Source organism: Durio zibethinus, chromosome 6, assembly GCF_047325235.1.
Source record: "Durio zibethinus cultivar Kanyao isolate XHJ-2024 chromosome 6, ASM4732523v1, whole genome shotgun sequence".
NCBI lineage: Eukaryota > Viridiplantae > Streptophyta > Magnoliopsida > Malvales > Malvaceae > Durio > Durio zibethinus.
This window is the reverse complement of record NC_143167.1, coordinates 3,662,219-3,803,887: the sequence shown is the minus strand read 5'-3', so window position 1 is coordinate 3,803,887 and position 141,669 is coordinate 3,662,219. Positions and strand designations below refer to the sequence as shown.

Genomic DNA, 141,669 nt, shown 5'->3' with positions numbered 1-141,669 from the left:
ACTAGTTTGTTTTTTCTATCACACCTCTTTTTTTCTTGTTTCCTATGCTTTTCCAATTGATCCGTCCAATAATCCAGATGGTGAATTTGCTAATTATAGATCTGGACCTGTCAACCTTGTAAAACCTCTCAATCCTGGGCTTCTGTATGACACTGTTAAAGGGGACAACATAAGATTTTTGTGCAGCTATCAACCTTTGGCAGCATATGTTTTTAATTAGCACCGAAATGACATGATGTTCATGTTTCTTTATATGATTGTAATGATAGTCCAACTAGCTATTTAACTTTGTTCCTCTCCATCCTACGTCTAAACATGAAAGGAAGCCGAGAATTGTGCTTAAAATCCAATCATATGAAGTTATAAACCGTAAGCCTTCTTGTCTGGCAAATGTATAAGCAAAAAGCATACAATTGCTAAAACTTGGCAACATCAAGTGCTGCAAATGATTTATATGGTGAAGAACCCAGCCTAGTGCAGTCCTTTGAAATACATTGCATTTAGCCTATTCCATTATTTTTTTTTTTCTACTGGAGGAACAGTATCATCTGAAATGGTAATAAGTTACTCTTAATTCATGCTATATATGCGGTTAGCAGAAATAACCTATAAGTTGCATTGGCTATAAATGGAAAAACATTTAAGTCACTAGAAATGCAATCTGAGATTCAATTTCCCTGTATTATAAAATTTCTTTGACCAGCCTGTAATATTATTGTGCATGTTCAAGACGGGGCATTGTCATTAAGCCGATTGTTGATTAGTATTTACTCAATTAAATATTTGCAAATGCAGTTTAAACGAAGTTCGGATCATCAATGTGCTAGAAAATAGAAATCGCCATGATTATTCTAACGAAAATAGTAGTAAATTGGACCCTTGTGACTATTGCTGAACTTCTTTTTATGTCCGACAGGGATACTGGAAATATATGTAGCTCATATAATACACAAATGACTGATACAATTTGATCATGCAGCAAATAGATTCTGAGATTTCTTCTCATATTGAAAACTGTTTGTTTTTGATTCATCAGCACACCATCTAAAGATGCCACCAAGGTTTCCTTGGTCTTTCAACTCATTGCAGGCTTCAAAAAACCCATCAGCTGGTTTTAGGCCTCTGCCACCATGACTCTGAAAACTAGCCAATAATTGACCTCCCCCATAGTTAAAAGCTTGCTCAGTGAAGTTTCGTATAAATTGGGAAACACTGAGCCTATCATATGCGTAGAATTGGAAGTTTACATAGTCAATTATATGTCCATATTTCCTTCATAATGCTAAATAATGGCTTTTAACTGGTTCATCATCAATGGGAGCAATTGAAGCAAATAGGATAGTTCCATTTTTTTTCAGACTCGTTATGAGCTGTCCAATATATTCTGCAAATATTTCAGGACTAGTGCTGAATTGCGCATAATCAATGTCAATTCCATCGATATGGTACTGCTTGATCATATCAACAAGTGAAGAAGCAGCATTTGAACCCAAGACACACTGGACTTAGGTGTGAAAAAGGCTTTATCTTCGCCTACACTATCACCCCCCAAAGAATATGACAGCAATCTTGACATTTGAGTTCCTATCCCTTATTGAGGCAATTTGACCTGGAACCAGATTGTTGGTTTCCCAAACTACGTTGAACTATCCATTAATTGGTGATGGATGATTGTCATAAATATAGTCAATTGCTAAGGCCAGAATGAAATGAAATTCAACACTCGAGTTTATTGGCACATCAGAGAACTTGATTGAGTCAGATTGTGCACCAATATAACCCCGGAAAAGTTTGGAATTTGCAGCTACAGGAGAAACAATTGAAACAAATGATTTAGCTTACATGATAAAAAATGAAAAGAAGAAATCCTTTCTGCAGTGACTTCTCCTAAAAGTTTATATATTAAAGTGACAAAGAAGACTATATATTCTTCGATTCATTTCATCTGTCAAATTATTAACTAACTCCAAATAACTACTATAATGAAAATATTTTCCTAGAAAATGAATCCGCTGCAAAGGCTGTTTTGACTAGTGCTTCGGTTACCACTCAAATTCGGGGGCATGGTTAATTTTTTTTCACCTATAACTACGGGGCTCACAATCTGAAAGTAAACAATAGATACAAAAGCCTAATCACCATTGTATTTAAGAAATATCAGAAAAAAGAAGGTAGCAAAAAGAATATTGTTGGAGAACTCTATTTCCAGACTTTGTTTTGTTGTACAAACTAACTCAATTTTTCATACTTCAACTGTGCCAATTTACATGAAAGCTGAAACATTTTGAGGTGGAAACGCCATGAAAAAATATAAATAAGTTTCTTATGCCAGAGTTCTTGTCCTAGCACATTAATGTCAACTGTTCCTTTGTTTTTAATACAATAAAGATAAAATCATTTCTAGAAATTGGATAAAATCATGAAATGAATGCAAACAAATAAGAGCAAGATGGGTGTGAGACTTGTTTGATTTTTCATGATCAATGAAGAAAATTAGATGTCAACATGCAGTTAGATACTAAAAAATTTTCAAAGATGATTAAAGTAATGTTCTTAGGACTGAGTTTGAGCTGCTCAAAAAGGATTAGTTCATGATATCTATGGCTTCGCTCTTTTTGTCAGATTAAGAAACTGCAAAAGGTTTTTGCTCCTCTTGGACAAGATAAGAATCTTTTGTTCCTAATGTTCCAAGAAGCTTGGTACTGATCCCATAGCTTTATTCCTCTGCCGGCCAATATACAATCATTTTTTAAACCAATTGACAAAAAGTTCTTTTAGCAATTTGCTTCCAAAATGGTGGTAATATCTATATCATTTAGCAATTTGATCATTTGAAAGTGAAATTTCTTGATCTTGTTTCTTTTATCGGGAAAATTAATTAAAACTTTTGTGTTTTAAGATTGATTAATCACTAAATAATATTTCATACTATTTTAAAGGCAAAAACTAAAAAAAAAAAAAAAAAAAACCCAAACCAAACATATCAACAGTTGAGCTATGATAATTTTTTTTTTTTGACATGTCTTAACTTCAGTTTTTCTTGCATTGAACTACCAATAAAGACAATGCCTTGATCTTCATTTTTTTCAATCTTTTATTTTATTTTGTTTCATTAACTTATGATTTTTTTTTATCATTTCTTATTACTTTATAATTATTTTATGCGTTCAACTACAAATATGGCCGTCCAAATTATTTATATGTAATTTGCACATGAATTATCTTCAATTTAAGATTTATTTTGATGAACGATAAAATTTAATCCGATAAAATTAAAATTAATAATAATAATAATTAAATAAATAATTTACATTAAATAAATTTTATTAAAATTGATATTTGAATTCAATTGATAATATAATAAACTGAATTATACTACATAAAAAATGCAATAAAAAATACAATAGAATCCAAACCTAACTTTGGGTAATCCATATGGCTATTCATAAGGCTAGTTGAGAGTTATACCTTGCCTAATCGAAGACGACCCTTGGCTAACATAGCTCCAAGCGGAAAGCTCCAAATATAAATAACCAAGGAGCCGAATACAAGCATTATGGAAAATCCAAAATCAATAAAATCTCGCAACCCATCCCCTGTTTGTTAGTAGTAGATTGTGTAGATGAGATCAAGAATCCTAAACCATTGGAGCAGGCCATGTCAAAAGATCAAGTCAATAGAATCACAAAATATGTCATCAGACTTTTGGGAAGTATCAAGAAATTTTGCCAATTGTGATTAAATCAAGTCATGATAAAATTCCTTGAGACCAAAGATTATTCTACTTCTTCCTCTTATAGATTTGTGGGTTTTGCAACTGATCAGAGGACAGTCTCGATTTGCTCAATTGTGTAGTGATCATGGGCTACCATTAGAAAAATTGTTGTAATTCAAGAGAACAATTTTGCCTTGCAATTTAGAAAAGAAAACAATTCAAATGAAACAAAAAACTAAATCATCTATGAAGGCTGGAGTATTTCCAAATCAACAGCCTTTGAACATGAAAACGTTGTAAGTCATACATTTCTTCACCAAAACAAATTAAAATAATATTCCTGAGGATTGGTGATGCAGGTCGTTTTAACATGTGCTGCCATGATTAACTTGCTGTGCTGTCCGAAAAGCTGTGGACTGAGTTGATTTCTTAGAACTCACCATGGGACCATTTCTTTTTTCCCTTCCAAGCAATTACAAATTATGCTTCATTTGAAGTCAGTTTCTCTCATAAACCCAAAAAAAAAAAAAAAAAAAAAAACACTGACCCTTACTTTTTTTTTTTTTTTTTTTGGCATTTATATCTTTCTTTCGTTTACTTTCTTTAGTTGTACAAATTTAAAGTTATGTTCTTCCCACATGACTTGATCTTTTTCACTGATCAACATGTCATTGAACCGTACAGCCCTGGCCAACCTAAATGACCTTTAGTCAGTGTGGTTTGAGCTAATCTGACCCACGAATTCCAGCGTTAATGGACCCAGCTCAACCATTTACACGTGCTGTCGAATTATTTAGGGTGTGCGACATGAATCTTTCATTGGAAACCCTATGCTTAATTGCTTTCCTTAATTACATTTCTTGGATGAAGTAGCTTGACAATTCTTAATAAACGTTTACTTGGTCTTAGTGCTTTGCTTTGCTCATAGTATCCTTTGTCACTTGAATGACAAATACTTGGCGGACTCGAAGATTCCATTTCGAACAAATACACATCTCCATTGGTATACTCAAATATATATGTTATCCAAAACCTTGTCAGATTGCAAACTCGTTATGCTTAAACCTGGATAAGTTTTCTCATGTTTTACTTGGATCAGATTGAGTCACTCAGCAGTTTTTTTAACCAATAAATCCCCATGCGCCCATCAAAAACTATTTAAATTTTACATACAAATGAGACATCGGTATAAATGCTATCAATCCTGAGACATAGGTGTATAAATGATCCAAATTAATGGATTATATATATATATCCATAAAAAATTATTAGTTCCATGAGAAAAATCAAAACCCCAACATGATCAGGCTGCATCTCACCAAACTGACAGCCTAATTTTATCATGATGTGGCTAGTGTTTCAAATTATGATTTATAGCTGCAATATCATCCGGCGAGAAAAAAAAATCACCCAGGAAAATATATATGTTGGAAAATGGAATAACAGTAGTGCATATATATATATATATGCGTGTTTATATATTTACAGTGGAAACCGGAAAGAATCAAGTTCTCTTTCAAAAGAAAATTTTAAGAGAGGGTAAGGGTTAGTTATGAAGAAGTGTAAAAAGAATTGAAGTAAAGCATACGCAGCAAATACATAGAGTATGTTCCAAGTAAACAGCTGTTCCACCACAAAGAATGACAGGTAACATCCCTTGCTGCTGCTGCAACATTTCTCTACTTTTGCAGGAGAAAAAAAGCACATGCATGAATTTGTCGTATTCCTTTCACCCCAGAGCCATGTGAGATACGGTTACCCTGTCCAAAGTTTTGCAGTAGTTAAAATTTTAAAATGAAGTTAAATGACCTTAATTTAATTCTTTTATATATATATATATATATATATATTGCTATCAAGTTATTGGACAATCGTTTTTGAAGATTAGGTGAGCTAGCTACACTTGTTAACACGGAATTGACCCTTAATATTCTTGCACATGCATGGATCTGATTCCTGAAGGAGTCAAAGTATTGTGTTATATTCAGCAAATTAACTATTTTCAACTGAAGTTATCTCAATTGATTTATGTAATCAAGATGATATGCAATAAAAATTCAAATTTTAGCATATACAATTTCGTTTTTTTATTTCTCATGTGCCAATCTCTTTTGTATAAAAAATAATTAATTATTTTTGATAAATTATTATGAATATTTTTGCGTCAAAATGTAGATTAATGAAAATTTTAAGTTAGAATACAAATTAATGATCGAAATTGTGTAAAAGTGACATCTTGAAGGGTAATTTTAATTTTTTTTATCCTTCTAAGTAGGCATTAGAGTAGAAAAATTATTTTCAAATGAAGAGTTGGAAAAGGAAATAGAAGAAAGCAGGGGGCATGTGCCTCCTCGCATCACTCTTTATCAAGTGGGGCTCTTTGCCACCACAAACAAACCCCACTTTGTCTTCCTTTTTCCCATTATCATCATCATCACCATTTTTCTTTTATTTTTTTTTCATTTTTTGGGTTTATTTTTTCTCTTTCTGCCCTAACTTTTTTTGACATTTTACCTAAATTAACACCTCCTCATTTACTAACAATTTTATTTTCACAATTAAATATTGTCGGTTGTCTCATAATTAAAGCAAATAAATTAAGTGGAATTAATTAATTTTAATTAAATATGCTTGTTTAAGATTAAATTGTTTGCAAGTGTCCATTAACTTGCATTCTAACCATTTACCTTTCCAAGCAAGTGTCCTAATCCTTTTTTAACGTGTGTTTGGTACATTTATTCTTTCAATTTGAAGAATTTTCTTTTTCTTTCCTTTTCAAACCATTAAATTGTCTATTTCATATCAGGTAAGTACAAGTATATGTATATCCATATGTTTTGCCTAAATTCAATTATCCATTTGACACTGATTTATATTATGAATGATATAAATTCATATTATATAAGATAAACTGTTTGATTAGTTATCAAGATTTTACGATTTTTTTAATTTAAAAATTATGATTTGATCATTAATATTTTAAATTTTTATTTTTTAGTCACTCACTTGCTTTCCTTGCGTGCATACAAAATTTTGATTTAAAAATTTTATGAGCATTGCCATGTCATACACACAAAATTAGTTATTAAAATCCAAATTGTTCCCCATTATAAAAACAAAAAATAAATTATCATGATAAATTAATTTGGCAAAAATCTTGTAATGGGCTATTATTTTTAGTGGCTCCCAACTATCTTTTAAAAGATTTTTAATCTACTTTTATTTATTTAATTTTTCAAAAACATTTTAAGTTTAAATTTTTTGGAATTCTATTTAAAAAAAAAAAAGTTTTTTGGAATTCATAATTTTCAAAAATCTAATCATTATTTAGTTAATACTCAATTGACTTAACTACTGCTCTCAGTTTTCCTCATTAACAGGAAACTTGCAATCAGTTCTCGCAATCTTAATCACACAATTTTTTTTTAATTAATTAACTATTTAACTTCCTCTTAAATTTTAAAAACACTCTCAATTCTCAAATTTTAAAAAGGGACTAATCTCGTAATATTTGAGAAAGTGAGAGGTAATTTTACTAAAGCTTCGTTTAGATAGATAGTGTGATTAAAAATAATAATAAAAAATATTATAGTTATAATTAAAAAAATTATTATAATTATGATTAAAAAAAATTTTAATAAAAAATTTATATCAATTTGATTTTACTTGAATTGACGTTACGATAAATTTAATTATATCGTATCTCGATGTAGTGAAATTCAAACGAAAATTAAGTTTTGATATCTATTTCCGATGGCTCTAAAGACTTTTTTTTTCTCTAGACATTTTATTTTTTTTCAAAAATTTTAAATGAAATTATTTAATTATTTTAATTTTGAAGTTTTTAGATATACACTTATAATAAATTATATAATTTATTCAAAATACATATTTGATAAAGTTAGATAACTTATCAAAAATATATATCTGAAAATTTTTTAAAAAATTACATTTAAATTTTAAAAAATAAATAAATTGAAAAAATATTTTACAAAAACTTTTAAATTTTCATATATGTGAATCCGAAAATTTATAAAAGCTTTCGAATATATAAATTTAAAAATTTTAAGAGCTTCAGGATTTATAAATTGAGCAAGTGCAAGAGTTGTTAAAAGATAAAGAAAGAATAATTAAATAATTTATTTAAAAATAATTTTAAACAATGAAAAGTAAAAAAAAGAAGGTGAATAAAATCTCTCATCCGTTTTTTCTCAATTTTTCAAAATGCCTTTATTATTCCTTTTGGCCTTTTGTTTTCCATTTATAACGGTCGGATATTACGATGTACGGACCTCTTTAACGCCGTTAACCTAAACTTCCCCCAACCTCGTCGCCGTCCCTTAGCTGTTAAATACATACTAAACGCCGTCAAAATCCTTAAACCAAAAGCTCCAGCCACCAGGCTCCCTCTCTTCTTTCTCAAGCTCTCTCTTGTTTATTTTAAAAAGAGGATTAAAAAATCGTTGCCATATGGATTTCATTAACTCTCTCTCTACACTCTAAAACTCTCAGCTTCTTCTTCTTCTTCTAAAATCGTTGCCATTTGAACTTCCTTTCAATTCGTCGGCATTTTTATTCACTGTAAGTTTTCAGTTAAGATTTTTCGTCGCCGATTCCTTTTCTTTTTTATTTTTCCCACAAAAAAACTCTAAATCGGTTTATTTCGATCCGAATCTAAACAAATTTCAATCACATTTTTCTGTTTGATTATTAATTTTCTTTTTTTTTTTTTTTTACTCTGAAGAGGTAAACTTTTTTTTTCCCCAAATCTAACGTATAAAGTTAACATTTTTGTTGTTCTTTTTTATCCAAAATTTCTTTCTATATTTTTCAAAATGTTGATCTCGTTGTGTAATTGAATAACTGATTCATCAGTGTCGAGTTAACTCACTGAGTTTAAGCTTTTCTTCAGTCACCGAGTGTGCTAAAACGTTTTTAGATTCATTAAAGAAACGTACATGTATTTAAATCTTGATATAATACTACGTCATTTTCACTGACTCGGAGTTGGCTCAGTGTAGTTTACATTACACACTGCTTTGAATCGCAGAATTGTTGGAGCTCTCTGCAATGGAATCTTCACAGCAGCAAAGAAGAGGAGGAGGAGGATTGGTATCGCTATCTCCATCGCAAACGCCACGTTCAAGCGATAAATCGGTGCGAGATCTGCGATCAGGTGATTCCAATTCAAGTTCCAAACATGATAAAGATAAAGGCGTTAACGTTCAGGTTATTTTACGTTGCAGGTCAGGCTTTTCTTCTTTTCAATTAATTGCTTTTCAATTAATTATTCAATTAATTGAATAAGATTAACCAATTTTGATCGTTTTGTTTGTTTGTTATAGGCCGTTGAGTGAAGATGAATCGAGAATAAATACACCGGTGGTGATATCGTGTAATGAAAGTAGAAGAGAAGTTTGTGCCGTACAGAATATTGCTAATAAGCAAATTGATAGGACCTTTCTTTTTGACAAGGTTTCAATTTTATTATTTCAAAAGGTAGAGAAGGATTTGATATTTTGAGTGACGATTTATAATGTTGGAGTGTTGTTTTTTCTTAGGTATTTGGTCCATCGTCTCAGCAAAAGGATTTGTTTGATCTAGCTGTGTCTCCAATTGTGAATGAAGTTCTTGAGGGTTATAATTGCACTATCTTTGCATATGGTCAGACGGGAACTGGAAAGACATACACAATGGAGGGAGGGTCAAGGAAAAAGGTTCACTTTTTCTTTTCTGTTGTATCCAAATTTATGTGTGAATTTCATGGTGCTTTGCTTGCTTTAATTCTAAGTGAACTTTTGGTTTATGCAGAACGGGGATTTTCCAAGTGATGCAGGTGTTATACCGAGAGCTGTTAAACAAATTTTTGATATATTAGAAGCTCAGAGTGCTGAATATAGTATGAAAGTTACGTTTCTAGAGCTTTACAATGAGGAAATAACAGATCTTTTGGCACCTGAGGAAACTACGAAATTCGTTGATGATAAATCTAAGAAACCCATTGCTCTTATGGAAGATGGAAAAGGGGGTGTTTTTGTCAGAGGACTGGAAGAAGAGATAGTAACAACTGCTAATGAGATTTACAAAATCTTGGAAAAAGGTTCTGCTAAAAGGCGTACGGCTGAGACTCTACTTAACAAACAAAGTAGTCGTTCTCATTCTATATTTTCAATTACAATCCACATTAAGGAGTGCACTCCGGAGGGGGAAGAAATGATTAAATGTGGAAAGCTTAATCTTGTTGACCTTGCTGGTTCCGAGAATATTTCACGTTCTGGTGCAAGAGAGGTATTGCATCACCACCCTGAGCGTATAATTTTCTTTAGCAAATGTGTGGAAAGACTGAAGAGTGGATATCCATGCTATGAGTCTTATGCAACAGTCAAATGAAAAAGATATTAATGTTGCACTCTCTTCAAAGAATGTGATGTGGTGTTGTCTATATTAGGATATTTGAACCTTTTTTAAGTGTTGATCCCAAGTAAATTGACTCTTACAGGGCAGAGCAAGGGAAGCTGGAGAGATTAATAAAAGCTTGCTCACTCTTGGTCGTGTCATCAATGCACTCGTTGAGCACTCAGGTCATGTTCCATATAGGTATGAATTCTCAATAGTTGAAAATTTCTCATTAGCAACTTGTTTATGTTTGGGATACAATTTATATAGTATACATTTGCAAATGGCAGGGATAGCAAATTAACAAGACTGTTGAGGGATTCCTTGGGAGGGAAAACAAAAACATGTATAATTGCCACAATATCACCATCTATCCATTGTCTGGAAGAAACACTCAGCACTCTAGATTATGCACACCGTGCTAAGAATATCAAGAACAAACCAGAGGTCAGTGGATTAGTCATCAGGATCACCTTTTGAGCTTTTTGTTGCTATATAAACTCACATTATAAAGCTGAATTCTGTCCCATTTCTCTTGTATACAAAATTGAATTCTTTAATTCTCCTTGCAACATGCTGAAATAATTGAAATTTGTTACTATTACAGATTAACCAGAAGATGATGAAATCTGCTTTAATAAAAGATTTATATTCTGAAATTGATAGGCTGAAGCAAGGTAGTAGACTATTCCCTAAATTTTTTGCCAAGAAAACTTAATTATCTTGTGGATTGGTTCTTATATATGATACTTTTTGTTTCTCTTTTGTATGATTAACCAGAGGTGTACGCTGCAAGAGAAAAAAATGGAATTTATATTCCACGAGATCGTTATCTCAATGAAGAAGCAGAGAAGAAGGTTGGATTCTAACCATATGATTGAATGGTAGAATTGTTTGTCCCAAGTTTCATGGTGGATTGAATTTATCTGGATTAATAATAAATATTAACTTTTACCTCAGGCTATGTCAGAAAAAATAGAGCGCATGGAACTTGAGTCAGAATCTAAGGAAAAGGTACATTTCATCAAAATCAATCCTTTAGTTCTTTATGATTTAGGATTTAGAGGTTAAGCTAATTATTCTTTCTTTACTTTTGTGCAGCAAATTACCGAGCTTCAGGAACTGTACAATTCACAGCAGCTGTTGACTGAAGATTTAAGTGAGAAGCTTGAAAAGACAGAGGTATTACAGTTTTCGATGGTCAGTTCTTTTCTTGTATTATGCTTGTGACAAAACTGAACCCTCTCTTTCTTTTTTCAGACAAAACTGGAGGAAACTGAAAATGCTTTGTTTGATCTTGAAGATAAACATAGACAAGCAAACGCAACTATTAAAGAGAAGGAATTTTTAATATCTAATCTCCTTAAATCTGGTTAGTGGAAAGTTGCTTGGGCACACTTTTCTGCTCTGGGCTTTTTTCTTTTCCTTTTTCATTTTCTTCATTTAATGGTTGTTTATACAAGGTAAGGTCTTCATGAGATATACATGCACATTTCTGATAATAAATAATGTATATAATATGTTTCTGGTTTTATCTTTCTCTAGTTTGAACTCATGCCTGTTTATGTAATATGTTTCAGATATTAAATATGCTGATTTCCCCAATTTTTTTCAGAGAAAGCACTTGTGGAGCATGCTTTTGAACTCCGAGCAGAGCTTGAAAACGCTGCATCAGATGTCTCAGATTTGTTTGCCAAGATTGGTAGGTATCCTTCAAAGCACACTTTGTTTTTAGCATGGCTTGTTGTTTAAAAGTAATGGTTTCTTGGTTGAATGCTGTTTCGTTTTCAGAAAGGAAGGATAAAATTGAGGATGGGAACAGAGCCCTTATCCAAAAGTTCCAGTCCCAGTTGACCCAGCAGCTTGAAATCTTGCATAAGACTGTAGCAACTTCTGTGACACAACAAGAGCGGCAACTGAAAGATATGGAGGAAGATATGCAGTCCTTTGTATCAACAAAGTCAGAGGTATGGTTTCAATATCACATTTGAACTTATTCTGGGACTTGATCAATAGTCTCTAATAGCTTATCCTTTGTGTAACTGAAGGCTACTGAAGAACTCCGAGGAAGGTTAGGGAAGTTGAAGAACACTTATGATTCAGGTATCAAAGCTTTGGACAATATAGCCACAAAGCTAGATGGAAATTCCAAGTCGACTTTTGGTGATCTAAATTCTGAAGTTTCTAAGCACTCACATGACCTGGAAGATGTAAGCACTATTGGGATAGCTAGTTTTTCAAGTGAACCTTCTTTTTCTACTTCTGCTTATGAAGTTATCTATATGATTCAGCTCTTCAAAGGAATTGCTTCTGAGGCCGATGCATTACTTAATGACCTTCAAAGTAGTCTTTACAAGCAAGAGGAGAAGCTAATTGCATTTGCACAACAACAGCGTGAGGTTTGTAATTTATATTTTTGTTTCTTGGCTAACCTTTAATTTAAAGGTGTTTGGTATTAGGCTTACTTCGTTCTGTTTCATATTCAGGTACATTCCAGGGCAGTAGACAATGCAAGGTCAATTTCTAAAATAACAGTGAATTTCTTTGAGACTTTAGACATGCATGCATCCAAACTGACCAAAATTGTGGAAGAAGCACAAACAGTAAATGGCAACAAATTGTCTGAATTTGAAAAGAAGTTTGAGGTGATTATTGTTCTTTATTCAGATAGATGTGCTTAAATTAAGCCTGTTACAGTTAAATTTAGACATTCTATTACATATGTAGGAATGTGCTGCTAATGAAGAGAAGCAATTGCTACAAAAAGTGGCAGAGCTGCTTGCAGGTTCAAGTGCTAGGAAGAAAAAACTGGTACCTATATATAGTGCTATAGAATTTTGACATTCTTACGGGCTGTGTGTTCTTAATCTGTGCTTGATAACTTTTTTGAGGGGAATAAATCCCTGCATTTTTCTTCCTTTAGGTCCAAATGGCAGTCCATGATCTCCGGGAGAATGCATCCAACAAAACCAGTGAACTACAGAAAGAAATGAATACCATGCAAGAGTCCACTTCTGTTGTTAAAACGGAATGGAATGTTCACATGGAAAACACAGAATCCCACTATCTTAAAGATACTTCTGCTGTAGAAAGCGGAAAGAAAGACATGGAAGGGGTTCTTCAAAACTGGTACAGAGTTGTTGTCGTGATGATGGTGCATTTAGTACATTTTTCCCTGCCATCAGGTTAATGCTATAATGGTCTTTTTAGTATGCACTGAACATTCTACAAAATTCATTTGCAGTTTGAAGAAAGCAAAAATGAGTGCTCAGCAGTGGAGGAATGCTCAAGAATCCCTTCTCAGCCTAGAAAAGAGAAATGTTGATTCTGTGGATTCCATTGTTAGGTATGGTACTTCCTCAAAGTATTCTAGAAAATTTCAGATCTAGATCACTGATCTTCTTTCTCTTTAATTAATTAGGGGTGGGATGGAAACCAATCAGATCCTCCGTGATCAATTTTCTTCTTCTGTATCCACTGCTCTTGAAGATGTAGACACTGCAAACAACAGTTGCCTAACATCCATTAATCGTAAGTATCTAGATTCGAAAAAATAAATGAACATCAGATATGCAGTTGTGGATTATCTTACAAAAAATTTCAATAAACTGATCGATGAAACACTGACAGACTCATTACAACTTGACCATGATGCTTGTGGAAACACAAACTCCATGATCGTTCCTTGTTGCGAGGATTTGAGGGAACTGAAGGGTGACCACTACCACAAGATTGTCGAAATTACAGAGAACGCAGGGAAATGTCTCGAGGAGGAATACATGGTAAGACTGTAAAAACATGTCTTTTTTTTTTTTCTTGTCTCATTAATTTTGCATATGGTTACAGAAAATGTTGAATGCCTGAGATTGTAACAAAATAGTAACCCTCTTTCCTCCAAACTCACAGGTAGACAAGCCGTCTTGTTCGACTCCGAGGAAGAGGTCATTCAACCTTCCGAGTGTGTCATCCATTGAGGAACTGAAAACACCACCATTTGAGGAATTATTGAAGTTGTTTTGGGAAACAAAATCCACAAAACTAGCGAATGGAGATGTAAAACACATTTTGGCGGCATATGAAGCAGCACAAGCTTTGAAAGACTCCAGAGTTCCTCTCACTGCTATTAACTAAAAGTGAAAGTGAGGAAGGGAAACAGATAACTATATATAACTATATATATATATATATATATATATATGAATATAATGGTAAGAAGAAAAGGGTGTGTACAGAATCAGAATACGTAGGGCCGAACATCAACCCTCTCGCTCCTGTCTTGTATTCATTCGTTAATTGTTTGTTGAAAGAATTCCACTGGATGCACGAAACTCTCAAACATATACTGAAACAGATTTTTCTTTCCTTTTCGTCGTACCTCTCTGTAGTCGTTCAAATTGGGGGGGCTAATTTCTATTCCTTCAAATCCTCTCTCTCTCTCTCTCTCGTGGATTTTAATATATACATATATATATACTCTATAATTTTAGTATAATTAATTATATAGTGTTGATTTTGTACCAAGGCATAAGCAGAAAATACTGTTTCCGAGAAGCTCTACAAATTTTATATGGATCCAACATACCGATCTTAGAAGATTATGTAAAATGGCTGCTATGGCAGAGAAATGCTCAAGTAAATGAACGTAAGCACGTACGTAATCGTTGAATTCTTATGCACAGATAGGGTTGCAATGCATCATATGGCACATTACAAGAGCCGAATTTGCATGTTTTATCAGCTCAGTGAACATATCAACTATATATTTCAAATTATCAAAAAAAGAAATCAAAAAATATTTAAGGGATGCAGAATCACCAAGTATCCACCTGTACTAGACACATTCTTGTGCCTCAGAAGATCACTTTCTAATCTACATTTTGTGCTAGAATCACTATACATGTAACCTTCCAACTTATGTAACACACTCCTTGACCTGCAAAAAAATCAGTGTTTTACTTCGTCAGAAACCACTCGGGTCAGTGGCAAGCACAACAAGTATAAACATCTTCAACTCTTTTCTTCAAGTTAGACCACAAAACCATAAAATAAATTAACATAAAATAATCCTTCACTCTGCTATTAACCATGGTGAACCGCACAACTTCTAGATTTCAACAATTTCATACTGCTGTTTTCTCAACAAAACAGGCATTACATGCATCCATTCTTCATCAACCAAAAACCCATAATAGAAGTGTCATAACAGAGGACCTTATTGAAACAAGGCTAATAGCCTTCTAAGTGTCAACTAAATTCATAATTACACATATTCATAATAAATATACCAAAACCGCATTGGTGAAAATGGTATGAAAAAGTTATTACCCTCCAAAGAATTATCTGGTTAAAGAAATTTATAAACTCGGCAACAGCTAAAACAAAAGTCTGAACACCATAAAATTTCACAGAAAACTACCTGAAATATTGATCATAATAAGCTTGCACTCAGGAGTCCAACTTGTCTTTCTCTCCCAAAAGTTTCATCATCAAAATCGTCATTAGTGGAATTTTCTTGACATATCAATTTGCTCTCTTGCACAGGATTTAGGTCAAGAGGCTCCCATGTCATTGGATGATCCTGCTGAGTGTTACCCTGCTCAGATCCATGACTGGTGTCAGCATTATCCTCCGTATTTTGTCTATCACAGCACTCTGTCGAAGGTTCAACATTAAGATCAGAGCCCAAATCAAGTCCCGATTGATCCCCAGTCCCATGAAAAGCCACAGTTACAGCTCCTTGATCAGATGGCTCAGTAGTATCTTTTTTCTGTCTCTTCCATTTCTTAGTAGATGAAGTACCATCATCCTCAAAATCTTCTTCTTCTCTTTCTCTATGCAAATAAACCCACAATTTCCTCTCTCCATCAAATTGTACACAAGGATCACGTTCATAATGCAAACGGTCTAAGGCCCCACTAACAACCTGATTAACTTGTGTATCAGAAACATCTTCAACAATGTACTGAGAGTCTCTTATCAAAGTACAAACATCTGCACGGGTGCCTATACTTCCGGGCAATCTCGCAGCGGCATCTCTTACAAGACAAAGAATAGTAACATGTGGTGGCCGATCACGTTTCAGCATAAAATGTTCTCTAGCCTTTGAAGTTGGCTTACCTCCACACCTTCTCAAAGGAGCAACTATTGACTTTTTGCCATCAGCAGCTGTGTAAGAGAAGGCCCTGTCAGGAATAGAATACCTAAGAAGCTCCTCCCTACGGAAATAAGCTCTAACTTCTTCAGAACTTGGGCTAATAGTACTTAGGCTTTTCTGAGCTCTTAGGTCTCTGAACCTTTCTTTCTCACCTAAATTGACTTGCATCAATTCAAGAGGTGGTGCAGGAAGACTCCCTATTAGTTGGAGAGTCTCTTGACCATTTTTTAGCCAATTTGCAAATGAATCAACCAACTTCACAAGCATTTTGTGAGGAAGACCCCAGGCTTCAGGAGATGTCACCTCCTCCATAGTCTCATGATCGTTTGAGCTACGTGTGATAGGACCAACCCAAGACCAACCTTTTATGGACTTTTCATAAGCAACAAGTGCCTTCCAACCTTTAGCTCCCAAAGGTGCTGTTTTTGATGAGAAAATTTTCAGAACTCCCCGAACTAAATCTTGAAGTGGCTCTTGTGTCTCAAGGATACATGGATCTCCAGGATTCACTGTCACACGATTAACAATCTCATGAACAGTAAGAGAAGGAACACTTCCTGTTTGCACAGGATGGTCTGAATTATTGGTAACTGTGTTGTCACAAGAAAGAACCCTGTTCACACCACCTTCCTGCATTCCCTTCTGATCGTCTCTAGGTTTGCCAACCTCTAAGGAATCTTCCGGAAGTGGAGTAATCATTGCCGTGCGAACTGCAGAAAGAAGATGTATAATTGAGAATGAGAAACCAGTATGAACTGTAGGGGTAATCAAAGTAAATGGCTTTTTCTGTGGTTTGGTTTCCATCTCCATATCTGTGGGCCCCACTTCCGCACCGTGTGGTTCAGAAGCTTCCATATCTGAGGCAGGAGCATCAATTTCCACTTTCCGTTTTCCCTTTTTCTTCAAGAAAGGGGAAACATCAGTTTGCTGCTGAAGGTGAGACTGCAGGTCACCATCTTCACCACTTCTATTGACGTCTGCCACATATTCCTTCCCTTTCCTCTTCTTTGTCACCGCATTGCACCCTAGCAATGAAGCTTCAGATTTTTCATGACAATCATATGCATCAATGCTCTGGACTTTCTTCCCAGTTCTACCCAGGTTATGCTCATCTGCCAATGATACTGTCACAGGTGAAGCATCCTCCTCATCAACAAGATAACTATGCAGATAATTTGACTGAGAAATAGAATGATCATAGTCAAGTTGACCTTTCTGCCTTTTCTCAGTAGGGTAGGCCCTGGATGAGGACATGTGTAACCTGTCACCAGTACCAGTTTCCCCTCGTAACTGAACATTCTTTCCCAACTTGCAAGCTTGTTTCCTATCAACCTCATCCAAAACTCTAGAAGCAGAGTTATGCAAGGGACTGCTTTCAAGCATCTTACCCTTCTGTTTTCGTTTCAAATGGTAGCTTTCTACACCTGGCACATGGACATTTTCCCCAAAGCTCTTTTTGGAGAAGCGAGTGATTCCATCAAGAGGCAGTCCATCATCCATAGTATCTTTCTTCAAAGATTTGGTCTTTCTAGAATATAGGCCAGACTTCAATGACGACAACTGATAACCTTCTGTGACAACAATGGGGTATGCCAACTTGCTTCTCATTAGAGGTTTGCTATCCTCATCATCATCATCGAATTGCTCAGATGAGTCAGATTCTGTTTCTTCATTTTTAATAAATGCTCTACTACGTTTTGAAACGGTCTTCACTGGAACTCCATTTTGCACATAGTTCCCTCTGATCTTCTCCTGTGATGGTTTCATTTTACTATCAGAATGCAAGAATCGATCATTCATCAGTGGTGAGGTAGCTTTATAAGATTTAAAACTAACATCAGGAGACTCTCGCCCTGTTTTCCATTTCTTGCTCCTGATATTCCAATTATCAGATCTAACTGATGAATCCACAGAGACATCTTCTATTCGATTCTTATTTTGCCAAAACATTTCAGCACGTTCAGATAATTCAACTTGAATCCCTTTCAATGGCAGTGGTGGAGTTCGTCCTTTCACAGACTTTATCTGATCTCCAACTGCAAATTGCTGATGGTTTTCAGAATAGTTGGCCTGTTTCACAAAATCATATGATGTTCTCATATTAGGTGGCTTTGAAGTATACACTTTTGCCTCAGACAACTGATTCACATTCCTGTTCCTACCATAGGCCTGCAAATCATGCTTTGAAGACAAAGGCAAAGCCATGAAACTATCACCAGCTAATTCCTCCCCTCTTAAAAGGTCATACTTCTTCCCTGCTCTCAATGAACCAGATTTGCCCCTGATGCCATCATGCACAGCATGTCGATCTTGTTGAATACCCATTCCAAACATTGGGTCTTCAGCATCATCATCTAACCTCATCTGATCCCTTGCCCTGAGTACTGCCCCAGCCCCCACATATTTCTGTCGAGGAAGAGTTCCTGGCAAACCATATGGCTCATAATTCATATCCAAACCAGGGTAAATGTGGCTGCCAAAGTCTTTTGCAGAAGGAAATTTTGACCCACCTGTCTTCAATATACCTTTCGGATTCTGCTTCCTGTATTTTGCTGTTTCCAAAGCCATCAGCTGTCCTCGTGAAATGACTTCTAAATTCTGATCAGCTCCATAGCCAGAGTAGCGACCCTTTTTCTGAGAAGCTTTCCAGTCCTTAACTCTTTTGCTCCACAATCCATCACCCAAATCCTCTCTTTCGAAGGATTCAGAATCCTCATCTTCCAATTTCTCATACATCAAACTTTTTTGACTTCTCATAATATTCAAAACACGAAGCCGCTCCTCTATACTGTATCCCCTACAATTACGCCAAGCATCCCTTATTTGACAAAGATTGACAACCATATTATTCTGATGCTTCCTCAAATGATGGTAATGCTGCCGCTTCTGAAAGAAACTCAATCCCTCCCGATAAAGTGCAACCCTCGGCTCGCACAACCCTCCTTTCAACATATCAAACAACTTCTCAATAGGACTCCCAAAATGAAAATTATTACCCTTAAGAAGATCATTCAAAGTCCGCATAAATGTATCCTGATCCATATCAGGTAAAAACTTAGTAAGGCTAAACCTCTCTTCATCACTTAAACACTCATTCCACACATCAAGAGACAAAATATCTTCCAATCCCGGAAGATCATATAACTCGAAAGGAACAGAACAAGTCAAGTTCCCACCTTGGCAAAATTCAGCCCCGGTTTCACCTAATTCCAATAAGTCAAAGTCATCCGAACCTGCTCCTGAATCAGCATCATCAAATTCATCATCATCATCAGAATCAACGGCTGAGCTTCGACGTCGAAGCTCATCCTCATCACTTGACACAGTCGTCTCTTTACTACCAGGCGACAACTCCGAATCAAACCGTGAAACTTTGAAGTTATTCTTCTCAATCGCCATCATAACATAAAACACCAAACAAAAAAAATAAATAATTTCTAATCCTCAATTCTACCAAATTTTTCAAAAAATTATTTTCACCATTTCCGAATAGAGCCAGTTCATCAAAACCCTAACAGAAACAAATAAACAAAAGAAATTCTCAAATTTTGAAATTAAAAACAGAATAAAAAACAAATACAACAAAATAAATCAGAACGAAATTAAATTGAAGAAATAAAACGAAGTTAAGAAGAAAAATATATACCTCATTTAAAAAGCAAACGAAGAAATAGAGAGAGTCGAGAAATTGAAGATTTCAAGATTTCTTCTTCTGTTTTTTTTTTTCTTTTAATCGAAGGAAAAAAAATGAGAATTTGGTTAAATCTGGGAACCCTAAAAGGAGTTAAATAAAAAGGACGAAGGGGATGAGGGGGAAGAGGGTGAAGAAGACGGTGGTGACGTGGAAGGATGGGAGCCGTCGGATGGAGATTGGAGGGGAAAAGACGAAAAAGGGCAGGGAGCGGAGGTATAGGAAAGAGAGAAAGAAAGTTAAGGGTTTGGTGAAAGAGGGGAGAGGCAAGAGAGAAAGAAAGGGGGCGACTCGACTCAGTGAGTTTGAGTCGTGTGAAAGAGAAAAAGAGAAAGGAAGACAGAAAGAGAGTACCGCCCATGATTTAGGAAGTTTCCGGCCGTTGGATCTGTCCCTGTTTACGAGCTATTGCCTCTTCGACGTCGTTTCATTTTTTTTTTTTACATTTTCATTTTGAGGTTACCCTTTTCGAGTTGCTATAAGGTTTTTTATAGACGAACGTGGATGAAGTCCAGTCTAGCTGGAACTGTATCGGTGGTTAACTAAACGGTTATTATATTTTAAAAAATCCTAATATTTTTCCTTCAACGAATTATTATTTTTATTTTCACTAAAAAATGCATCCGATATTATTAAAAATTAGACAAAAATAACATAAAATAATAATGTAATTTGAAATTACTAGTTTGCATATTAAAATTACAAAAACTAAAAAAAAAAAATTTTAAATTAAGTAACTTCATATTTAAATACATTTAAGTAAAGTTATGATACGGAATATGAATAAAAGTTTACTTAAAATATACATTATGATTATGTAAAATTATCATATATTTCAAGATTATTGATTTTGCACACAAGATTATAAAAGAATTATAAAAATTTATTAATTCAATAACTCCATATTTTAATATTTTTGTGATCTTATCATAAAAATTACTAACAAGAACGTATAAAATTGCTAAAATTTAGATGAAAATTATATAAAATAATCATATATTTTAAGGTGACTAAATTTTTATACCAAAGTTTATTAAAAAGCTGTTTTTTATATTTATTTATTTATTTTTATGTTATTAAAATGAAAAAAAGTAAAGAGGGTGTAGAAAATTTTCAGCTCTCTCATTCTGCTTGACAGGCTCTCATTAACAATTCCTATTTTCAGACAAACGAACATAACTAACTGAATCTCAAATATGTCTTTCCCTCTTCAACTCATGTTTGACCGTTTCTTTTCTTCACATTTTCTTCTCCTTCTCTCAAACAACATCCCTCTGGATTGCTTTTGTCACCACCATTGATGTTTTTTTTGTTTTCGAATTTCATTACAAGGTGAAGAAACAGACAATTATGAGGGACAGAGGAACACGAAATCACTCAGGAGATGCAAGCGAAGAAAGTTCAAGCACATGGATGCTTGAGAGCATTGAGATTGATAGAATGGTTGATGTTCCTCTAAATCAAGATCATGACTCTTGGAAATCCAATTCCCCGCATGAACCAGCCTTCAACAAGAACACGAGTACTTCACAAACTGCATCCCATAGTAGGAAGCCGAGTGCTTCCTCAGGGTTACCCCGGAATTCGAGTACTGCTTCCGGGATATCCAGGAATCCGAGTGCTTCGCTGGGGTTACTTCGGAATGTTTCCAGGGCGACATCTTTCAGGAGGCTTATTAGTACTGCTAGGAAGAGAATAAATGGGGCTCCACCAAATATTTCTAAAGCGCAAAGAACTGCCTCTTCCGCTGCGAAAGGGCTTCAGAGTCTACGTTTCCTTGACAGAACGGTGACTGGGAAGGAAACGGATGCTTGGAAATCAACTGAAAGGCGCTTCAACCAGTGTGCAGTCGATGGGAAGATCTTTAGGGATAAATTTGGTGTCTGCATTGGTAAATCTTAAGCACATTTGGATAAATTTCTGCCATGGTAATATCCAATATTCCTTTAAAAACAATGACAGGTTTAAACCTTGATATGATGCCTTGTAGGAATGGGAGATTCCAAGGAATTTGCAGGGGGAGTATTTGATGCCTTAGCAAGGCGTAAAAAATTAAACCCGGAAGATGGAATTACCAAGGAACAGTTGCATTCATTCTGGGAAGAAATGGCTAATAAAGATCTCGATTCACGGCTTCAGATTTTCTTTGATATGTATGAAACCCATGTCCCTCTCTCCCTTAAATGCGCTACAAGCTGGAGCTGATACAAGAGCCATTGAACTTTTTTGGTTTTTCCAGGTGTGACAAGAATGGGGATGGTAAGCTGTCAGAGGAAGAGGTGAAGGAGGTGAGAACAGGAAAAAAACTTGTGATTGCTTCTTTGTATTCTGCTTAATCTTTCTATGAGACCATAATTGGATTTCTCATAATTGTCATGCAAAAAGATTTTAGTGTTGAGTGCCTCGGCAAACAAGCTTGGGAAACTGAAACAGCAAGCCGCAACATATGCAGGTTTAATCATGGAAGAGCTGGATCCAGATCACTTGGGATATATAGAGGTCAGAGATTATCCATCAACGTCTTTTGTCCAATTTGAACAGATTGATATATAAGTTAGCTCGAATAATTTTGTCAATTTTCTCTTTTTAACAGATATGGCAGTTAGAAATTCTACTAAGGGGAATGGTGGCCTCAGATGATCAATGCAACAAGATCAATAAGAAATCGCAAACCCTGGCAAAAGCAATGATCCCTAAAAGATATAGAACTCCAATAAGCAAATACACATCCATTACTGCCGAATTTCTCAATGAAAACTGGAGGAGAATATGGGTTGTTTTACTTTTTATAATCATAAACTTAATCCTCTTCCTTTGGAAGTACATCCTGTTCTATGGGTCGCCAATGTATCAAATCACAGGTTATTGTGTCTGCGTTGCCAAGGGTTCTGCTGAGGCTCTCAAACTTGACATGGCTCTCATTCTCCTCCCAGTGTGTAGAAGAACTCTTACTAAGCTCAGATCTACATTTCTCCACAGAGTAATCCCTTTTGATGACAACATAAACTTCCACAAGTTAATTGCACTGGCAATAGCCATTTGGTCCTTTCTACATACTTTTATGCATCTTGCTTGTAATTATCCGGAAATAGCTAGATGCCCAAAATCAAAATTCTTGGCATTTCTTGGGCCATCCTTTAATTACGTGCAACCGACTTACGCAGATCTAGTAAACAATACCGTTGGCATTACTGGGATACTTATGATGATTATAATGTTATTTTCGTTTACACTGGCAACGCACAATTTTAGAAGAAATATTGTCAAGTTACCATGGCCATTTACCATCTTGGCCGGGTTCAATGCCTTCTGGTATGCACATCATTTGCTGACCTTGGTCTATGTCCAAATGATTATGCATGGTTACTTCCTTATCTTCGAAAAGCCTTGGTACTTGAAGACGGTATGTTCGACCACTAATGAATTCCAAGTCATTCTTCAAGAACATTAATCAATTCCCTATGAATATGGTACCCTCTCTTTCTCTGCAGACATGGATGTATCTCCTGATTCCAATGTTAGTATATGCAAGCGAGAGATTCCTTACCAGATTCCAGGAACACAAGCATATGGTGGACGTCATTAAGGTATGCATACATGATATACCCCTCCTCCCTTTCATCTCTTGTGCGTTCAGTCTCAAGATCGTGGGTTACTAATGCTTTGTACATTTTAGGCTGTGATATATACAGGAAATGTTCTGGCCCTATACGTGACCAAGCCTCAAGGATTCAAATATAAAAGTGGAATGTATCTTTTTGTCAAGTGTCCAGATATATCAAAATTTGAGTGGTACATATATCAGATATTACTCTATCTTCTATTTATCAGAAAAATGTTATCCATGCGTCAGAATTATATATGTTTACAGGCATCCCTTCTCCATCACTTCGGCCCCAAAAGATGACTACTTAAGCGTTCACATTCGAACCGTGGGGGATTGGACTACAGAACTAAAAGATATATTTCAAAAGGTCATAATCTTGGTCATAGGTGCATCCATTCACCTACATAAAATTAGATGCACCTTATGAAATCATGTCTTCCTTCTTAGTCTTTTTTTGCCTCTAGCTATTCGTTTTCTTGTTCTCCTTTCTGCAATCTAAATCAAAGAATGCAGGTTTGTGAACCTCCCACTGTGGAAGCAAAAAGAGGCAATTTAATGAGAATGGAAACTAAAGCACCTAAAAAATCAGACTCAAATAAAAACTATGAACAGAATCAAGCTAGGTGAGTCAGTTGTTGGTTCAAGGTAGTTTTACAGCTCTCAATACATTGTTTCACCTGGTGGCTGGTATATAACATAGCTTCCCTTTCTTGGCAGATTTCCAAATATCATCATCAAAGGGCCATATGGAGCACCAGCTCAAAACTATAAAAAGTATGACATTCTCTTCCTTATTGGTTTGGGAATTGGGGCAACTCCATTTATTAGCATCATAAAAGATCTGCTGAGCCGCATCAAGCCAGCTGTGAGTTTGGAAAAACCAGATTCCAATCTGTTGACATCATCCTTTCAAAATTTGATGTTTAAGTTTTAACATTAGAAAGAATTCGACTAACACAGGAACGTCTAGAAAAGGAAGATTCTTGTGGCTGTGTCAAGACTCCTAAAAAGTATCCTGAAAGGGCATATTTCTATTGGGTAACTAGGGAACAAGGCTCCTTCGAATGGTTTAAAGGAGTCATGGATGACATTGCAGAATTTGACAAAAATGTTAGTTTCAAAGCTTAAAAAATCTTCACTTCACTTGTCCTATTTCCCTAAACATACACCAATCAACCAATCTAACCATGATTTTTTATATGCTCTTTGAATATATTGCAGAAAATAATAGAAATGCACAACTACTTGACTAGTGTGTATGAAGAAGGCGATGCCCGGTCTGCCCTCATTGGCATGGTGCAGAAAATCCAACAGGCTAAGAATGGAGTTGATATCGTCTCAGAAAGCAGGGTAATCTTCACTTCACTGAGCTTCCATGAGCATAATAGGCTTCTTTCTTCAGCTTATTTTCTAACATGGAACTTTTAACACAGATAACAACACATTTCGCAAGACCAAACTGGAGGAAAGTTTTCTCTCAAATGGCTAATACTCACCAATCTTCTCGAATAGGTAAACCGAGGCTAAAATTTTACCTCATGCCATTGATTTTTCTCCCCTGTATTTTGATCATAAGCTGATTTTGTTGCAGGTGTGTTCTACTGTGGAAGTGCTACACTTACCAAAGTATTAAAGAAGCTATGTCATGAATTTAGCCTAGAAACATCAACTCGATTCCAATTTCACAAGGAGAACTTTTAAAGTAACAATTATGTCATACTACACATATTTATTCAAGAAACTTGTTATAGAGTGTTGATTATCAAGTACATTAATTCTTTGAGCTCTCAATTTTTCTAAAGGTAAGAGCTCCTTGATCACTTCTGTTAATTCCTTGTCTTCATAAATAAAAAACATAAATATTTTCCTTCCCAAAATTTAAAGTTTCTAAGATTGTAATATTAGAGGTTAGAAATTAGGCTAGCTATTCAATTCAGGCCCACCCAAAACCAGTCCAATTCTAGCCCATCGAAACCACTAGCTAGTGGCTACAACTCAAGTTTAAATCAAGTTACAGTCATTTATAAACATTTTTCGAAGTATTTTTGGTATTTAAAATTATCAAAAATTAAATTCTGATCATTAAAATTAAAATTTTAATATTTTATCAACAACTGTTGATTATTTAAGATTTTGCCATTGCATTCATCACTTTTTCTTTTTTGGTTTCCTTTCCCAAAACATTTGTACAAAAGTTAAAAGCCTGAGAGAGACAAAAAAGGTGGTATCTAACAGCCTATTGTTTAAAATCTATATTGGCCTAAGATTTAAATGCAGTGTTGGGGGCTAGTTTTTAAAATTTTGTTTCACAGTCTCTTAACTGATATATTATTGTCGCATGCTTTTATTATGGATGTTGCTTGCTTACTCCTTATATGGTAATTAAATTCTATCGGCTGGAGTTATATCTTTTGTCCCTAAAGTGGAAATATTCCATTAATTGTTATGCATGCTGTTGTTATTATTATGTTTGTCTCCAACTGCTTTTATTATTATTATTATTATTATTGCATACAAAAGAGTAGTTATAGTTATCCTTTTCTTGCCATTGTTTGGAAAATATTTCATTAAATAATGTGCATGTGTTTTACGTAATCACAAGCTGAAATAATTTACGTTGTTGGGTCCCCTTATTTTAAGTATAGTCAGCCTTTGGAGAGAGGAGGAGAGATAGGGGTTGACTTTAAGGGCTTGACTCGAATTTGAAGGCAAAATTCAACGTTATATTCCTTTTAAACTAATATAGAATGTTATCATAGTCCATTTGGGAGTCTGATTGAAAGTTAAAGGTCCAATCACAAACCGTATCCTTTAATTAATGTGATGAAAATTCTCCAGTCAGACTCTCAAATCAACCCTCAAACTCAACTGTAGGTACTTTTTGTAGAAGTTTTGATCAAACTTACAAGATAAGTCAACTTTATATCAATGTGTAATGTTTAATATTCATATTACTTACAAGTTTAATGGAAATTTTGTCTGGATTAACTTTGAAATCCTTTTTATTTTTCAAAAACAAATAAGGTGTTTCTCCTTACAGAAACATAAAAAGAAAATATTTTTCATCTGATATATATTGTTTTCTAAGCTTATCTGATATAGTATATTGTATAATTCTTTACATTGCAAAGGAACAACTTCCTACAATATTATCAAAAGTTTAATTAAAACTTTAAGTACGACACATGTAATTCATTTATCAAATTAGTTAAAAAGGCCCGATTTCAAGCAACCTCTGAACGACGAATCTACCTGCTGAGAAAGGATTCATACAACTATCAACAGATGAAACACCCAGTTCAAAATCTGGTATATCTTAAACAGTAAGATGTTTGAAACTTTTTACATAACTGTGTCAAAAACTGCAAATAATTTTAGTTTGAAAGAAAAATTTTTAACAGGTTGAACTTTTAACAAAGCCTAGTTGTCTGGATATATATAGCCTTCAAAGTTGTAAAATAATGTAGGTTTGACTGTATTGACTATTAAGTACTATACACGGAGTACTGTGTTTGAGAATTAAGGGGGAAAAAAGAAGAAGGTTTTCTGTATTGGCAGTTCAAATAAAAAGTCCAAATGGGAGAGGGATTGATGCTTCATGTAAAAGAAAATATTTTTTCTTTTTTTTTATTAATATTGCATTGACTTGTCTGAAAGATCCAAGAACAGTTAAAAAAAGCTGATTTCAGTGTACCTAGATGTCCATCAATTACTGGTGCTGCGCTTATAAATATGCGAGCTTTAAGAAACACCAAGAGAAAAGCTGAAAATTTTGAAAAAGAATGTAGAAAAACAACAACCTTTTTCAAGCTATATTCTAAAATTCTGATCATGATTTGAAATTGGAATACGAAAAGGGGAAAAAAAACACAGTCCAGATTAATAGGTAAAAAGTAATAGTACTAGTAAGAGGAGCAGCAGCTTTAACCCCAGACAATTTAGGTCTTTATCATTCTAAGAGCCTAATTACCACACACACATTAATAGAAAAAACCTAAGCAAACAAAAAAAAAAAGTTACAACCAGATTTCATAAAAAAAAAAAAAAAAACTAAAACCTAGTTACAAGTTACAACAAAAGAGATAAAAGAGTGAGAGAGCTTTGGGTTTTTTTTTTTTTGGGGGGGGGGGGAGTCAAGGGAGAGTTAAGGGTACTTTAGCAGGTGTGGAGTTAGTAGTAGTACAAGAAAGAGGCTCGGAAGAGCTGTTGTTGCACTCTTCCTTGAGATTTGAGGCAGTGACTGGGAAAAGTTCAAGGGTTTTGAGGGGTGGCCTGGTGGTGGAGTTGTTGCATTGTGATGAAAGGGGACCCAGATCAACCATCATCAACCAATCACTGCCAATCATTCTCATCGTGGCTTTATCCATGTCCACTCTTTCTGGGATATCAAACTTCCACGTGTAGTTCATCACTTGTTGTGCTGCTGCATTCTCATGAGCCCCTACCTGCTACCAAAATAATTAACCATAAAATGGTTACTAAATGGTAAAGAAAAACACAAGAGAACAATTCGAGTACGAAATGAAAGGCAAAAGATATAATAAATGAATAAAAGCATAAAACTGGGTAGAATTCTGTAGTGAAGATTAAGCAATGGAGAGAAAAGGGTCAAGAAACAAAGGGGACCATGGTATTAAAAAGAAGAGGTCATTTTCTTTGTACATTCATTTGTTTTACTTCATTTAAAAGCTAATAGCAAATAAGACAATTTTGAATTCTAGTTTCATTGAATTAAAAAAAAAAAAAAAACAAGAACACATGCATGCATACTCGTGTGTGGATGATATTTGAACTATGGATGTTAATATTTGCACATAAAATTCGGTTTCCTGTGTCAGAGGGAACCTGATTCTGATCTTTAAATTTTATGTATGTACAATATCTTACATCAGTTTTTTTTTTCCTCTTTCTGCATAAAACCGTTACAAACTTTGTAAGAAAACCCTGCATAAATTTCGGTTCTCATTTTATACATATAAATAAAATAAACTTGTTATTATTATTGGAGATTTATCGTATACCAAGTGAAATGAAAGAAAATGGGTATAAAAATAGTAAGATAATATTCTCCTTTGGACAATTTTGAAGATGCAAAATTTGGAAAAATGATTTCACAGGAAAGGTGAAGCAAAGGAAGGGTACGGTGATTTTATAGTCTAACCAATAATTGGAAGAAAAAAGGGAAATGGAAATCGTAAAATAAATAATCCCTTTTACACTTGTTATTTATTTATTGATTTTTACCTGAGGAAAAAGACATGCTGAGTTATAGTATGAAAGATGTTGAAAGGCAGGAGAGGCAGGAGAATCATAGTGAAGAGAATGGTGGTTAGGATGGTTTTGTTGAAGCTGATGCTGATGATAAAGTTGCTGTTGTAGTTGCAGTTGCTTGGTAAGCTTCCTTCTAAGCTTCTGTCTGTCTCTTGCCTTATGGTTTTGAAACCAATAAAAAACATTCTTGCCTTCAATCTTGCCGTAGAAAGAGAGGTGAGAAGTGATTTGTTGGATTTGAGAAGCATTTGGGGTTCTAATCCCACTTCTATACATCTCTTCTAAGATCATAAGTTGTTCTGGTGTTGGACACCATCTTGTGGAGGCTGCTGGAGACATTATAGAAAAACCAAAACAAACAGCTAGCTCTTAGTCTCTCAAGTTTTTTTCTTTTTTTGATTAGTAATGAAACTTGGGCATTCGGTTTTGGGTTGAGAAAAAGTGTTTCAAAAAACAGGTATAAATAGATGGAAACGCAATGTTAGAGAAGTAAAGTAGGAGAGACAAACAGGATGGAGAGAGAGGTGACAGCAAAAGAGAGAAGGGTTACCAATAGAGAAAAAGTACAAGTGCAAGTTGTCATGCTGATGTTTCCTGAGAGGGGCATTCAAGTGTTGGTCTTCAGTGTAATGCACAGCTGAGCTCAGATAGAGAAAGGGAGAGAAAGAGAGAGAATCTGGAAACCAATTAGCTAGGGAGAGTGAGGGAGTGAATGAATGAGGGGAAACTTGAATGATTTTGGCCGTTTTATTATTCATTTACTTTGGGTCACAACAGGGGGGATGAAGTAGGCACACCTAAGCGTAGCATAAATTTTAATGGTTTTGGTCGGGGAAAACACCAAGTAAATTTAATTAGATGCAGATCCGCCGGAGCAACTGGCCTTTGCATACTGGAGCATGAGCACCATGATTGCAGATGGCGTTACTCATCACACCAAGTAGGCAAGTACCCCTCATTTTTGCATTAATATTTTTCAGCACTATTTCTTTGTATTTGAATCCGAATTTTTACTCAATTAAATCATTTTTTTTTTTTAAATTTGATATATTTAAAATAATTAAAATTATAATATTTATAACTTCTTTATGTCCGTACTATAACCTCTTTCCCAAAAAAAAAAAAGATATATTTTGACTCCTTTTAGATACATCCTTTCATTTTGAAATTATTACTATTGCTCCTTGGCATTTGAGTCAGTACTATGTGCATGAAAGAATAAATTATTAGATAGGGCTTTTTTTTATTTTATTGATTTCTGCAAATTGCACCTATCAATAATCGGAATTTTTGTTTTTAGGTGCATTAGAGGAAGTCCAGGGGAGTAGAGATTTGAATCTTAAATCTCTCTGTTACAAGGATAAGAACTTTTCAGATTATCATAGCTAAAATTTTCTCAAGAACAGTGTACATATACTATAGATATTAACTTGCTTTATGTACAAAAAAAAAAAAAATGCTAAACTGGATTTTGTTTTCATTTAATTTTCTTTCCGAATAATTTTAAAGATTTATTCTTTTATATCAACTTAATACATTTAGAATTTTACTCTCATAAGAGTATTCTTCAGAAGGAATGAATTATGGTTAATAAATAATGCAAGCTCCTCTCCTTACTAGCTGCTCTTTCTTAGTTATATATAAAATGAATAAATGCAAAAATCCTTTGTATTTTCGTTATTATATATATATGTATATGAAAAAAAATACTACTAGCTCTAGCAACTTATAAACAGTTGAGTTAAAGTGACAATGAATATAGTTATAGTGTTTACTTTATTGATTTTAATTTGTTATGTTATCACTTAAATTTTTGATATTTTATTGCAATCAATCAAACAATAAATATTATATTTTAAATTAGTTGAACTTTAAATTTTTTTTACCTAATTTAATCTTTAGACATTTTATTTTTATTCAATTAAATTTTCAATTGGATAAAAATGGTTAATCAATTTTCTTTTAACAATGATTTAATTGACGAAAATTAATGTTTGAAGGTTTAATTAATTAAAAATAAAATTTTAAATAATTCTTAAATTTTAATTCAAAATTTTTTTATCTTCTTCATTTCATAAAACTTCTATGGGACCTAAATTAGGGACACCATAGTTAATACACTGTGATTTTAATATTATTTTTTCTTTTTGCTATTGCAAAGTGGGGTATGTCCTTATAAAGACGTATCTTACAAGTGGGGTATCCCTTATTAAAAATGACGTCACTATAATCTATGGTAGTGTAAGACATAGGTATCTTTTAAACAATAGTGGTAATAATTACAACAATAATAACAGTCCCACAAAATGCAGCACATTCTTTAAAGAAGAAAAAAAAAAACCCTTGTTGTAAAAGAGAGCATTAGTTCGACCAAGAAAATGAGTCTTAGCAATCGTTCATATTTTCAATACGATATAATTAAATTCATTACATTTTAAATTAAAATAAAATATTAATTTCAATGAAATTGAATTAACACAAAATTTTTATTTAAAATTTTTAATTATAATTATAATAAATTTTATTATTATTTTTAATTTTATTGTACTCATTCTTATCATCTATTTAAATGAAACCTTAATAATAAAAGTTACGTATTTGATACGTCTTAATCAATAAAAGTGACAAAAAGTCCTATGAATTTTCCGTCAAGCTCATCGTCATGATCGTTCTCTTCATAAACCCATGAGTTTTTGTCTAATTTTTCTTAAATCAATAAAAAAAGGAATTATTTTTCTTAAGACAAACCCATTCCTAATGCCTTTCATTTTTTTTTTTCATCATTAGAAAAGCAGAAGTAAATTATTAATGAGAAATCATGGGTACATTTAACGAAATTTTGGCTATTTAATTAAAAAAACTGCAAAACAAAAGGCTATTTGACGTTCCATGAAAGATCTTGGCTCTGTCATTATTCATTCACTCGTTCTTGATTGTGTTTTTACTTTTACATTCAGGAGAGGAGGGCAGAAAATATCTTCTTACTCTCACTATAAGTACTCAAAAACCACAGACGGGCAGCCATCAGGTCCTGTCATTTGTTTGATTGTGTTTACTGCTATAATTGAAGGTTTCCCACAACTGTTTATCGAATCATTTTTCATTAGCATTCCTGGTTTTTGAGCACTTTCAAAACTGTTGATGTTTGAACATTTCTATATATATAGCCTGACAATAATAGCATCTACCCTCTCTCTCTCTCCCCCATTGATTAGCTCCCCTTCCAACCGCGTTTAGCTGTTTTTCAAGCTCATTGTCATAGGTAGGGGTCTCAGCTCTTGAACAGCTCTCTCTGTTTCTCTTTCTCCAAATTAGCTAGTTTCACTACGTAAGCCGTACGTGGACAAACACATAAATGTATGCAGTCCAAGGCAATGTCCCTTTGCATTCGCATGGCCTTATCTCTCGATGCCTACATTCCCATTAAATCTCTGCCGTTCATTAACCTCCCTTTGTTCTTTGTTCCCACTATTTCAACCCCCACTCTTCCTGTTCGAGCTTTTGAGACTCTCGTTTTTTAAATCCCTTTTTGATGGATTCCCAATACATGATCAGGATTGCCCTACTTTAGCCATAAGATAATTCACACGTCATTTCCAACAATTATCTGATGGGGATATTTTGGTGATTAAAGGAGTATAATAATTTTTTTTAAGTCTTCATAAAATAATCGATTAAAAATAATTTTAATATTTAAATTGATTTGATAAATTATATCGATTTAAAATATTCAATATCATATTAATTTGATTATATTTTTATTATATTTTTATGATTTTTTATCTGTATTACGTATTAATGTTTTAAATAAAATATTAATTTATGATAGTGATTTATTTAAATATAAATTAAAAATTAAGAATTTATTTAAATACAAATTAAATATTAAAATATTATTTAGATATAAATTAAATGTTAAAAATTTATTTAGATATAAATTAAATATTATAAAATTATTTGAATGTAAATTAAATATTAAAAATTTATTTTGATGTAATAAAAATATATAAATTAAAAACTATTTAAATAAAATGATAAAGTTAGATTTTTTTGTTATTTTATCCATTCATTTTTGTCGATAAGAACAACTTAAAGCATTAAGTTTGTGGAGCAAAGGAAATGTTAATTAGTAGTTAACCATATTTACAAGAAAAATTTGTAATTAATGTTTTCTTTACTTGAATCATGTAACAATGTATTTCATAAAAAAATAGCATCTTAACATACATATAATCCTAAATAAAATAGCTTAAAGTAAAACTGAAATTAATTAAAAAAATTAACATCCATCTAAATGTAATTAATTAAAGGGTGACGTGCTGATGATTAAACTGATACTTCACAGAAATCCCAGCTTATCCTCCCAATAAAACAATACAGGAAAAAAAAAAAGGATTGTATAAGCTTTGCCAGGCCCAACCGTCTAGTCACAAATCAGTACCATACCAAAATACAGAAGAGAAGTAAATTTTGTCGAAAAACTAGGACAAATAAGTCAAATCAGACCTGAGACAGCATTTATTTTGTTTATGACAATTTTGATTGCTTTCGTCATGCATGAATGCCTGGATATTGATTCTTGATTGGACGCCTCCTTGCGTCCCCTTCCCCGCCCTACATTTTCTCCGCTGTCCTTCATTATTCTCTCCCCTCCCCCTCTGGTTTAATAAAGCTGTTTCTCCATAGCCATGAACATGTCACACTTTAAAAGTTGTTGGGCCACTCACCCATAATCTTCTATTCTTTAGGTAAAAAAGGAAAAATATAAGATATAATTTCATGTGATAAATAATGTAATAGTATTTCATAATTGATGGAATATTTTTGAATTTAGAAATTTTTTAGGATTATAACAAAAAGAAGTTTGATTTCTATTCCTTCAATAGGACGGACAATCAATGCGTATATATACTTATTATTGAGTTATAAAATGTAATTTGTTGGCTTGAATTTAAAGCTTCCATTTATAAAAATATAAAATTATTTTAGTATTGGGAATGAGATATTGTCTCTATCACAGTTACGCGTGCTGGCCCTCTCACCGAACTATTAAAAATTTGCCATTTATATGCAAGACCTTATCGTTTTATATATGGTAAAGTTCTCACAAGTAAGATAGTAACATTAGAAGAATTGAATCATGATGTTACAGTCAAGAAACTGTAAAAAAAAAAATTATAAATCATGATGTTACAGTCTATGAATATGATGAATGTGAAAGAATACGGTCAAAAAAATCATGATGTTACAGTCAAGAAACATTCAATTCAATGTGTAACGCCAATGTGTCAAAAAAAAGTTTTTTACCAAAATGAAACAGGTGCATGAATTTTGAAAATATGGTTTAATGAACTAAAATGGGTACAAAATTGTTATGTGTAGCATTGCATTGAGTCATTTTTTTACAGTAAAAAAGTTTGACAGCAAAATCATATTGTTTGAGCACTCAAAGGCATGCAGTGGATTGCCCCACTGTACGTGTAACCATGCAATAACTGTAAAGCATCATCTCTGGCAGCCCAATATTCTGCAGCAAGGCTGTCGATCGAGACGACTAGTTGTCTACTTGCCTTTACCGGCAGTGGCTTCTTTGCATATTCGGAAAGTTCATCACCATATATTCATGATCTCGAAAGAGACCACGCTGTACCATCCTCACCAGGATTTTCGACAGAATCTCTTATCTTATTTAAACCAGCTGCCAAAGGGAAAAAGGTATGTTGGTGTCGAGCTGTCTTTTTAAAGGGTAGAAACTTAAAATTATAAGTTAAGAGGTCGGTTAATAGTAAAAATTTGAAGTTTTTTTTGACATTTGTATTTCGACATTCAAAACAATGCTTGTGAAGAGAGAAAGAATGAGGAAAGGTTTGAAAGTAAATATATATGAAGAACAAAGTTAATAGTACCTAAGGGATTATTTATATTTGTGTACTAAAGGTGCTGGGCTTGGGTGGTCCGAGCTTCAAATGATAGGACTAGAGCTAACATTGCTGATTCAATATAAGTTAATGGTTAAAAATAAAATCGAAAAATGATAAGTTGGCATTTTCGTATGCTATCTAATGGTCAGTTAAGGTGAACGAGTTGATATGAATTTTAAAATTTTAAGATTCAACACATCAATTTAGACTTAAAAAATTAAATTACCCTTATTTGACTAATGATTTACATTTAGGGATAAAATAAATTGAACCATAAAGTATCTCTAACATTTTATTCTCATCAAATAATACGAGGATAGTTATATTAAATGTTATATACATAAATATATATATATATATATAAACACTCTTGCCCATGGATTTAGTTTATACTTTATAGTACACATACATACAAACGTTATTTATGTATTTATATATTTCAATGACTTTGTTTTGGTACATAATAATCTTTAATTAAAAACACAATAGAAGATAATTTTTTAGTTTGAGATTATAAAGATTTAAGCTTTGATTATAAAAATTAAGAGTCCGACATTTATATATAATTTGTTATGATTTTTTTTATAATTTAAAATTGAAACTTTTAATTAGAATTTCAAATTAATTGTTGTGTCAAATTATGCTAAAAAAAATTGATAACTCTCTTATTTTCTTACTCTTAAATTTTGTACAAAGTAGTTTCAAGTCTAAGACTAATACAATTAGAATTGAGACTCCACCATAGAGATTTCAAATTCTAATATTTAGAAATAGATGGTAAATAAATCAAATTTAATTACGAGTTTTCTTAACGAAAATCTTAAATTACACTATTCAAAATTATCAAATTAAGCAATTTGTTTTCAATGATCACATTTAATGAAATGATATAACTATAAATAAAATATTAACTAAAGTTAATAAAATCTATAATTTTTTTATCTGAGATTTCTCGGTATCTGATAATTATTTTAAGCTTCAACTAATTCGGAGTCGAACCAAATCAAACCCTCGTAAGATACAAGTTTTTTCAACACCTATTTTCTTCATTCACAAAATTCGAAATCAAAACTTTACTTAAAAAGAATTGAGCTCCTTAATTATTCGGATCAACAGACAATAGTACAAAATCAATAATTATACAATAAGAAAATCGTTAACCTAACTATGTAACACCAAAATTGAGAAATACCTAACCAATTGTCACACCATGCATAGGGGCATGCAAATGAAAATGGTTCAGAATCAGGTTTTTCACCGTAACGGGGAACAGGGAACAAGCCCATTTTTCCTGTTTGTTTCGGGGAAGAAGAGGAAGAAGAAAAGGAAAGGGGTTTTTAGTGAATACACAGAAAGACACTAAAGAAGGTTGTCTTGTCTCGTGGGCCTCGTTTTGCCAAGAAGAAACAATAACATCGTCATCTAAGGCCTCTAAGGCATCGGCAATGCTGTTGGCTTGTTTTGGGTTTGGTCATTGTCACACCTCATTAGTTGCCATTAATTCAAGTATGTTTAGCATATGTTACAAACTGCATCATTGGATGTATGAAGAGTTAGGTTTTAGATTTTTACCAATCAACCATGGAAGGACAACAACAAATACTGCCTCATATATATTTAAATTATATATTTTGGAATTTTTAATGAAATAACATTTGATTTTTGAAAGTAATCTACAATTCCAAAATTCCACAAAATGAGATTTTTTTATGTTATATATATGGATAATTAAGGAATCTTCAGAAATATAAGTATAGTAGCCAGTAACAAATTAATTAATATCTGATTCACCCTATCACTGTCCCATTTATTGCTGTGCTGATTTTTCCATTTTACATTGAGAGTGGTAAATTTTTTTTTTTTTTTCGTCAGCTGCAAATCCAATGTGTTTTCTGTCTAATTTCATATATATAGACGCCAATAAATAAACACTAAAATGACTAACCCTCGAGCTTCAAGTAAATCTAATTTTAATGCTCACTTATGTTTAATCTTTAAAATATTTTTTATTTTATTAATTTAATCTATTTTGCATTTTTTTTAGTATTCCTAAAATTTATCTTCTATATAAAAATCTCAAAAAAATTATATATCTCTCATAATTTTAAAGCCTAAAACTTATTCTCTAGTTTTAAAGTCATCATCAAGAATTTCTATTCTCTAAAAATTTAAATCCATTAAGTGTATTGATCTTTTAAATAAATTTAATCACCAATAATTCTCTAACTTATAGAGTTCCATTTCATGCTTCTTGAACTTTCTTAAATGTATTATTTTTTTATATATGTGTAAAATTATTAGGTTTAAATTGTACCCCGTAACGAGATGTAATTATTTTTTCATCATTTTAAGACTGTAACTAAAAAAAAAAATTATTCTTGAGCATTTAATTATTAACAGTTTTCTTCTTTTCTTCTTTTAGCGGAAAGGAAAATATCATCATTTTCAAGTAGATGTGGCAGAGGCTTAACAAACAGTTGCTGCCTGCACAAACTCCTTTCAAAAGTAGCTTAAGCGTGCCTAGAAAAACGGTACCACATTCCATTCAATATAATTTCGCAAAATCAAGAAGAAAAGCACCACAGAAATCCTTCACTGCAATCTGAAAAAAAAAAAAATCTTAAAAAATTGTGATGGAACACATCAAAGATCATCTTTTTTTTTTTTTGTCTTACAAAGTTATTTTTCACAGTTTCTGATGTACTGTTTGTTAATAATACGAGTTCGTTAAGTAAAGGAGAAAAAAACAGTTACCGTTACTACTACTACTACTGCACTACACCTTAACTTTGGCTAGAACTTGGCAGCTGCCTCTTACTTTCCGGGGCTCAGAAAAGTCTTCCTTTTGTTTAATAGAGAGTTCTTTATACTGCATTTAGCACAGCTTTATTTTCATTTTCTCTTCTTTTTTGGAAATAAAAACTGTAACCCATTGTTTGTTTCTGTGTCTACTGCTGACCTTTAATTTCTTCTGTAGTTAGTATATACTTACTCAAAAATATTAATTAGTATTTAATAATATTGGTTAATATAATATTTAACAAATGCAGTTACTATAGTAATATTTTTTTAAAAATTTTTTGATAAAAATAATGTATTAAATAAAATTTTTTTTTTTAAATCTTAAACTAGTGCCTATTAGCACCTATTAACCATATCCATACTTTTTTTTTCTTCTGCTTTCAAGGTCTTTGTCCAGGGATAATAAAAGAAGATAATAATTAAAAGGGCGATGAAAAGGAAAGAAAACAGTTTGCCATTAATGAAAGATAACAGGCTTGGCCCGGTGATCAGGATTTGTTTTCAAGTACAGACTTTAATGCTTTTAAAGGTGCTCTTTGAGTGAATTAAGCAAAGACGTGCGCCTGCAACAAAACAAAATTATTACATGGATTAAATTTAATGACTTTTCATTTGTCAGATAATTATATTATTTGACTTCTTCCTATTCTTGTTTGTCTAAATTAATTAACCATGTAAGCTTATAATTAATGGATTGATTAATTTATAATTAGAATAGAAAAGACAAAGTACTAGTTTTGGAACAATTGTTAAGATAATAATTAATTATTTTTAGAACTAATTAATTTTATGTTTATTATATATAGTTATCAATTGCAAATTTGATGATTTTAAGAGGTTACAGGATAACTGCTATAAGAACCTTGAAACTTCCAGGTGTTTTATTTTATATGAATTGTGTAAATAAAGTGCTAATTAAATTTAAGTTTTATGTTTTATTAAATAAAACAACATTTTGGAATGACTCAAGAGGGATTACTATGTTTTTGAACTTGTAAATATCTCTATTCAAATTCAGTTTCATCTTCAATTTATAACTTTGAATATCTTCAAACAACGATATCTTTTTTAAAAATGAAAACCGCATATTTTTGGTGAAAATTAACAATATGTTATTCATATTTAATTATTCCACACTATAATGCATAAAACAATTATTTTTCAAATTAAAAATCAATAAGTCCTAAATACAGCCGAACTGATTTATGGCATCAATCTTTCAGCTGCTGGTTTTTTCTCAAAGACCATCCTTTGTGCCTGATCCTAAAAGGAGTGACCTGTTTAGGACACAAATCAGAACCGTGCCGAACATTCTGAGGCAGATATCTTCTAAAATAGAAATATCACGAGCTGAGATGAGACTCTTCCAATGCCTCCATGTCATCAAGGACAACTGGCTGCAAAGGATCCACCTTCCTCAAATGTTTGGAATTTAGGTGTTGAACTACAATGTCATTGGATTTTGTGTCAATAAATCTCAGGCTGACATGGTCCGATGTGTAGGCACCCTTGGTGCATGTTGTTTGTATTGTGACTCTGTAGGGGCAGTTCCCCTGTAAAACATATCCAAAATTACCCAATTGTAGTATGATTTGCATAATCAAATCAATGACCAATTCTAAGAATAATTTTACATATTTTAAACATGCTTTTGTAGACCTGAATTAGTTTCGTGAAATTCTATTATTCGAACTTATAGCGTCCCATAGGGTAAGTATCTGATTTTTTAAAGTTATTTCGTATATTTGAAGTCTTGAACTTTTATATTTATGTTCATCATATATGTGTTAAACACGAATATTTGAAAAAAATAAAGAGGGGAAGCAACATATAATTGCAAAGTATAACATAGACAAACCTTACTGAACTATATAACTAGAAAGCAGTTATGCAAAGACAAAGTTCATTACCTTCTTGTTTTGAGGGAGGTTTTCACCTCCTGCAAGTAAAGCAAGTGAAAATACGCAACAGGCAATGATCAGTCCTCTGCGACGCTTTATTTCCATTGTTGTCTTTCTTCGAAGCTCAAAGACAAGACGTTAATTTCGCATCAAATGTTCTATAGAGATGTCGGGCTATGCTTTTGATAATCATTGGTTATTTCATTCTTTTCTTGACAGAAAAAGTTTAATTAATTGTATTCCCTGCTTTGCATGCTTTAGGAAATGAACGGGTTTCCCTCACTTTTACTTATACCTATGTGCTTTAAAAAGGCTAATGTTCTCTTTATAGTGTTGCAACGATTTTGAAGTCATCCGACGAATTTGAAAACGAAAATAAAAGAATGAAAAACAAAGTCATCACAAATTTTTTTTTGGTTAAGTGTGATTGGTCACCTATCAAAATATATCTTTTTAGTAAAATCTCAAAATTAATTAAAATTTATTAAAAGGATAATTTTAGGGTTTACGTAACAGCTTAGGTTCAGGAGTCGATTACGCATGGAGAAGAATTAGCATCATCACAACGTTCGTTTAAAACGATATCAATTAACTACGTGTTATCCTTTGATTTTGATAAAAAAACAATCTCATTTTTGGTATTTGAAAAAAATAACTTTCTTGATTTTTTTATTTATTAGAAATTATTTTTTTATTTAATATTTATTGTTCAAATTTATTCGAGAAAAATAAATTTCAGTCTTTTTTATTGAAATAATTCGTAAAATGTTCTAGTATATTGGTAATATTAAAAGAATTCTTTCTCACATAAAAATTTCTTAGGCATCGCTTCTCGGAATACCTTAGAATTTCATTTTCGGGGGCTCAAATTTATTTTTTCACAAAAAAAAAACTATGCCATGTATGCAATGCAAATGATAATATGTTAATGCACATTTTTTATTTTTTATTTAGAAATTTCATTAATTTTTATTAATACTTTCATTTAAAATTTGAAAGAAAAGAAGAATTTTTATTATATTGAAGATTTTCTATAAATATTTCAATACATTGATAATATTTAAGGAAAATCTTTTCACCTAAAGATTTCTTAAAGCATTTCTACTCGGAATACTTTTAGAATCCCATCATTAGATAAATTTTTTTCCTTATTTTTTATTAATTTGGTATTATTATTAAGTTTATTTTTTTATTTTTAAAGTTTATTTTAAAAATTAACAAAATTATAAAAAAAATTAACCACATATTTCATCATTTAATCTAACAAATATAAATATTTTAATATGCATAAATATTAATAAAATAATATATATAAAAAAAATTCAAAAAAATTTTTTTATTTGAACCAGACCGGTCAACGAGCGGTTCGGTCTGACAGTTCGGTTTGACGTCAGTGGTTCGAGTCAGTGGTTCAGGGTGGTCTGATTCGGTTTGAGATGGATCGATCAGAGGCTAAAGGAGAAATGGGTTATCGGGTCAAGTGCGCAGACCTCGGGTCAATCATGGGTTGACACGCAGATCCTCAAGGTTCAAAACGACGTCGTTTTAGTCTTTATTGAAACAACGTTGTTTTGGTTTTCACCGTTTATATAAAAGGTCCAAAATTTTTTTTCAATCATTCTCTTTTCCTCCAAAAAAAAAACCTTCTTTTTTTTCAGCCAAACGCAGATGGTCGACCGTCATCGTCATCGTCGTCGTCGTTGGTGACAAAAAAAAATCAAAATCACCTAAATTGTTCTCCTCAACCCCTTGAACACAGATCCAGCCTCTATTTCACCTGAAAATATCCTAAACAGTGTAGATCTGACCTGAAAGTTTTGATCAAACCCTCTTTTTTTTATTCTCTTTTTTTTTTTTGAAACTGACTTTATTTTTTTCCTTTATGCAGGAACTCTCGGCATTGGGTTCCCCGTTTCAAGGGACTGAGTTATTTTTTGTGTATTTTTTTGTTGTTTTTTTGGCAAAAAGCTCTTTTTATTTTTTACAGGGTTTTTTTTCTCTTTTTTTTTCTTTCGAGTTTGACCAGGAGCTCTATTTATAGAGCTCCGACAGTGCCTTGTGCTTGAGGGAGTGGCACAGGGCACGACATGGGGGCACAAACACGAGCCCCATGCCCTTTTTATTATTTTTATCTTATTCGACAGTGGTAAGAGCTTAGGTGAGGGTAGTGGTAATAGTGGTAGGGTATGGTGATCAGAAAGGTGGGGGTTAGGTATGTTGATCAGAAAGGTGGGGGTTAGGCATGGTGGTAGTGGTGTCGGGGAAGGCACCACTGCCATCCCCCCTTTTTTGTTTTTTTTTTTGTATTTTTGTTTAATTTTTATTATTGTATTTAATAATATTATTATTATCTTATTTATTATTTAATAAAAATAGCAAATTTGATCAAGGTCGAGCAAATTTGATGTCTACAGCTACCTTTTTTATATATTGCTGAGAATCAAGAATAGAGTAAAGATAAAGACAACAATTTTGTCCAGAATCCAAAGGAATTTTTTTTTGAACATAAACTACTCAGAAAGTTTTTCTCATTAAATAAAAAATACTCCTCTCACTTGAGGCTCGACAACTTTTAAAAATTTAAAATTTGAAAAAGACTCCTCTCAGTAGAGGCTTAATAACTTTAAAAATTTTCATCTTTGAAAAGGGCTCATCTTAGCAGAGACTTAACAACTTTAAAAATCTTATCTTAAAAAGGGCTCATCTTAGCAGAGGTTCAACGACTTTAAAAATTTTATCTGAAAAAGCTTCTTTCAGTATAGGCTCAACAATTTTAAAAATTTTATCTTTAAAAAGGATCCTCTCAGCAGAGGCTCAACAACTTTAAAAATTCTCATCTTGAAAAAGGTTCCTCTCAGTAGAGGCTCAACAACTTTAAAATCTCATCTGAAAAAGCTCATTTCAATAGAAGCTCAACAACTTTAAAAATCTCATCTTGAAAAGGTTCTTTTTAGCAGAGGCTTAACAACTTTAAAAATTCATTTGGAAAAGCCCATCTCAACAGAGGCTCAATAACTTTAAAATCTTATCTGAAAAAGCTTATCTCAGTAGAGACTCAACAACTTTAAAATTCTCATCTTGAAAATGCTTCTCTTAGCAGATGCTCAACAACTTTAAAATCTCACTTGAAAAAGCTCTAGGCTTAACAACTTTAAAAATTCTCATCTTGAAAAGAACTTCTCTCAGCAGAGGCTCAACAACTTTAAAAATTTTTATTTTGAAAAAGGCTCATCTCAACAGAGACTCAACAACTTTAAAAATCATCTTGAAAAAGAGCTCTTTTTAGTAGAGGCTCAACAACTTTAAAAATTTATTTAGAAAAGCTCCTCTCAATAGATGCTTAATAACTTTAAAAATCATCTTGAAAAGCTTATCTCAGTAGAGGTTCAATAACTTTAAAAATCTCATATGTTCTTCAAAATGAGTTCTCATCTTTGAACAAGTAAATTTCTCTCTTTTGAAATCTTTTATTTGATCTTGTTTTTCATTAGGAAATGAAAAGTCTCTGTCCTTATTAAAATTGCTCATTGATGCATGTACTGAATGCTCTAAATGCAATGCATGTAATACAATCAAATTATTCATTGTAGTAAAAAAGTTTTCAAAATCTCTCACTTTTTGGTTTCTTTTATCAGAATTCTCATATGACCAATCTTTTCTTAACATCTAACCATAATATTTTTCTTCTTCAAAAGTCTGCAACATCAATGTCTTGTCATGCTTTTCTCATCCTTTTTCATATGCTTTTGTCAACTTTTTTTTTTTAAAAATAATGCTGAGATCTTTTGTGTTTGTGTTTTTTTTTTCATCATTTTAAGTTCAAGACAAACAAAATGCAATCACACATTTTTTTATTTGTACGGTGAACAAAAATATCAAATGAAAATAAAGAAATGGATATGCATTATTTTGAAAGGAAAGATAACATATTTCATTAGACTGATAATAAGTGCATGGCAACAAAAGTGTTTGAGCTGAAATAAAGGTGCCCAAGTAATGATCAAAAGAATCATGAGTAAAATATTCTCAGATTCTTTTTCTAAAACTAAATCAGATGATTTTCTTGATTCTTCAGAGTTTGTTAGACTATACTTACCCCGATGTTGTGGGATCTTCTTTTGATGATGCTTCTTCTTCATATCCAAGTCACCTTTTTTAGGTTTTCAGCTTAAATAAGTCATCATTTTTTTAAGTAAAATATTTTTTATAGTATCTGAATTTATTAGAGTAGGTAAATCACCTCCGTCCATCTCTGTCAAAATCAATGTCCTATCAGAAAAGATTTTTTTCATCATATACGGGCCTTTTCAATTTGGTTTATTTTTCTCGATTATCATGTTGATTTGAAATGATCTTTTTCAGCACTAAACCTCCTTCCCTAAAGCAACATGGATGAATTTTCTTGTCATGTGCTCTCATCATCTTCTTTTGATATAATTGACTATGATAAAGTACTGTAAGTCTTTTCTCTTCAATGAGGTTTAACTGCTTATAGCGATTTCGAACCCATTCTACTTCTTTTAACTCTACCTCTATCAGGACTCTCAACGAGAAAATTTTCACTTTGACTGGTAATACAACTTTCATTTTATATACCAAAGAGAACAGAATGACCCTAGTAGATGTTCGGACTAATGTTCTATAAGCATGCAAAGCAAAAGGTAACTTTTCATGTCAATTTTTATAAGTATCAGTCATTTTTTTCAAGATTCTTTTGATATTTTTGTTTGCAGCCTCTATTACCCCATTCATCTTTGAACGATATAGTGTTGAATTATGATGATGGTCTTGAATTGAGTGCACACTTCATTCATCATTTTGTTATTCAAGTTTTTGGTGTTATAAAAAATAATCACTTATGAAAGTTTACATCTGCATATTATCCTTTTTTTTATGAACTTGCATACCACAGATCAGGTCAGACTAACATATGGTATAGCTTCTACCCACTTGGTGAAGTAATCAATAATCATAAAGATGAATCTATGCCTATTCGAAGCTTTTGGAGTAATGAGACCGATGACATCCATGCCTCACATAGAGAATGGTTATGAAAGAGCCAAAACGTACAATGTTATTGGAGGAACGTGGATCTTGTTAGCATAGATCTGACACTTATGATATTTTTTAGCATAATTAATACAGTCACTCTCTATTGTCAACCAATAGTAATCAACCCTCATAATTTACCTAGCCATCATATGTTCATTTACATGTGCCCCACAAACTCTATCATGCATTTTTTTAATAATCATCTTCACTTCAGCCGCATCCACACACCTTAAGAGTATTTGATCTCGACTTTTTTTATATAAGATATCTCCATCAAGAAAAAAACTCATAGCCAACCTTCTAATAGTGCTCTTATCATTTTTTGTTGCATGTTTTAGGTATTACTGAGTTTTAATGTATTGCATAATGTCATGATATCATGACTTCCCATCAACTTCTTATTTGACACCTGAACAATATGTTGGTTCATCCTTTACATCCAGCTTGATGGGTTAAATTTCAGTATTTTCATCTATTTTAATCATTACAGCTAGAGTAACCAGTGCATCAGCAATTTAGTTCCCCTTTCTAGGCAGATGATCAAACTGAACTTCTTCGAATTACTTGGTTAATTCAAAGATGTACTTATAGTATCATATCAACTTGAAATCTTTCATTTTTTATTTTTCTCGTAATTAATAGATGACTAGAGCTAAATCTCTAAATACATCTAACACTTTAATTTTTTTCTCAATCGTCGCTTGTAGACCCATAAAACAGGCCTCGTATTTAGCCACATTATTTGTGCAATTAAAATTCAACCTAGTTGTGATGGGATAATAATGTTCATTGGGAGATATTAAAATTGCCTCAATACCATGGCTTAAAGCATTTACGGCTCCATTAAAATAAATCATCCAAAACTTTTTAATAGGTTCATTTTCTTCAATGGTCATCACATCTTCATAAAAAAAATCCAGTTTCATTGGCTCATAATTTTCGATTGCACGATCGATAAGAAACTTGACTATTGTACTTCTTTTAATAGCCTTTTGAGTCACATAGATAATATCATATTCTGAAAGCATAACTTATCACTATGCTATCTTTCCTGTTAATGAGGGCTTCTTGAAGATGTATTTAATAGGATCTAACTTTGCTATAAGCTAAGTAGTGTGATAAAGCATGTATTGTTAGAGTTTTCTAGCTGTCCAGGTCAATGCACAACACATCTTCTCTAATGGTGAATACTTTGACTCATAATCAGTGAATTTCTTGCTCAAGTAGTAAATCGCTCATTTTTTCCTATCAATTTCATTTTTTTACCCTAGCACACATCCCATTAAATTTTTATACACTGTTAAGTACAAAATCAAAGGTTTTTCTGAGATTGATGACACCAACATAGGTGGATTTGACAAGTATTCTTTGATTTTATCAAAAGCTTTTTGACATTCATCATTTCATTCTCCTGGATCATGTTTTTTAAGAAACTTGAAAATAGGATCGCATTTATATGTGAGTTGAGAGATGAAGCGAGCAATGTAATTCAATCTCCCTAAGAAACCTCATACTTTTTTTGAGGTATGAGAGGGAGATAAGTTTTGGATGGCTTGTATCTTATCTGGGCATACCTCGATTCATCTTTCACTGACCACAAAGTCCAATAGTTTTCTTGATTTGGCACCAAATGTATATTTAACAGGATTCAACTTTAGCTAAAATCTTTTCAATGTATCAAATAGCTTTTTGAGGTTAACTACATGATCTTCTCTCTCACAAGATTTTACAATCATATCATCCATATATACCTTTATTTCTTTATGTATCATGTCATGAAAAAGAGTCACCATTGCTCTTTGATAAGTAGCACCAACATTTTTCAACCCAAAAAGTATGATTTTATAACAAAATGTCCCTCACATGGTCATAAATATAGTTTTTTTCATATAATCTTGAGTCATCTTGATCTAATTATAGTCTGAGAAGCCATCCATAAAGGAAAATATAGAATGCCTAGCAGTATTATCCATTAGAGTATCGATGTGAGGTAGAGAAAAGTTATCCTTAGGGCTCATCCTATTCAAATCTTGATAATCGACACACATTCTCACTTTTTCATCTTTCTTAGGAACTGATATTATGTTGACTACCCATTCAGGATATTTGACCACCTTCAAAAATCTAACATCAAATTACTTCTTCACTTCATCTTTAATTTTTAACAGCATCTTCGATTTTATGCGTCTTAGCTTTTGCTGTATTGGCTTACATTCTGGTTTTAAAAGTAACTTATGCTCTATAATATCAGTGTTGAGTCTTAGTATATCTTGGTAAGTCGACGCGAACACATCCATATATTCTCAAAATAGCTATTCTAATTTCTGTCTTTTAACTGGTAAAAGAGATGTACCAACTTTGATATCTCTTTTGTTTTCACCGTCTCTCAAATCAACATGAATTAAGTTTTCAAAATCCAATCCAAGATTATTGCCATGATTATCTTCGTGTTCATTATTTGGGACCCTGCAAAGGGTAAGATAAAAAAAATATTGGCACACAAAAATAGAATGGCAGGAAAATGATGGAAAAAGAAAATGAAAAGCAAAATGAAGATGAAAACAATAGAAGAAATGCGAATGCATTTTCTAAGTCTTTTATTAAAACGATAAACATAAAGATACCACAAAAGATCACCCAGTGCTCATAAAAGTAATTAGGGATTTAAAGTTTCACAATACATTATTTTTCAGAAGTTTTAAAGACAACAGGCAGCTCTATGAATTTATAATTATCTAGCTCAAAATCTGAAGGATAAAGGTGCATGAATAGCGCTTTATCTTGACTCTTCTTTTCATCATCTCCACCATTTGAATGGACAACTTTGAAAATTCTTCTACAAATCCTACACTTAGGGCTTCAGGCAAATCTAGGTAAATATATCCTCCTGAATAAAAGGAATCATATAGGTATGAAATGACCATAGGCTCTAACTCTGGTTCATATCATCTAAGATTAGCCATTCTTTTATTTTTCTTTTCATTCACCATTCTCATTATGTCCCCTCTTGTTGGTTTATAACCTAAGTTGGATCTATCTTTCTTGTCATATACTGTCGGTGGCTCTATAATTCCTTGAAAGTTCTTCTCTAGTCCAGTTTTAGGTTACCATCCCATCTTAGTAAGCTGTTTAACGATCATTTTAATAGTCGTAGATAGGTGTGACGAATATAGTTTAGATCTTTCAGTCATATATATTGCATTAGCTATCTCGAAGGATCTGTAAGAGCATTCTAATGCTTCATTTGTTGATTTCACATAAGAAGTATTTATCGGTTGAGTTACTAATAAATCTTATTTTTCTACCACACATGTTAGCTTTTTTTCAACAATGAATTTGATTTTTTGATGCAATAATGATGGAATAGCACTTGTCATATAGATCCATGGCTTATTTAATAAACAACTGTATGAAATGAAGATATCCATAACTTAAAATTTTACATTAAAAGTACATGGGCCAATCTGTAATGGTATTTCTATATCTTCTATCACCTTTCTTTAGGTCCTATCGAAAGCTCAAACTATCATATGACTAGGCTTTATATAAGATCCATTAATAAAAAATTTTACCAGAGTAGTCATAGGCATAATATTGATGGATGAGTCATTATCGATCAAAACCTTAGCCATTATACGACTCTTACACTTTATAGTAATGTGAAGAGCCTTGGTACTTTTTTGACCTTTAGAAAGAATCTCTTCATCACTGAATGAGATATACTTTGAAATTGTCAAATTACCAATAAGCTATTCTACGTACTTAACAGATATATTATAAGACACATATGCTTGATTGAGCACTTTTAGTAGAGCATTACCATGTAACTCTGAGTTTAACAATAATGATAATAGTGAAATTCTAGCTGGTATCTTGTTAAGCTATTCTACCACGCTATATTTATTATATTTTATTAACTATAGAAATTCGTAAGCTTTGCTCTTAGAGATCGATTTTTGACATTCTTTTTCTGGGGTTATGATAAGATTATTCTGACTTTCCACTTCTTTTTTTGCCTTTATTTTTTTTTTTAGCATTCTCTAAAGTTTTTAGAGTATAACATCTTTCACTTCGAGTTATACCTCTTACACCCATTATGTTTGTAGTATCTAGGTTGACTATGATATCATAATCGTACTTTCATAATACTGTTTTGTTATTCTAGTATGAAAAAAGGCTATGAACTTTAATTGTCACCACTGATCGAGAGATGAGCTTTTCTAGCTTCAATGTTTGCTTCTCATCATAATAAATAGTTATCGATCTACGCACAAACTTATTCTTTGAATCAATGGTAGACACTTCAGCTTTCACCAACTCTTCACTTTCTTCGTAAAACTCTATCCAATCCATATCTATCAATTTTTACACCTCTTGATAAAATTGGCGATAATTCTTGATAGAATGCCCCAAAGCACCTTTGTGATATTTACAACTCTTAATTGAGTTAATTGATTTAGAGTAATTTATGGTTCTATTGATTTTAACATGTCAGCTTCGACCAAGACTTCAAACACCTTAGCCATCGAAGTCTTAAGTTTATCTATTCTTTTCTTTACGTGACTTTTTTACCCATCAATTAAGGCATTTATTGATGGTCTAGTATGATTCAATAAAGAGTTTCCATTAACATTTGGAGTCCCTTGTTGGTTGGTATCAAAGTTTAATACCGATTAACCCCTGTACTTTATGCTTCAAAGCAGTATAATTCTCAGTAGAATGATCTAGATTCTCATAATGATAATCACAATGCGTATTGGGGTCATACCATTTGAGAAACAGAGGTTTCAAAGATTCAACAATAATAAGAGTAAGTAAATATTTCTTAACAAGTCAGGGATACAAATATGTGTATGTCATAGGAATGGGGTCAAAGATGGATTTTTTTTTGGTATTTTTTGAAGCTCTCAGACCAATATTAAGACTGAGTTTTTATTCTAGTCTTATAGATACAGTAGGATGATTGTAGGTGGGTGTCCGAAAGGATGGTTGAAAACGGGGTGGATAAGTTAGTTATGTAATGACTGATATGATTGATATGGATGAGGAATGGATGAACCTGATTTACGAAAAGGTAATGGGTTTGGTAGACTGGTGCAAAATAGGGCATGAAACCTTTGAACTGTTACCCCATATAGTTCACTGCTTGAGCTTCATTATCTTTCTTTTTAAGAGCTCCGTCTTTCTTTGCTCCACTTGTCTCTCTTGTATCGAGCTTATCATTTTTTATGGTATTTTTAATTATCTCACTTGATATCATCATATCTGTAAAGTTTTTGATTGCATTGTCTATCAATCTCTTATAATATGGTACTTTCAAGGTGTTCACAAATAAAACAATTGTTTCTTTCTCAGTGAGAGGAGGTTACACTTGTGCAATCATGTCTCTCCATCTTTGTGCATATTTTTTAAAGCTTTCAGCTGCTTTCTTTTCCATACCTTGTTAAGATAAATGATCTGAAGCTAAATCCCTGACATGCTGATATTGTGTAAGAAATACCCTTGTGAGTTTTTGTTAGGAATGAATATGAGTGCTGTTTAGTTGAACATACCATTTAACTGCAGATCTTGTAAGGTTATCTTGAAATATGTGCATCAATAATTTTTTATCATGAGTATGTACTGTCATCTTACGACAATACATGGTGATATGAGTCATTAAACATTTCGTGTCATCATATTTTTTAAATTCAGGGACCTTAAATTTTAGTGGAATGACCACATCTGAAACTAAACAAAAGTCAACCGTATCTGTGGAGCCATAAAAATTCATTCCCTCTACAACCCTAAACCTTTCTTTCAATAACTTCATCTTCTCTCGAGCATTGGTATCTTTCACTTTCTCAGATGTCTGTATCTCTAGCTTTTCTCTTTTTTTGGGATTATCCAAATCAAAAACTAAGATTGGCTCAGGTGGTTTTTTCATCATAACGGGATTAACAAAATTTTAAAATTATCCTGAAGCAGGTGTAGATGTCATTTTTAGATAAAGATTGGGATATCCACCAGAAGTAAAAATTAGCACTCTAGTTTCTTGAGAAGGTTAGATCGGTCATAGCTCAAACCCTGGAGGGTAGATAGGATCTATCATATTTGATGATTACTCTTGAAAGCTAGGATTTTCTTCCACTGCTTTTTCCTTGTCAAGTTTTTTGAGTATATCCATTATTGTATTGAGATCCCCTCTTAGTTCTTCTTGAACTTTCTTGATTTTCTCAAATTGATTGACCTGTTCTTGCTCTATAATTCTTGTTTGAGTCCTAGTTTTGTATGAATGACGAGTAGGTTAGATTAAAATTTTTTATGGGCAAGTTATTTTTGAACTTTTATTACCACAAATTTTTTTTTTTGAAAAAAAAAAATCAGAATACTATATGTTAAAAATTTTATTTTTCACTTATTTTATGAAATATGAGGTACATGATGCATGAATGCAAGTGAGAGATATTTACTCTTGGATGAATTTCAATACTAAAAATTTTTATTGATTTTATATAACTTTTATTACATGAGATTTATCATCCTAGAATTATATCCATAGAAGCGTTTGACTTGTTCATAATGGTCCTTCGCCTCATCTAAAAGGTTCACTAGATGCTATTCATATTCTCTTATGGGATTGACTTCTCTTCTTAATACTTCTACTTTTTCAACCATCTCCCATGCTTTCTTCACTACCTTGCATACTTGATTAGTCAGGTGCTTTATATACTGTTACCTTCCTAAGCTTTTAATTTTTCATCTCATGCGAACATCCCTTTTTAAATCGTATGTGAAGATCCAATCCTTTTCTCTTCTATGCCACTCATCTATTATTGTCAAAATATGGCTCTTGTGGTCTTGCAGTTGCGTGTCTAACCCTTGAATCACTTGGTGAAGTGAATTTTTTTTCATTTAGTACTTCAAAGTGCTTTGTTTTTTGCGAGCGTGACTTTCAACCTTTTTTTTTTTTTTTTGGCATTCCACCAATCTTGCTGAGGTTGTAGAGTACAACCCCTTTCAATTCAAACATTCTTAAGAAATTCTGGTGGTCTCCTCTTACTTTTTTTGAGCTTTGCCTTTCCATTGATTCATTTCCTCTCGAAGCTCATCCATTTCACGTTGTCGACTAAGGTAAGACTTGGTGACTTTTTTAGTTTTGAATTGAACTTGTAACCTCTTATTTTCCTGGTGTAAATCTTTCAAATCACTATTGGTCACATCCTATTCTTTTATGACTTTTTCTAATTTGTTCTCTTGTATATCTGCTTCATATTTTAATTATCTTACTTTCTCGCGAAGTCTTAAATTTTCTTTTCTTATTTTTTTTTTAGCTTTTAATTCTTTCTTGACAAGCTTAACTTCTGATAATTACACCTCTTTTGAAAGATTAATCAATTGATATAAGCTGTCATCGAAAGAGAGTATTACGTCTCTAAATCGCTTTGCCTTCCAAATTTGATAATCAAGGGTGACTTTGTTAGTGAGAGGCCCTAACTTCATTCTTCGTGTTCTTTTCCATGCTTAGATCAACTGTTTTGAGGTTCTTGATGGATTTGGTTCCCTATAAATACATTCCACTTGAACTAAGCCATGAATGATAGGAACAAACTACTTTTGCACCAAATTACCTAAACACCATTAATGGAGCATAACTTGCAATGCCCTATAGCCCTAATAACGGTATCCATGGCTCGTTTCCTCTATGATACAACAAGGGCACCCGAGGTATCCAAGGCATCCAAGGCATCATCCATTCAATTTCATCATCGGTAAGCCTTCGTAAAAAAAAGACCCACTCTTTCTTAGTCTTCAATGTTGGCCATGGACTTTTATAAAACTCTTCAATTAGTGCTTTATTTCATAGATACGACTTCAAGAAAGTACTATTTTCGCATTTGAAATGACTTCTGATTCATACATATAATAGCGATGCATATCATATGAACCGTCTTTTTCTATTTCGTCGACAGAAATTCAATGACTTGATGGTTTCAGCTAGGATTGCTAGAGCGAGATTAATTGCTTGGGTTTCAATTTACTCGAAAAAGTCTATCATAGTTATCTCAATGTAACCCAAAATCTTCGAACAGATTACCATGCCATACAATGCTAGAGCAAACACAACCATACCTTGATTATCATTTAAATGCTCTTGAATGAAGTTTCAGAGAAAGTCCCAATGAATGTCGAGATGTTCACCTTTAGACTTCGTGAATGAATCAATGGTTTCCACTTTAACCCCTATAAGCTTGGCCAACATTTTACGATAACCTGATTTTGACTTTCGGGTGAATATTTTATCTAGACACTGTAGTTTTATCCCGAGCAAAATCGAATACTCCTCGATAGTTGACACTAAATTCTTTTGATTAAAAGTGAAGCATATATAAGATGGATCTCAAAACTGTATAGCTGCTATGATCAACTATTCATCAATCACTATCGAAATGAAGGATGCTATCTGCCTGTACTTCTTGCAAAAGCTTTTTTTTTTTTCTTCATTTAACTGACCCTAGATGGTGGCTAAGTCTTCTAAATAATTCTGTGCGGATCTAAATGCATTTTTCAGGTAATTTAGACACATAATCGGTAGGTAAATAATTTTCACTCTTTTGTTGGGCTTCTTTTGACCAAACATGTACTTCATTACATGATTCACATGGGACACTAATTGAGGATGAGCAAATTTGTAGTTCTATGGGATCCATGAAAACTTTTTAGGAGAAATATGTCTTAGGGTAAATATTTCGATGTAGAATTGTATGATATGATTAATGTAAAAAAAAAAAAAAAAAACAAAATTGGGTTAGTTTGAGGATGTGGTTTAAGAAAAAAATATTTTTTGTTTTTTAGTTTTGAGATTTTTTGTTTTATTTTGCTTTGTATTATACACAATTTTTATTCTTAGGTATTTCTTACAAAAAGATGGACGAGGCGCTACCTAAGGCTGGTTTCTTAGGCTTATTACATGTTGGGTTTGGATTGACAAGGTCTAAAGGTTCCCAAATTACTCTTCACTGTAGTTCATGTTAGACTAGTAAGGCACCCCAATCCTCACCCATTATAGGCTATGAACGAAAAGGATTCAATTCGATTGAAAGTATTTCGCTTGCCATTATTGAGGTTATCACCTCACGAGGGCATAAGTATTTTACTTCCTCCTATAAATGACGAAGTTCGAGTATAGAGCTTATGCATGAGATGCATCATGCCATTATGTGTAAATATATCCTAATTTATTGAAAGTAATATATACAAAAAAATAAAACATACGAGGCAGAGTAAAAGAAATATGTGTGAATTTTTTTGCTTTTTATTTTTGATTTGTTTTGTTTTTTTTTTTTACCTTTTTTATTGAAAATGAAAAATAAAAATCTAAAAAATTGGTTAAGACTGTTTAAATCAAAATTTAAGGATAACAAGTAGTTAATTTTGGCCTGACTTTCGAAAACAAAAAGCATCCCTAGTGGAGTCGTCAAGCTGTCGTAACGATTTTGAAGCTGCCCGACGAATTTGAAAACAAAAATAAAATAACGAAAAATAGAGTCGCCACCAATCTTTTTTGGCTATGTGTGATTAGCCACCTATCAAAATATCTCATTTTAATAAAATCTCAAAATTAATTAAAATTTATTAAAAGGATAATTTTCAAGTCTGCGTAACAGTTTGAGTTCGAGAGTCGGTTACATGTGAGAAAAAATAGCACCCCTACAAAGCTCATTTAAAACGGTACCAATTAACTACGTGTTATCCTTTGATTTTGATAAAAAAATAGTCTCATTTTTGGTATTTGAAAAAAATAACTTTCTTGATTTTTTTTATTTATTAAAAATTATTTTTTTATTTAATATTTTTTATTCAAATTTATTCGAGAAAAAAAAATTTTAGCCTTTTTTATTGAAATAATTCTTAAAATGTTTCAGTATGTTGGTAACATTAAAAGAACTCTTTCTCACCTAAAAAGTTTTTAGGCATCGTTTCTCGGAATACCTTAGAATTTCATCTTATGAGGTTCAAATATATTTTTTCATAAAAAAAAAACTATGCCATGTATACAATGCAAATGATAATATGTTAATGCATATATTTTATTTTTTATTTAAAAATTTCATTAATTTTATTAATATTTTCATTTAAAATTTGGAAGAAAAGACGAATTTTTATCATATTGAAGATTTTCTATAAATATTCTAATACATTGGTAATATTTAAGAAAAATCTTCTCACATAAAGATTTCTTAAAGCATCTCTACTCAGAATACTTTTAGAATTCCATCATTGAATAAAATTTTTTTCCTTATTTTTTATTACTTTGGTATTATTATTAAGTTTATTTTTTTATTTTTAAAGTTTATTTTAAAAATTAACAAAATTATAAAAAAAAATTAACCACATATTTCATCATTTAATTTAACAAATATAAATATTTTAATATGCATAAATATTAATAAAATAATATATATAAAAAAATTCAAAAAAAATTTTTTTTTTACCTGAACCGAACCGATCAACAATTCGATCAACAAGCGATTCGGTACAACGGTTTGGTCTGGCGTCAGCGGTTCGAGGTGGTCTGGTTCGGTCTGAGATGGATCGATCAAAGCTTGAAGGAGAAACGAGTCACCGGGTCAGGTGTGTGGACCTAAGATCGAGTTACGGGTTAACGCGTGGATACTTAGGGTTCAAAACGACGTCCTTTTGTCTTTATTAAAACGTCGTCATTTTGGTTTTCACCGTTTATATAAAAAGGTCTAAATTTTTTTTCAATCATTCTCTTCTTCTTTTAAAAAAAAAAAATCATCTTTTTTTTTTCTTCAGCCAAACGCAGATGGCCGGTCAGTCGCCGTCACAAGTGACCGAAAAAAACCAAAATCACCTAAAATGTTCTCCTCAACCCCTTGAATACAAATCCAGCCTCCATTTCACCCGAAAGTACCTTAAACAGCATAGATTTGGCTTGAAATTTTTGATCAAACCTCCATTTTTTTATTCTCTCTTTTTTTTGAAACTGACTTTATTTTTTTCTTTGTGTAGGAACTCTCGACGCTAGATTCTCTGTTCCAGGGGTCTGAGTTATTTTTGTGTGTGTTTTTTTTATTTTTTTTATGGCAAAAAGTTCTTTCTATTTTTTGCAGAGTTTTTTTTCTCTTTTTTTTTTCTTTCAGGTTCGACCATGAACTCTATTTATAGAGCTCCGATAGTACCTTGTGCTTGAGGGAATGGCACAGTGGCATAGGGCACAGCATGGGGCCGCAAGCACGAGCCCAATGCCCTTTTTATTGTTTTTGTCTTATTCGACAGTGGTAGGAGCTTTGGCGAGGATAGTAGTATGGGTGGTAGGATATGGTGATCAGAGGGGTAGGGGGTAGGGCTTGGTGGTAGTGGTGCCGGGGAAGGCACCACTGCCATCCCCCTTTTTTTTTGTTTTTTACTGTTCTCTTTTTTTGTATTTTGTATTTTTTATATTATGTATTTTTGTTTAATTTTTATTATTATATTTAATAATATTATTTTATATATATATTATTTAATAAAAATAGCAAATTTGATCAAGACTGGACAAATTTGATGTCTACATATAGAGTAAATTAAGCATATATTTAAGTTCTTTTGCATTGGAGTATTAGAAGTCTAATAAACAATTTCTTACAAAAAGCTTAAATTTCGGTTGGATCAAAACATACAATCTTATGTGGTATGATTGATTTTCTCAATAATGTGGTTAGGTGATATAATTCAAACATAAGAGATATATGATGACAGAATAAAATAACTGTTTCATACAATTGTTTTTTCATATAATTATTATATTACGTCGATTAGACTTACTTCTATAAATGAACTAATGCTTTCTATTTGAGTAAAAAGGGACAAAAATAACATGATTTAAATGAGCTTTGAAAATGCAAACTACTTTAATGGTAAATCTGTTAGCAACAAAAACCAACAGTGAAGTCTATCAAATTAGGCTTATCTTTACTTGGTTTATGGAGTATAACGCAGGGAAAGGCTGCCTTCTATTACATTACACTAGACTACTTTTGAGGAGAAAATTTTTTCTTTAAGCCTTGTTTTCCTCACTTTGACCAGATTATAACACACATCTGGTAAATGTGATGACAATTTATGTCTATAAATTATGGAGGGGAGACGGAAGTGGTTGGTACAACTACAATATACATAGTCCTGTCAATGATACGATTGACATCCCCATTTCCTGCATTCTAATCAAGCTATCTCGGGTTCATATTCCTTTAGACATAAGCTTTTGTTGTTAGTCTGTTTGCTTGAGCCAAAATTGCGTCAATTGAGGTTACCTTAGTATTCATCCATAACCAGTTCGTCATGAAAATGCAAAACAAACGATAGGCACATACATCTAGCTCTAAAGTGACTGTTTTGATAGGAACCCCCATGATTTTGCTTAATAAACAAGCATAAGTATCCAGAAACTCAATACATGTCAACAACATCGACAGTAAATTAAGCTTGATTTGAAAATCAAAGATGATAACTAGCCATAGTTAGATTCACCTATCAGGGTACTTAACCAAGTATGCAACACAATTTCTTCTTCTTTGGTTCTAATTTAAATGTAAAAGTTTTGCTGACAGCAAGAAAAGCAGGGGAATGTAAATCACACAAACTCACATATAGCAATGGAGGATTTTAAGTTTTCAGAAAGATAGACAAAGTTTGACTTCAATAGAAAGGAGGTCAAATAGATCGATTATCTTTGACAGCACTCTACAATTGTTCTAACAACTGGTTATTTCAATGTAGCTACTGAAGCAGTATTCAAGTTTTTTTTTTTTTTTAATTCTTTCTTTTTGTTTCAATCTAATTTTCAAACTGGTTAAACTGTACTTTCTAATCAACCAAACTCCTTTCTCTCAACATTATATATATGCTACCCCACTGGCTTTGATGAATATCTACTCAAATAGCAATTGCAAGTTTACCATTAGGTGTTCTTAGTTTTGTCTAACCAGTTAAAAGAATAACATCAGAGAGAAAAAAACAGAAAAATGGGTGCTTCTCTTCGTCCATTAACAGCACTTTTGTGGGCATTTCTGTCGTCATTTATGATCTTCTGTCTCTATCCTGAGCCAGTATTTGCAATCACCGGGCACTACAAGTTTGATGTATGCGTCACTATGACGATGCTCATAAATTCAGGCTAAGACTAGATTAATTATGAAATTTATTGTCCACTAACTTTATACTTTATCAGATATATACATTAACTCTGCTTGAAATATGATTTGCAGATCAAGCTGCAAAATGTTACCCGTCTGTGCCACACAAAGAGCATGTTGTCAGTACATGGACAATTCAGGGACCTCGCATTCTAGCAAGGGAGGGTGATTCGGTTCTGATAAAAGTGGTGAACCATGTGCCAAACAATATCTCTATTCATTGGTATGAACCTTTAGTGGAAATATCCATGGTTAAAATTTAAATGGCATGATCTGAATTAGAATTTTTTGTTTCTTTGATTTTGCAGGCATGGCATTCGACAGCTTCAGTCTGGATGGGCTGATGGACCGGCATATGTGACTCAGTGTCTTGTAAACTGGCCGAAGCCATGTGTATAACTTCACCATTGTAGGCCAAAGGGGCACTCTTTTTTGGCATGCTCATATTTCATGGTTAAGAGCAACTGTATATGGTCCATTGATCATTCTTCCAAAGCTTGGGGTGAAGTACCCCTTTACCAAGCCCTACAAGGAAGTCCCCATCATCTTCGGTAAATAATAATGAAGCAGCTGTCTGAAAAATCTAAATTTGATTTTTTTCAAAGTTCTAAATTAAATTGTTTGAATCTTATCGTAAACATAAGACATGATACATTAAATTGCAGAAGAGTGGTTCAATACCGATCCTGAAGCAATTATTAGCCAGGCCTTCCAGACAGGTGGAGGCCCAAACGTCTCTGATGCTTACACCATAAATGGACTTCCAGGACCATTGTATAACTGCTCTGCCTAAGTAATTGAAATGTTATAATTAATGTGATGTCGTCAGCATGGATTACATCTATCATATCGATATTTAATTCAATACTGAACTACTGGCTCTTAACAGATACATTCCAGTTGAAGGTGAAATCTGGCAAGACATACCTACTGCGTTTAGTCAATGCAGCTCTCAACGATGAGCTCTTCTAGCATAGCTAACCATACCATTACTGTGGTTGAAGATGATGCTGTTTATGTTAAACCTTTTGAGACTGAAACTATTCTTATTGCACCTGGCCAGACCACAAATTTGCTTCTCAAGACCAAACCAAGATATCCAAATGCCACATTTTTCATGACTGCAAAACCATATGTGACAGGGCAAGGCACCTTTGATAATTCAACTGTTGCTGGCATTTTAGAATATGAATTACCACCAAAAGCTTACATTCAAGCATCTCAATTAAGAAACTTTATCTGTTTAAACCAATTTTACCTGCTTTAAATGACACTTCCTTTGCCACAAATTTTGCAACTAAACTCCGTAGCTTAGCTAATAAACAATTCCCAGCAAATGTGCCCCAAAAGGTTGACAATCTGTTTTTCTTCACAGTCGGCCTAGGAACAAGCCCATGTCAGCAGAACCAAACCTGCCAGGGACCTAATGGAATCATGTTTTCGGCTTCAGTCAATAATGTTTCTTTTGCAATGCCTCTAATAGCACTACTCCAGGCTCATTTCTTTGGTCAATCAAATGGTATTTACACCACTGATTTTCCAAGTGATCCAATAATTCCATTTAATTATACAGGCACTCCACCTAATAACACTATGGTGAGCAATGGAACAAAGCTGGTAGTGCTTCCTTTTAACACTAGCGTAGAGCTAATCATGCAAGACACAAGCATACTTGGAGCCGAAAGCCACCCTCTTCACCTGAATGGCTTCAATTTCTTTGTTGTTGGGCAAGGCTTTGGAAATTTTGATCCAAAAAAGGACCCTAAGAACTTCAACCTTGTTGACCCTATTGAAAGGAACACTGTTGGTGTGCCATCAGGAGGTTGGGTGGCAATTCGTTTTCTTGCTGACAATCCAGGTAACTAAGACTGCATTAAACAAAACAAAATTTGACTATTATATAACCCTGCATTTTGCTTGCATGCTTTGAATCAGTTGATAACCATGAGAAAATTAACCTCGTGATTTCAGGGGTATGGTTCATGCATTGCCACCTGGAGGTGCATACAAGCTGGGGTTTGAAGATGGCTTGGATTGTCTTGGATGGAAAGCTTCCTAACCAGAAACTGCTCCCTCCACCAGCAGATCTTCCCAAGTGTTGATAATTTAACTCACTGCTACTACTTATTTCACTCCAACAAGATTACCAGAAGAATCTCCTAATGTTTTTTTTTCTTAATTTTCAACCTCATTTTCATTTTTTTTTTTTTGCCATTCTTTTTTAATTTTGACATAAATCGGTATCTATTCAATAATTATTTGATTGATCCATGTGATGTTAAGAGACGAAAGAATTGAGGGTTTCATTATTATTATTTTTTTGTAACATTGGTTCGGAATATTTCGATGTAAGAAATCCCAACAAAATTTATGAGATTATGTAATTTTTGTTCCTTTTGGTTGCTAGGTTATTACTTCTGTCATATAAATTTATGAATTTATTGTTAGACGTAGATTAAAAGAGTTGTTATTAATTTTTTTTGTTAAAGTACAATTGGTCACCTGAAAGAATCTGTTCTATTTAAAGTGGAGTTTTAAAATTGACTTAAATTTCTTTAAATAATAGATTTTAATCTACGAAATCAGATTTTAGATTCGGAGGTACGGTTACACCTAAAAAAGGTTATAACACCCTCATAGTGACCATCCAAATGATGATACCAGTTTAATTTTGAATTATCCAAACCTTAAAACATATCTAAAATTTACCAAATGATTTAATATTTAAAATTTTCCTTAAATCACTCTAATATGTTAGTAATAATTTAAAAATATTTACTCACCTTAAGGGTATTCAAAAAGATTATTTGTTATACTTTAAAAGGGCTTTGTCGTTGGATTCATTTAATTTTTGCGTTTAGAAACAAACATTTATAAGCCAGGTTTGTAGCAAAAGATGTCTTCTAATCTGTTAGTAAGATTTTTTATTAAAAAATTATCCTTCAATCTGTTGGTAAAATTATATGAAAAAAAAAATTAGAAAATATTATTTTATTATTTTATATTTTTAAAACTTAATTTTTTTGAAAATTATAAGGCTCTCCAATATATTGGTAAAACCTTATTTTTTAGAAGCATTGGCCTTCCAATTCATTGGTTAGGCTTTTTATTTTTATACCATTTGTGTTGAAATACATAAAATTATAAGGTTCTCCAATATATTGGTAAAACTCTATTTAAAAAATTTACCTTCTAATATATTGATAAGGCTTTTATTTAAGTCTGTTTTTTCTTGTAAAAATATAGATATTTAGAAAATAATAAATAAATAAATAAAATAGAATAAAAACAAATAAAATAAATACTTGAATTTAGCTTGGAATGCGATTGGGCTACGCGACTTAACTCTAGGTACAAAAGGGCTACAGCGGCTCAGCTTGGGTGGCTGAATTCCTACAACGCTTGGCTTAAAGAGAATTGGGTTGAACACAGGCATGCAGGTTTCGGGTTATCCGTTTAAAAAAACATGGATCTCTTGGACCACTTAAACAGTGTCGTTTGATGGTCCTTTAAAAGCAAACCTTTTTTGTCTTTTCTTCTTTTAGATTCCAAGTTTTTTCTCTCTCTAGCCTAAATCCCCTAATCTCTTTCTATAACTTCAATTGACGCTGGAGAAAAAATCCAAAAGCGAGCTAAAATTCCATATTCTGATCACTAGAATCTTTAACTTTTCGCGAGAAACTTTGACCTTTTTTTGGAAGTTTTAATTGAAAATTTCCTGAAACCCAAAAAAATCCTAGAAAAACCCAAAAACCCCAAACAAAGAACCTAAACCCTAAACAACAAGATTCACAAAAACAAAGCCTAGAAAATCCGTGAATAGTCCTAAAACACCAACTAAAGAACCCAATCCCAAAAAAACAAATTCAAGGACAAAAACCTAGAAATCAAATCAATTCCTAAAAACCTAAGTGCAAAGAATCTCTGTTAACCTTTCTCTATCTTTTTTTTTTTTCCTTTCTTGATGTGAATTTGTGCTTGATTTATAGCCCTTTTAACAAGATTTTTAAGGTTTATAGATTCAATTAAGGCTCAAATCATGGGATTTGATTTTCGTTTGATTTAGGTCAATGCCTTCCATTTGATTGTGGTTTTTAGATTTTATGCAAATAGATTCCAAAACCTTTTTTGCCTGATTCATAAACGGGATTCCAAAAATTTATTTAATTCACTTTCCTTTTTTCTTTCAGTTTTCTTGTTAAAGAATAACACGTGAATGAAATGAAGAAAAGAAAAATTAAAAATAAATAAATAAATAAATAAGTAAATAATGATGATGATGATGATGATGATGATGATAATAATAATAATAATAATAATAATAATAATAATAATAATAATAATAATAATAATACAATATTTGTTAGGCTAAAGCTCGTATTCAATCAACAATTATCAAGCTTATAGCCCAAACAAAATAAAAAATTGTAAAAGCCCAAACATGAAGACCTCCGAGGCCCGACGAGCCTGAAGAGATCTGAATCAAAAAATTGATCGTATCCCGAATGAAAATGGGTGTCTATAGTTACCTTTTTTTGCACACTTTTGTGAAATAAGAATGGCGCAAAGATATAAATGGCCATTATGCCCGGGTTCAAAAAAGCAAATCAAAGTTCAAAGTTAAAATATTTCAGACAAAGTCAAATTAGAATGTGAAAACGAATGAACTAAGTTAAAGTAAAAAATGATTGAGAAGTGTCAAAAGAAATGAATATGATCGGGACTGAGTCGCTAGTCAAAAAATTAAATATTTTGGACTGGAACAAGGTCGAAAGTGAATGATCAGGGTTCAATCGTAGATAAAAAAATAAATCAATCTAGATCGAGCCAATGTAAAAAATAAGCGACTAGGAATAAACCATAGGTTTGAAAATAAAATGATCTAGATTGAGTTGAGATCAAAATGAGTGATTGGGATTGAAATGTAAGTCCGAAAATAAAATTGATTTGGACCAAGCCGAGATCAAACTGAGTGATCGAGATTTAACCACTAGTCTAAAAAATGAAATGACTTAGATTGAGCTAAGGTGAGAAATGGGTGGGTGACCGAGACCAAACTATAGGTCTAAAAATTAAAATGACTTGAACTGAGTCAGGGTTGAAAATGAGTGACCAGAATTGAACCACAAGTTTGAAAAATATAATGACTTTAATCGAGCCAAGGTCGAGAATGAGTGACTGGGACTAAACCGCATGTTGAAAAACTAAAGTGAGTTAAACGGAGCCAAGATTGAAAACGAATGACTGAGATTAAATCACAAATTAAAAAACTAAAATGACTTGGACTAAGTAAAGGTCGAAAACAAAAACCATGCCTTAAAGTCTTACAAATCTTATTTGGAGGTCTTAAAAAAAATGCAAAAAATGTTCTTGAAATCATAAGTTTGACACTTTTCCTCAAAGTAAAAATTTTGTATGCAATAGATTACAATGTAAATGATGCAAATGTAATAAATGACATTGATTATTCAAAATTGTAAACACCTTAATTAGTTCGAGGCCAAGCCCTTTAGGCCTGATCCAACAAGGTTTGAGTCTAAGCTATTGGACTTGGTCTAATGGGAGGCAAGTTGGCCCAAAATTTTTTTTTATTGGTTATTTTGCATTTTTATTTTAATTGTTATTTAAAGAAATAATGATTAAAATTAAAAAAAAAATAATAAATAAATTTTTTTTTTAAAAAAAGAAAGGTTCTGTCGATTTGTGGTAAAATCTTTGATGGACTCAATTAGCATAGGATATGCGAAATCCCATCAAATTATGCACTTGTAATCAAACGTAAATTCTCTTTTAATTCAGCCTATAAATATAGGCTTGAACAGAACAGAAACATAGGAGATAGAGAGAAACAGAAGCAACACATAAAAACAGAAATAAAAAATCACAGGCAGAAAGCAATCATAAAGGTTTTTAAAGATTTTTTGGTTTAAGAAGAAAAAAAGTAATTTTCTAGAAAAATTTGGAAAATTCTCAGAATCAGACGAAATTTTTCAGTTTTTGGTGAATTTTTTTACGCTAGTTGAATTTTTCGACACTAGTTGAATTTTTCAATGAGGATTTTCAGAATCTGGTGAAGATTTCGGAGAAGTTTGAAATTTTTGGTGACCATCCAGCGAATCAACCCAGATTCTGACGAAAAGAGGGAGAGAAAAGAAAAGAAAAAAGAGAGAGAGGGGGAAAGAGAAATCTGAGGCAGAGGGCTGAAACTTGACTTTTTGTATCGTCCCAAAACAAAGTCGTTCTACATTTAAGAGACCCATTAAGATCTACGCATTTTCAAATGGGTGACCCGACCCATAACGCTGACCCGTTTCAACCCGCTCCACAGACCCTGCTGTTGAGCCGAGTTGAGTCAAGCCGAGCGGAGCTGATTGCCCCCCTGAGCCACGTATTGAGTCGCTGTTTCTAGCTTAAGCTGAACCGAATCCTAGTCGCTAAGTCGAGCCATTTCATTTTTTTTGGTATTTTTTTTTATGTGTTTATTTTTTTAGTTTTTTTTTTTTTTTTGCATGATTAAATTTAGAAAAAAATTATAAAATAAATTTTGAGAATAAATATTAATTATCCAATGATAGAATTTATAGAAATTTTAAATGGTAAACTTTTATAAAATTCTTAGGTGAAAAATTTTGTCTAAATTTGTCCCAAATGGTAGAATAATTTAGATAAAGTTTCAATAATAATAATAATAATTAATATTTATTTTTAAAACATAAAAAGAAGAAAAACATAAAAATATAAAATATAAAAAACATAAAAATATAAAAATTTTGGAATTAAATACAAATTACTCAATGATGAGATTCTTAGAAATTTCAAATGGTAAATTTCTAAGAAATCTCTAGGTGAGAAATTTCCTCTAAATTTGGCTCAAATGGTGGAATAATTTAGATAAAATTTCAATACAAGTAATTGTATTTTTTTTCAAATAAAATTTTGATTGAAATGTAATAATTGCCCAAGGATGAGATTCTTATAAATTTCAAATGGTAAATTCCTAAGAAATCTCAAGGTGAAAATTTTTTTCTAAATTTGGCCCAAATGGTGGAATAATTTAGATGAAATTTCAATAAAAATAATTATCATATTATTTTCTTTTCAAGAAAAAAAATTCTAAATAGGCTCAAATGGTGAAAATTTTATAAATTCAAAAAGAGAAAATATTTCTAATTTGGCCATTAATTAGATATATTTTCAACAAAAATCTTTCCGACAACGAAGCCTCTTCAAGATATTAAATGAGATTTTTGAATACTCTTGAAGTGAGAAAATATTTTTTTAAAAGTTCTACCAGATTAATGGAGAATCTTAAAAATTATTTTCAATATTTAACATAAAAATTTAAAACCATTTGGCTCAAGACTCTAAGATAAATTTGTAATAATATGGTACCATCCTTTGGATGGGTATGTGGATGTGCTATAACATTTCCCACGTGTAACCGAACTCTTAAATTCTATTCTGATTTGTAGACTCGAGCCTATTCTTTTAGGGACTCATTGTCATACTTAAGAGCTCCTTAAGATGATAGATTTCTTAGGTGACTAATCACACTTAGTTAAAAAATATTGGTGGCGATTCCATATATTTTGTTAAATCTAGCTATAGATTTACGAAATCTATATTTTATGATAAAAATGCATGCCCTATACAAATGCCAATTAATGCCAATGCATAGATGTCACTAAATGAAATTCTGATTATGGTACTAAGGTTCTCAAGACTCTTTCTTTTGCATCCTAAACTCTTTATATTTCTAGCCAAATGAACAAAATCAAGTCCATTCAAAATGAACACTCACTTTCATCTTTTAGAGGAACTTTCAAAACTAATATCTTTACCAAACTTTGAGGATTTCATTTTTTACCATCAGCTATTTCAACTCTTCCAAAGTAATATACAATCTTTTATGACATTGTTCAATTATTAATCATTATCCTAATTTTAAAATATAATATGCAAATTAGACATTTCTTCTATTCATGGCAAAACATTTAAATAGAAAGAAAAAGACAAAGATTAAAAGTAAGACATTAATAAAATGAAATAAATATCATTTATTTGGAGAAGAAGCAAATTACAAATGATGGCAACGGGACAAGATAAAGGCATACAGAGATGGCTATTTGGAATAATAATGTCCCAAAACAAATAATCAGATAATCATGATAATATATCTTAGATTTCTTCAAAAACTCAACTATACGATGCCCTCAGCATTTCAAAGCCTTTCAAAATATCCAATTTTGGTTTTCCCAAATAATGTTGTATCATTCTTATCCAAGTCGCTTTTACAAGTTTTTAACTTATATAAACCTCTATTTAGTTCAAATCGCCCTTTTGGGTTTTCATTTTGAACTTTTTTTTTCTCTTTTTTTTTAAAGCAAAGTACTTTTTCACAGCATTAAAATTTATGAGATTGGGGAGATCATCTTTATCCATCTTCGTTAAGATTAATGCTCTTCCCTAAAAAGCCTTTTTTACAATATACGACCTTTCCCAATATAGAGTTCACTTTCTTCTATTATCATGCTGACTTGAAAGAATTATTTTCAGCACTAACTCTTTTTTCTTAAAATTAATGAGTTCGAACCTTTTTGTCATACGCTTTCATCGTCTTTTTTTGGTATAGTTGACCATGATATAGCACCGCTAGTCTCTTATCTTCAATAAAGTTTAGTTGCTCATAGCACTCTTGAATCCATTTAGCTTTTTCTAATCCCACTTCTCTTAAGACTCTCAAAGACGAGATTTTTAGTTTCAGTGACAATATAGCCCATATGCCATAAACCATAAAAAATGGAGTTGTCCCGATAGAAATACGTATTGACATTTGATAAATATACAAAGCAAAAGGTAATTTTTCATGTCAATCTCCATATATCTCAGTCATTTTCTCTATGATCCTTTTGATGTTCTTGTTTACCCCTTCTACCGTCTCATTCATTTTTAGATAGTATGATACTGAATTATGGTGCTTAATTTTAAATTCAACATATATTTTTTACATCATCTTACTATTTAAATTCTTAGCAGTGTCTGAGATGATCATCTCCAAGAGTTCATATCTACAGATTATTTTTTTTTGATAAACTTGTAGACCACCGATCATGTCACATTTACAAAAAAAGTTGCTTGGACCCATTTAGTGAAATAATCAATCATTATAAAAATGAATTTATTCTCATTCGATGCTTTTGGGATAATGGGACCACTGATATCCATACCCGTATAAAAAATGATTAAGGTGGTGTCAAAACACGTAAAGTAATAAGCAGAGCATGGATTTTATCAGTATAAATTTGGTATTTATGATATTTTCAAGCATAATTGATGCAATCACTTTCTATTGTTAACTAGTAATATCTAGACCTCATAATCTATCTTGTCATCATGTGTCCATTTGCATGTACTTTGCATATCCCATCATGCATATCCTCAATAATCTTCTTTACTTCAGATGCATTAACACAATGTAATAATACTTTATCTCTATTTTTTTTATAAAAAAACCTCTCAATCTAAGAAAAATCTAGTGGTCAATCTCCTCAAGACTTTTTTATCATTACTTGTTACTTGATCTGGGTATTGTTGGTTCCTTAAATATTACAAGATATCATAGTACCAAGGCTTTTCATCTTTTCCTCTTCCACATTGGTGTAATGTACCGGCATGTCCCTGACATTTAACTTAATGGGCTGAATCTCAATGTTGTCATTAATCCAAATCATTACAGCTAGAGTAGCCAAAGTATCTACAATCTGATTTTTTTCACGAGATAAATGTTCAAATTGGACTTTATCAAACTGCTTGCCTAATTCTTAAATATACTTATGGTATGGGATAAGCTTCGAATCTCGCATCTCTTATTCTTTCTTTAGTTGATAAATAACCAAAGCTGAGTCTCCAAACACTTTCAGTATCTTAATTTTTTTATCCAAAGTAGCTTGTAAACCCATAACACAAGCCTCATATTTAGTCACATTATTGGTGTAATTGAAGTTCAATCTTGTTATAATAAGATTATATTGCCCTTTGAAAGATATCAGAATTACCCCAATTCGATGCCCCAAAGCATTAATTCTAAGACAACCATTAATTCTTCATCTGAAAAATCAAGTTTTATTAGCTCATAGCTTTTGACAGCATGTTCTATAAAGAATTCTATAATGACACTTCCTTTGATTGTCTTTTAGCTTATGTATACAATATCATACTCCAAAAGCATTACTTGCCATCTTGGAATTCTCTCTAACAATGATGGTTTCTCAAAGATGTACTCGATTAGGTCTAGTTTAGCTATAAACTAAGTGGTATGGTAAAGATATACTACTTAAGTCTCTTAGCTGTTCAAGTTAAAATGCAATATATTTTTTTCAATGATGAATACTTAGACTCATACTTCGTGAACTTTTTGCTTAAGTAGTAAATGATTTTTTTTCTTTTACCAAATTCATCTTACTATCCCAGCACACATCCCATCAACTTCTTATGTATGACCAAATACAGAATTAATGGACTCCCCAGAACAAATGATACTAGTATTGAAAGGTTTGACAGGTATTGCTTAACTTTATCCAAAGTTGCTTGACATTCTCCATTCCATCACCATGGTTGTTCTTTTGGATTAGCTTAAAGATGAGATGGCATTTAAAAGTAAGTTAAAAAATTAGTTAAGAGATATAATTCAAACTACCTAAAAAAACCTCAGACTTCCTTTAGCATACTTGGTGAAGATAAGTTCTTGATGGCTCGTATCTTATCTGGGTTAACTTCAATTTTCCTTTCACTAAATATGGTTAGAAAGCTTATCAAGTCTAGTTTCTAATGCATTAAAAAGATTTTAATTTTAAACTGGATATATTGATATATGGTCATTTTAGTGAAAGAAGAGTAAGTTACTAGAATTAGTTACTTGAGTTAATTCTTGTTTAACTTAATTATTTTGGTATAAATGATCTCAAATGGGTTGATTAATTACTGTCATGTTGAAATGATCTTGAATAGTTGTTAATTATTTGGAGAGAAAAACTAAATGATGGAATCAAAAAGAGATAAGTAAAATCTCATACACTTTGCTTGTTTTCAAATCTATGTATATATGTATGTTTCTAAATGAATAAATGTTTTATTTTATTATTTTCAATGTATGAAAATAGGATCAAGCATATGATTATTTTGTGTTTCTCTATATAAATTATGGATCATGCTTATGAATGAAATGAGAAAATGATTTTATGATAGCTACATTTTTATATCCCTAGGAAGTGGGATCACTGATACCAAAACTAGTTCTATAACCCTGGCTAACGGGTTATAGTAGTTAGTATAGATATGATCATACAACCTTACTAACGGGTTATAGTAATTAGCATAAAGCCCTGACTAGTGAGTTATAATAGTTAGCAATGATCATCAGGATGAAATTATCAATACGATAAATGTCACAGGTTATAACCATGATCGTAGCTAATAATAAGCTAATGATAATGATGATTTATGATGATTTTTAATGATTAATCCATGATTTGGTTTGATTATGATATTTGAATGGTAGCATATTTTGTAATGATTTATGAATTGACATGTTTTATATTGATTTATGAATTTACGAAATGTTTGATAAAAAGATGATCTTTGAAATGTTTTGACATTATGATTTGATAAATGTTTTGAATGATCTATATGATATGTATAAAAATGATGCTTGATCCTGTAAAATGTGTGAGCCTATACTTGCTCAGCTGTGATTTGCTCATTCTCTTTTTACTTTTTCTTTGCAGATAAGTAAGTGACAAGTTTGCTTAGTTTTGTGAAAGCTAGAAGATCAAATGGAAAAGATTACTTAGTCGTCAGAGACAATGTTGGCCAATGAAATCTTATAAAATGATTTTGTATTTTATTTTATTTGAATTTGGATATTTAGAGATGTATCATTAGTTGGATTAAAGATATGGATTTGACTAGGTAGACTATATCAATTTATTGAAGAATTTTAGAATGATTAAGAACGAAAGCTTTGTATTACTTTGGGGTTTACTTCAAGGTAATATAACCGTATTACGTCTTGGTCTCAGGGTGTGACACTATTTGTCACTCTTTGAAAAAGCTTTGTCATCGGATTCATTTAATTTTGTGTCTAGAAACAAACATCTATAATCAAGCTTATAGCAAAAGATGTCCTCCAACCTATTGATAAGATTTTTTATTAAAAAATTATCCTTCAATCTGTTTGTAGGATTATATAAAAAAATCAAGATATATTATTTTATTATTTTATATTTTTAAAACTTTATTTTTAAAAAAATTATAAGGCTCTCTAATATGTTGGTAAAGCTTTTTTTTTTTAAAGCATTGGCCCTTCAATCCGTTGGTAAGGCTTTTTATTTTTATACCATTTGTTTTGAAATACATAAAATTATAAGGTTTTCCAATATGTTGGTAAAATCCTATGTAAAAAATTTACCTTCCAATATGTTGGTAAGGCCTTTATTTAAGTTTTTTTGTAAATATATATATATATATTAAAAGATAATAAATAAATAAATAAAATAGAATAAAAATAAATAAAACAAATACCTGACGTAGGCTAGAGGAGACGGTTGGGCTACGTGGCTCAACTTCAGGTATAAAAAAGCTATAACGACTCAGCTTAGGTGGCTAAATTCCAACATGGCTTGGCTCAAAAAGAATCAGGTCGGACACAGGCGTGCGGGTTCTGGGTTATCCATTTAAAAGCACGTGGATCTCTTGAACTAGTTAAATGGTGTCGTTTAATGGTCCTTTAAAAGTAAACCTTTTTGTCTTTTCTTCTCTTAGATTCCAAGTTCCCACACTCTCTTTCTAGCCTAAATCCTCTTATATCTCTCTACAACTTCAATTGGTGCCGACAAAAAAATTTAGAAGTCGGCTAAAATTCTTGATTTTGTTCATTTAAATCTTTCACTTTTCACTAGAAACTTTGACCCTTTTTTGGAATCTTCAATTGAAAAATTCTTAAAACCTAGAAAAATCTCAGGAAAACCTAGAAACCCTAAACAAAGAACCCAAATCCTAAAAAAAAAAATTCACAAACACAAAGCCTAGAAAATCCTTGAATAATCCTAAAACACCAACCAAAAAACCAAATCCTAGAAAAACAGTTTCAAGAACAAAAACCTAGAAATCAAATCGATTCCCAAAAACCTAAGTGTAAAGAATCTCTGTTAGCCTTTCTCTATCTTTTTTTTTTTCTTGATGTGAGTTTGCACTTGATTTATAACCTTTTTAATAGGATTTTTAAGGTTTATAGATTCAATTAAGGCTTAAATCATGGGATTTGATTTTTGTTCGATTCGAGTCAATGTCTTCCCTTTGATTATGGTTTCCAAATTTTATGCAAATAGATTTCAAAACCCTTTTTTCCCGATTCACAAACGGGATTTCAAAATTTTACTTAATTCACTTTCTTTTTTTCTTTTAGTTTTCTTGTTAAAGAATAACACGTGAATGAAAGAAAGAAAAGAAAAATTAAAAATAAAAATAAATAAATAAATAAATAAGTAAGTAAATAATAATAATAATAATAATAATAATAATAATAATAATAGGGCTAAAGCTCGCATCCAATCAACAATTATCGAGCTCATAGCTCAAATGAAATAAAAAATTATAAAGGCCCAAATATGAAAACCTCCGAAACCCAACGAACCCAAAGAAATTTAAATGAAAAAATTGATCATTCTCTAAACGAAAATAGGTGTCTACAACTTCAATTAATACAATCAGAATGGCTCCAATGGGACCACTTGCAAGTAGTTCAAACAAGGTTTTTGGGCTTTCAAGACACCTTTTCCAACTGGTTTGAGGGGTCATTGGCTCATATCTCGTGGTTGGCTTTTGTAGCTTTTACTTCCAAATCAAATTCGGCTTAGAAAAAGTTTTAATAGTTTTAATTGTATTACATAAAAAACAAAAAATATTATTTTTTATAAAAAGATACCACTTATTATATCATTTATATCTTCAATTAATGATAATTTTAATTATAAAAATATTAAAAAATTATAAGTTAAACCTTATATCTCACTTAATTTTTTAATAAATTTAATGTAAAATTAATCTTTAATATGCCATTATACTTTACAACTTAGAAATATTTCAAATTGGGTTACTATTAAATAAAGACACATAAAAAGTATTTAGTAAAGGATGATTAGTTTAAAAGTTATAGTGGTTTGCATTTGACAATTACATTACTTTATTTGGTAGTAATTTAGAATTTTTGTGACAATGATTTTCAATCATTGGGTAATAAGATCATTATTTTGAAGAATGATTTGATTTCCAACTTAAAAGAATAAAAAGTTTTATCACAATAAAAAAGTAATTTTCAATATTAGTTTTGCCAAATTTACCCAGAAAAAAAAATTTAATAACATTGCCTCAAGAAACTAGTTAGTAAAAATTTTTAAAATTAATTTTTTTTAATCACTTATTTTAAAAAGGTTTTTTTTGTTACAATTGAATAAATGTTTATTGATGAAAAAATACAGTGGATTTATTTAATAATTTTTAAAAATTATTTTAAACAAAATTTATTTATATTTTGTAGTTTTTTATAAAATAACATTTAATTATTTTATAAATTATTGATTTAATAAATATTTAATTTTTTTTGTAAAGTTATTTTAAATATTTTATACTCTATGATTTATTTTTCATATAATATCAAACACAATGATTTAAAATTAATAGTGATTTATAATAATGCACAAAACATGATAATTTAAAATCATTGATAATCAAATCACCCTGATGACCTTATAATCATGGTAATTAAATCATCACAATAATTTTAAAAATAATATCAACTGCTAACATTGTGAAATAAAATTATACTCTTGAGTAGATAAAATATTTCAAAAGGAAATATGATACCCAAATTATTCTTGAAAGCCAACTCAATGATCTCAAAATTTTTCAAACTTAATTTGTTAGTGTCTAATATTGCATTCATTAAAACCTCTAATCAAAATTTAGAGTAATATCAAAGTTCATTTTTGCCTTTTAGCTACATATTGTTGACTACAAATTAGAAAAAGAAATCTCACCATTTATTGTATTCTTGATCTCACTCTATCAAATTTAAAGTTTTCAACTAAATGGTTGATTCTCATGATATGTAAATTTTAACAAGCATATAATATCATATAACTATTACTCAGGGAGGTCGTCTTGACGAGTAGTTTAAGCAAGAGGAAAAAAGAGTTTCAATCAATTTCCCTTTTTCTTTTGTGTTCAAAATTTTTCAATCAAATTTCAAACTCCTCCAATTAGTACTAAATCTAATCAAACTATTTTCAAAATTTATCCCTTTATACATAAGCTTTGTCTGTTGATTTCTATGCTTGAGGTCAAGTTGCGTCGATTGAGGTTTCCCTGTGATTCATATATGACCTGTTCTATATTAAAAAATTATGGAAAACAAACTGAAACTACAGCCTATTTTAAAAATGACTGCATGACAGAAATCCTTCGAGTGAACTATGTTTTTCTTCATCATAAAGCATAATATATATTTTCACTGATTTTACATGTGGATATTACACTAACATGCTTGATTAAATATCATATTTAACTTAAATGAATTACAGATACTTGAAATTTACCAGCAAAGAATTCTATCATATAAAAACTTCTATATATCAGAAGTTAGGCTTTGATCTTTCAAGAGTTGGTATTGGTTAGCACTTTTAACGGATGGTGGGTTTGCTTTTGCTATGATGTTGTCGATAGTGCCGTGAACAAGAAGCAGCCGCAAAGATATCCTGGTGCCAAATATAATGACAGTAATTTCTTCTTCTGTTGATGCCAAACATTGATTCGGTTTTGCCAAAAACAAAGTTAGAGAAGCATGAAACAAGCTCAAAACTACGTCTATCATGGGAACCAGATATGAAAGAACATATGTAAATGTAGGATTATCTGATTTTTGCATAAAGCCAAGGTTTGACTTGAAAAGAAAGGAGACCAAAGGAATTGATTATCTTTGACAACACCCTAAAGTTGTTCTAACAACTGGCCATATCAAAGTAGCTATCGAATCTGTACTCATTTTTTTTTTTTTTGTAATCTTTAAACTAAGCGAATTCTAACCAACCAAACTCCAGTCCCTTACTCCTATATATACATTCTACATTCTGAGCTCTGATCAATATACGTATTTGCAGATCTGAATTCTCTTAGGCTGCTCTAAAGGGAAAAAAAAAGATAATACATGGCTGCTTCTCATAAATCAACACCATTTGTGGGTGTCTTTCTCTTCACATTTGTCACGTTGAGTCTCTTTCCAGAGCCTGTAGCTAGGATCACCAGGCATTACAAGTTTGATGTAAGTGTCATTGTTCAACATTACATTGGTGCCTAAATCATTGGACAGTGAAAAAAAAGGGAGGTCTCTTTCCTTTCTTTTTTTTTTTTCTACAATGTTTTTTGTTAATATTAATTTGTTAAATTTTGTAGATCAAGTTGCAAAATGTGACACGTTTGTGCCACACCAAGAGCATCGTATCAGTAAATGGGCAGTTTCCTGGTCCTCGCATTGTGGCAAGGGAAGGCGACCGGCTCTTGATAAAAGTGGTTAACCATGTGCAGAACAACATCTCTGTTCATTGGTAGATAAGTTCTTCACTTAGAACAAACATTTTTTATGCTCTAATTAGTTTTCTGAATTGCAAGTTACTATCATTGTTTTTTGAAATAGGCATGGCATTCGACAGCTTCAAACTGGATGGGCAGATGGACTGGCATATGTGACTCAATGTCCCATACAAACAGGCCAAAGTTATGTGTACAACTTCACAATTGTAAGCCAAAGGTGTACTCTCTTCTGGCATGCCCATATATCATGGTTAAGAGAAACTGTACACGGTCCCCTAATCATTCTTTCTAAACATGGTGTTCCTTACCCCTTTGCCAAACCTTACAAGGAAGTTCCCATAATTTTTGTTAATAAACTCTGAATGAGCTGATTTAAAGCTACATCTATTTGCTTCTTTAAGTGACCTTACTTTTGTTGACATAAATCACCATGGATGATGATTAAACTGCAGGAGAATGGTTCAATGCTGATCCTGAAGCGGTTATTAGACAGGCTCTTCAGACAGGTGGAGGACCGAATGTCTCTGATACTTATACAGTTACACCATCAATGGACTCAAAGGACCACTCTACAACTGCTCTGGCAAAGGTATGAAAAAGATTGTAAATATTATAAACTGACAGAGCTATTTAGCTGAACTGGGAACTAATAATTCTTGATAGATATATTCAAGCTTAAGGTGAAGCCAGGCAAGACATACCTCCTTCTAATCAATGCAGCTCTCAACGATGAGCTCTTCTTCAGCATAGAAAACCATACTCTTACAGTGGTTGAAGCTGATGCTGTTTATGTTAAACCCTTTGAGACTGAAACAATTCTTATTGCACCTGGCCAGACACAAATGTGCATCTTAAGACCAAACCAAGATATCCAAATGGCACATTTTTCCTGACTGATAGACCACATGTGACAGGGCAAGGCACCTTTGATAATTCAACTGTTGCTGGCATTTTAGAATATTAATTACCACCCAAAAGCTTACATTCAAGATCTCAATGAAGAAACTTTCTCTGTTTAAACCAATTTTACCTGCTCTAAATGACGCTTCCTTTGCAACAAATTTTGCAACTAAACTCCGTAGCTTGGCTAATAAACAACTCCCTGCCAATGTGCCCCAAAAGGTTGATAAGCAGCTTTTCTTCACAATCGGCCTACGAACAAGCCCATGTCAGCAGAACCAAACCTGCCAGGGACCTAATGGAACCATGTTTGCAGCTTCAGTCAATAATGTTTCTTTTGCAATGCCTACAACAGCACTAGTCCAGGCTCATTTCTTTGGTCAATCAAATGGTCAATGATTTTCCAAGTGATCCAATACTTCCATTTAATTATGCAGGCATTCCACCTAATAACACTATGGTGAGGAATGGAACTAAGCTAGTAGTGCTTCCTTTTTAACGCTAGCGTAGTGCTAGTCATGCAAGACACAAGCATACTTGGAGCTGAAAGCCACCCTCTTCACTTGCATGGCTTCAATTTCTTTGTTGTTGGCCAAGGTTTTGAAAATTTTGATCCAAAAAAGGACCCTAAAAACTTTAATCTTATTGACCCTGTTGAAAGGAACACTGTTCGTGTGCCATCAGGAGGTTGGGTAGCAATTCGTTTTCTAGCAGACAGTCAAGGTGGGTAGAAATAACAGCATAGTTGTATTTTTTTAGTAGTACTCTATTTTTGCTTATGTTTTGAGCTGATTAGAGACACGTGTCAACAGGGGTATGCTTCATGCATTGCCACCTGGAAGTCTATACAAGCTGGGGCTTGAAGATGGCTTGGATGGTCTTGGATGGAAATCTACCCAATCAGAAGTTGCTTCCACCCCCAGCAGATCTTCCCAAGTGTTAAGGAATGCCTCAGACAGAACTTGCCTTGCTATTTTTTTTTCCCTTTTAAACCTATTTTTTATTTCTTTTGGGCCCTTTTGTCATTGGCCGGACAATTCTGAATAATTCTTGAAGTTGATTCACTGGGGAGAGAAACAATGGTGTGGGAAAATTTTTGTAACATTCAGATTCAATATGTCAATGAATGAGGTTCAATAATATATCAGATAATGAATTTTCTGCAGTTGACTTTTTTAAATTATCAAGTTGATTAGTTTTTATAATGGCTTGCAAGTTATAACCCATAGATTTGATTTTCTAATAAATTTTGTTTCTGGATTAGTTTCCCCTTCCACTACTTGAAAGTAACGACAGCATTGTTTTTTTTTTTCATTTAAAATTTAAATTTTAAATTTTAAATTTTAATCATTAAAATTAAAACATTTTACGAACAAATCACGAAACCGTAGACAAAAGAAACAACAGCTTTGGTTGGTTCAGTTTGAAAGTTTTGGAGTTTAGAGTTCGGAATTGGATCTTTGTCCAGGAATGTGAATCTTCTTGTTTTATTCAAAGTTCAGCAACTACAATGTTTTCTTAACCAGCATTGATTGACATGGGTTCTTTGACTATGTCGTATTATAAATATTTTTCATCCCCAAAAAAACGGCATGTTCAAAGCGGTCTTGTTCCTTGGGTCTTGGTAGTTGCTCCGTTGCCGTCCTTGGGGGCAATGCATTGCTCCCCAGTTCCTACCTCGTCTTTACATTGTTCATTAGAAGACTGTCAAGTGTCACCAAACCCTCTTAGTGTCCATTCATTAAAGAAATACTAAAAAAATGTATCAATGTGAAGTAAAGCCAAAACCAGAATACTCGACTTGTTTCACATGAAATAGAGATTAAATCTGAATCTGAATGTCAACTAATCTCAATCTCTGCCCAATGGCGTAGCCACATGCAAAGTAGTGAGATCAATTGACTCAATTGATTCTCCAAAAACTTAATTTAGTATAGATATTTTAATAAATTTTTATGTAATTTACTTACATTAGTATCATTAAAATTAATAAAAATAAATATCTTAAAGGGTTTTATATTTATATTTTATTTTATATATATGGTTATAAATTTTTTATTTTATACAATTTGATCATTAATAACAACATTGGATAATAATGTGAAATGTGATATATTTTTAAATATATTTTCACATAAAATAATTTTTTTTTATTTATTTAAAATTATTAACTTTACTTGCAAATGAAATCTTGTCTGGAAACCTTCAATAAATATTGTTTTGTCCAAAATTACATATTACTGGTTTGATTTTTCTTTTTTTTTTCTTATTAATTTCTTTTCTTGATTTATATTAAAATTATTTAATTATAATGGTAATTTTTCTAACACATATAATTTCATAAAATAATTATTTACTATTGTATCTAAAAACATTATTTGTCTTCTTATTTTAGAAGAAAAAAATGAATAATAACAAAGAATAAAATGAAACTTATAAAATTCACCGTAGGCTTGAAATTATATCTCATTATTATTGTATTAACTTTTGTATAGAGTAACAAGATAATATATTCTATAGTTTTGTAAATTTAAAACTTTTGGATTTAATATAGAATTGTTTTTCAATAATATGCAATTGGTAAATATGCATAAAAAAATGTACCGGCTATTATGCTTTCTAATGAAACCAGACAACTACACAAGAACAAATATCTTCTTTGTAGATAATAATTAGGACTCTATGATCGTCCCTTATAAATTCCTCTCTTGAAACCTCCTACTGAAACTTAAAAACTGCTACAGCCATGAATTCATCTATGCTTGCTGTTCCTCTTGTTCTTCAAATTTTCATCGCTCTATTTTCCTCAAATCCTGGAGTAGCAGCTAACTCAAAACTCTTTCGAGAATATATAGGAGCAGAGGGAAAAGGTGTTACCTTTTCAGATGTACCCATCAATCAAGAAGTAGATTTTCACTTTATCCTCTCCTTCGCTATTGACTACACAAACTCTTCTTCCCATCCTTCCTCCACCAATGGTGATTTCAGGGTTTACTGGGATAGAGAAAACCTCAGCGCTTCTCATGTTTCCTCTATCAAAACCCGTCATCCGAATGTCAAGGTAGCTATGAGTCTTGGGGGCGATACAATAAATGATAAGCATGTATTCTTCAGTCCTAAAACAATCAATTCCTGGGTTAGAAATGCCTTTCATTCCCTAACAGAGATATCAAAACAGTATCATTTGGATGGGATAGATATCGACTATGAACACTTCCATGCAGATCCTGACACATTTGCTGAGTGCATTGGACAGCTTCTTTTGTTCCTAAAACAAAACGGGGTGGTGTCGTTTGCATCAATAGCACCTTATAATGATGACTCCGTGCAACCGCATTACTTGGCCTTGTGGAGGAAGTATGGGCATCTCATAGACTATGTCAACTTTCAGTTTTATGCCTATGATAATAGTACAACTATTTCTCAATTTCTGCAATACTTTGATGAACAGAACTCTAACTACAGAGGTGGTAAGGTCCTAGTAAGCTTCGGTACTGATGGAAGCGGAGGTTTGTCTCCTGAAAATGGATTCTTTGAGGCTTGTCGCAGGCTGAAGTCTGACGGCAAACTTCATGGCATATTTGTTTGGTCAGCGGATGACTCCAAGAAAGATGGTTTCCACTATGAGAAGAGCTCACAAACCTTGTTGGCCAAATGAAAATGATCTCACACATAGTTTTGTTGCCCTGTTTAGAGTTGGACATGAATAAAACAATGTATTCGAAATTAGTTATATGTATATCAGATGATATCTCTATGACTAGTGAGGTGGTAAGGGAAATTTCTAAAAGCTTCAAATGATCTGGCATTAAAAGTTAATGAAAACAAAGGCTACATAATCAAAATGAAAGTCCACCTTCTCACCACCAACATCCCTGAGAAAGCTTTTTGAGAGAGCCAACAGAACCCAAAGCAATATATCGAACCACTGGACTTCTTCTAAATTAAACTGAGCAATTATTTGCTTCCTAGATAAATCAATCAGTATGGAAGTGGTATACAAGCCAATCTAAGTCTCAAGAACCAAAAGTTGACATAAAATATTCCCCATAAAATATTTCTTGATACCGCACAACTAGACAAGAGAGCACCATTACAGCTCCGAAGAATACCAACATTTATCATCAAGAACAGCAGTATGACTGTGATGTAACAGACACTACATACTTCAGGTACCAACATTTAAACAATCACCGTGGCTTTCAGCAGTCCCTGACCTATAAATTACTTTTGGTGCGTTATACTTCAAGCATTTGTCAAGTAAACAGAGTTTGTTGTTGTGGTGTTGCTTGCTTTTCCAGCTAAGAGTGATTGAAATTCACTTGCAAAATATGCTTGTTATAAGCTTTTGCATGCCGCTGCTATTTCAGCTTTAGCAAATGTACTTTTTCACAAGAATCTGCAAGTCATCAGATAGGCAGATCTTATCAAGCCAGAAGAAGAGATATCCAACAGCGGCATAAGTTTTGTCACAGTTTGAAGCCCCAAGGATTGCAGATAACTTAAAACAACCATAAACATATATTAGTGACTCCAAATTCAAGGCAACATACATGTTTTGTTTTTGCCACACCCAACAAATACAAAATTCGATCTAAGGCAAGTTTTAAGCAGCTTGGGTTCTCAAAATGGTTTAGGAGAAGAAACACATCGCAGAAAAAAAATGATTTTTCTTTTTTTTTTTTTTGGATAAGTAAAAAAGCTTTATATATCCAAAACAAACGATTTGTTTCTGTTCTGAAACAAATGATTTTCAGTATTTTCCTTCGCCTAAACTCCTTGAAGCCTTTGCAAATCACTCAATATACCTAAGAATCTATACCAAATGACATGGAGAAACTACTAACCACTATTCCTAATAATTCATTATCCCAATTTCTAATATATTTGAGATTGTTGCCATAGTAATCAATTAGTGTCCAATTTTCAGGATATGCTACCAGACCTTGAAATGAAATATATAAGGCTGCCAAAAGTATGGCCATCGACTACATTGGTTACACCTCAAAATGAAATAAGCAAGAGTAGAAAGAAAGTCTAGAATATTAGTCAAACCAGCTAGATCAGAAGATAAAAGGAAAAGCTAAAAGAGATTTCATGTCATTCACCTGTGTTATGCATAATGTGAGTTTGAAATTGCAGAGTGAATCATCAAACCAGTACCATAACTCAAGCAGCAGTATACTTGGTGAAATAGATTTTTATTCTGAACTTCTAGACTACCACAGCTACGAGGATTTGGAACTCCATTAACATGCCCAAAAACCATAAAAAAGCCATTTCCTAATTGCAATTTGCAAGCATTGAAACTGATCATCCTAAAACAGCATCTTTATCAATTGTATTTTCAACTAAGACCATGAGTGCATAATATACCTTCTATAAAGCATGCATCAAAGCCGGTTCCTACTTTGTTAATAATCGTGCATATGCCAAATGCATCTTTCACCTGATAGAAATTCGAAAGACAACTACAACCAAAGGCCAAAAAACCTAGAACCGGAAATGCCAAGATTAACCATCAATAGATTTCATTCATTATAAATTAGAAACAAACATATTTCCTCAACATTACAATGGAAAGAGTACCCAAAAATGATTAGGCATTTTAACTGTGGAGCTAAGGAGTGCCTCCTTCAATCTGCCATCCAAAACAACAAGCAGAATTGCTAAAATACCCTAAATCAATCACTTATCAACTTCATTTTCAATCTTCTTCTTCTTCTTCTTCCGTAGCTCTGAAGAAGAGTTATTTTCAATTCCATCCTCAATCTCTCTACTCTTCCTTTTCTTCTTCTTATTCTTCTCCCCTTCCCTTTCTTCTTGATTTCTCATTTCACCCTTCTCAATATTCACCCCATTTTCCTGTAATTTTTCAATCTTTTCTCCACCTTTCTCCTTATTCTTATGCTTCTTTCCCTCACTCTGCTCAATTAACATTTTGCCCTCATCTTTCCCAAAGTTGCCCTCATTCTTCTCCTTCTTCCTCTTGCTCTCTCCATCTTCAGTCACTATTTTGCCCTCATCCCCAAAATTAATCACCTCACCCTTCTCTTTCTTGTTTTTGTTCTTAAGCTTCTTTCTCTCTCTATGCCCATACCCGTGACTCGCCTCTTGACTCAGCTCCGCAGCTCCACGAGTCCAGTTGACTACACTCGGTTCCAGACTCGATTCACCGGCACCTTCTACAGTGGTCTCGGACTTGGACTTCTTGTGCTTGCGATCCGATTTCGACGGCTTTCGGAGCTCTCTATGCAACTGTTTGAGCTCGCTGAATGAGGCGGAGGAGCGTCGAAGGTATGCGCTGACCGCTTGCGACGCGCCGTTATCTGTAGCCGCAAAGTTGGAGATGATTTTGGCTGCGCTGGAGACGGAAATTGCAGTTGAAGACAGGATTTTACCCGTCACCGTCTTCATTAGGGTTAGGAATATTCGGAGAATTGATATCCCTAGGGTTTAACGTTGAATCGATTTTATGCTCTAGGGTTTTGGGGGTTCGCGGGCGAATCAATATATATATATATATATATATATATGCTCCTATTTTTGAAAAGAATTACTTGCATTTAGTAAAGTAAAATAATTAAGTTTGGGGGAAAAAAAAAGGTAAAATAATTCTTTGCATTTAGTAAAGTAAAAAGAATTCATAGTAATGAATTAGGATCTCCATTTAAAGGAGAAATGTTACTGTCTCTCATTGTTGTGACTTGTTTAATGAATAGGTGAAACATTAAAATAATAAATTATTATTATTAATATAAGAGTTAAAAAGAAAAAAATAAAAAATTAATCATCCATTTGAGAAAGAACGCAGATGAGTGAATTTGTTTAAAAGTAAAAAAACAAGTATAATAAAATATTTAATTTTAATTTCTCTTAGAAAAATGAGAAATTAAAATAATGTTTCGTTTTAGAATATATAATTATTTTTTATTTTTATTTTTTTAAAAAATAAAAAACATAAGTGAAAATAAAATTAAACTTTTAAAAAATAAAAATAAAAAATATATATTTTTAATTGATAAAACAAATGATGTATAATTTTTTTTACGTTTTGTAAGTTATTGTATTTGAATACTTTTTAATATTATTAATTAATAAATATATTATATTTATAATTAAATATCATTAATAGTATTATTGAATATTTTATTTATTTCTTTATTTTTACATTTTAAAAAATAATTTTTATTTTTATTTATCAAATATATATTTTTAAAATATAAAAATTATTTTCTAAAAAATGAAATAAAAAACATTTTCTCACAACACAAACAGAGTCTACGATATCTTTATATTTTGTATAGCTCAGTGTAGTAATTTTTTTATAATTTTTTAGTATTTCACTAATTTTGATAATTTGAAAACCGTTATAATATTTCTCAGAACCCTTGTAATATTTTTTATAATCTTTGTTTTATTTTTGAAATTTTTTTATATATTTTTTGGTAATTTTGGAAATGTTTTTGATGAACTTTTGTTATATATTTGGTAACGATTTTTATCAGCTTTGTCTTTTTGGGCCAAAGCTTTCAATTTATTCAAGCCCTTTTTTGTACATGCTCAAACTAAAAAAGATTGAACTTGCATCAGGATTTGACGTCTGTTTCCTATAATTTAATTCAATCGTTTCTGCCCTGTTACGCTTATCTGCATGTTTTTCGTTAAAATTACATGCTTCAAACTCACATTCAAATGGTGGCTTCAAGTGATATAAAAAGATATGGCATTTCACAATTTTTATGAGTCAATGTTTTAATTTCCACACCACTGTTCTCTGGTACCAGCAGTGGAAGATGGTAGTTTCAAAAAGAACAAAAACTTCCATGTAGTCTGATGGAAAACAAAGGAATGGAGATGCGCCGACAAAATTGCAAAAGAATGTCAATTTATTATTATATTATACACATTTTGCTTTTAACTCTTTAATGGTAGACCTTTCAGGTTGGATAGTTGCAGAGGGTTATTTGCAACTGGGAACTATCCTGCACACCAGTGTACTGTCTGATGAAAGCTCTTCTCCACCAAACTTCAAATGCTCTCTGGATATTGGGACAGTCATCCCCTTTATTGAGAAATCGATCAAACCAATTGAGCAAAATAACCTGTTGTTGCCCCAAAGATAGGGTAAGAATTGCCTGGCTGAGTCCATCCTCCACTAGTTTCTTATCTACAGATCTAGATGCCCTTCTCATCCATCCAAAATCTTCATAAAGAGCTTCCAACCATGTCGACAGTAGAGAGAACCGGCAGTCTCTTGGCACCAAGATGTTTCCTCTCCCTATTGCAATACATAGTTGAGCAGTAATTCTGCTGATTTCATGGCGGTACATAGTGGGAATCTTTGAATGAAGTTCTGCAAGTTCCCTCTGATCTGCCCACAATTTCACAAAGTCATTTGCCATTCTTTTGTCAATCAGAATATCAACAATCCACTGCAAATTGTCAGCTTCTCGAGCTATTTCAGCCATTAAAACTCCTCGATCTCGTCTACTACCGTCCATTCCTGTAGCTTCAGATAAGCAGAGAACAAGAGAACTAAGACATCTGTGACAGAGATGATAAAGGGTATCTTTAGAGACATCTAACCGATTGTCATCTTCAAATGAATCTTCGCTAAGTAACCGTGAAATAAGAGTTTTCATTTCTCGACGCGCTTTATCATCCTTGGCTTGAAGAACACCACTAAGTAGTTTCAAGAAGATGTCGTCTGCTCTTGCAGACGTAGATGGTCCAGATGATACTCTCTGAAGAACTTCAGCAATTGAACCGTGAAGCTCAAGTTGGCTGAGATGAGATAGAACTTTTTCCTCTTCATCCTCAGACCAGGGGACAGCTTCCAAATACTCCAAGCAAGAACTAATTCCTGCATCAAACATTATTGCCGCAGAAACCTACAACAAACACTAATATTACAAATGCTTCACTACAACAGAAATAAGAAGAAAAGCAAAAATGAAAAAGATTGAGTTGCACATAAATGGTGATACAGGCAACGCAGATATAGCCAAAACAAAGAATCTTTTGCAGTCAATATTTGGTTAATCAAAAAGCCTCTCTGGGATGTGGATTAAGTTATAAGGAAAGAAACTTTTGAGTTATCATGCAAAATGGACGGATTGGAGAATGTAGACTCAAATTTAATTTACTTTAAACCTTCTTTTACCGGCTCTCCAAGAAAAAACAAACAACAATCTTTAAGTATATGATGTCAATCATCATGCTTCTAGAGGAGGAAAAAAGATGTTTGCTGCAAACAAGGTAAAAGTACAAGCTACATTTGAGTCGATTCCAGACAGACAAACAACAAAATTTAACATCAAAACATGTCCGGTTAGGCAAATGACAAACAATGAAAATATACAAATCACAAAGTTCTTTTTATATATAATTCTTTTTTGCTTCAATTGGAAGGAAATGTTTGGCCAAAAAACAGACATCCGTTTCAAACCGGTCAGTGATAAAAGTTTTCCAGTGTCAAACGTAAGTAAAAACCATTGCATTTGACCTTGGTGAAAACAACTCATCTACCATAGATTCATAAAACCTTAAGCAGCAGGCAAAATGTCAAAGAAATTTACATGAACTAAAATCAAACTAAACAGACTCATAAACGTTTGGATAAATAAAGCAATCAACAAATAATACAGTAAACATTTGATCTATACTATAGATCCTTCCTGTTAACATTCATGGAGGTTCTCAAATATGATTCCTTTATTTAAAAAAAAAAAGTCAAACAAACACGAAGTAAACACTTACAATGAGAGCAAAATTAATTAGAATTAAAAAAAATTATACCTTAAGCAAAGCTAAGACTTTGTTAACATTTTCACCAATCAACCTCTTCTTCAGATCATCATAGTACATCAAAACCACAGTTTCCACATAAACCTCCACGTCATCACATTCACTGATTTCCACTGTATGAGAAACCCCGTTCTCTCTGCTTTGACTCAACTTCTCCTCGAAGAACCTACTTTTCTCAATCAAAACTCTTCTGTGCACATCCATTGAAACTCTATAGCCATCTCTAGAGACTACAGTGAGCCTTACATCACCTGATCCCAGCCCCCAATTGTTACAGCTACAGATTTTGAGTTCGGTGAGGAGTTTAGCAACTCGGGTTTGAGTCTTTTTGCGAGATTCTTCGATGGTTTTTGAGTCACGGAGATGCTCCTCTGACATCATTTCGAAGAGGGTGGGGTTTTGACTCGGGCGAGTTGACTCAGTTGGAGGAGGAGGAGGAGAAGAGGAAGGAGAATAGAGTCTTGAGAGTGTTGTTGTTGTTGAAGTTGTTCTTGATGGAGAGAAAGATAAAGAGAGTGTTGGGTCTGAAATAAAGCCTTGTTTTATCATTGTTGACACTTCCCTTGAAGCCATTGAAAAACAAAAGCAAAAAAAAAAAAAAAAAGGAAGCTTTTTCAATAAAGAATATCAACAAACAAATTCTGGGCTTTGCTTGGATTCAAGGAAAAAAAAGGAACTAGCTTGATACCATTGATTAAAAAAAGAACCTTTTTTTAAGAATAAAAAAAAAAACTGGATTTTCTTAGAATCAAGAAAATACAACTGATTTCTTGACAAGAAGGCAATCCTAGGAATGAAGGGGGGATTTTCTTGCATAGAAGAAGAGAAATATAGAGTAGAGAAGTAAAGTTCTATTTTCCTGGGAAATTCGAAGCTGAATTTTCTTGGAAAAGTAGAGAGTGAGAGAATCCAAGAAAGTGGAAAGCTTTGGATCTGTAATTTCAGAGAGAGTATGCCCTCCCTGTAAAAGCGGCAAAAGAGGGACAAGGGAAAATGGTGATGGTAATTATGGGTTTTTTTGCATTAAATCTAGAAAACCGTTTCTATATTTTTAAGAAAATTGGAGGGAGATATTACTGCCTGCACGTGTGAGCACGTGATTTCTGTGACTGATTGTGGGACCCATTTGGAAAAGTAAAAGAAAAATATCATTTGTTCCATTTCATGTTCATTGCTGTCCTACCTCGACAAAAAGTTAAAGACAGAAACTGTCAAATGCCATGGTATTCTTTTACGGAATTTGAATGATCCCATTAGCATGATTGCCTTCATTTGATGTTTTATAACTCAAGGACAAATGTTTAATATGGAGAACAGAGAATTCGAAATCATCAAACACGAAATCAAATGTTGAAATATAATTTATTATTATGCATTTTTGGAGTTCAGAATTACACAGTTACTGAATTTTATCTAATGATGATTGAAGCTATATAAATGAGATCTTAAATATGAAAACTGTTGTTGCTGTTCCAACTTCCAACATAACAACTGTCTTTTCTTTCGATCTACCTTCAACTTTATGTCATCTTTATTAGGTCACTGTATCAAATGTATGATTGCCCTTCGCTTCCTGGTTCTTGTGCAGAGAATGGGTTGCACATGGAGGTAATGCATGCGGCATTGTTCCCCAGAACATGCAATACACCTTTACCATGGGAGTCAGTCTTTTTTGCTGCGAAATGCATTTATATTGCAATGCAAGAAGAAACAATATAGGCTGATAAGATACTAATGTTTTTCTTTGTTCTACTTTCCAGCTTTATTTATAAACTGTAACCTTTGGCAAAGTGAAAAAAAGTGGGTGAGGGAGCATGCGGATCAGTCATTGTTTCACTTGGGACATCTAATCAAAGGTGAGTCTCCACCCAAAATATGCATTAAAATGGTGAAATTTGTGCAGTGAACTAGGTGGTGGCCAGGAGGTTGATGACCGGTATCTGACAGATGGAAACTGCAAAAGTTTGATACTGGCACATGGCATTAATTCTAGTACATACTATTTGGTAACAATATATTGGATTATTTCATCAGGAGGAGAAATAACTCAATATTACCTGTTGTATCAGTTAGTGCTTTGATTGTCATTTTCACAATAAAAATCACTGTCATTAAAATGAAGGACATGAAGTGATGTATGGCAATAGATGGGGCAGGGGCCTCCAAACAGTTGAGAAATTAGGTATGATTCACGAAAAGATATGTAGCTTAGGAATCCAGAAGAGAAGATCACGACAAAGAGAGTCAAAGCAAACAAATTTTATTTACCAACAAACATAGATTACAGAAAATTACATCGAGCATACTGATAAAAAAAAAAAAAAAAGAAAGAACAAACGATCAGAAACCTGCTTCTCTTGCATCGTGGCTCAGCTGCTTCTTGATTTTATTGCCATAAGTACTAAATCCCCAGCCAAATTTGGAGCTAACCAGAGACTCTAATGATGTTTCCTTAATGCAATGTGCTTAATCACGGTAGCAGAAAAATTGTAGTTCATAATCCATTTTGAGAATATCATCGTGGAGGATGCATGTACATCTCAAAAATAACATAGAATGCAACCTCACAGTCTCAGAAAATATTTGTTTGTAAATCTAGCAGTTCAGGTTCCACAGCTTTATCTTCCTTCACAGCTTCAGTAGCAAAGAGAGGGGCTTCAAGCTCAGGTGGATTCTGGGCATTAAACAAATGTCAGCAATCAAAAATCATATAACAATATGAAAAGGGAAATGGGGAATTATGGTGCAAAAGACAGAAATATCATATCAGTTTACAAAAGGAAAACAGCAGCTCTGCTTTACTAGAACACTGGTAACTGTGGAGGTTGAAGCACGCACTATGTTATGCAACAAATTCATAAATACTTGACGGAGTTTAAGGATTTTGGAATTTACCTTGCAGCGAACAAGAGCCCAATTTACACCTTTGAAGAAAGGATGTCGCTTGATTTCACTGGCTCCTTCACGCGAACCTAATCTGCTTTTGGGATCCCTATGTAGTAAGCGGTACATCAGCTGTTTTGCTTGGAGACTTACCTGCATTAACAGTAATACTTTGCTAATAAAACCTGGAATGTCACTTAAAATGGCATTGTTATAGCCACCCTTTTTAAGTCTAAGGCTGTGGATGCAAAAGAGAAAATTTTGAAAGACACAAGATTTTACTTGTATGCTTCTTGGGAATTTAAGATCTTTTTGCAGGACATTGGCAAAAGTCTTCTGCCTTGTCTTTCCCCTGAATGGTGTATATCCATAAAGCATTTCATAGATAAGAATGCCTGAAATAGACAAACAAAATCAATTGAAAAAAAAATTCTTTTGCATTAAATTATAAACTAAAATATTTCATATTTCAGATTCCCATTGATCATTGGCTAATAAATAAAATGGGTTTGTTACTGATTAGCTTACGGCATGGTTTCTGATTTTATCTTTTGCTCTTTTTTACTACTTTCTGGTTCTGCAATGGAAATTAATGCTAATCTAAGCCATGAGCTGTTTCCTTCTAAAAACATGCATTTTTGGATTAGTGGTATTGCTTTATAACAAAGCAAAATTACCTAGAGCCCACCAGTCCACTGCACTAGTATGGCCAGCCCCAGTGATAATTTCCTGCAAAAAACAGTAGAAGAATGGGCATTTAATAGAAAAAAAAAAACATAAAAATGATAAATATTAATGTGAAATGCACCTATTTCTTTAGTAACAAAAGGGAAAAAAAAAAGAAAAGAAAAGAAGTAGCCATTTAAAATATAAACTAACCGGGGCAATATACTCTTCAGTCCCCACAAAAGAGTTTGATGCACGCATAGGTTCTGCCATAAAAATTGGATTCTGCTGACTTTTGCGGTGTTTTTTCTTTTCATCTATGGTTGGCATCAGCAGCTATAAACACCGCTAAAATTTATAAGGATTTCCCCAACATAACTTCAACACTCTGATGAAGAGTAAAAAGAACATAGTTAACCAATGGCCAGAAGATAATAAGCTTAGATACCTGTGGTTTGCAGGAAGTCAAACAAGATAAATCGAAATCGGTCAAGGCCACGTGTCCATTGCCCTGGAGTAGAACATTTTCAGGCTTCAAATCTCTGTATATAATACCTGTGAGAAGAGCAAGAGAATCACTCGGTAACTGATTGATCACTTGGTTAATAATACAAACAAGATGTTATTGAGATAAAAGCAAAATAATAATTGACTTTAACCAACCTTGGCAGTGAAGGTACTCCAATGCAACAACAACCTCAGCAGCATAAAATCTACATCAATAAAAACTTTCTAGTTAATTTCAACTCAGATTTGTCAATAAACTGGAAATAGCCGAATTGCTTTGGAAATAGGCACATTTTCAGATGATACTATTAGATCCTAGTGTTCATAACTCGTATCAATTATGGTAATGGGATAATTACCTCACTGCATCTTCCTTCATGACCTTCATTGGTTGTTTGTCCAAAAGCATGAAAAGTTCTCCACCAGGACAGTAATCCGTAATCAGACAAATATGTGTTTTGGTCTGCAAAGTATCTGAAAGTTAGAACTTTTTATGTCTTCATATAAAGAAAGCAAGTCACAGAATGAGGATCCAATCTGCAATGATCTCAAGTTAAGATGAAATGAGACCAGCTATATAAAAGCGAACGCTCAAGAAACAGATGTATTAAAAGTACAAAAATATGGCACCTAAGTTTCTTCTGATTGAGTATTAAAGCATCAAAGCTTTACATTCATGTGGCAAAGAAATCGAAAAGATCCTAGTTTTATAGTCACAAACAAAAAAAAAAACTATATTTCAAACTATTATCTAGCTAATCTTGCTAAAACAAACCTGCAACTCATATCAGTTTTCTAACCTGAAATGATGCATACAATGCTGGAAGAAAAGGGTGGTCCAACATGTCAAGAATTTCTCTTTCTGCACAAGCTCTATGCACCTATAGCAAAGAAAGCAAGGTATCATGTAAGCAAAACTGAAGAATTGAGGATTAAAACTAAAGGGAAACTCCTCTCCTGGTTATGCACTACCGGGCTTATTATTAGATAACATACAAAGAACCATCCAGGTTTTTTTTTTTTTGGTTTGAAGCTTAGTACTAATAATCAATGCAATTTCATATACCTTGTTCCGGTTGAGCATAACACCTTTATCCATAGCTTTCATTGCAAAGTACAGGCCAGTCCCACATAGTTCCACCAAATGCACACTGCCAAAAAAACAATAGCTCGTATAAAAATTTGTATGACGGAATAGACATTAATTATCCTTCAAAATTGAGTGTAAATAGGAGCAGAGTAATCAGACAAACCTGCCAGTGTCACCTGATCCTAATGGTTTTACTGGCCTAAAATGTTTTAGGCCTATCCTTTCTCCACTGTTAAGAACCTACAAATTAGAAGAGCAATGATATGTAAGGATCACATATATACTCTGCATGGAAGGGATCAGAATGGAACAATCTGGTGTAAAATGACAGATACAAGTATACAAGATAAAATGGAGATGACACTGAAATATCTGTTCTTTCTAATTCTTATAATTTTTTTTTTTCAGAACCATGCTTTGTCATCATTAGCACAGCATCTGAATCATTTTAAATGATATGTTGGTCCCCTTTAGATTATGACTCAGATTCTTATATATGAAAGAATAATACCTTTTGAATAGCTTTCCAGGAGGGACTATCTTTCCTGTGAGGTTTAGGGTGAACGACCTTGGAGTGATTCATCCATAGGTCTTCTGGATTCTGCAGGTAATGAAATTTGTTGTAAGAGTTTTTTAAGACAAAGAGGTTTTCTTGAGAAAGGATCAACATTCAAACATTACCATATTGGCGTCTGGAAGTTCCCTCACTGCTTCATCAACATTTTCTGCAGTTTGTTTCACCTGCGAGCAAGAATGATGCTTATTTGTAAGAACAAGCCAGCAAATTTATAAATATTAGATAGAATACACAACAAAATGCAGCTATTGACTGCCAAAAGAAAAGTAATGCCCTACTCCACTTTTCTCGTTGTAGAGAAACACATATTTTGGTGATAAACAAGTAAGTGTAGCATCCATCACCACTTTAAAAGTTATGGAATTTGGTTAAGAACATAAGGATTTAAAAAGCAGGAAAAAGAAGAAAGAAAAAATGAGAAGCAGAGAAAAGAGTTGAGACCAGTTGTTCACTCTCTTGTGCAGCAGCATCTGGAATAGTATTACGAAGTGGATCAACTTTGGCACTGCCATCTAGCTGCACTCCTATAAAATACTGAACTTCCCCCTGTTCATAGAGGCCAAAAATAAAAACAAGAAACCAGAGAGAATTTTGTTCCTCAGTCCAGAAAGTCATGTGTAGCTGAAATTTGATTATCTGCTTAATCAAGGAGTTAGATAGCAAGATTGCAGCATTTACATTCCACTCTGAATATTTGAGGCTTTTACCTTCTGGTCACGCATAGGCTGCAGATGGAACAGGTTCCAGAACTTCTTGCCTGACATGTGTACAACAACCTTTGAATTATATGAAGAAATAATCCATAACATAAAAAATAATAACAGAACTTGAAGGATAAAGACTTTTCATATTTACTCTATAAGTAATAATGTATAGACTTAACTTTGGACAACCGAAAAACAAGAATATTACATGCATGACATGAATCTGGAAATTGAAGATTAGCTACCTTCTATAAACATTTTCAGGGTGTCATATGACATCTAAACTTGCAAAATACTAAACATACCACTCTTTGTGTAGTTGATTAGCTGCACTGTTACTTCCGTTTGGTTATCTATTGCCTCCCGAATCTTCCTCACAGTAGCTGGATCAGTTTCAGGGCCTTGGAGAAACCTGAAATCACACAGGTTAATGAAGTGATTTTCATTTTTTTTTTTTCACAACACTCAATATATTGTTTAGTTTCACTTTAGACAACAGGGTTAAGGTTTTTTTCATAAACCTGCAATCCCGTTACTCTCTTTAGATAAAAATAGTGTCAAAAGTTCCTTCATATGTTTTAGTTCAAGCATCATGGAAAGTTTAAGTTTCAACTTCAAACTGATGTTTAAGCCTTAAGGGTGGAATGAACAGGTTAAAATACTTGAAATTGATGTCATGATCTGTAAGTACAGGGAATTTGAGGCACACCTGCAATTTCTGCCCAATATTTCTTCACGACTGTACTCTGTCAGCTCCAAGAAGCTATCAGATGCAAAGATCTGAACATTAAGACAACTGAAAACATTAGTTTCTTTCTAATTTGCATTGTTTAACTTTAAAACAATTTAGCTAGAATTTGAAGTCTTACAATGGGATTATCAGGCAGCCTTGGATCAGTAATGACAAAGTTTTTCTCTATACGTTCAAGTGTGGTTGCAAGATCAATACCCTTTCTCATTTCCTTTTGTCTAACTTTGTCATCAAAACTGTCTGGCCTCTCATCATCGTCACTCTCATCCTCATCCGCATCCACCAGGAGACCATTGTCAAAGCTGTCAGCAGTGGACTGACTTTTCCTCGTAAGCCTGAAGCATGGAAAGAGAACCCATGTAAAATGGATGCTTTAATAAAATACCCAGTCAATGATGAAAAACATGAAGTTTACTACAAGTTATTGTAACAAAGATGTTAATCATACCCCATGAAAGAAGGAAGACTAGATGTTTTCAGTTTCTTTTCTGGCACCTCACTTATACGCTCCATTGAGATTCTAATACTCCCATTTGAATTCCTTCTATGCGGAGGTAAATTTTCTGAGTTTCGCCTAGCCATAACTCCTAGTCCTTCTTCTCCGTCACCACCACCACCACCTGATTTTCTAATGAAAGGATGATATGTTGATTCACTAAGTGAACGGGGTTTCTTAACTGCTTCCACAAGTTCTGTTACTGAACCGACAGCCATGTCCTTCTGGCGAGCTGCAAGAACAGATATTATTAGAGGCATTTGAATAGATATCTATGTAAGTGAAAAGTCATTACAACAAGAATAATGTAATTTATGACATCCACACTGGCTTTAAATCACCTTAGAGCTCTCAAAAGGTCATAGTTCATTGAAAATTGACATTAACGGCTTCCTCCAATATGAATTTCTGTTGTTTGCTTGGTTATGAATTATTAAAAAAATTTGACATCCTCAATGACAAAGGATCATATTAATGCCTTAGTTGTGGGGGATAAGATTAAGCACAGGACATCATCAAAAAACCTTAGTCATTACAAATCTATCAAGCCATACTGTCACAAATATAATATGAAAGTTGTGCAAACTGAACAAAAAAAGATTCATGACTGAAAAAATATTGGCATTTCAAGATATGTTTTGGTGCTTAATTCTCTACATTTGAGAAAGTTTCAACTTTCCCTATTTTTCATCTTTCCATTTCTTTAACCTGACATAAATAAAACGAGTGTAAGAAAATGACAAGCACTCAAAACTTTCAACTCTAATAATTACTTTGGAGAGCTCAGACTTATAGAATGAAATTTCAAAATATTGATTTTGCTTAATGAATATTTGAAATCTCCAAAGTATTAATGAAAAATAAATGTTTTGAATATGTATAGTATCTTCCCACGCATGCACTGTATTCCTAGTTGTTGCTGACTGTCCCTAATAATTCATACAGGAATACGAGCAGTGGGTACTTGGTGGCCCAAGTAAGAGACAAAAAAAAGGGGATATGTTAGAACATATACCATCGTATCGAATCAAAGACTCGGGCAATCCATTGGGCCTCATCATCTTTTCCTTGGCCCCTTCTGTATGCTTGCTCACCTCCACTTGCATTCTGACAAGCCGAATCATTCAAACCCAAAACAGAAACAGATATCAAAACAAATTCCACTGTTGACAATTTCTTGATAATCTAATCCTACATTCATTCCCTCCTTCAATCCCATCACAGTTCATCGACAATCCGACGGTTGGAAACAGCAGGCCCACATTCCCATCACCATCAAGAAATTGAATCTTGTGGGTGATCTGACAAGGATTACATGTGAGCCAGCACCCCCAGTTGTCACCAAAATTATTTTTGCAATTATCTGATGTGACACTGGGGACAAAGACAATGGGTGTTTCCATTTCTTCTTGCTTGTCACTTTGTTCTCGTGAATTTTCATGTGCCATGTTTTAGGACAAATGCCCTTGCAGCTACTCTCCTATGTTTTCCTCAAAATATTGTTGAAATCGGATTAAAATATTAATACAGAGTTATTTAAAATACATTTTAGAAAATAAAGAATGAATGTAATAATTAAAAATTTTCATAATCGGTGTATAAAATAATAATTCCAATAGTTATATGATGAGAGAATTAAGGGATGTGTTGATTTATTTGGAAAAATAATAGGTGAAAAAAAGATTATATGTGAGAATTAAAAACCAATGATTAAAGGATAAATGGAAAACTAACCCAATAAACTTTAGGACTTTCCCATTTTCGTCCTTAATGGGTGCAATAGTAAGAAGATTCCAAAAAGGAGTCCCATCTTTCTTGTAATTCAACAATCTCCCACAATAATTTTTCCCTGCCTGCAATGCCTCCCTAATCTTCGCCACATCGCTCGGGTCTGTACCCGCACCCTGTAAAAACCGACTGGATCCCCCACCCAACCAACACCAAAATGTCAATATTACCCTTCCATGACCGTTATTACAGGTAATAAAATGATAGTATTAAACAAAAGTAAAAGAAAGATTTGATTTTACCAATTCCTGCCTATGACCTCTTTAGAAGTGTAGCCGGTCATCTTAAAAAACCCGGCACTTGCATACAAAATCGGGTAATCGGGTTTGGTAGCATCCGAAACAACAAATGTTTGTTGAAATGTTGACAATGCATCCTTTAAGTCTTCGGATACTCTAGGGAACCCTTTCTCCTTGCTAAATTCGTTATCTGATAATTCTTCGGAGCTCCGAACTGAATTATTTGAGTTTCTACGAGAAGTACCCGGTTTGGAATTCGGGTCATCCCCACCCGAATTCCTAACAACAACTCCTTGTGGTTTGCCAGTTTCATTATCTGTTTTTAGCACTAACCCCCATTCTGCAGCTCTCTTTGCAGCCATTCCAGCTTCATCCGAAGGCTTCGGACTTGCGTTTCCGCCGCCGTTTTGATCATTATTATCGCTAGTGATCTTATGAACAAGTGGTGATGATGCTAATGAAGATGGTGCTGGAGATGGGGATGGAGCAGGTGGTTCCTTGAGTGCCATCCATGATGTTATTTCTTCAACTCGACCCGACTTGGAGGCTAGCTTGGAAGGGTCAGCTTCTTCTGAGCTGCCACGTGTATCTATTAAGTTTTGCCAAATGGGTTGCGAGCGAAATGCCGGGTTAATGGGCCGAGTTGAGAAAGTGGATGGATTGAACACTTCAAGTGAGCCCCTAGAGTCCCTTGGCAGTGGTGGGATCAAGTTTGATTGCTTAGATGATTTTTCTGTTGGGTCCATATCTGCATAATTACAAACAATAGTGAAAAAAAATCTAAGTCTAGATATAGTTTATTGCCTAGTCATGCATCAAATTAAAGGGTGAAAACTGAAAAAGAAGAAAACCCATCACAAATCATAGCCATGCAAATATTTGTCCTGTGGGAAAGCAAAAGAAAAAAAGGAATACAATTCTTTTAACATAGTTGAAATTTATGCAGATATGACAATGTTACACTTTCAACATCAGTGGTGGGACATTGAAATGAACTGGACTAAGAGGTTGGGGAAAGATGTTTTGGAACTGAATTATTATGAGGTGATAAAAGAACATTAAAAAAAGTCAGCTTGCAAGGAATATTAGGGGCTTACAAGTCATTTCAGGTTGCTTTATTGATCTAAATAACTCATGTTAGGTTTGAGTTTTGGTGACTGCAAAAGTGATTTAGAACCTCATTTTTTTTGGTAGTTTGGTCATGGGAGAATAGGTTAAGTGGAGATGTAGAGTGCGGAAAATTAAGCCAAGCACTGAAAATCAGTAACTTGCCGGAGCTTGAAGACATTAGCAACTAGATGGTTCCCTTATTAAAGCTGTCAAAAAAAGAAAAGCTCTTTGTGGCCCATGAGAGTGAAAGAAAACCGCAACAAGTTAAATTACCAAAAACAAGACTAATTTCATAACAAATTTATGAGCAGAGAAAATTTTCTGTCAATCATGCAACTTACTAATAAAAAAACCCAAAAATGATGCCCAAAATCTTTAAAAGAAGTGTAAAAAGAGTTTGGATTTGTAATAGAAGCAAACAAATTACAAAGAAGCTACCTCAAGTGAATTAAGCTGAATCTTCAGAACCAGATTCTGGTTTGCTTGCTGAAAGAAACTCTGCAAAGGTAAGAGCTGAAGTTTCTCAAGTTGAACAAACACCCAAAACTTGGTGGACTTAACAGTCTACAGGTAAAAGAATAATAGAAAAAAGAAGAGGCTGAGAGATGAGAGAGTACAGGTAGAAGGAGACGAGAAGATAATGGAAGAGAAACTACTTTTTAATTTCAATTAAAAAGGCTAAGAAAAAAAGGAATGATCGTCGAAAAGGTTTGGGTTCCCATCCCTCTGGACCTGAATTTCACACGGCTCTTGCTATTTCAGCTCTTATCCCTATAACTCAATCATGAAACCCTCTTTTTCTACTTAAAAAAAGCTACAGGAAGAAGATTGTTGTTTTCTTCTATCAAAATATATCCACTCACCTTACACTGATTTCTTGATCTCTTTCTGTTTGGTATTTACAGTCTGGCAAGTGGAAATGGGTTGGCAACAAAAAAATAAGAAACAATAACAACAAAAGCAAAATCAGCAGAAAGAACAGAAGCAAATTTCTTAAGCACGTTGAAAGTTGCAGGACTTTCCCGACCGTGAGTCTCTTCAAGCAATGCTTTCTTGTTTTCTTGGCGTCTCAGTCTCACAGATAACCAGCCAAAACCCTTTTAATAAGGGTAACTCATAAAAACATAATAGGAAAAAAAAAGAAGGACATATCTTTTCGAACTAAATGCAAATTGTTGAGGGATGACAATGAAATGGCAATATGGGAAAGAAAATGGCTGGTTTGCTATAATTTGAGGCATCATAGTTGGACACATGGCATAATTGGCGGGTGTTGGGGGTTTTTGAATGGTTGATAAAAATATTTGTGTCTCATCAAATGACTTGATTGAAACCGTTCAACATGAAAGTTAAAAGGGGGTCACAATGAACTATGAAGGATCATCTTAGCCTATCACATTCTGACTTCGTACATTTTTTCTTATCTTTTCTTTGCTTATCCATTTTAACTTTTTGCTTGTCACCATAAAAGTATATAGAACTAAATCCATTGCTTGCATGCACGGTTTTGATTGAAAGAAGTTTTTTTTTTTTTTTTGTGGTCAGTGCATAACTTTTTGAATACATGATGAATGAACTCTTTTGTAAAAGAAAATCCAAGTTTAAATGACATAAAGAAGTGCAATTTATTCAATTTACTACTAATATATATGCCTGTTATAATGGCTAATTGGCCCGTTACATGTTGCAAGCTAATAAAACATATTTGCTAGCGTAAAAACATGCCCTTTTTTTTTATCAAGTATAATTTTTAAAAGGGAGACTTTAGACCAAAAAGAAAAACGTGCGACTAATTGATCAATCTAATAATTTTTTGAGTAAGGAAATACAATATATATACATAATTATTGTAATATATAAACAATGTTTAGGTGCAAAACAATCGCATAATATTGATTTTATGCTTTCGCATGTAGGATTTATCCTATTTCTTTTGGGGAAAAAGTTAGGAGTATTTATTATACATGTCCCTTGATTTAACGAAAAAAAAAAAAACAATTTGAAAACCAAACTTAATTCTTTGTCGTAGAATCAAATCGGGATTCATCAACTAGTACAATAATTAACAGCAGGCCATGTGGCTGTCATTGCCCAGTGTTGGCTAATAAAAGTTGCTGCTAATTAACCTTACATAATATATATGCGAAAGTTGCAACATTAAGAGTTATAATTCAGTGATGAATGTACATATGTCAACTTTCATGATTTAAGAGTTAAGCTCCTTTTAAAAAAAAATCAAATATATATTGTGGTTAAAACTGTCTTTCTAAACAGGTAATATGGACTTTATAATAAACCTAAGATTGAGGTTAAAGGATTGGGAAATAATGAGGAAGTGAATAATGTATAGATAAAAATAGAATAGTAGCCCTAGATGCGGTAGGACCCGGAGACATGTGAAGAAACTTTTTGGTAATCCACCTTATCTGCTCACGGCTGACTGACTGATTGAGGCCGCGAGACTGGAACTGGGAGGTCACATTTTACACGCTGCCTGTTGCACAAAGTTTTGCCCTTTTCTTGGTTGCCCCAACTATTATCGATATCAAGATCCAAGATAGATTGAAACCTTTGGAACCGGTCTGGTCCTACACTTCCACTCTCATTTTGTTTGCATGTCTTCTTGGACAAGAAAGAAAAGAAAAGAAAAGCATTGGAAATCATGTTCTCGTGTGTTGTTCTTCATATAACTTACAATTTCATGGTTGGTGTCCTCCAATCAGTCCTTTTCACTCTCCCCACTTTGCACTAGAGCAAACAAGAGATCCTTACAGAATCAAAATTTTATATATTTTACGATATAAATAGAGGTGGCAAATAGATAGGTTTGAGTTTGGATATTTTCAAAGAGGATTATATTAGGTTCAGATTATTTTGGTTTAAAGTAATTTTATATTCGTATCTCTTTAAGTTTGAATCATTTAGGGTTTGGACCGAGATTAGAATCGAACTAATAATGTTATTATTTAGATTTGAGAGATATATATAATTATTTTAATATATATTTTTAAGTTCAAGTTGATTTTGAATTTAAATTTTTAAAGATTTTTTAGTTCAAATTATTTTAAAATTCAAACTTTTTCGAGATTCAAAATTTGCTTTTTTTTATCGAATCAAATTTAATCAAATTTAAACTTTTTAAATGAATTTCATTCATATTTAAATTTATTTTATCACATTTATATATAAAAAAATTTAAATAGTCCCAAGAAAACGTCCAATTGATTAAACTTTAAGTTTCTAATTTAAAAGCCTCGAGCTTTAAAGACTACGAAGATGAATGGAATGAGGTTTATAGGATAGTAAAGAATTACCTCTCATTATATGATTCAATGTAACATGTAAAATGTAACACATTATCAAAATATATGTATGAATTGATGCCACTAATCATACAAGAAGTACAAACCATATCCACATAATTAATACATTCTTTGTGATAAAGAAACTTCTAACAATGATCTTTTGTTGATCATTTTGGAAAAGTTAATAATTATGACATAACATTTGAAGGCATTTGTATGGTTTAATATTCCTCAGCCATCACCAAAATAGGGAGACTTTTCTCCTATGTAGTGTTTAGTATAGGGTAATTATTTAAAAAACGATGATGATTTATACATGATAATTATCTTAAATTTATCAAGAGTGATCAGATTATTGTCTTGAAGGATAATTTAATTTCATCTAAAAAAATGAAAAACTTTTATCATCAAAATAAAATTATATATAAAGTTAATAACAGTCAATATTATTTATTTAATATGTGAATTAAAAATTTGATTCTTCTATATTGTAATTACTTTATATTACAAATTTTTGTATTTTTAAATTAATATTCATTATAACAAATTTAAAAATAATGTGTTTTTTTTAATGTTTTATATAAAATATAATGTTTTTGTTTTTTCATTATGATTTTAATAGATTAATTTTATTTTCTAATTCAATTTTTTTTACATAATTTATATTATAAAAATTGGTTTACTTAATAAATATATATTTAATAATTTTATTATATTTATTATAAAATAATTAAAATATTATTATGTTTTATGAATTATTATCTTTAAACAACATTTAAATCATTAATTTATATAATTATTACAATAAAAATGATTATTTTCATACTTCTAAATAAAATAGTATTTAATTTTTAGTAATGCTAAACATAATGATATTTAATTATATGAATTAATGATTATTAATCAAATAAAATAATTTCAAATTATGAATAATAAAATCAACTTAATAATAAAATCACTTTGATGATTATTTTATAATAATAATTTTAAAAATAACACTAAACACTTCCTTAAAAAAATACTAACCAGAATTTAAATTTTTTTAGTTAACTGCCTGCTTTCGATCGAAGATAATCAAACTAATCACTGAATTTGTAAAACTACGTCTGCTAGTACTCCTGAGCAAAAAAGGAAAAAATTTTAAGCTTTTTTGAAAATTTAGCTGTCAAAGTTTGTGTGGTACGAAAATGGAGTGATTTGAACATTTTTATTATTCACGTGCTAATGTTCTAATTCCAGACTTGATCATTTTTTTAACTTAGGGTTCTTCACCGGAAACCAATTGCTTCTAACCACAAAACTTGTTGGCCCACAATTATTGCCCTAACAATGCACTTTGGATTGTTTTGATCAATTTTGAGACTGATTGCATGAGTAATTTAGGTAATTTTTTATTTATTTCAGCCAATGCCAAATTAAAATTTTATTTAATTTTACCGATTAATTTTTAAATCAATTAATATAATATTAAAATTAACGTTTGAAAATTACAAATTCAATATAATTCATGCACGTAATACTTTTTTTAATCATATAAATATAAAAGGTAAAGAGATTCAAAGTTAAATTAAAATTATATATATATATATATATATGTTCACGTTTTCTTCTTTTATGAGCGTCAATTCGATGTTTTGAGCTTCAGCCTCAAGGCCCAATGGCAACGAAGGTCATGCATTCATGCCAAACTTAGTAGATACCTTAAGCAGATGGAGTTGGCCGTGTGCGGTGCGGCGGAACGCCATTCCAGCAACACTATAACAAATTAACTCAAACCACCAACCAGAACAAAAAATTTGACACATGCAAGGAGGAAAGGATTAAAAATATACATGTAAAAAAAGGAAAATTCCTCTTTTTAGATCCGAACAATTCTCAGTCCAAGCTGATTTCTATAACTATCCTTCTCCATAATTTGAACCGAAAACATGGGAAGCATCAACAGCAGCAACAACATCATCGTCGATGTCAACAATAATAGCCAAAGCAAAAAAAAAAAGGTACAAAGACATTGCAAGAAACTTTCACCTTTAGCAACAAATGAGCTCTACCCAGCAACGTACGCCACAAAATAGGTTTAGAGGATTGGTCATTTATTTCTTCATAGCCGTGGCTTTACTTTACATTCTATACTCAAATCTCCTGTTGAGCAATGACCGCAAAGATTGTCCGGATATAGCCAATCTCTCCACAAAAATTGAAGCACCCTTTAATTATTCCTCCACCAGCTCTTCACGAGTTGAAAAAGCGGTAGAGCGAAGGAAAGTGCACCGTGTTGAACCAGCCCCGGGTAATTACCATCGATATGACACAGAGCTGAAACACATTGCTTTTGGGATAGCAGCTTCGTCGAATTTGTGGGAGATCAGAAAAGAGTACATAAAAGCATGGTGGAGGCCAAAAGAGACTAGAGGGGTAGTTTGGGTGGATAAGAAAGTTAGGACCAGGAGAAATGAAGGGCTGCCTGAGATTCGGGTTTCTCAGGACACTTCAAAGTTTAAGTACATAAACAGGCAGGGGTCTAGATCGGCATTGAGGATCTCAAGGGTGGTTTCGGAAACACTTAAGCTTGGAATGAAGGATATTAGGTGGTTCGTAATGGGGGATGATGATACAGTTTTTATTGCCGACAATGTGGTAAGGGTGCTTTCCAAGTATAATCATACACAGTTTTATTATGTTGGGAGTGCATCAGAGAGTCATATTCAGAATATATTCTTTTCATATGCTATGGCATTTGGAGGGGGTGGATTTGCAATAAGCTATCCATTGGCAAAAGAATTGGCAAAGATGCAGGACCAGTGCATCCAGCGATATCCAGCATTATATGGCAGTGATGACAGGATTCAGGCTTGCATGGCTGAGCTAGGAGTGCCCCTCACCAGGGAACTTGGCTTCCATCAGGTAAAACTTCCACTTCTTCACATCTTCTACTTGGCTCTTGACATTTCACTGTATTGGAAAGAATGAAAATATATAAAATGAAATTACTCCCCGTCAAACTAATTTGAAAGTTGAAAATAATTAAGCACGATATGAAGCTCTTCTTGATCTTCATTCAAGAATTTAGAAGGCAGGGTAAATTGTTTTTATCTTATGCTTGTACAGTATGATGTGTATGGAGACCTATTAGGCCTCTTGGGAGCCCATCCAGTGACCCCATTGGTATCAATTCACCACATAGATGTAGTGGAGCCTATATTCCCTCGGATGAAACGAGCCAAAGCACTTGCACACCTGCTTGAAGCTGCCAAAGAGGACTCGGCAAGTTTGATGCAACAATCCATCTGCTATGATTCAACACGATACTGGTCGATCTCAGTGTCTTGGGGCTATGTGGTTCAAATCTTGAGGGGAGTGATGTCTCCTAGAGAGCTTGAGATGCCTACAAGAACTTTTCTCAATTGGTACAAGAGAGCTGATTACACTGCTTATGCATTTAACACTAGGCCTGTTGAAAGGCACCCTTGCCAAAAGCCCTTCGTTTTCTATATGAACAAGGTTAAGTATGAACATGCTAGGAAGCAAACAATCGGAGTGTACTACCGTCATAAAACACGCAGTCGCTATTGCCGTTGGCGAATGGCCTCCCCAGAGAAACTTGATTCTGTTATAGTCCTAAAGAAGCGGGATGATCTTCGATGGCAGAAGGTAAACTTTTTGTATTCATATGTTAATGGTAGGACACTGATTAAAGAAAATTATTATGGATGCTATTACTAACGGAACCCCCAATATTCGTTTTACAGTCGCCGAGGAGGGATTGTTGCAGAGTTCTTCCAACAGATAAAAATAACACAATGGTTTTATCTGTGGGAAATTGCAGAGAGGGTGAGATTAGTGAATTACGGCCGAAAAAGGGATCATCATAGGTCATTGTTTAATGATTTTCTACCTTCTTTTTTACAATGGCCCAAGGCTTACAGCATACAGGAATAAGATAATGCTATGGGTGTCTAGAAAAACAGAGGTCAGATGTAATCTCGAGGAAGTAATCCAACAGGCTCAGGAAAGCAAACTTTGAACCACATTATCAAATACATGATTCATTCTTTTCACTTGATGCTGTTTACATGTGTAATTTCAATGCAAACAAAATCAAGGACAGTTATATTCCTTACTATCTCTTTGGTTTGTTGATGATAGAGCAAATGTTCTATCTCTACGTAACTACAACACTGACAGAAAAGAGAATTCCTTAAAACTATTTTCTAATCAGAAGCATTGATTCTTCATTTGCTCTTACTCCCTAGATCTGCTTCAGAATAAATTCCCTGTGAGATTCTGTGGGACTGAGGCAATTGGTGATGTAGCTGACGCCAGGATGGCCACATCAATCTGAGAATTAGTAAGAGGCAATTGCATATCAACACGATGTATAGCCACAATTCTGCCATCCTTGATCTCCACATTCACTGCTTTCAAACCAAAAGGGAGATTCAGAGTTAATAAAAAACTGAGTAAGAGTAAGTTGATTATGGTTAGCATGAATTTTCAACCCTGAATAATAGTAAATATTGGAATTTTGGTGTTTGAGATACAAGAAAGTACTTCACTTCTGTAATTGCCTTTTCTTTTTCCTTATTACAGCTTTCTTGAGATTCAAAGATGGCATAACTTCATAAGCTTTTTCACTACCATCAGAATGAAATCAAAGAATTTTTTCTTCTGAGGCATCCCATGAATAATTGATGTAGGAAAGAATGAGGAAAAAACAAAACAAAACCCACATGCAAAAAGAACAAACCAAAAAGTGTGATCCTTCGAAGCAATTTAAAGATTTTCTTTCCTTCTACCATTTTCTTATGATCCAAACAAAGGGGACAGGACACTTCAGCAACAATTCTGAACAGAACTAACTTATGAGACTGCGAAAGTTCTATTTTCTTTTATTTTGAGTTATTAAAATGAAAAACAAAGATTAAATTCTCAAAGGTTTAAAGATTAATAACACAAATGGAGAAAAGGCAATAACCTCAAGTATTAGCCATCAAAGAAACAAAAGCTTTCGTCACCAATGTATAGATCGTAAAGGAAACAAAAAAAGAAAAAGTTTCTCGAAAACGAATGAACTAAAACCAACGTACCCAATCTAAGACAACATCAAGACAGACAAAATTCAGAATAAAGAAGGGATGAGCTTGCATGGTTTGTTGAAATCTTGAAGAAATATGAATGATACCTGGACAAGACAACCACCAGAGAATGAAGAAGCAGAGCAGGACGATCACAGGAATAACATGGATCCACCTCTCCGCCAATGGAAACACTCGAGACTGGAAGCCCCCTCTTTCCTTCTTGGCATCGTTACCCCATGGAACCGAAACCGGAAGATGACTAGGTCGGATCATCTTTCAGGAGATTGCTTTTCTTCAAGCTGCTTAAGAGAGACAAAAAAAGAGAAATTTGCAGAATATAGAGATGGAGAAAAACGTTTCAAGTGTTTTCTTGCTAGGAGCTGATGAAGTAATAAGGCTTGGGTTTCAGTTAGTTACTTAGGCTTCTAACGACTTTAGGCGGGAAATCTTTTGGTTCCTGACAGAGAGAGAACAAACTGTTTTGCAAGAGTTTAGCAAGGTTTGCATAAATTGGTTGAAGGTGGTGATCCAAAATAAATTGCAAATTGAATAGGTTAATTGGAAAATTTAGTCCCCAAGCACGGCTGGGCTTAGGACCTTAGGTAAACCCTTCTCAAGAGTCCCTTTCCAAAAGTCTAATAAATCCTTGCATTTAATACTTTCCAACGTCTACGCACTAAACTATACTCAATTTTGACTTCGCACATTTAAGAATGACATGAAAATCGTGATCCTAGTGTTCGGACGTGGATCTAAAACAACCAATCGACAATAAGAGAATATTGTGGAGACTACCCACTTGATCTAATTGCTGCTATTACCTTTATGGAAACAATAATCGAAAAGATATATAGTCATTTATGAGTCCTGTTTTTATTGTAATTGTGAAGCTCTGAAAAGAGATCGTCACTTCGAGAGTAGATAATCACACTTCTTCTTTTTTTTTAATAGGAGTAAGCAAGAGAGCAAGAAGGACAGGTACTCATCACTTTAAATAGGAGGGCTAAACTAGTATTATGGGAAAATGGTTCCTACAAAGAAGCATCTTACATACAAGAACCCCAACGCACATGTACACCATCAGAGGGGGAGTAAAGGACGAAAGAAAATCTGTCTGGAGATTAAGATGGAAAGTATGCCTGTTATCTCCTGTAATGCAAAAATTGATAACCAGGCACTTTGTATTAACACCGCAGAACAACAATATTTGCCACTTTATTTTTAACTTTGTCCTCCAGCTCAGTGACCGTTATGCTCATGATCTGCAACAATATTCCGATTCACTGCTGATGATGCCATGTTTCTTCGAGAGGTATGAACAGATTTGTTAGGGTCATATTTCTGGGAGGATAGGTAATTCAGAGCCAAAACCACATCTGAAATAGCCGGCCGCATATTAGGCTGCTCCTGAACACACATTGCAGCAATGGCGAGTGCTTGGTAGAGACCTCTGACAGGATATTGACCTTGCAGCAGAGGGTCAACCATTTGCGAAAAATTCCTTCGGTCTTTGAACATGGGGCGTGCCTGCAAGCAAATAAGAAAATAAGCATTTGTAGAACAGATCAAAGCGACCGCTTCCAATAATTATCATTTCCCTTTATCAAGTTCCCTTCTAAAACCAGTTCCTTGATTGCTATATAATATTATCAGCTACAAGACAGAACAAAAATCAAGCTTGCCATAATTTTTTAACCGACAATTCATTACAGAATTTCTTTATAATGAAGATACCAAAGTAGCAGAGTAGATTATACTGCCAGAAAACTTCTTAGAATACAACAATTAAGATTATAATACAAAACAAAACCACATTCATTACAGTTACACTTTTAACCAACAATCCAATATAATATGATAAACAGGCCAAAAAGAGTGACAATGCAAGATCAATGATTCTTAACAGACAATTTTAAATGGAAATATATCTAATTGAAAAATCAAAGATATTAATTGATAAAAGTGGAATAAGCTTTATCTTACCCATGCAACAAGATTTTGTTCTGAATGATCTCTTGTATTGTCAATTGCTTTCCTACCAGTAATAAGTTCCAAGAACACAACCCCAAAGCTGTAAATATCTGATTTAAATGTCAGCTGTCCAGTCATTGCATAATCTGGCGCACAATAACCATACGTGCCCATAACCCTTGTAGAAACATGAGTCTTATCCCCAATGGGACCCACTTTTGCCAAGCCAAAATCAGATAGCTTTGGATGGTATCCCTCGCCAAGCAAAATATTGGAGCATTTCAAGTCACGGTATATGACAGGGGGTTTCATTTTATCATGCAAATATTCTAAGCCCCTCGCTGCACCAGCGGCTATTTTCATCCTTGTGTTCCAATCAAGTGGTTTTCTACCGGGTGGAAGCTCTGTATCCATGAAGAGGAACAAACTATGAATAATAAAATGCATAACATAATAGGCAGAATTGTCATAAGAAGTACATAGAACAATAACGAAATCAGCAGGGAAATGGGAGGAAGATTTTGCTTACCATGTAAATGGTTTTCCAAAGACCCTAATGACATGTACTCATAAACCAGTAGTCTCTGTTCATCCTCAGCACAAAACCCTATCAATTTTACAAGATTTGGGTGCTTAGCCATGCTTAATGTCAATATTTCAACAACAAATTCCCTAATGCCCTGAAGACCATTAAGATCAAGTTGCTTGATAGCGACATCCTACATCAGGGAAAAAAAAGAAACAGCAAAGTAACCAGCAACTTCATCAATGAACATACCGCTCAATGCCAAATTATAATACAGGTTTGTTAAGTTGAATTGAGATATAAGACAATTAAGTAAACATAGTAATTAAAGTAATAAGGTTTTGATAAGATAATATTCATAATTTTCAACAATATTGACAACAAAATGATATAAAACTCTACCAACCTGGTTCGTTTTCTCCAAGAATCCCTTGTAAACTTTTCCAAAACCTCCTTCACCCAAGAAACAATCCGACCTAAAGTTGCCTGTTGCAGCTGCAAGTTCAGCAAATGTAAATGACTGTGCCAGTTTACTATCTTTTCCATCCTTGGAAACCTCATCATTCAAATTCAAATTCTTTACATCCAACGATAACTGATCATTCTTAGCTACCTCTTCCTTCTTTGCACTCTCATATGCACTGCCTTTCTTCAATGCAACTTTTAATTGGTGGACCAAAAACCACAAGAAAAAAGCCAAGAAAAAGACATAAGACGGACGCTCCATGAAAAGGAAAAACCAAAGAGAATTTAAAAAAAAAATTGACCACGAATATCAATATTTAAAGTAAACAAAGAAGAAACAAGGACAAATAGAACACCCAGTACGGATTTTGGATTATATAATGGATCTTTGTTTCCTATCATGCAAACAAACAAAAATACTACTAGCATCATTATACATATAGCACATGTTAAGAAAATAATGTATAAAATTTCACTATTACATCTAAAAAATCACAATTAAATGGATGAAAGAAGTAATTAAAACCCTTTTGCCAAGAATCAAAATTTACACTTCAAAATCATTAGCTTGACAATCAAAATATCAAATATAGAGAAAGGAAGCAAAAAGAAAACATCGTGACCAAGAAAGACTCCATTTCTTTCAACAAAAACAAAGCATTGAAAACTTAATCCAAGAAAGAGAGGAAAAAGAAAACTTGCGTTAGGAAGAAAATCGACAAAATTAGAGTCTTTGATTTCAAGAATGACACATACCTAACACAAAAACAGCCCATAAAAAACAAAAACAAGAATGATAACAGCAAGAACGTAAATTCAACACCATGATCAAACACAATGTATTTAACTTCGCCAAAAATAAAAAGAAAAAGAAAACCATAGAATTTGAAAACAAAATCTCAATACCCGAACTGTCTTTCATTAGATCATGGAGCTTGCGTTGGTAGTTGCTGTCATCATTCTTGTTGGTTAGCTTTTTCGATCTTTGCCTTGAATTTCCAGTGCACCAAAAACAACCCATGCTAAATAATAATTAAAAAAGAATTAAAATTTTCCCACTCTCCTTTTTCTTTCTCTTTCCTTTGTCTTTTCCTTCTCTTTCTGAGCTGCAGGAAAAAAATTTGAATCCCAGAAATTACCAGGAAAAAAAAGAAAGAAAATGCTCAGAATGAGAGAAAACAGAGCAAAGGAAAAAAGTCCTGATTTTCAGGGTTTTATATTTCTCTATATATTCTATTTTTATAAATTTAGGTAGTATTCAGGCCTAAACCGACTCAGGAAACTTGTTAAAGCCTAAACCCATAAGAATGCGCCACGTCATTTATAAAGAGCTTTTTGGTCAAATCATCGGAGAGGGACGTGCAGTCGTTTTTTTATCTGTTTCCTTTTTCAAAAAAAGACCGATTTGCTAACGTGGCGGCTTTGAATATTGTCCCACAGTGACGTATACATCACAGACAGCCTTTAATCACCGTCCGATTTTAAATTTTGAGCAGGTGAGTCAAACCTTTCCGTGGGAGCCACATGGATGGTAGGACCCACTAGCACACGCTTTTTTTTTAGCAGTTATTTTGTTTATGTTCAATTTTATTAACAGCTGAGCGGTGATCCACGCGTCTCAAAAAAAGTTATTATAATTGGTATCAGTCACACGCAATCAACAGAATGCAAGGATCTAGACCAATGGTATGGTTACATCTGTCAGAATAGCAGCTGATCAGCTGGCATTTAACTTTCACCGTCACCACTCGGTAAACGCGTTGGCATTTGGTTAAGGAAAGTTCCAGCCTCCAGGAATTTTACGAACCGTTTTCACCGTTTACTATTTACTCCTTATTTTTCGAAGTGTTAGTCTTTTTTTTTTTTTTAGTGAAATTTTTAAACTTAAGTAAAGTTAAGAAATTGATAAATATATTTTTATTATATAATTTTTTATTTGTATTTGTCGCTCATTTAAAGTTGATGAATCTAAAAACTCCAATTAAAAAAAAATTTTTGAAATTGAATATTCCCTTTTTAATGCTTTTATATTTTAATTTTTAAAATATTAATAAAAAAATTATCTTATTCTCCGGTAATAATGTTTTTAAGCTTTATAATCAAGTTTTTAAGTTTTATAATCAAAATTAATAGAATGATACGTATTTTTATAATATATTAAAAAATAAAAATTAATTAAAAAATTAGATATGAGACAGTTTCAACTTTTTTTTTGTTAAAATTAAAAAAAAAAAAAAAAAGCAAGATAGAAACAATAAAATGATGTCGGAAGTTATAATCTAAAAAACTATCTAATAATTCGTAAGTGAATTAAAAATTAAAATAAACAGGTGATGCTTAACACTTCCCATGTAAAATTTCGTTCCAATTGTATGATATAAGACTTTTTTATTTTATAATGATTTGTTGGTTTATTTATTAATTGACTAACTTGAGTCAAAATTTTGAAAGGATTGTAGTCATGGGAGTTCAAAAGTCGATTTTAATTAAATTAATTAACTGAATTAATTTAATTTAATTAATTAATCAATTATTGAATTTTGATTCATTATCAAAAATAATTTTTAAAAAAAATTTATTTTCAATTAATTCAGTTTCAAAATCAAAATTAATCAAAATATAATAAAATTTATATATAAAATCAAAATATGAAATTACTCATTTCATTTCAAGTTATTAAAATTTTTAACTTAATATTTTGGTATTTGAATATTTTTGTTGACTGATTTTATTTAATTTATTTTAAATATAAGAAATTAAAATTTTTTAAAATAACTTAATTTGATGTATTTTATTATTTGATTAATCAAAAAAATTAACCTAACTAATTTAATTAATTTTGATCAATTAATTTTTAAAATTAAAATTTTAATTCAATTAACAAAAATAAAATAAAAAAATTCAATTAATCCGATTTTATATAATTCAATTCAAAATTAATTGAATCAAAAAAACACTTCTAATTATAGTTGAAGAAGCATATATATATATATATATATTTGCAGATATTGAGGATGTTTTTAAAAAACATATCATTAAAAATTCCTCAAGTATTTGACCAAATGATATGATTCATTAAGATCTTTTTTCTGGTTTCGTTGTGCATTTCTGTCGTTAGGGTTTGAGATCTTTAGCATGAGTTGGATGTAATCTTTCTGAAACTTTGGCAAAGGAGGAAGTTCAGCACCATAATAAGAAGATCCCAAGTTTTGAATCACGCAAACCTGAGGATGTGGTTGAGGAACAATGTTATGAGGAATAGTGCTTTGTATTTGTTGTTTGCAATGAAACTATTTTAATTTTTCTTTTTATTCTTTTGCAATGCATACAACACCAATTGCATAGCAAGGCAATGGTTATGGATTTATGGGTTTTTGATCAGGTTTTAAGAGTTTTAATCTGGTCGGGTTGCTTGGGTTGTTTATGGTGTCTTCTTTTTTTAGAATAAATAACGTAGAAATTAAATTTACGGTTCATTAAAAATATCAATTTTAGGATCTCCATTTTGATATCTTTCTCTAAATTGTCGCTTAAGAGATATTTTCTTTGACTTATGTGGTTGGTCATCATCATTAACAAAGAATTCTTTGCAATGGTTTTTTGACATTTTTGCATGTACAATTTAATCTAGGTTTTTGGTGGTATTAAGGTTAAAGTTTTTGACAAATTCATTATGTTCTCAAAGTCTTTCATATCCTGTTACCCATGACTTAGGGATCAGGATAATGTCCAAATATGTATTAGCATTTTGTTTTTTTTTTTTAAGCTCAATTAATTAGTAATGGTATTTTTCTTAATTTTAGGTTTTTTTTTAAGCAAAAAATATAGTGCATTTGAGATAATCACCAATAAAATTTGAACTCAAAAATTTTTTATAAAAAAAAAAAAATCTTAACTGATTAAATCAATCATTTATTAAAATTTTAAGATAATTTTTGTTTCATATATCTTTCCATAAAAAATAAAAATAAAAAATTATATCTTACTATGTGTATAGACTTTAGAGGCAAGCCTCACCCTTACCCTAGCTAGCATTTAATACATGTATCATTAATGAAATTTAAAAATTTCATCTTTGTATAATATATAAAAATTTATATATTTTTTTTCTAATATACTCATTAATCATTTCACAAGGTTACATAATATACAAATTTTTAAATTTTTTTTATACTTCATAAATATTTTAATACTTTTCGCCTAAATCTTAAAGTGACGACATAAATATATGAAATGAGTGTATATATCTCTATTTTTTATTTATATCAATTAAAATTTTTGTAATATTTTTTTCCACTTGTGTAATAAAAAGTAGTTCTGACATGTTTGATTTAATTCACAGTCAAACAAGGCGACCAAAACCCACTATTAGTGGCAAATAAAGACACAGTTTAGGACTTTTAGGGCCAAATTGATTATGTGTCAGACAATAGTTGACTTTTGATCTTTTTAATTTTAATGAGCCACAATCTAAACACGACTATTTTTCCCTTCTGCTTTAAAAAAAATAAAATAAAATAAAATAAAACCCATTTATCACATTTTTCTTTTCATTTGTATCCAATAGCCAATGGTAGCCCATAGAGCCTACTTTATTACTTTTCAGCTTTGCAATAATAATTCTTCGCTCTATCCAGTGTTGAAGATCTTTCTTTCACACGGTCATGACATAACTTGATTATACTAATAAATCTTTCATAAGGCTGTGAATGATTAGGAAACAAGATTTCTTTTGTAAAAAATGAAAAGATTAAACATTATATCAATCCTTTTTTTTTTTTTTTAAGTTCCTTTTGAAGATTTCGTTCTCTCTTGTTAAAATGATTAAAATTCATATGTAGGTAATTGATTTATCGATGAAATATTGAATTTTTAGTCAACAATTAAGATTTAATCTCGTATATATTTTTTATATACCAAATGTATCCTATATCAATTGATTAAAATCCTGAAGCTTGAATTTCAGTCCTTTGGCCTATCCACCTTCTAGACAATGAAAGCTATGCAAGGAAGGGATTTTAGCCTTTGTCAGTGTCGTCCTTCCTACTGGCCGCTGCTTTTTTCTTCTGTAATGAATCAAGAAATCAAGGCACAGTTTCTTCTGCAAGAAAATATCGTGGTTGTTGATCTACCATTATTATAATCCAGCAATAGCATTCAAGAGGAGCAACCACCATTGCATTAAGATTCAGAAAAAAAAAAAAACAACCTGTCCAAAATATGCGAAGAAAATTACAGTGGGTTTGTTTTGGGGTTCTTAAAACAGCAAATGAGCAGTGTAGTAATGATTAAAAATGCTGTTTCCATACCATAATCTATTAACCAATTCAATCTTAGTCAAGAGTCCAGAAAACTGCCCAAATTTCAAGGGGCTGAGAGGGAACCAAATTCTATGTTATCACAACCTTTAATGGCCCCAGCTGCAATTGAGTCAGTAACTGCTAAAAAAGGAGATATGGTTTGGTTTGAAGTTAAGTGTACATTTCCTCCATTTCTTTTCCATTTTGCCCTGTCATTTCCTCTCATCATATCTCTCTTTTTTTATATATAATTAAGGAGAAACCAATATCCTGGTAGGCCTAGCAGTTTTTGACTTTTTCCGTAGTAAATGGTTTTATTCCACTTCCATAGCTAATTTGCTTAAGTCGAGGATGATAATTCAATCCGCATCCTACGATCGGAACAGATGTAAAAAAAATATATATATCAGAATTGAATCAAATATAAGATAATTTAAAAAAAAATTAAGATCAAATTCAATATGTATTATACACATATATATGTTATAAAAAAATAGTAATGCATCGTAGAATTGAAGCGAAATTGGATGAAGGTATTAAAGATTCACAGTCCCGTTGCCATCTCTAATTGATGGCTATCACGTTTACTTTGCATCAGACCAAGCACTTGCCTTAGAACCAACCGGTTCCTGAAAGAAACATTTCTGCGTCCACATAGACCAACAGACACTCCCCAGAATTCATCATATGGAAGCTAGTTCAATCCATGTCAAAACGAAACTTTAAAATAATCCAAACTTTTGTCAAGTATAAATAAGGGATGTTTCCTGAGGCCAAACAGCTAAACATTTCGTCTAGTTCTGGTGTTTGTTTCTTATGTCTGATCAACTAGTTCTTCATGCTATAATCAGTAGGAAATGATGGATTAAATGAAGCTAACTCCTGATAGTGCAATTAAGTAAAATAACTGACACCATTGAAGATCAACGGCGGCAGCTGCAGTTAGAATTGAATTAAAACTGTTGTTAGTTTAAAATATAGTGTATCTTACGTTGAGTAAAAAGATCACTTATAAATGATTTAAAAGAAATTACTTATATTATTTAAGTAATTGATCTAAGTGTTAGATTGAACTAAGTCATTTAAGCTTGTTAAGAATTTTTTTAGTAGATTAAATGATTTTAAAAGTCAAAGATGAGCACTTAAACATTTGAATTTGTTTGACAAATTGATTTAATTTTTAAATCTTTATTATTATTATTTTTTTTTTATTTATTTCGAAATATTATTAATTTCGAATAAATATGCTTAAATAGTAAAAAACATGATTGTTTAAATAAAATTTATTTAAATAATAAAATATAATTATACAAAATGTCATGACTTTTTAAATTGATTTGATTAATGATTGATCATTTATTATAAATAGATCTTTCTACCTGACCAATTTCATAACTTTTGATTTAAAAAATTTTAAAACTTTATTATACCTTATAAATATAATTACCTTTAAGATAATATTATTCACGTCTCAAAACCTTTTTTTTTTTCTTGCTATTTCTGTTTTTTTTAAATCTACTAACAAAAACAACGGAGCTACAAGAAAAGAGACTAAAGCCTGTTTAATTGATCAAGAAAAGGAAGAAATTATCCCATGCAAGATCAGTCTCCATGCTGAAATTCATCAAAGTTCACAACGATGACATACCGTTCAAAGTATTGATGTAAGTTCTAAAATCTATTGTTTATTTACAAGCAATATGATATTAGCTCCTCATTGAAAGAAGAAACAAGCAACAAAAAAAAAAAAAACCGGTCCATATTAACGTATTCCTTCCCTAAACACACAGCCAGTGCTCGTCTCATATACACACATTTATAAGCATTAGCAAGGAAAAAGGTCAAGTCAGCAATCAGCAACCCTGCCTGCGTTATCTTACACTATCAGAAGAATTGTCTTCAGATGCGAGGCCATTACTCAAACAATCTTTTCCTCCTTCAGAATCAGACCTGAGAAGCAAAGAGATGGTGAGAGACCTGGTTAGAGGAGTACTAATCATGAGATGACCAATTGATAATCTACACTACAGTTTGAAATATTATACACGATTAGCCGCACAAACTGTCCCTTGACGCGAGGACGTTGTTCTGCCAACTTTTTCCTGCTCTGGTATCGTACCTGAGAAACAAGAACATAGAAGAAGGTTTGGTTTTATCACTCTTACATGATAAACTCTAAAGCAGAGGCAAGTGCCAACTTCATGTTCTTATTATGAAATTTAACAGCAGACTAAATTCACATTTAGAATGCCGCTATATTCCCCCAACCATCCATGGAAGTTGTATTTAATAATATGGCAAACTTGTTTGCAGACATGCAATTTTTTTAGTGCAATTGAAACAAGAGATGCAGGAATTACACAAATGATATCACGTAATCCATTTCAAACTATTTATTAAAAAAAAAAAAGAAAAGAAAAAACGGAATAAGTACCCCCATTTGGTAGAGAGCCAAAATAAAAGTACCACTTCGTATATCACTCCATGTAAACGGTACTTTTATTGCATCAATCCAACTGATCCTTTAATGCTGTAATGGACATTCTACAACTTCCTGGTTTGATCATACAGATAATTCATAGCCGGGAGTAGATATTATGCTTTCCAATTCCTATAATTCATTATAGTTCTAGACGCTTAGAAATGGTTATCCATCCAATAAGTCAAACTCGAGATGATGTGAAACTCGGAACCAAACTCCTTGATTTATTAAGACAATTTTTAGAGGCCAGCAAGATATGGTTACTATGCAAAGCCCATTGTTGCTCTATTGCAAAGACAGAAAATGAAAAAGTGAATTACCCTCTTTTCAAAACATCTTTCTTTTCTTTTCTGACGAAATTTGGTTAAGGCAGCCACTCTCTGTGCAACCCGATCTTCATCAGCTCCACTACCACTGCTTCTCCCACTCATTGCACCAGCTGCTCCATTGTCACTTTCCATGATTGCAGTTTCAGCATTTAAACCACTGCTGCTCCCATTAGGTCCATTGGTGCCATGGTTACTCCTCAAGACACTCCCATTTACACTATAGTTTATGATATTACATTCAGAGGGCCCTTCAAACACATCAGATGATCTGCATTGTCTAGCAGTTATTGCCATGATCTTCAGCAAGGAATCATGGTCTGGCTGCAGGTGATGCTGCTCTTTCTCAATTTGGTGGAGATGACATTGGTGCTGCACATGAAACAACTGATATGAACTTCTCGATTGCAAATGAGCATTTTTAAATCCAGTATCATCTGCTGTTTCATTTAACACTTCTTGATATGAACAGATATGACCATTCTGCATTGGCTGGAAGGAAGAAGAGTGAAAGCGTTTAAATGCTGAAATGGACCCAGGCTTTTCATTCAAAGTTTCTGGCTTTCGGCTGACACATTTAGCAGTGGTGGTCATATCATTTTTGTTGCTGCTTCCTATTGATGGCTGATTCAAAAGAATCCCATTTGAATGAGACAGAAAAGTGCGCACTGTTTCTGTCTTCATTGTAACAGAACTATTATCGAGTGGAGAACAGCTGCCTACATTTCCTGTGTGAGCCTGGAATCATGGATAGAAAAATTAGAACTACTCAAAGGGTCTTGCCTCTATGGACTCACCCTTTCCGTGTTTATTGCTGTCATATTATTGGCAGTGCAATAGTTGCTCTAAGCGACATGCAAGCCATTGATTAAGAGGAAAAGGGAAAATGTTGTGAATTTGAGTGATTAAAACAGTGACATCCCCTATACTCGCTGCCTGAGTGCTATAGACCATACCTGATTAGCAGAAGATGCAGTACTGTATCTGCATATTATGTGAGGAGGAAAGTGAGAAGAATGATTTTGAGTTTGATTCTAATGAGGTTTAAAGACTGCAAGTAACATTCTTACTTTGAGAAAGCTGATGAATCAGAATGCCTCAAAACATTGTGCTCATCATTTGCAGCGTTTCGACTATCTGCTGCTCCTTGCAGCCTCTTAAGAGTCAGTTCAAGGGATAGTATTTCTCCAAATGCATGGGATGCTCCATCTTTGATTTGTGGGACATCAGAAAGGCCACCTGGAGTATCAGAATCTCGGCTATCAGCTTGTTGATTGATACAGTTGGAACTTGCAGAAATTATATTAGGGGTTCGATCATTGCCAGTTATGTTCTCATTCAAGTGCTCTAACGGCCCACTGTCAAATTGCTGACATTCTGCTTCAGGCAACCCATTCTGCTTGATGCTTGCCCAGTGAGCACGTAGATTTTCATGTAGTTGTCCAAATTGCAATTCTGGATTTCTTTTTACTTCCAAGTCCTCACTCTCCATAGCATCATCTGGAAAATGAATTACATACAGCTTTACTCACAAACAACAAAGTAAAAGAAAGATCAAAATGATAAAAAAATTATCACAAGCCGTACCAACTTGTTCATGCAGTTCTTGGCATTCTTTTGTTGTGTTAACACATGCCCACAAGCTCCCACATTTTTCCCACTTTACATGAACTGCCTGGGCGCAAGTGATATCAGGAGCATCAGGCAATTGATTTGAGGATGACATTGGCTGAGAGCTCTCAGCTTCAGCTGCCCTTTTTGTCCATGAACTCTAGAAAGAATACAAATAAGCTCAACCATAACTACAAGCAATATCCTAGATCTCAGATGCCAAAAAATTAAAAGATGGTTAATTGCGGTAATAACCCCTTCTGTTAATCTCTTCCCAACTAGTTAAGTTACTTGCAACTACTCACATATCCTTACCTGAGTGCCGCTCCCATTTTCACTTCCGTCACAAATAATCAGTCCATCACTCTGATTATCATGTTCATCACTGCTGGCAGCATAATTCTCAGGCTTATCATTACCTGTTGACTTAATAGACTTTTTGGACTGTGTTCCACTTTCACTCCCACTGCCGCTAGACTAAGAGAGAATGAGAAATTAATCCAACATTGAGGAGATACTTTAAAACTCATTGCCTTCAATGCACTGAATGGCAACAACATAATCAGAAATAAGATCTGCAATTCCAATATGACAAAAACTGCTATTGAGACAATATAATCTTAAAGAACTTTAAACAATTGCTTTTAAAAAACTTCAACTTTACTGGGAAATTTTTGTGTCAGTACTTTCTAGGGAACACTAATTGGATCTCTGAATAAATACAAGTACTGATTAAACTCCAAATTCAATCATAAGACAAAATCACATTTGAAGCAGAGATGTAGAGGAACTCACACTGGGGCATCTCCTCCAAACATGCTGCCAGAGATTTTTAAGCTCATTCTTCCGAATAGGTTTTACTAAAAAATCAACTGCACCCTTTGACAAACACTTAAAGACTAGACTGATAGAATCATGAGATGACATCACTGCAAAATATAGAATGTCAGTGGTGATGATAATTAAATATATCAAACCAGAAATAACCATTAAAATTAGACCTTACATATCCATTAAAGCAATTTTGAAATGCTAGTGAATGACACTTACTTATCACAGGGATATTCTTTAAAGTTTTATGGTTCATAATCTTGCATAAAAGATCAATTCCTGATAAAACAGGCATATTTTCCTCTGTCAGGACAATATCAATGTGGTTAGTCAGATCTTCTAGAACTTTCCATGCTTGAAGACCATTTGAAACAGCCATAACTGCCAGGAAAAAGAGTAGTTAAGCTTGTCTTTCAACTTCTTATGGCTTTTAATAAACACAAATGTCTACACATAGAAAGTGCAGCTTCACCAATGGCATATCAAAATCATAAAGATACCAAAGCACCAGAAAATCATTCATTTAAAGTTTTTAATCAAAACCGTGAAAGTTCCTGTGGCATTCCCATTGAACACCATTTAAAAGCTTGAACCATCCCAACCCATTTGGATGGTGGTAAGTGAAGAAATCTAAACCAAATGATGCAAATGTTCCTAAAATTTACTTCTTTCAACAAGCAATAGATGATTCCTTCAGAATGAAAGCAGAAAGAAAATGATCATTCTGCCATACTCTCCATTTGATTATTTTAAAACTTAAGGTAGAATTACCACTACAATTTTATTTCACTAGGAAACCTAGCAACACCTTTAAGAGTTCAAGTTCTCAACATTCAATCTACCAATAAAAGAAACAAGAAAACTCACCTTCATAACAACAATTCTGTAGTAGTGCACTAACGACATGGCGAGTCGAGTCATCATTTTCCACAAGGAGAACTTTGATAGACCCGAAAGGGAGAAACCTATCCCAACGTATCATGGAACCTCGAGGTTGTTGTTGCGGTATTTCCGACACATCACGCACCTCAATTGCTCCCAAGGACCCATTATTTACATTTATAGTTCTCTCAACAATCCTTGATTCGTCTTCCTCAGATGAACCTAAAACTTGCCCCTCCCTCACAACTCCTTTCCTTGCTTCTTTTTGCCCGTGACACATTTTGTTGCACACCTTTCCTTTATCGACAAAACCCCATTGTTCACTGATACAGCTCCCATCAACCAGATTCAAAAACATCAATAATGAGGAATGCAAACAATAGAATAGACCAGATGCTCTTGTTAGTAATAACAATAAATAAAGTAAAAATGTTCAATAAGCAGAGAAAGGAAACACAGCCAACCATACTCCATCCATCACAAAATACTAGAAACCAGTAAAGTTTTAGAATCTTTATACATCCAGAGCAAAATTTATACAAACAAATAGAAAGTCCAAGTCCTAAAATATTATATTGAAATTGCTAATGATCCCAGAAGATAAAATCACATTCAGTTATCTATAAAATTTAAAACTTGCATACTACCTGCAGCAAAATATATCGTCTAATAATTCCTTAAAAAGCAGTGACCTTTCCATTCAATCTCCAAATAAATCAAAGATTTTTACAAGCAAATATCAGATCTAAATGAAAAAAAAAAAAAAAAAGACTATTCTTAAATCACACTTCAAACAACAAAAGATAAAGTAACAAAGAAGTGAAGCTTCTAGCTTGCTCCCATGTTTCATTCACCTTCTCTCAGCTGCCAAACAAAGCATTGAATTAAACACATAAAAAAAGGGTCCTAGTAGATTTGCTCAAGCAGAAAAACCCCAATCCAAAAAATGAAAAGAAAGAAACTTTAAAAGAGTATTGGAAATAAATAGAAAACCCAAAAAAAAAAAAATGAAAATGAAAGTTGACACCTTTACAGCTTATCCATGGAAGAGGAAGCCGCCATTAGATGCTCTCAAACTAGAAAACAAGATTACTTCTTCTTTTGTGGCCAAAAAAAAAAAAAGATTACTTCTTGTTTAATCTAAGTTTTATTACCACTTTTTTTGTTTGAGTTTTTTCAATATAAACTGGTTAGTGCAGTTTTCATAATTTTTTTTTTCAAAACTTTTTTCTCTTTTTTTTTTTTATAAAGTACTTAATTAGCAAAGAAAAACGCTTAACTGGCAAAGAAAAATATTTTAGGGAAAAAAATGGCTTTTTAGAGAGAAAAACTAAGACCGAGAGAGAAGGTATTATTCTGGGGAGAGATGCTGACGTGGAACAAGTGGAGGTGTGGAGCTGTGCAGATGTTCACGTGGCAAGTAACGAATTCCACGTGTCTGAATGTGATCCATCGATGACATGATGACGTTGGAAAAATCAAAAGCTGCGAGCATAGCAATGAGGAGCCGAATCTTAAATCGATACTCTCAGATCTGAGAAGGGACACGTGGCTATGTTTACGGCCCCTTAAAAGGTCTTTGTTTTGCGTGTCCCTGAGGACGGATGGGAAGCCCTAGGTTAAAAACGAGGTCGTTTTAAATGTTGTCGCGAATACCCTTTACCTGAAATTTGTTTGACACATGCGATAATCCTTATCCATTTGTTGTTTTTTGGATTATAATAATTAATATATTCTTATCCATTTCTTTTTGTTTTCTCCCAAAAATACTCTCATATTGGGCCATAACTGAAAATTTTGGACATTAGTAGGAAACTCCGAGGAATATTATATTATAATATTTATATTAATATTTGAATAATATTAGAATAAAATAAAATTCTCAAACTTCATAATTTTATTTAAATAAATGTAAAAAATGTATATTGTATTTATGCCTATGGTTCGTAAAGTCAAAATTATTATTATAAGTTTTGTTAAAATAAGTGAAATTTCTAAAAATAAAAAATAAAGAATGCGATTGGTAAATAATATAAATATATTGAGTTTAACATTAATTCAGTTAATTGATATAAATATTTTTAAAATATAATATTAAATAAATTTTATATTTAAATTTTAATACGTATAATTTTTTATTTTCAGGTTGTAATTAGGGGTGTAAATGATACATTAGTATTCATAAGTTACTCGGGTTTGATTCGAATAAAATTTAAATTCGGTTCGATTATTGATCGAGCCAAGTAGCTCAAATAGTTCGACTTATCGATCGAGTCGAGTTCGAGTATTCTTATATTCAACTCAAGTAACTCACAAGTCTAATCAAATTTTTATATTTAAATTTTTTTTATTATTTTAATTAATAAAATATATCGAATTCAAGCTCGAACTCGAGCACAAATAATCAAGTTCTTATCGACTATAAGAATCGAACTTATTTTTACATATTTTGGAACTTAATCGAGCGAGTTCGAATAACTCGAATTCGATCACGAATCGAACTCAAGCTAAAAAAATGAAATTCGATCGAATTCAAATCGAGTATCGAATCGAGAGTTAGGAGTCGAATTCGAACTCAAATTTTTTACTATATTAACTCGATTCGACTCGATTACACCCCTAAATGCAATTCCTCTGCACCAAAATATTATATCAATGCATAATGTTGTGAATATTTTTATTATATTTTATATCTTGAAAAAACTATGAAAAAAATATAAAATAAATAAATGTAGCTCTTACAAGTTATTATTATTATTACTAATCAATAAAATTTTTTACAATATCTAAATCCATCAAAAATTAAATTTTAATAATGAAAATTAAAAGCAAAATATTTTAACAATATCAAACTACACCAATTTTTTGTTTTGAAACAGCGAAGCTTAATATTAATTACAATTTTGTTTTTTAAGATGGTGCAAAATGATGTAATTATTTTGTTGTGTTTTTTTACTCAACTAAGCCTAGCCCAGTTCCAATAGAAGATCAAGATCATGTTGCTCCAGAATTTGGGACGGGCTACCCTAAGCTTAGCCCATTTTCCACTAAGATTTGGGTCGGTGTTGGATTGTCTCAGATAGGCAGAGCTAGTCAGTGGGCTTAAGTATTCCTCAAACTCACCGACATCGCCGTTTTTCAACTGTCGGGTGTGGATGACACACAAGATATTTCATTGTTTTCTTTAGCTCTGACAATGGCGGTGACGAGATCAATAGCGCTACAAGCAGTGAACACCAGTTTATGGAGTCTGACACGGAGTTCTTCCAGGATTTTCCAACAAGCGCAAACCGTGAGGGCATTGACGACAATCATGTCTCCGCCTTCCAAAGCCGTCGTCTACGAGCACCACGGCCCACCCGACTCCGTTACCAGGTCCCCAAATTTTAAGTTTTTTTTTTCTCCTTTTCTTTTTTTTTTTTTCTATTTTATTGCTTATTTTGGTATTTACAGAGTGATCGAGCTATCCCCAGTAGAAGTGAAGGAGAATCAAGTTTGCGTTAAAATGTTGGCTGCTCCTATTAATCCCTCTGATATTAACCGGATTGAAGGTTTGTCTTTTTATTTTTCCCCACTTGGGTTTTACTTCATTTGATTAAAAAAGTAATGGTTTAGTTGAATTGGGCAGCTTTTAATAGTAATGGTTTTAAGCGTTTTGTTCAAAAAGAAGTGAATTTTTGGTGTACAGGAGTATACCCTGTGAGGCCACAAGTGCCAGCAGTTGGAGGCTATGAAGGTGTTGGAGAAGTATATTCTGTTGGTTCTGCTGTTAAGGATCTCTCGCCGGGTGACTTGGTCATTCCGTCTCCACCCTCCTCTGGTTTGTTCTTTGCATCTTTTGCTATGCCATTGTAATTTTACTTTGATTGCAACTTGTTTAACATCAATGATCCTAAAAGTATTCCGGGTTATGTATCTTGAATTTTAGGAGTTGAATTTGATATATCGATTCATTTTTTAGTCCGAACGTGAAACTGAGTGCTGTTAAGAGAATTGGGGTCGGGAAGGTAAGAATGGCTAGTGTTTGTTGAAAATTAGTGTCTTTTTACCCATAAAGGTTGACAAACCAACCTCAAAAGCACCAACTTAGGGGCTTTTGCGTTTGGAGCGATTGCCAGGTTTCCAAATCTGATTTTGTTGCAAATGCACACGTTTGGCGTTGCTTCTGGGTTTGCTTCTTGGTTCAAAAGCCACGTTTGAACACCCAGAAGCAATGCTGAATATGGTCTTAACAAATTGGTTGAAGTTTCTGTCATTTTTCTTATTTAAATGTTTTAAAGTTATAAAGTTAGAAAGATATGATTCCTTAAAGTAGAATAGCAGAATGAGCATGCAGACTCATCTTATCATTCTGCTTGAATGCCAATGTCAACTGAAAATTTATTGGCAGGAACATGGCAAACTTATGTCGTGAAGGACCAGGATATGTGGCACAAAATCAGTAAAGATTCACCAATTGAGTATGCTGCAACAGTTACTGTTAATCCTTTGACAGCTTTAAGAATGCTTGAAGACTTCACAACTTTAAACTCAGGTACAGCTGTTGATGTGGTATTTGACAATTTTCAAGCTTCTATCACTTGATCTTCCTGATTATTCTTATATGAGCAGGAGATTCAATTGTCCAAAATGGGGCTACAAGCATTGTGGGGCAATGTGTAATCCAGCTTGCAAGATTTCGTGGCATTCATAGCGTTAATATTATACGGGACAGGTGCTGTACTTAGCTCCTTGTAGGCATCTGAGTTTGTCATTGCACTTCCATTTTTTTAACTTAGATGGTATCGTCAGGTTGGGATATTCGTTAAGGAGAAAGTCTGACTGTCATTGACTGCAAAAATTGTGTTAAATGGTTTAATTGACTGTACTTTCTTATCTGTTTAGGGTTTTGTATTACGATGCATGCCATTTTTTTCCAGCGCATCTTAATTTATCATCTCTGCTTGCTTTAGGCCTGGGTCGGATGAAGTAAAAGAAAGGTTAAAAGCTCTTGGTGCTGATGAAGTGTTTACTGAGAGCCAACTAGAAGTGAAGAATGTTAAGGGCCTTCTGGTATCATCATTTATGGACACATCATGGTTGATTCTAGAGAGATCTTCATTCCTCATATGAATTTCATGTTATTAAAGCTATTAAATATATATATTTATTATTCTTATTATTTTTATTTTTGACTATTCACTCATCATCTCTTGTAACTGACGTATGCTAGTCAAATGTACCTGAACCCACTCTGGGATTCAACTGTGTTGGTGGAAACGCTGCTTCTTTGGTTCTCAAGTTCTTAAGGTCTGACAACATGCCCTGCTAGTAAAGTTTTGAGGACTATAGACATTTCTCTTGTAGTAAGAATCTAACTTCCCTTAATTCATCATTTAAGGCAGGGAGGAACCATGGTAACATATGGCGGAATGTCCAAGAAGCCTATCACAGTATCAACTTCCTCGTTCATTTTCAAGGTAATCCAGGATTACCTCTATTCTATTGCAGCTCAGTTACTTGCTGCTGTTAACTACCATCAATCCATGTTTCCCTTCTGTTTTCAGGACCTTTCCTTGAGAGGATTCTGGCTACAGAAATGGTTAGGCGCTGATAAAGCAAAAGAGTGCAGAGATATGGTCGATTACCTTCTATGCCTGGCAAAAGAGAGGAAGTTGAAATACGAGTATGATCATATTATAGACGAGCTCACTTGCCATCAGTTACTTAATTCTCATGTATGTAAACCGTTTTCTGCTCTTCTTTGCAGGATGGAGTTGGTTCCATTTGACAATTTTAACTCTGCATTGGATAAGGCACTTGGGAAGCTTGGGAGTCAGCCAAAACAAGTGATCAAATTCTAATCTCGCTCTTCCTTCATCAATTCCGAAGGTGGTATTGTATTTATGGAGGCTATCTCATACTTTGGATTTCATTTACGGTGATTAGATATATTTCTTCAAAAGTCTTCCCTTTTACAATCATCTGAATGACCGAAAGTTGCCAGGAACAGCAAGTGACAATGTGTAATTTTGCCTTTATAATTAACTTTACTTTTGTGGTGCTGAGATGCAAAAAAAAAACGCTGTCATTAATTGAAGCAAAGAATGGCAATGGTCGCAAGCAAAATTCTCTCTCTAAAAGTTACAACTACAAGGTTTATGACAATTTCTTTTTTTCAACGAGGTTCCATTGCATCTTCTCAGTCGGAGTGTTGCAAGCAATTCAAGTCAAGCCAAGGAATAAACGTACACTCCCAATCCAGCAACTGTTTCAGATGAAAACAGAGTCAAAATATTGCTCCCATTCTTTAGTTATTGTTTCCCTCGTATAAATAAGTTGGACGTAAACAATATACAGACAGATCAACACCATACACAATAAGAGACTTAAGAGACTATATAGCCTTCTTTTATGGAGTACATATCACCCTTTTAATGATGACAGGATTCCCCAACACTATATAAAATGAATCCTGGAACTCCCATATAAACCCAAGAAACGAAAACCCTTTCCACCATCTCAATTCTCAACGCCTCCGGGAGAACCTATAGTCTTGTATTTATACAAAAGCAAGCCTTTTCACCAAAATCAACCTTTCAAGCAGGACTTTAATTAAGCAATACAAAACAATATAACGAAATTAGGACAATTGTTGCTGACTTCATTCGAGCATCCTATCATGATTGAAGTTCAAACACTCCCTCCATATGAGCTCTTTTATATCTTCTTCGTTCAAGGTTGTCTGCTCGAAATCAAAGATGAAAGGAGATGGGCAAGTGGGCTCCTCGTTTATCTCATGAAGACTTGATAAAAATGGGTGATTCAGTGCTTCCTCAACTTTACATGCATCATATAGAAGAGATGTTTCTTATAAGAAAAAAGAATGAAGGAACCAAAAAAACAGCAATCGGTGTTGAAGTGGCATACTAAGGCATACCAGTGATGCGCTTGCTTGGATCAAAAACCAGCATCTTTTCTGCAAGATCAATTGCCACAGGAGACATATCTGGAAACTTTTCTGCAAAAGGTTGCCTTGGGAAACGAGGAAGCTGCCTAACATACTTGCGAGCATTGTCACTCCTAAGGAAACCAAGATCTGAATCTTCCGGTGATCCTAGTAGCTGTTTCATGACATAATCAAAAAAGAAAATATTTATATATACAAATCTTATCATCATGTATTCAATGTCCATTAAAAATTAGCAACCTGCTTCATGCTTTCATTCTAACGGTGCATAAAAATGGCATTTATGCTATATTCAGTGCTCTTCAATGAAACTGAAGAATTGGGTTTGGGTATGAAGAAATCAATAGTGATGGATACCTGAGTAATAAGCCCCAACTGCTGAACATAGTCTTTACCAGGAAAAAGTGGCTCCCTTCTAATTATTTCCATTAAAATACAACCAACTGACCAGATATCAATAGCTGCAGTATATTCTGAACAGTTGAGAAGCAATTCAGGGGCTCGATACCATCTGGTTACAACATACTCCGTCATGAAGTCTGTCTCTGAGGTGGTTCTTGCAAGACCAAAGTCGCAAATTTTGAGATCACAGTTCGCATTAAGAAGCAGATTGCTAGGTTTTAGGTCTCGGTGCAAAACATTTGCTGAGTGTATGTACTTCAGGCCCCGTAACAGTTGATATAGGAAATACTGCAAAAAACATGATATAACTTCAAGAATTATGAAATTATAGCCTGATTTCAACTAGTACACAATTATATGTTTTTCTTAAGGCTCAGATAATCAGATATAAACTCATATATTAAACTAGCATTGGTGCTGCAAAATGACAAAAAATTTATTACAATTGAAGATTACATGGACCAAGATTGACTAGGAATGAAACTGGTAACATCATGAACTACTAATTTATAGGGAAATAAGAATAATATATAGCCCACCTGACAGTGATCATCAGTGAGAGGCTGGCTCGACCGTATAATTTGATTTAGATCAGTGTCCATTAGCTCATATGCAATGTAAACATCATTGAACTTTTCCCTTTCCGGTGGCATTATAATGTCCTTGATTTTGACAATCTGCAAAATATTAACGCACACTTCATTCATAGTATAACATGAAAAGAATAAATGAAAGTGAAGAATATAATAATACAACCATACAAAGCTTAGAATTTAGTGAGTACATTATCTTGATCCATGTGAAAAAGGAGCTTGATCTCACGGAGTGTTCTTTTAGCATCAATCCTGTTGTCAAATGCATTCCCAATCTTTTTTATTGCAACCTCTTCCTTTGTCTCAGAATTTGTGGCACAGCTGCAATAAGGAAAGTAGAAATTCCCTCAATCACATTAACCTCAAAATATTGTATTAAAACTTTCATCCCTCAGTCTCCCATAAACAATCAAAATCAAATTTTCACCCTAAATTATTTCAATTGTATTGGAAAAAATTATAACTTTTTCGAACATCAAATTGGAACAAACCCAAAGTTCATTTCTGGTTACAATTCTGAAATTTCCCTAAAAGGGTTAGTAAAAATTTTCTTTTTCTACACTTTAAGTAGCTCTTCTGCCTAATCACTAAAATCCAAATAAAGAAAGAAGGAAAAAAAAAAACCCAAAAAAGTCAACTAATTCAATGAATCTACAGCTTTAAACTCACAAGTGACAGAACCCCAGAAAGGAAAAAGCATGCTTTTGCTTCCAAAATAGAAGAAGGGAAGCAGAAGATTACCAAACGATGCCGTAAGCGCCACGACCAACAGGATAAATAGGAGGAACATACTTGGAAGAAACTTCAAAGATGTCACCTAAGATGTTGTAACGGACATATCTGCCATCATATGTTGGGATTCTTCTGAGATCAACCGCTATTGCTTCATTCTCCATCTTCGTTTTTCACTTCCTTCAAAAACGGGCTCAAAAAAACCGTAGTACAAAAGAAAGGGAAAAAAGGGCGTGTTTTTATGGGGGAAGAAAAGTAAGAGAAAGCGAAAAGGAGCCATTGGGGCTTGCCTTTGCTTGTTAGTTTTGAAACTTTGAAATTTGAATGTGGAAAAAGGATAAAGAAATTGAAAGTTATGTGACGAAACAGAGAATAGACCGTTGACCAATCAAAGAATTAAAAAGGTCTTCAGCATTGGAGTGGACCAAGACGTTATATTTTCATCGACTTATGCATAATTTAATGTGATAGGATTTGGTTTGGTTGCCAGGAAAATAGCCTAGAAATATAGCCCACGAAGGAAGTCAATTTTGAAAGTAAGATCTTTTTATTTACGTATTATTACTCATTTTTCTTATTCATTCTGTTTCTTTTTTATGAATTGATTCCATTTTGAATATATTAAAATTTTAATTGCATTAAAAGGAAAATCCTTAGACCATACCATAGTTAATAAGGAATTTCAAATTTTAAACACTGCTTCATTCAAAACTAAAAAATTAAGTAGTAGCCTATAAAATAGATTTTATCAAGAAAAAAATAAAAAATAACTTCTTTTAAAGTAATTTTTGATTTTAAGTTAATAAAATATTAAATTTTATAATTTATAATTTTAATGATTAAGATTTGACCTAATTTTTAATTTTTTAATTTTTTAATTTTTTTAAATTAGAAAAAAAATGTGAAACTCCCCCTAATGCATTTCTCCTTAAATTGGTAGGCCTTCCATTAAATTGGATTTAGTTATTTAGAAGATATGGACAGTGAAATTGATGGGCTAGATCTGACCCATATGGAGCCCACACAATCATTTTGTGGGCTACCAAAAGAAGTGCAAAATTGGGCTGCTGCAAAGCCTATCAAGCCCAGGAACTCAATCTCCCAAGAAGCCAATCCATTATGCATCTCTTCTTTCTTATCTTCGAACATATGAATATGAGTCTTAATTTTTTATTTTATTTAAAAAAATTCAAGCTGGATCCTTGATTGCATTCAAGTACAAATTTTTTTTATTATTATTTGAAAAGAGAGATTCGAATTATATTCTTGTTCATACGCGAAGCATTTAATCAAAAAAAAAAAAATCTTAAATGTTGATATTGGTTTGAAAATTGTCCAAAACTCAGCGCCAAGAATACTAGAGTTGAAGCCTAAATTTTATTATGTCCTCCAACACAGAATAGAATGGCCTGTCATTTTAAAGCAAAGCGTGAATCCAGCTGGTTTTTGCGGGCCTCGCTTCTCAACTATTCCCACTTAACAAAGTTGCTTTCGGTTCTTTGTGGGCCTGATTTTCTGAGTCTTAGAGTCAATAATTTTTCACTAGAACAGACAACAGACCCGCCGACTGTAACTTACTACCATAAATTTTATTTTTTGGGCCAAAAACTACTATAAATTTCTATAAAATTGATTTTGAAAACTTTGGTTTATGTTTGAATATATAAATTTTCATTTGTAAGAATCATTTGGCTGTTTATTTTAATTTCGAATCATAGTACTTATTTATGTTATAAAAATATTACATTATTAATATTTTAATTCATATTAATGAATCAATTTTGCTTATGTTTAAATTTTTTTATGATTTTAAAAATGAATTTCCCACACCAATATGATATATATTTAAAATTTTATTTTTAAAATATTTTAAAAAAACCCTAACTGATGATCAAAAAAAAAATCCAATCCTTACTAACTGAATTAATCCTTTATAAGTATTAGTAATATACCCTTTTCGTTAACAAAGGATACCAAATTGAAGAGATATTAAAAAGAGGGAAGGCTTTATCCCATTCCCATTTCAAAATAAAAATATTGATGAATTTTCTTAAGACAAAGTTATTAATTGAAGTAATGTGTTAACGACTTTGCAAATTTCATTGACTTTGAAGTGGATGTCTTCTAGCCTTGCCGGCAATGACTATTATGTTGGCCATAACACGAGGAATAAATAAAAGTCTAATTATTATTTTAAGTTATCACTATATTAGCTTTGCTTAGTGAGAAAGAAATAAAATAAAATAAATAATAATAATAATTAAGTTTCTAGAAGAATTTGTTTCATCACTAATGCATACTCATCATTTGATCGTGTTTTTAATTTTTAAATAAAGGAAAAGACCTTCCCTTCCCTTAATGAAAAATATAATAAAAAATTATCAACATTTCGGAAGCATGACAATGTCTCAAATGCAGCTGTCCAAAATTACCTTAAAGTTCTAGAAGGACAACCTGTTTTATCACTTTGACACCCTGTCTCATAAAAACAGAACTCGAAATTTCATATTTGTTTTATTAATTTGATTTGTTTTTTATTCCTATTTTTTTAAAATGAATAAATTAGATAAGTTTCTTATACATTGGAGGGATGACCTACTCAAACCAAAACAAAAGCAAAGCACGGTTTTAATTTGATTTTTCAATTAGAAAACATCAATGCCACGTAATTTCCAGAATTTGTCACGTTTCATTTTGAATTTTCTTTTTTTAAGTTTGGAGACCGTTTTTAATATGAAATAGGCTTATTATTTTGAGTTCAATAATTAATTTATATAATTATTTTTAAAAAATAATATAAAAATATGAAATTTAAAATTTTAATATTTGTGACTTTTTGTTTCCATTCTACAATTAAAAAAAAAAATAATAAGATAGTTATTTTGCAAAGTGTGCATCTAGGAGACTTGGCCAGTTCTTGACTCGTGGGTTACAGCCAGATAACAAATTACAAAATATTAATAAACCAAAGGGATTATAGCTGTATTCAACTCAATACACCATTTTTGCTTGACTTCTATTTTTTTTTACTGAATTGCTTATTAACATCTTCATTCAATGAATAACAAAAATTTAGAATCCCAGATTCTTTAAATCACCGGTCCCAATCTTCAAGCTGTTGCGAAAGTTATAGACTTAAAAAAAAACCAATTATGAAGATGCAAATATTTTGAAACAAAATTTACACAAAAGTTTTGAAATTTATTTTTAAAAATAATTAAATAAAAATTTTAAGTTGATAAATCGATAAATTTTAATATAAAAATTAATAATATGTACAAATATATATATCAAAATTTATTAATTTTTTTTAATTTTATATACTTAATTTATGTAACGAGATTTTTTAATTTATCGATTTTAATTTTAATTTTATTATTTTTTGTAGAAACTTCATAAATTTCACCTAAAAAATTTAATATAAGTCTTTCCCACTGTTTTGTTGTTTCGTAAATCAAGGCAATTAAGACCATTTCTAATATTTGCTTAATGAAAAAGGAAAGTTTTCATAATAAAAGAAATATGAATATCTAGAACATTAGCTATGACAATGAAAAAGATGCAAATCAATAAAATAATTTCATTGCAATGTTATGTTATACAAAATGAAATATATCTTTTCCTTTAGACTTTTGAGGTTGACTTGTCCCTAGTTGACCCATTCAAGAACCAGGTTCATTGCATTCTAATAATAAGAAACAATCAAAATTTATTTTAAAATATTTTTAAAGAGTCAAAAAGCTTGAAATAATTTCATTATTGTATTCAAATCCTGGGAATGAAAATATATTTAGATTCTACCACTTATATAATCAAAGAATAAACAATGAAAAAGTTTAGACATGTTTTTGTTTTGCTTTATGCAAATAAGAATTTGCCTCTTTAATGAAATTTTTTTCTTTTTTTTTTTTAATTCAATCCGAACATAGCGTAAAGAAAATATTAAAGGGAAAAGTTGGCGTTAATTAAAGAAAAAAAAAAGCTGGTCAAACTCACTATAACCTTATCTTATTTGTGAGGGAACAAGGGGGATTAATTAAAGGAACAAGACAAAGATTTGTGTTAATTAATCACATTAAGACGCAATAATAACAATTCTAGAAAGATGACCAAACCATGAACGTCAGCTCATGAGCACAGCATTTTACCAGTCATCACTGTCAAAAGATGTATAGTTTGGAAAATTGAAACCAAAGACAGCTTGGGTTCACACTTAGTTTTGTAATTTAATAATTCCATGCAAAATAAAGTTAGATGTTGGTCAAAAGTTTTTTTTTTTAATTCAAACGCCTTCGAGGCTTGTTTGTTTTTGAGGCATATCTTCGAGTGAAACAAACAGTGTCATGGGTAGCCATTAGATCATCCAACACAAGTAGCAGATTGATCCAATGAAATTTTCTTTCCATGTGTCAAACTGAAATCAGAATATGCATTTCCTTCCTTAGACAGGAAAGTTAGCAATCTAGGCTTAGTACCAAACAAAATTTAATCATGTATCTGTGTAATAGTTGGTAGCTTGGCACAATCAAATCAAAAAGGTGAGCATTGGTCTTGCCTCATAATTATGTTTAGGGAAAAAAAAAAAGTTAACCCATAGAATTGGCAATCCAAGATGCTCTGTATACACATAAATCATATTCCGTTGACATTAAAATGTTAATATATTTTTATCATATGACTTAATTTGTTGATAAAATATTCAATTTTTAATTTTAACAATCAACAGATAAAAATATACATTTCTGACAATATTTCAACGGCATCATAGTTAGCTTACTATCTTTAGATACATTATACAGAAAATGTATAAGAAAGAGTCATACTTCTACTTGTAAGACTTTTCACCCCAAAGTTTTGATCTGTCAATTCATATTTCATTACTGTCTCGTTGAACCATTATTATCTCAAATTCTACTCTATTCCTTTTCACGTGTGCTAAGCGGGAAAGCTGCATTGAAAATTTAGTCTCTTATGAAGAATTCCGGGATGTTCAAAATTTTGTTTTCTTTATATGGAAAGCACGTCGACTTCAAGGGCTTTTAGGTTCGAACTTACCCCAACCAGTTAAATGAGGCCAAGTGGTGGGGGTTAGAAATTCAAGCTAATCCCAGTCCATATTCAGACATAGAAAGGGCAAAAGCAAAGAGTAAACGACACATCGATTGTTTGGTCCAACAGCAAGAAAATTTGGTTAGAAAATTGAGATTCAATGACAAATATATTCCTTGCCCTTTTCAAAAACGTTTCGAGTGTTGTGCAAGGAAATTGAAAGAACTGGTAGGATCACATGAAAGAGCAGAATCAGTTGAATCACCAATCGTTTATTCTTGATTCCCAAGGGTGAAAAAGAAAAATAAAGAAGAAAAAGTTACTGTAAAAATATTTGCACAAATGTTATTGGAAAAATTGATTATAGTATGTTACATACAGAAAAAATAATACAGGATCTGTAAATGAAAACTACAATCCCTTGCATATGGACAAAAATAGAACCAAAAACAAAAAGAAAGACAAAAATTATAAGGCCAGGCCACCTATAATATGAGTTAGGCCCCGTACAAAAAATATGGAAAATTTATGATCATTTCGGTTTAATAATCATTCTGAATTGTAGCCAGTTGGGGTTGCAGCAGCTGTAGTGGAGCTTGAGCTAAGGTTTGGAACACTTTCTTTCCTCTTCTTGGGCATTTCCTTAGCTATGGACGCGATTGAAGTGACTGATTTGAGAAAACTCTTGAAGATTCTGATCTTAATTTGGCCTCTCCTGGGAGGGAGGGTTTGATTTTGCTTCTTGGTGGGGCTGGAAACAGTGAATTCCATTTTTTTCAACTTGGGCAAAAAAGGATGGATTGGGTTTGCAAACGGAGAGAAAACAGAGGAATTTGGCAACAGCAAAACAGAGAGAAAACAGAGTATGAAGCTGTTGAATCTCTCCGCTTGTTGCAAGACAAGACCAAAAAAAAGATGGGTTTTCTTTTCTTTTTGGTTTGTTTTGACCAGGAAAAGAGAAACAAGAGAGAGTTTGAGATTTGGAGAGCTGAGAACTGAGAGAGGATTGAATGAAGCAGGAATTTTGAAGTGAAGCTGGGGGTTCTTTATGAAAGAACAAAGCCACTTGTCAGGATTAAATTTAGTTTCTTTCTTGGTGACCAAGTTTGGGGTTTCTGCTGAGTTGGATATTAAATGGCTAGATTCTAGAAGAGTCTGAATCAGGTGCTCCTAAGACCACATAATCAGGAGGGACCTGCAGTTCCATTTCAAACATGAGATTCTGTGAAAAATAATACAATCCCAAGTCAAAAATTACTAAACAATCGGAGCCCTACATCAAGGAATATCAGAAAATTGACCATGCAAATTTGTCTCCTGAATCCTGTTTAACTCCCCATAATTTTTTTTCCCCTGGAGAAAGTTTGACCCTGTTACCTGCTCACCTTGAACGAAATAGAGAAACAAATTTCTGTGGTAACTTACCAGCAAGTATCTGTTAAAATTGTTAGAACACTTTGGCCCCACTACACCATGCTCTTTATGACATTTTGGTATTTCATTGATGGTTCTGAGCTTAATTAAAATGGGGTCATTATAATAATAAATTCAGATTATGGAAGGGTCCATACAAAGCAAATTTGTACAACACAAAATTAGAATTCATCATATTAATCAAAATATGTGAATAAAAAATGTGAACTTTTCTTCAAGAAGATGGAATTCCATTCACATTGCAGGACTTAAGTATACACCTAATAATGTTACCGCATGAATTGCTTCATGAAATTTCCAATAGTAAAAATTTCAAAATGCAAATGTGAAAGAAATTTTGAGTCTTAACAGATACTCCAAGAGTCAAGTGTGTGAAGTGGATTGCAGTTGGAAGTAAAACTCTGCCTTTTGAACAAGCTAAGCAGGCCTTGAAAATGTTGAAAACAAAGAGTGAAAAAAAAAAAAAAAGAACAAGGAGTACCAGTGCCATTCACTCTGGAAACAAGGTAAGTAATTTATTAAGCAAAAGGAATAGATTCGAAATTGCAGTCAGAAAAGGATCACTAAGAACAATAAATGATGATTGATACTTTAAAACAAAGTTGTTCCAAAACAAGCTCATTTGTACAATGATTTTTGTCAATATAAATTGACGTCACCCCATTCTTTTTGGTCCTACATGACCAATGAACAACAGGACCTCACTTGCTCCCTTCATTGGCAACCTCCTTTGCCTAATTCCTCATTTTTTATATCTGAGTTGCCCAGCCAACTTTATGCATTTGATAAAAGGTGTCTACATTCTCAAATATTTGTTTGTTTTATTGTCTACACTATTGTTAATTAGATCAATAAAAGCTCATTTTCAAGCAAAAAAAAAAAATTTTTTTTCATTTTCCAATCCTCAGAAACACTACAAATAGTATATCCATGCTCGAGACGTGTGGGGACGATGAATTCTAACACAAGAACGCGGTTTTGCCCTCGGAAAAAAAAAATTGACAATTTATAATATTGTCAAAGATTAGAAAGTGATAGTAATTAGTTTTATGCACGTAAAGCTTTCAAAATATTAATATTAGTTTAAGCATTTGTCGATACAAAGGTTTTGAAAATGAAAGAATCCCATTATATTTTTCAAAATATAAAGGAAAAAACTTATATAGATATTATCTTTGCAAATATTTGTAATTTATAATAATTACTTTTAAAACTTATTAAATATAAAAAATTTCTTAATTTATATTTTTAAAAATAAAGAGAAGCAAAAGAGATTTTACTAGTTTTTTTTTTTCTTATGATTCTGACAAAATTCTCAATGCAAATTATAATGTCCCTCTCCCTCCTCTATATGTTGAATTGAGTACAAACAAAATTTAGGCAAGGGAAAGTGACTACAAAGAATGTTACTTGTAGAAGAAATTAAGATGGGCAGTGGCCAAAGTGAAAGGCCATCCACGTGCTTTTATGGTAGTTTCCTCGTTAGTAGCTTTTGGAACTAAGTCTAAGAAGCAATTGAAAGTGCAGACAAATGAAAATGCTACTAATTCCTTTTGGAAATGTACGCATTCCCATTTTTAGATATGTTATAAGAGATCATTAGAAAAGTGAAAAGGTTGGTAGGGATTAAATCATAGCTCAATGAAATTGATTTGTTGATCTTATCATTTATTATTGAAAGTTATTCCAATTCATCTCATACAATCAATAGAATTACTCATCATGTATAAATTCTCATTGTTCAAATTGTAGCAATAGCATCATCGCCAAAGACCAAAATAAAAAAATAAAAAAAACAACAACAACAAATCAAGAAATATTTTTTCATACTTGAGAAATAGATCTGTTTAAGAATTGGGTTACATGTTCAAATACGAATATTTGTCCAAATTAAAAAAAAATTAAACAAAAAATTAAAATTTATTAAATAAGTTTAAATACAATTTTTATGTCATTTAAATTTCAGATTAAATTTTAAATAAAAAATTTAAAATTTGAGCTCGACTCGAATTCATATATATATATATATATATATTATATATGTGAATTATATATAAATTAAGTGATACATATATAATTCACATATATATAAAAAAATAAAATTTTATTTTAATAAAAAATTTATTTTTAATTTATATATATATAAATTAAATATAATCCTATTAAACTTAATTTAATCATATTTTTTAAAATTATTTATTATATAAATTAAGTTTAATGGATAGATTTAAGATTTATTTTTTTAATTTGTGTCAAATTTAAAAAAGTTTTGATACACAAAATTTTAAATCAAATAAAATTTAAATAAACATATAAATTATTACTACCAAATATAAATCCGACCCAAAGTCAACTCTGTCTAGGCCACAAACACCTCTATTGAGAATGCATTGGGATTTAAGACAACATTTTATTCATTTTAAGTCCCAAATAACAAAATATTTTGACAATCGACAGATTTGATTTCTTTGATTTGGTATAAACAATTAATCAGAGATAAATTACATAATTAAATAATTATTAGTAAGTAGTGATTAGTTATTACTAATTAAAATGAAGTAATTGGTAGTTGAATTAGATTACATTGGCATGTCCAATGAGATGACTTAAACAAGTTTGTACGCAAAGAACTACGCGCAAAAGTGAAGAAAAAAAGACCAAAAAAGATTTAGGTCAGTGCCTTGATTAAGAAAATTTTGTCTCTCTTCGAATTATCATCTCTTTACAAGGAACGTTGTCGATAATGTTGATCGGTGTTATTACGTGTAATTCTTGCAAAGTTTGTCTTAGATTTTATCTTTGTTTTCGAGTAACAACGTTAATGGAGTGTGACTTAGACAAAGACAACAATTTTTTTAACAGTCAAAGGTTTATTATTAAAATATGTTTATTTTTTATGCACGTAAATTTTATATGATTAGGAATGATGTTGATTAATTAATTATTATGACACTCACAATAATTGTTTAATTTCTTATAATTAAAATTATCAAAATTTAAATTTTAATTAGTTATCAATAAATTATAAAATTATTTATCATAATTATTTAATAAATCAATAAATCGCAAAATTGTTAAAATTAAATAAAAATTAATTATAGCAACATGTAAAGCATAAAAAAATAATGAAACAAACACATGATTTCAAGAAAAAGGGAATGATATTTGGAACGATACAAGGGAACAAATTCTAAGGTGATGTTAGGATGACGTTAACACCAATAATTTTTTTTTTAACTGCAACATTTTTTATTCTAAAAAAAACAAAAACGATATTGAATCATGATAATAGGACAACTTTAGCTATGAAATTTGCAATTGTAATTAGATTGCGTTTTAAATTTGCTTGTCAAAAACAGCAAAATTCTTAAAGAATAAGAAGAAGAGTGAAGCATTCATAGTTGCCAGGAACTCCTTTGTTTATGATTGGAAAAAAGGCTAAAATGAGAGGATATGGGCGTACAAAGAAAAGCAGGGGAAAAAAAAAACACTGCTTTATTCTCATGTTTACCGTATCTGATTGCTTGATTGACTGAAAAAGAAAACCAAGTCAAGTTCGTTTTCTAGCTTTTCGGCATAAGAATTTAGTCGTTGAAAATTCATTTCTTTAATAGCATAAGCAAAAGCACAAACAATATAGGGCTAAAAGGTTGAAATGGCACCAAGAAAGAAATAGCATAGAAAACCAAAACCTGCAAAATTATGAAAGAAAAAATACAGAGCAAGAGAAGAACAGAGTAAACAAAAAGAGCAAAAGGTCAATGGTCACTTGCAATTTTTTTTGATGAACTCTTTCAATTTTATTTATAATACACAGGCTAGCATTACAGCTTAATAGAAACAAGAAAAAAAAAAAGGATCTGCGTTAAAAATGCTCTTAAGTGTAAGAAACAAAAACTTTTCTATCATTCTCTTTCTATCCATATGCAGAGAAAAAGAGAAAGAAAACAGATGGAAATAAAATAAAATAATAGCTGTAATGACCAGCATCGAACAAATCACACCGTACACAAAAGAATCATAGGGAAAAATCAATTGAAGAATCGATTGATCCATCTGAGTTGTATTCATTGGGGGTAGCAATTCCAGGGGTTGTTGAGCTTGAGCTAAGGCCACCTCCTTTTCCTCTCCTGTCCCTTTTTATCCCAGAATCCATCGACAAAACTTTTGCAGCTGATTTAAAGAGGTGTTTGAGTATTTTGATCTTAATCTGGCCTCTTTTGGGTGGGCAATTTGGTTGAGGCATTTTGGTAAGTCACGAGTTTTTTTTTTTTTTTTGGAAAACAGAGAAATGAGTAGGTGAAGAAACAGGGGGAAAACAGAGGAATCCTGGCAGAGGAAACAGGGGAAAGGGGTTATGGAGTTATGCTTCACTTTGGTTCTTGCAAAAATAAAAGGATAGTAGTTTTCTTTTTTTATGGGAAGGAAAACGAGAAATTATGAAATGGGTATTGAGGATTTTGGGGTGAAATGCATGAAAAATGTTGAAGAAACAAAGGAGTGGTAGAGAAAATTCTCAAGAGAAAACAGAGTAAGAAGCCGGGTTTGGAAGGGTGGGTTCTTTTAGGAGGACGCTCAAAACTTGAAATGGAAGAGAGGGAGAGCCTTTTTGTGTAATTGAGAAAAAATGTAGATGGGGGAGGAGGGGTATATATAGGGAAGAGTAGGACATAAGTAGCGACTTTTTTCCAAACTAAGGTAATTTTAATCTTATTTTCTATATTAGAGTAATTTTAAACTTTATTCCTAAAATAAGAAACTTTCGTACATTGAATCTCACGTTCGCTTCTCCTTTTATAAAACAGTAAATTAGTTGGTTAAAACTTAAAACGCTATTCCCATCTCCTTGCTCTTTTCTTTTGTAATTTTGTGTATCTCTCAAATTCATTTCTCTTTTGCCCAGTTAATTTTCATAAAAATTTAATTATCATCGATCACTGTTATTAAAAACAAAATTATATCTTTTTACCCATTCATCACCTAAAAAAAAAAAAATTATTGTTATGTTTTCATTATGCAATCTTATTCTCCTCTGAATTTCTTAGTTCAAAGTTTTTTAGTTCTAAATTTAGATATAATTTTCTCATCATCTCCCTAATTTTGTAATTTTATAGTTTTTTACATTGAAAGATGTAAAACGTTATTTGGTGCTCTTCTTCTCTTCCTATACGTGTCACGGGTCAAGACTTAAGCTTCGAACTCACACGATTTCGGAACCTGAGCATTCACCATTTCAGGATCTCGAATTAGCCTGACCGTCATGGTTCACACTCTTGTAAGGTATTGTCCGTTCTGACCCCCTGACCTCACGATTTTATTCTACAAAAGGGGCCTCACAAGACGAAAATGATATGAATTATTTTATATCTCAGGAATTCTCTTATTATGTTCAATGTGAGATTTATGACTCTTTTTTAAGTCCGTGACATCCGCACATTTCACATCTCTCTAAATTCAATGACCCAAAATGACTGATTGGTGAATCAATCACTATTTTTATTCCCTTGTTCTTATAATTGTATTGAAGCTCGTTTATACATATATATATATATATATTTAGGGTTGAAAAAAAGAAAAAAAAATCAGATTGTTTTGTTTTAAAACTATTTTTAAGAACTTTTATTTTTTTTGAAAAATTGTAAATTGTTATTTTCTTTTTAAAAAAATGACATGGGACTGGACTAAAATACCTTGATATAGAAAAAAGTTTAAATGTATCTAATTTTGGAAATAAAAAATTTAATTTACCTCAATTAAAGAAAAAGCTCCAGGCAAGTCATTTACTTAAGCACAAAGATACGCAGAAGTAGTAAAATGTGAACGCCGGAACTTATCTGGAACGGGAATATTCTTTGCGAATCTTGTTTGTCCATGTGTCTACCGAAATGTGTGGTTTGGCCGCTCCTTTCGATTTTTTTTTTCTCCGAAACTTCAGTTTCTCCCTGCTATTCATTTCCAAAGCATAATACATACTAAAAATCCCCAATTACATCATCAATTACAGATTAAAACATAAACCTAGAAAATCCCAATCACATCTTAAAACTCAAGGTTAAATTTGTGGATAAACGAAAACATCACGCCGAATGCTAATCTATGAAAAAAAATTTTTACCTTGATCAAATTTAAATTATAAATAATAATTTAAATAATTTTTTTTATATTATTGGTTTTTACATTAAATTTTATTAATTCATATTTTTTTATTAAAAATTTTATTAAACTATTCTTAAAAATTTATAAATTTCACTTAAAAAATTTTATGTAGATTTTATCTTTTCAAATAAGTATTTAAGGAGCACCAATGGGGCACCAAATGAGGGCAGACGAAACATCATGAAATTTTGAAAGAATTTTGGTCTTTTTCCTTTATCAAAGACGAAAAACCAGATAGAGTATAAAGTATTTTATTAAAATTTTATATGAAATTTATATGTATAATTAATGAATTTTTATATAATTTTTTTATTATAATTAAACTATTATAAAATTATATTAAAAAAATTATAGGTGATATACATGAGTGTACCTGCCATCAGATCATGAAAGTGGACCATGCACTAAGGTTCACTTCTCAGAACCATGAATCCGATATGATAGGACTAGACCAATTTACAATTGTGTGAATTTCCATGGTCCTTGGGACCACGAATCTTGGGTGAGCCCGAACAGTTTACATGTGTGAACTTGGATGGTCCACGGCTGCCGGCTCTGTCTTTTTTAAGTAAACGGATTTTATTTCACGTCTCTAATACATAACAGTAACACGATGAGGACAACGTCGATAGTGATTGAACTAGAACGTTTTCATTTACTCTCCAAAGCAAGTCTATGAAATTGGAAACACGATTTAAACTAACAAAAAAAAATCATTTTTGGTGAATCAAATTATGAGAATAAACAGTTTAATTTGTAAATTAAGATGCATAATTTAAAATTTAATTCTTCATTTAATGAAGTCAAAATAAATGATTAATAAAATTCGAAATCAATTACTAATAAGAGGGTAAATCTTTTGTTAAATAAGTCATCATATCAATTATAAGTAAAAGAACAATTTTCTCTTGATTGATACTATATAAGTATATGGTCCAATAGTTAATTTCAAAATTAAGTATAATAAATAAAAAATTTAGTCGCAAGCTAAGTGAAATTTAAGTCATCAAAATGAAAAATCAGAATTCAAAATTCAAAGCATAAATTTGTATATGTACATAATTGGAAAGGCATGATTGGTTAAAACATAGATAAAATAAATGGATGTCATCACCTTCGTTCGAAATTTTCCAACTTTATGAGTGGTTGGATCATCATAAGCAATATGTGAAAACACATGTTAAAATAAATCAATAAATAAAAAACCAACTTTGTAATTTCATTGGTTATTTGGAAATGAAAGATCATTTTCGTGTCTGACAAAATTTCATAGCAACGGATGGCAAGGACGAAACATGTTTTGCTCGAATATGGTGTCGTTCGTATCATTTTCATAGCTGCAGTTCGTAGTTGTGACAAAGTTTATGCAGCTGTTCTAGTTTAGGCTAGCTAGATCATCCTCACATTCAGATTGAAAGTCGTCGAGTAAATGCAGAGTCGGGACCTCTTATGTCAGAGCTGTACCGACCATGCACAATGGACCTGCTCAACTTAATTGGGCATCAATGGTCTACGGATGCCAGAAAGAACAAGTCAGCTCAATTAGGACAAATTAATAAAGTTTACTAATTACAAAAGATATGCACCAGTACTTTTATCTAGATAAGCTAGAATAAAAAAGATTTTTTTTATATATTATTAAAAATTATTTTAATTAATTCATATAATTATTTTTAAATTATAATATATTTTTTGTTAATAAAAGAATACACAGGAATAAATGA

At 32.5% G+C, this 141,669-nt stretch overlaps 14 protein-coding genes and 4 pseudogenes across 22 annotated transcripts; 7 read left to right on the top strand and 11 right to left on the bottom strand.

Annotated features, from left to right (window-relative positions):
* Positions 1-971: 971 nt before the first annotated feature.
* On the bottom strand, positions 972-2,065 carry LOC111284240 (chitinase 2 pseudogene; annotated as a pseudogene).
* A 6,029-nt stretch (positions 2,066-8,094) lies between these two features.
* LOC111286159 (kinesin-like protein KIN-5D) lies at positions 8,095-14,478 on the top strand. Of its 2 annotated transcripts, XM_022875981.2 has the most exons (23): positions 8,095-8,296; positions 8,766-8,961; positions 9,061-9,190; positions 9,277-9,432; positions 9,527-10,003; positions 10,215-10,312; positions 10,402-10,558; positions 10,719-10,788; positions 10,892-10,968; positions 11,072-11,125; positions 11,213-11,293; positions 11,372-11,483; positions 11,727-11,813; positions 11,903-12,078; positions 12,160-12,321; positions 12,403-12,510; positions 12,598-12,756; positions 12,839-12,922; positions 13,035-13,240; positions 13,356-13,457; positions 13,533-13,642; positions 13,742-13,893; positions 14,018-14,478. In XM_022875981.2, the coding sequence occupies exons 2-23, from the start codon at positions 8,786-8,788 to the stop codon at positions 14,240-14,242; spliced, it is 3,159 nt and encodes a 1,052-aa protein (XP_022731716.1). In that variant the 5' UTR covers positions 8,095-8,296; positions 8,766-8,785; the 3' UTR covers positions 14,243-14,478. The 2 variants fall into 2 exon arrangements, with proteins under 2 accessions (XP_022731716.1, XP_089617977.1); XM_089761851.1 differs by lacking the exon at positions 8,095-8,296 and having other exon boundaries at positions 8,752-8,961.
* Positions 14,479-14,744: 266 nt separating this feature from the next.
* Positions 14,745-20,254, bottom strand: LOC111286158 (uncharacterized). Of its 2 annotated transcripts, XM_089761850.1 has the most exons (4): positions 19,912-20,051; positions 19,442-19,776; positions 15,528-19,298; positions 14,745-15,044 (listed from the first exon to the last, which is right to left on the bottom strand). In XM_089761850.1, the coding sequence occupies exon 3, from the start codon at positions 19,287-19,289 to the stop codon at positions 15,540-15,542; it is 3,750 nt and encodes a 1,249-aa protein (XP_089617976.1). In that variant the 5' UTR covers positions 19,290-19,298; positions 19,442-19,776; positions 19,912-20,051; the 3' UTR covers positions 14,745-15,044; positions 15,528-15,539. The 2 variants fall into 2 exon arrangements, with proteins under 2 accessions (XP_089617976.1, XP_022731714.1); XM_022875979.2 differs by having other exon boundaries at positions 15,528-19,776; positions 19,912-20,254.
* Positions 20,255-21,185: 931 nt separating this feature from the next.
* LOC111285763 (putative respiratory burst oxidase homolog protein H) lies at positions 21,186-25,436 on the top strand. Its single transcript, XM_022875361.2, has 14 exons — positions 21,186-21,847; positions 21,947-22,109; positions 22,196-22,244; positions 22,342-22,455; positions 22,550-23,359; positions 23,448-23,543; positions 23,633-23,748; positions 23,828-23,930; positions 24,077-24,186; positions 24,281-24,428; positions 24,524-24,673; positions 24,785-24,913; positions 24,997-25,075; positions 25,155-25,436. Exons 1-14 carry the CDS (start codon positions 21,307-21,309, stop codon positions 25,262-25,264), a joined length of 2,718 nt encoding a protein of 905 aa, XP_022731096.2. The 5' UTR covers positions 21,186-21,306; the 3' UTR covers positions 25,265-25,436.
* Positions 25,437-27,214: 1,778 nt separating this feature from the next.
* On the bottom strand, positions 27,215-30,257 carry LOC111284239 (WUSCHEL-related homeobox 3-like). Its single transcript, XM_089763320.1, has 2 exons — positions 28,808-30,257; positions 27,215-28,008 (listed from the first exon to the last, which is right to left on the bottom strand). Exons 1-2 carry the CDS (start codon positions 29,171-29,173, stop codon positions 27,697-27,699), a joined length of 678 nt encoding a protein of 225 aa, XP_089619446.1. The 5' UTR covers positions 29,174-30,257; the 3' UTR covers positions 27,215-27,696.
* An 8,511-nt stretch (positions 30,258-38,768) lies between these two features.
* LOC111284649 (uncharacterized) lies at positions 38,769-39,799 on the bottom strand (annotated as a pseudogene).
* A 19,237-nt stretch (positions 39,800-59,036) lies between these two features.
* On the top strand, positions 59,037-60,352 carry LOC111285514 (laccase-17-like). Its single transcript, XM_089763319.1, has 2 exons — positions 59,037-59,549; positions 59,663-60,352. The coding sequence occupies exons 1-2, from the start codon at positions 59,126-59,128 to the stop codon at positions 59,791-59,793; spliced, it is 555 nt and encodes a 184-aa protein (XP_089619445.1). The 5' UTR covers positions 59,037-59,125; the 3' UTR covers positions 59,794-60,352.
* Positions 60,353-73,909: 13,557 nt separating this feature from the next.
* On the top strand, positions 73,910-76,388 carry LOC111285316 (laccase-17-like; annotated as a pseudogene). The gene is made up of 6 exons (XR_016342698.1): positions 73,910-74,063; positions 74,195-74,346; positions 74,436-74,679; positions 74,784-74,921; positions 74,996-75,955; positions 76,045-76,388. The product of XR_016342698.1 is annotated as a laccase-17-like (transcript).
* Positions 76,389-77,729: 1,341 nt separating this feature from the next.
* On the top strand, positions 77,730-80,592 carry LOC111286591 (chitinase 2 pseudogene; annotated as a pseudogene).
* A 146-nt stretch (positions 80,593-80,738) lies between these two features.
* LOC111286592 (uncharacterized) lies at positions 80,739-81,769 on the bottom strand. Its single transcript, XM_022876630.2, has one exon. The coding sequence runs from the start codon at positions 81,647-81,649 to the stop codon at positions 80,921-80,923; it is 729 nt and encodes a 242-aa protein (XP_022732365.2). The 5' UTR covers positions 81,650-81,769; the 3' UTR covers positions 80,739-80,920.
* A 1,172-nt stretch (positions 81,770-82,941) lies between these two features.
* LOC111285206 (BTB/POZ domain-containing protein) lies at positions 82,942-86,068 on the bottom strand. The gene is made up of 2 exons (XM_022874522.2): positions 85,034-86,068; positions 82,942-84,126 (listed from the first exon to the last, which is right to left on the bottom strand). The coding sequence occupies exons 1-2, from the start codon at positions 85,613-85,615 to the stop codon at positions 83,173-83,175; spliced, it is 1,536 nt and encodes a 511-aa protein (XP_022730257.1). The 5' UTR covers positions 85,616-86,068; the 3' UTR covers positions 82,942-83,172.
* A 1,218-nt stretch (positions 86,069-87,286) lies between these two features.
* PHOT1 (phototropin 1) lies at positions 87,287-96,924 on the bottom strand. Of its 2 annotated transcripts, XM_022875856.2 has the most exons (24): positions 96,717-96,924; positions 96,292-96,351; positions 94,747-95,491; positions 94,451-94,633; positions 93,732-93,823; positions 92,669-92,948; positions 92,339-92,555; positions 92,179-92,249; positions 91,775-91,881; positions 91,473-91,522; positions 91,207-91,311; positions 90,870-90,929; positions 90,700-90,789; positions 90,352-90,428; positions 90,165-90,249; positions 89,899-89,979; positions 89,458-89,561; positions 89,255-89,304; positions 89,040-89,146; positions 88,805-88,927; positions 88,603-88,654; positions 88,208-88,320; positions 87,938-88,078; positions 87,287-87,716 (listed from the first exon to the last, which is right to left on the bottom strand). In XM_022875856.2, exons 3-24 carry the CDS (start codon positions 95,487-95,489, stop codon positions 87,615-87,617), a joined length of 3,033 nt encoding a protein of 1,010 aa, XP_022731591.2. In that variant the 5' UTR covers positions 95,490-95,491; positions 96,292-96,351; positions 96,717-96,924; the 3' UTR covers positions 87,287-87,614. The 2 variants fall into 2 exon arrangements, with proteins under 2 accessions (XP_022731591.2, XP_089617974.1); XM_089761848.1 differs by having other exon boundaries at positions 96,292-96,924.
* A 4,143-nt stretch (positions 96,925-101,067) lies between these two features.
* On the top strand, positions 101,068-103,175 carry LOC111284664 (transferring glycosyl group transferase (DUF604)). The gene is made up of 3 exons (XM_022873488.2): positions 101,068-102,062; positions 102,267-102,809; positions 102,908-103,175. The coding sequence occupies exons 1-3, from the start codon at positions 101,199-101,201 to the stop codon at positions 103,028-103,030; spliced, it is 1,530 nt and encodes a 509-aa protein (XP_022729223.2). The 5' UTR covers positions 101,068-101,198; the 3' UTR covers positions 103,031-103,175.
* A 13-nt stretch (positions 103,176-103,188) lies between these two features.
* LOC111284663 (Serine/Threonine-kinase RLCKVII protein) lies at positions 103,189-104,650 on the bottom strand. Its single transcript, XM_022873487.2, has 2 exons — positions 104,341-104,650; positions 103,189-103,573 (listed from the first exon to the last, which is right to left on the bottom strand). Exons 1-2 carry the CDS (start codon positions 104,507-104,509, stop codon positions 103,419-103,421), a joined length of 324 nt encoding a protein of 107 aa, XP_022729222.1. The 5' UTR covers positions 104,510-104,650; the 3' UTR covers positions 103,189-103,418.
* Positions 104,651-105,221: 571 nt separating this feature from the next.
* On the bottom strand, positions 105,222-108,406 carry LOC111284661 (putative serine/threonine-protein kinase PBL5). The gene is made up of 5 exons (XM_022873485.2): positions 108,105-108,406; positions 107,140-107,393; positions 106,737-106,926; positions 106,220-106,611; positions 105,222-105,763 (listed from the first exon to the last, which is right to left on the bottom strand). The coding sequence occupies exons 1-5, from the start codon at positions 108,217-108,219 to the stop codon at positions 105,476-105,478; spliced, it is 1,239 nt and encodes a 412-aa protein (XP_022729220.2). The 5' UTR covers positions 108,220-108,406; the 3' UTR covers positions 105,222-105,475.
* A 5,737-nt stretch (positions 108,407-114,143) lies between these two features.
* Positions 114,144-119,785, bottom strand: LOC111285424 (two-component response regulator-like APRR7). 5 transcript variants are annotated; one of them, XM_089761846.1, is made up of 12 exons: positions 119,658-119,785; positions 118,616-118,953; positions 117,968-118,129; positions 117,713-117,846; positions 117,233-117,394; positions 116,894-117,077; positions 116,630-116,806; positions 116,377-116,545; positions 116,263-116,290; positions 115,301-116,044; positions 114,544-114,617; positions 114,144-114,448 (listed from the first exon to the last, which is right to left on the bottom strand). In XM_089761846.1, exons 2-12 carry the CDS (start codon positions 118,908-118,910, stop codon positions 114,370-114,372), a joined length of 2,208 nt encoding a protein of 735 aa, XP_089617972.1. In that variant the 5' UTR covers positions 118,911-118,953; positions 119,658-119,785; the 3' UTR covers positions 114,144-114,369. The 5 variants fall into 5 exon arrangements, with proteins under 5 accessions (XP_089617972.1, XP_089617969.1, XP_089617970.1 ...); XM_089761843.1 differs by having other exon boundaries at positions 116,377-116,806; positions 118,616-119,494; XM_089761844.1 differs by having other exon boundaries at positions 116,377-116,806.
* Positions 119,786-121,759: 1,974 nt separating this feature from the next.
* On the top strand, positions 121,760-124,752 carry LOC111285194 (Polyketide synthase, enoylreductase family protein). Its single transcript, XM_022874501.2, has 10 exons — positions 121,760-122,005; positions 122,084-122,181; positions 122,319-122,450; positions 123,021-123,164; positions 123,242-123,344; positions 123,583-123,682; positions 123,843-123,919; positions 124,011-124,089; positions 124,177-124,295; positions 124,380-124,752. Exons 1-10 carry the CDS (start codon positions 121,827-121,829, stop codon positions 124,471-124,473), a joined length of 1,125 nt encoding a protein of 374 aa, XP_022730236.2. The 5' UTR covers positions 121,760-121,826; the 3' UTR covers positions 124,474-124,752.
* A 357-nt stretch (positions 124,753-125,109) lies between these two features.
* Positions 125,110-127,576, bottom strand: LOC111285195 (mitogen-activated protein kinase homolog NTF6-like). Its single transcript, XM_022874502.2, has 6 exons — positions 127,316-127,576; positions 126,766-126,895; positions 126,521-126,658; positions 125,937-126,269; positions 125,550-125,733; positions 125,110-125,449 (listed from the first exon to the last, which is right to left on the bottom strand). The coding sequence occupies exons 1-6, from the start codon at positions 127,468-127,470 to the stop codon at positions 125,274-125,276; spliced, it is 1,116 nt and encodes a 371-aa protein (XP_022730237.2). The 5' UTR covers positions 127,471-127,576; the 3' UTR covers positions 125,110-125,273.
* Positions 127,577-141,669: the final 14,093 nt, after the last annotated feature.

Bases quoted from the DNA above. Each gene is read 5' to 3' on its own strand.
- LOC111285514 (XM_089763319.1), top strand. From the start codon at position 59,126: ATGTTTTCGGCTTCAGTCAATAATGTTTCTTTTGCAATGCCTCTAATA. The intron at 59,550-59,662 runs GTAACTAAGACT...TCGTGATTTCAG, and splicing joins TTTTCTTGCTGACAATCCAG to GGGTATGGTTCATGCATTGC.
- LOC111286158 (XM_022875979.2), bottom strand. From the start codon at position 19,667: ATGATGGCGATTGAGAAGAATAACTTCAAAGTTTCACGGTTTGATTCG.
- LOC111285763 (XM_022875361.2), top strand. From the start codon at position 21,307: ATGAGGGACAGAGGAACACGAAATCACTCAGGAGATGCAAGCGAAGAA. The intron at 23,544-23,632 runs GTATGCATACAT...TGTACATTTTAG, and splicing joins ATATGGTGGACGTCATTAAG to GCTGTGATATATACAGGAAA. The intron at 23,931-24,076 runs GTCATAATCTTG...CAAAGAATGCAG, and splicing joins TAAAAGATATATTTCAAAAG to GTTTGTGAACCTCCCACTGT.
- PHOT1 (XM_089761848.1), bottom strand. From the start codon at position 95,489: ATGGACCCAACAGAAAAATCATCTAAGCAATCAAACTTGATCCCACCA. The intron at 93,824-94,450 runs GTTAGTTTTCCA...TCGGCTTGTCAG, and splicing joins AAAGTCCTAAAGTTTATTGG to AATGCAAGTGGAGGTGAGCA. The intron at 88,928-89,039 runs GTATCTAAGCTT...CGGTGTTTATAG, and splicing joins TGACTTCCTGCAAACCACAG to CTGCTGATGCCAACCATAGA.
- LOC111286159 (XM_022875981.2), top strand. From the start codon at position 8,786: ATGGAATCTTCACAGCAGCAAAGAAGAGGAGGAGGAGGATTGGTATCG. The intron at 9,191-9,276 runs GTTTCAATTTTA...GTTTTTTCTTAG, and splicing joins GGACCTTTCTTTTTGACAAG to GTATTTGGTCCATCGTCTCA. The intron at 10,313-10,401 runs GTATGAATTCTC...TGCAAATGGCAG, and splicing joins TCAGGTCATGTTCCATATAG to GGATAGCAAATTAACAAGAC.
- LOC111285195 (XM_022874502.2), bottom strand. From the start codon at position 127,470: ATGGAGAATGAAGCAATAGCGGTTGATCTCAGAAGAATCCCAACATAT. The intron at 126,896-127,315 runs GTAATCTTCTGC...TCCTTATTGCAG, and splicing joins GGCGCTTACGGCATCGTTTG to CTGTGCCACAAATTCTGAGA. The intron at 126,270-126,520 runs GTGGGCTATATA...TGTTTTTTGCAG, and splicing joins TCACTGATGATCACTGTCAG to TATTTCCTATATCAACTGTT.
- LOC111284664 (XM_022873488.2), top strand. From the start codon at position 101,199: ATGAGCTCTACCCAGCAACGTACGCCACAAAATAGGTTTAGAGGATTG. The intron at 102,063-102,266 runs GTAAAACTTCCA...ATGCTTGTACAG, and splicing joins GGGAACTTGGCTTCCATCAG to TATGATGTGTATGGAGACCT. The intron at 102,810-102,907 runs GTAAACTTTTTG...TTCGTTTTACAG, and splicing joins ATGATCTTCGATGGCAGAAG to TCGCCGAGGAGGGATTGTTG.
- LOC111285194 (XM_022874501.2), top strand. From the start codon at position 121,827: ATGGCGGTGACGAGATCAATAGCGCTACAAGCAGTGAACACCAGTTTA. The intron at 123,165-123,241 runs GTACAGCTGTTG...TTATATGAGCAG, and splicing joins CTTCACAACTTTAAACTCAG to GAGATTCAATTGTCCAAAAT. The intron at 124,296-124,379 runs GTATGATCATAT...TCTTCTTTGCAG, and splicing joins GAGAGGAAGTTGAAATACGA to GATGGAGTTGGTTCCATTTG.
- LOC111284663 (XM_022873487.2), bottom strand. From the start codon at position 104,509: ATGATCCGACCTAGTCATCTTCCGGTTTCGGTTCCATGGGGTAACGAT. The intron at 103,574-104,340 runs GTATCATTCATA...GTTTGAAAGCAG, and splicing joins CTGGTGGTTGTCTTGTCCAG to TGAATGTGGAGATCAAGGAT.
- LOC111286592 (XM_022876630.2), bottom strand. From the start codon at position 81,649: ATGAAGACGGTGACGGGTAAAATCCTGTCTTCAACTGCAATTTCCGTC.
- LOC111284661 (XM_022873485.2), bottom strand. From the start codon at position 108,219: ATGGGTTGTTTTTGGTGCACTGGAAATTCAAGGCAAAGATCGAAAAAG. The intron at 107,394-108,104 runs GTATTGAGATTT...ACCAATTAAAAG, and splicing joins TCTAATGAAAGACAGTTCGG to TTGCATTGAAGAAAGGCAGT. The intron at 105,764-106,219 runs GTAAGATAAAGC...ATTTGCTTGCAG, and splicing joins AACAAAATCTTGTTGCATGG to GCACGCCCCATGTTCAAAGA.
- LOC111285424 (XM_089761843.1), bottom strand. From the start codon at position 118,988: ATGTTTTTGAATCTGGTTGATGGGAGCTGTATCAGTGAACAATGGGGT. The intron at 118,130-118,615 runs GTGAGTTTTCTT...TTTTCCTGGCAG, and splicing joins ACAGAATTGTTGTTATGAAG to TTATGGCTGTTTCAAATGGT. The intron at 114,618-115,300 runs GTAATTCACTTT...CTTGTTTCTCAG, and splicing joins AAAGATGTTTTGAAAAGAGG to GTACGATACCAGAGCAGGAA.
- LOC111284239 (XM_089763320.1), bottom strand. From the start codon at position 29,173: ATGTCTCCAGCAGCCTCCACAAGATGGTGTCCAACACCAGAACAACTT. The intron at 28,009-28,807 runs GTAAAAATCAAT...TTTTGGTAGCAG, and splicing joins CAGCATGTCTTTTTCCTCAG to GTAGGGGCTCATGAGAATGC.
- LOC111285206 (XM_022874522.2), bottom strand. From the start codon at position 85,615: ATGGCTTCAAGGGAAGTGTCAACAATGATAAAACAAGGCTTTATTTCA. The intron at 84,127-85,033 runs GTATAATTTTTT...TGTTTGTTGTAG, and splicing joins AAGTCTTAGCTTTGCTTAAG to GTTTCTGCGGCAATAATGTT.